The sequence below is a fragment of the Hyperolius riggenbachi genome, chromosome 3 (genome assembly GCF_040937935.1).
Source record: "Hyperolius riggenbachi isolate aHypRig1 chromosome 3, aHypRig1.pri, whole genome shotgun sequence".
NCBI classification, from domain to species: Eukaryota; Metazoa; Chordata; class Amphibia; order Anura; family Hyperoliidae; genus Hyperolius; species Hyperolius riggenbachi.
Genome location: NC_090648.1, coordinates 112006784 through 112150752, shown reverse-complemented (window position 1 = coordinate 112150752; position 143969 = coordinate 112006784). Strand labels below are relative to the sequence as shown.

General features: G+C 43.4%; 1 protein-coding gene across 2 annotated transcripts; it reads right to left on the bottom strand.

Moving 5' to 3' along the window:
- Positions 1-43644: 43644 nt before the first annotated feature.
- Positions 43645-118119, bottom strand: GFPT1 (glutamine--fructose-6-phosphate transaminase 1). 2 transcript variants are annotated; one of them, XM_068274805.1, is made up of 20 exons: positions 117966-118119; positions 92158-92265; positions 89672-89779; positions 81740-81865; positions 79747-79805; positions 76209-76343; positions 74627-74688; positions 74458-74537; positions 73274-73327; positions 70127-70232; positions 65724-65887; positions 63779-63874; positions 61613-61710; positions 59905-60025; positions 57356-57513; positions 54711-54825; positions 51328-51455; positions 49604-49771; positions 49349-49510; positions 43645-49246 (listed from the first exon to the last, which is right to left on the bottom strand). In XM_068274805.1, exons 1-20 carry the CDS (start codon positions 117970-117972, stop codon positions 49202-49204), a joined length of 2100 nt encoding a protein of 699 aa, XP_068130906.1. In that variant the 5' UTR covers positions 117973-118119; the 3' UTR covers positions 43645-49201. The 2 variants fall into 2 exon arrangements, with proteins under 2 accessions (XP_068130906.1, XP_068130907.1); XM_068274806.1 differs by lacking the exon at positions 73274-73327 and having other exon boundaries at positions 117966-118116.
- Between the last annotated feature and the right edge of the window lie 25850 nt (positions 118120-143969).

The window sequence follows — 143969 nt, the reverse complement described above, 5'->3', positions numbered from 1 at the left end:
GTGTCACACTACAGCCTAAAATGGTCCTATTCACAGAACAGACCCCAGAAGACTAATGGAGATGTTGTCTGATACTATGTTAAGCATGGGGTCCATGCAGACATGTTCCAACATGAATGCTCCATTCTGTCCAATGCCATGCCCAGCCAGCATGATTTTTACGAATTCTAGATGGAAGTAGGACATTTGATAATAGCAAGGTTATTATGACATGTCCGATGCACATGTGTAGGCTACTAGGCTAAAGCAGGAAGTCATTACAGCCAATCAGAGCTTCTCAAATCTATCACCTGATCAAACTGATGACATGCTTCTTCATGAATTCGCTACACAAAACGAAATGCAAATACAAAGTCCCTATGTAAACTTTTCGTTTATATAGTTTATTCTTTGAGGTTCTCCACAGTGATTTGGGGTATGGTATGACTCGGCCAAATGCTCCACATTTCTGACAGCTGAAGGCCTTGGCTTCACACTGTCACTCAGAGATAGATGTGTGCGAGAGAGGGACAGGAGATCACAGGGGGCTCTGCTAACACCAGTGTGATTTCTTCAGTGATCAAACAAAACCATTAAAATGTCCCAGTAATATCAGATGGAATGAATGAGCCAAAGAAAACGAATAAGAGGCCAAGAACGGAACAGAGGCAGCAGAGCCCAGCTGCATGAAGCCTGTTAAATGGTGAGGAAATGATGCCACAACTCTATTTAAATGTTTAATAGGAATAGGGCTTGCCTTTTCTGACATCCAACAACACACACTTTAATTATAATACAGATGAAAACAAAAATCTACGTTGTGTAATATGTTATCATTAAAGTAAAAGTCATGGTACATCTTTTTGTTTTTTATTTAGCGTACATTGGAAAAATGAATCACTGATAGGTTTTTATTGTTCTCGGTTTCCCCTTGGGAACATTTTACCACATTTTTTAGCCCAGACGCTCAACAGAAAGACATTTAAAATCTGACAGAACTGACAGGTTTTGGCCCAGTCCGTCTCCTCATGGGGGATTCTCAGGGTTTTCTTTGTTTTCAACAGCATTTCCTGAACAACAGTTGCAAAATCTAACTGACATAATAGTGTGCAAGTGATTAGGGAGGCCGGCTGGTATCTTACTATTTGGGCAGTTAAACTGCTGTTCAGAAAATGCTGTTGAAAACAAAGAAAACCCTGAGAATCCCCTGTGAGGAGATGGACTGGCCCAAAACCTGTCTGTTCTGTCCGATTTTAACTGCATTCTTTTTTTTTGCGATAGTGGTCCTTTAACCACTTAAAGTGAACCTCCAGACTAAAAATCTACTCAGCAGCACTGAAAAGGCTTGGTGTTTCTTGAACAGGTTCACAGCATCAGAACTTTGTTTTTCATACCCAAGTCTAATTTTTAGCTGCTTAGAAGCTAAGCTCCACCCCATCAAAGAAAACTGCCCAGGCATTTTTCCCCTGATGCTGTGCACAGCATGATGGGATTTCTGATGTTGTTGTTCTCATTGCCTAGCAGCTGGGAGAGATGACCAGGACACAGGACAGTTGGAACTGTGTCTCATGCTCCCTGTCACCTCTTTTCATACAAAAAGATGACTGCCCTCATGAAATCACAAACCTTTGCCTGTTGTTTTAAAACAGGGTGGGTAAGAGATTATGTTACCTATCTATTTTAATTAACAAGTGTGGCTAGATAGTGTAATGGTTAAGGGCTTTGCCTGTGGCAGAGGCAACCTGTGCCAGAATCTTGGCTCTGCCTGTTCAGTAAGCCTGTACCTATTCAGTAGGAGACCTTCGGCAAGTCTCCCTAACACTGCTACTGCCTATAGAGCGCGTCCTAGTGGCTGCAGCTCTGGTGCTTTGAGTCCGCCAGGAGAAAAGCGCGACATAAATGTTCTTTGTTTGTTTGTTAATGTAACTTAATGACAGTAAGTTTGTTTAGGCTGAAGTTCCTCTTTAAAGAGGAACCCCAGTGAAAATAATGTAATAAAAAAAAGTGCTTCATTTTTACAATAACTATGTATAAATAATTTAGTCAGTGTTTGCCCATTGTAAAATCATTTAAATCCCTAATTTACATTCTGACATTTATTACATGGTGACATCTTTACTGTTGGCAGGTGATGTAGCTGCTGCATGCTTTTTTGGCAGTTGGAAACAGCTGTAAACAGCTATTTCCCACAATGCAGCAAGGTTCACAGACAGGAAACTGCCAAGAGTAAGTACTTTTCTTGTTTCTTGTGGGAGGGATTTCACCACAATATCAGTCATATAGCGCCCCCTGATGGTCTGTTTGTGAAAAGCAATATATTTCTCATGTAAAAGGGGGTATCAGCTACTGACTGGGATACAGTTCAATTCTTGGGCGGAGTTTCTCTTTAAGGACCACGGTATTAAACCCCCCACCCCCCTAGTGACCAGGTCAGTTTTTACAAATTAGGCCACTGCAGCTTAAAGGGCTTGCTGCAGGGCCATACAACTCAGCACTCAAGTTATCCCCCCCCCCCCCCCCCTTTTCTGCCCACCAACAGAAGGCTCTGATTGGTGCTGGGATGTTTGTTTATTTTTTTAAAATATTTTTTTATTTTTGTAATAAATGTCCCTATTTTTTTAAATTATTTTTCTAAGCCACCCTCTCTCCCCTCGCCAGCCAATTAGCGTGATCGGCTGTCATAGGTTTCAGCCTATGAAAGGGGATCACTTCCCTGCCGCCCAGGGGGAGCCGGCCAGTACAGCGCTGCCGTAGATCGGTTTCGCAGTCTAACAGTCTCCTATTGGTGATCGCCGCTGGGAGACTGATGATGGTCACTCAAGCGGAGATGCGCGCTCCTGCAAAACCCCACCCCAGGACTTCATGCCAATTGGCATGGAGTGGTCCTGGGGCTGCCACCGCGTTCACACCAATCGGCGTGGAGCGGTCGGCAAAGGGTTAAAGGAAAGCAGAAAGTTTAGTAATGGTTAACTGTATGTAAAGCATTCATCTTATAAGTGCTTTGTGAACTGCTGGAACTATAAGTTCCAGCAGTTGCAGCATTACTGTTAGTGCTGCAATGAAGGGATTTATGCTATTTTTGACTGAATAGGGCTACTGTGCTGGGAGAGGTGGCCTGTCTCTGTGCTGGATTTTGATTTAACCATTTGGTATCTTACTCCTGAAGCTCATAGCTTGAAAATGTAGAGGACAGAGTCTTAGGAGAGAGTAGCCATCTTGGGTGCGGAGTCACAAAGCTATGGTAAGATTGCCTTGTGCAAGCAGTGCACTGATGACAACGTAGCATGTGTTGCCTAATTAGCGCAACATGCGATACCTAAATAATGCAAGCGTTGTTAGGGTAATGTGCATTGTACAATGTGTGCCATGCACAGCTATAGAGATTCACATGCGTGATTTAAGACAGCAAATTTGGGTGCAGCACCCTAGCCTTAATTTTATTACACATCAATCTATTGCTCATACATATTGGAATTCCCAAGAGAAGAGACCCAGCACCGTCTTCAAATGTATTCAAGCTCCTTTTTTCAAGGCATCAAAGATACAAATAGGGCAAGTCAATGCGACATTTCCAGAGGAGCCTCCTCTCTTTATCAAGCCAACAAGCCTTCTCAAAACATCACATTGACTTGCCCTGTTTGTATCTTTGATGCCTTGAAAAAAGGAGCTTGAATACATTTGAAGACAGTGCTGGGTCTCTTCTCTTGGGAATTCCATTTGCTGTTCCTGGAGGCAGAGGGACAACGACCAAAGCACGTCGCATCTGGATGGTTGGGTGCGGCCTACCACTGCTCGCCTACAATTGCTCATACATATGTAATCAATTGACTTTCAATTCATTTTGTGTGGTTTATCAATCGAAAGCATCAACATTAAGCTTGCCGCGATAGCTGTAGATCACTATCCAATTGAGATCTTATGGAATAACGATTGATTGGCTATTGACCTGTGTATGATTAGTGTGGATGAGAAAGTGAAATTGACAAATTCGGTTTTGCAGTTAATCAGTCCCAATGGTGGGCACACAAAATATTGACACTTTGAGCACAATTTTTTACATTCTTCACTTAGGGGTGTACTCATGTTTGTTGCCGTTGGTTTAGAAATTACTAGTTGTGTGTTGAGTTATTTTGATGGGACAGCAAATTTACATGGTTATACAAGCTGTACACTGACTACTTTACATCATATCAAAGTGTCATAAAAAGATATTACAAATATTTACAAAAATGAGAGAGGTGAACTCACTTTTGTGAGATACTGTATACTGGAGAGACATCCTTTCAACAGGTTGCGATTCCCAATCCGAATTAGCGTGCTGGGAAACAGACGGGAATTGCAGCAGTAGAAACGTAAGCCTTATAATTTATGATTTAGAGCACTATGGTTCACATTGTTCCATAACGCCCTGGGTCATACAACAAAATCAAACTTTAACATTGCTACTGATATTTGTATAAGCCTTGGTTTTGGAGTGACAACTGACACTCAAGAATGACTCAGAAATCTCTCAGTTCAGTAGAAGTGATGCCACAGGGTGTAGCGCGGTGACCTTGTCGCTCAATGACGCCATTTGCTTCAGGTCTCAGTATGTTCCTAAAGTTTTGACAACGTAAACTTGTCTGCTCATCAGTTTCTATTTATAGACACTGTTAAGTCGAGCAGTGAAATAACAATTGTTCACTTCAGGCAAGCCTTGCCTCAGGGACCAGAAGAGTTCATATGTTAGTCAAATATAAAACCGTTCTAGAATGTTACTCAGCTCTCCAGCTAGTGTACAGTCATCAGCAAATGCACCTGGCTGCCAATGGCACATTCTCTTCCCTTGAACAAGTAATTGTTCACCAAAATATATTCTCCTCACAGGGATGGGAGATAGGTCAGGTGACAGCATATGCTGTCATGTCGATTGATGTCATCTATACAGGTGTGTCAGGGATCATGATGATGCAATGACATCAATACAGACAGTTGTCACCTGCTGTGCTATTATTTGCTTTTGCATGTGAAGGCAATGTAAAGCAGCTGAACATTTCTGAAGCCAAGCCTTATTTCGCATTGAGGCAGTTACAGGCCCTATAGGCAGGACAACCTCCAAATGCCTGTTTTATGAGCCTCTCCGCACACATTAGCTATGGAGAAACAGACATATTGGAACACCTGCTAGGGAAGCCAGCTTTCCAAGCTGAGAAATTTCTATTTACTCATAACAAAGTGGCATAGCAACGTGGCTATAGGTTTCTTACAGCCGACGCCCAGCTTCATATAGCTTATTTCCTGGCATATTTTCCCATTTACAATCTGCCAAAACTATGGTATGCAAGGATGAAGTTTGCAGACGTGGAACAGAGTTGTTGAGTCTGGCTGTTTACCAGCAAGTGGATGTATAATTATTCCACAATAACACAGCACACGCTGCACAGGAAGGTAAGCGAGGGTGGTGCAGGGCATATAAGGAGGTGTGAAGCTCGTGCCCCACAATAACACAGCACACGCTGCACAGGAAGGTAAGTGAGGACGGTGCAGGGCATATAAGGAGGTGCGAAGCTCATGCCCCATAATAACACAGCACACACTGTGCAGGAAGGTAAGCGAGGATGGTGCAGGGCATATAAGGAGGTGCAAAGCTCGTGCCCCACAATAACACAGCACACGCTGCACAGGAAGGTAGGTGAGGACGGTGCAGGGCATATAAGGAGGTGCGAAGCTCATGCCCCATAATAACACAGCACACTCTGCACAGGAAGGTAAGTGAGGATGGTGCAGGGCATATAAGGAGGTGCAAAGCTCGTGCCCCACAATAACACAGCACACACTGTGCAGGAAGGTAAGCGAGGATGGTGCAGGGCATATAAGGAGGTGCGAAGCTCGTGCCCCACAATAACACAGCACATGCTGCACAGGAAGGTAAGTGAGGACGGTGCAGGGCATATAAGGAGGTGCGAAGCTTGTGCCCTACAATAACACTGCACACGCTGCACAGGAAGGTAAGTGAGGGTGGTGCAGGGCATATAAGGAGGTGCGAAGCTCATGCTCCACAATAACACAGCACACGCTGCACAGGAAGGTAAGCGAGGGTGGTGCAGGGCATATAAGGAGGTGCGAAGCTCATGCCCCACAATAACACAGCACGCTGCACAGGAAGGGAAGCGAGGACGGTGCAGGACATATAAGGAGGTGTGATGATTATGCCCCACTATAACACAGCACACGCTGCGGAGGAAGGTAAGTGAGGACGGTGCAGGGCATATAAGGAGGTGCGAAGCTCATACCCCACAATAACACAGCACACGCTGCACTAGAAGGTAAGTGAGGGCGGTGCAGGACATATAAGGAGGTGCGATGCTCATGTCCCACAATAACACAGCACACACTGCGCAGGAAGGTAAGCGAGGGTGGTGCAGGGCATATTAGGAGGTGCAAAGCTCATGCCCCACAATAACACAGCACACGCTGCGCAGGAAGGTAAGTGAGGATGGTGCAGGGCATATAAGGAGGTGCGAAGGCTCGTGCCTCACAATAACACAGCACATGCTGCGCAGGAAGGTAAGTGAGGACAGTTCAGAGTATATAAGGAGGTGCGAAGCTCATGCCCCACAATAACACAGCACACGCTGCGCAGGAAGGTAAGCGAGGGCGGTGCAGGGCATATAAGGAGGTGCGAAGCTCATGCTCCACAATAACACAGCACACGCTGTGCAGGAAGGTAAGCGAAGGCGGTGCAGGGCATATAAGGAGGTGCGAAGCTCATGCTCCACAATAACACAGCACACGCTGCACAGGAAGGTAAGCGAGGACGGTGCAGGGCATATAAGGAGGTGCGAAGCTCATGCCCCACAATAACACAGCACGCTGCACAGGAAGGGAAGCGAGGATGGTGCAGGACATATAAGGAGGTGCAAAGCTCATGCCCCACTATAACACAGCACACGCTGCGCAGGAAGGTAAGCGAGGTCGGTGCAGGGCATAAAAGGAGGTGCGAAGCTCATGACCCACAATAACACAGCACACGCTGCGCAGGAAGGTAAGTGAGGATGGTGAGTCAGTTTTCTGTGATGTCTTTTCAAGCTCAAGTCTGCCCCCTTGTGGCTGTGCTTTCCTGCTAGGAGGATAAATAGCAGGAAAGCAGAGCCACAAGGGGGCAGACTTGGGCTTGAAAAGACATCACAGAAGACTGACTCAGCTATAATCATGCGGGGCAAAGCTAGACTGAATGCTCATTTGGGGATTCTTATTAGAGCTGGTAACAGGCAGAATGAGCAGTGAAGAATGAAACAAAGAGCAGAGTAGGTGTTTACTGTTATGTTTCCACTGATATATATGGTAAAATACATGAGGGTGCATCGTCTCTGGTCCTCTTTAAGGACCAGAGACCAATGGCACCACAAACCGCCTCATACCAACGAATCGCTGCACTGAATCGCCACTACCGCCGCACACCCGAAGCCTCAGCCCACCTGCTCTGCTGTCTCTATGATGGCAGAGCTCTGTGAGCCGGTCAGGAGCTGATTTCATTGGTTCCTGACTGTGTGATCAATATAAGACACTGGGATTCGCTCACATTAATGACAGGGTCAATGAAATCGGACCCTGACCAGCTCAAGTAGCTCTGCTGTCATACCCACAGCAGGGTGAGTGAGCTGCGGCGGGGAGACAGCGAGAAGATCGACGAGGGGGATTTAAAATTATTCTGTTCCACCGCCTCCACTTTTTTTTGCTTCTGTGAGCAGATTCCCTATCCCTGTCAGCACACTGTGTGCCAACAAGCATCCAGCAGTCCTAGGGAAGCCCACATGGAGCCGGCGGAGAAAGGCAGTTTCCTACCTTTCTCTCTCCCTTCTTCCCACCCTCCCTGCCTGCCGATCCCCAGCACTGTTTGAAACATGTATGAGTATTACTCACCGTTCCTCTCTCCAGCGCCAGTCACACCACCTCCGCCGCGTACAGCTTCGGTCTACTATCCACAGCACTGGGACGCGGCTTAATGATGTCATCAAGCCGCATACCGGTGCTGTGAACAGTAGACAAGGGCTGTATGTGGTGGAGGTGGTGTGGTCAGCACTGGAGAGAGGCACGGTGAGTAAACACATGCTTCACACAGCAACGAAAGATCTCTGTAGGGGGGGAGAGCACCCATACTGGGGGAACCTATAGCTGGCTAACCTATACTGGGGCACCTATAGCTGGCTAACCTATACTGCAGCACCTATATCTGGTTATATAAACTGTGGAAACTTATACCTGGTTACCTATACAAGGGCACCTATATCTGGCTAACCTATTCTGGGGCACCTACAGCTGGCTAACCTATACCTGGCACCTATACCTGGCTATATTAGGGACACTTATACCTGGCTACCTACATATAGTGGGGGTACCAATACTAGAGATGGGAAGTCCGGATCTTTTCAATGATTCGGATGATTCGAATCGGATCATTGAAAAGATCCGGATCTTTGATCCGAATCTTCTAATCATTTTACTAGGGAAGCATTCTGGGGGTGAAATGACTAGCAGGACAGGACTTTCCCTGCAGTGGACAGAGAAGGGGAGGTGGGTGGTAAGACAGAGAAGGGGAGAAGATGGACAGAGAAGGGCAGGGAGTGGACAGAGAAGGGAAGAGGTGGACGAAGAGGGGTGAGCAGAGAGCAGAAATGTTTTTTTCCACACATTACCCACATGTTGCAATCATATGCTTTAAAGAGAACCCGAGGTGGCCTTGTATTACGTTAGTGGGGCACAGAGGCTGGTTGGGCACACTAACACCAGCCTCTGTTGCCCCATCGTGTGTCTCAAAGACCCCCCTGCTCGCTGCTATACCCCCCGCAGTGCTGGCGACACGCAGCGCGTCGCCAGCACAATGTTTACTCTAGCGCTGTCTGTCAGCGCCGCTCCCCCGCCTCCTCTGCATCACCGCTACCCGCCCTCGTCCCTTCCCCTCAATCAGCGGGAGGGAAGGGACGAGGGCGGGTAGCGGCGATGCGGAGGAGGCGGCGGAGCGGCGCTGACAGACACCGCTAGAGTAAACATTGTGCTGGCGACACGCTGCGTGTCGCTAGCACTGCGGGGGTATAGCGGCGAGCAGGGGGGTCTTTGAGACACACGATGGGGCAACAGAGGCTGGTGTTAGTGTGACCAACCAGCCTCTGTGCCCCACTTACGTAATACAATGCCACCTCGGGTTCTCTTTAAATATATTTCACCTATATGTTAATCTGTATACTTTAAATACAAACGTCTCACAGTGAAAGGAAGCATTCCCCAATGTGTCCTTTTCTCACCTCGAACACTCATCATAAATTTAGGGAGGAGTTAAGTGCAGCTGTTTAGAGCAGAGTGCAGGAGGATCATATTGCACTGCAATAACAGTGCCTGCCCTGGCATTCTAGCCCCGCACGCTGTCTGCAAAGTTACTAAGCTGTGCTTCTCAGCCAAAAGTTTCCCATTTGTTCACTTTGCACAACTACGGAACAGGCAGCCTAAAATTAGCAGCACATTACAGCCTGTAGGTGTGCTCTACACCAGAGGCGGGACAAGGTCCTCCAGCACCCAAGGCTGAGACACCAAAGTGCGCCCCTCCATCCCTCCCACCCCAGCCGTCACACACTGATTGCTATTAGACTAAGAGGTGCCACAGGGCCCACAACCTCCCCAACAGCTTAATATCTAGTTATCTGGCTTGCAGTCACTGCTATGTATCCCCTTTTCTTATTTCTTTCTGCTTCAAACACAATTAGGAATGACAGCTGAAGGAATTGTGCGCCCCCTCCTACACTGCGCCCTGAGGCTGGAGCCTCTCCAGCCTATGCCTCGGCCCGGCCCTGCTCTACACATATCTGGCAGTGGCACCCATGTCCCCTCTCTCATCTACCTGTCTCTCTGCAAGGCTGGCTCCCCTCCAACTGAGCAATCCATCTCTACTCTGCTTCCAGGACCCCCCTGCCCGCTGAGAGGGGGGGCATACCGCACCTGGCTCCACCCCCTTTGTGAACCGAACCGAAATTTTGACGATCCGGATGATTCGACTCACAAAAAAGATCCGGATCAAAGATCTGAATCATTCATGATCCGGACAACACTAACCAATACCCAGCTAACTTATACTGGAGCACCAATACCTGGCTATCTATACTGGAAACACTTATACTGGGGGGCTACCTATACTAAGGGCACCTATGCCTGCCTACCTAGAGTTGGGGGTTGCAATTTTTACACCCTCGCCCTGGGACCAATTCGGTCTAGAAACTTCCCTGATTGGACGCTTACGTTCCAATGCTCACTCTGTATCATGCACATGGGGAAACACATTTTTATTTTGTATTGAATTCAATATTAAAAAAAAAGTAAGTACAAAAGAAAAAAGCTTGAAGATTATTTGAAATTAATTGGACTACTTTTTGAAAAGATATCCTGGGGAAATTGAATGCCAGGGGGGTTAAATGGGTAGCATTTTTCTCATCTTTTTAAGTTCGTTGAAACAGACACAATGAAAAGAATGGACGGGACCGTGGATTATACATTAGGTCTACTGTGCCTGACCACATTGAGGCTGTGGTCTAATGGGAGAGCCTAAGCAGGTGTTATACAATAGCCTAGAATTTTACAACTGTGCATTGAATTCAGTATATCACGACAGCAGTGGTTTGGGTTATAATTCGCATATCTCCCATTGAAATGTCTACAATGAGAGGCTCATACACACTTACCAACTATCTGCCAAAGTTGTTTGTTAAGCCTCAGTCACACGCTCAACAGAGGTCTTATATGCAGCACAATTGTCAAACAGCTTTTATTCTGAAACAAGTTGGAACAACTAAAACAAGTATTTTGCTCATGGCCGTTTCTACGGCCGTGCGGCCCGTACGGGCGCCCTGAGCGCTGTTGGGAGGGGGGGGGGGCGCTGTGATGGAGAGGGGAGCCGCAGCCACGGGGAGGGCAGCCCGACCTCTCCCTCCCTTCCACTCCCCGGGCCGCCCTCCGTACGATCTCCCCTCGGACTGCAGAGTAATGCAGCAGGGAAGCGCTATAGAAAACTACTCACCTCCCTGGTTCCGATCGCTGCTCTCTCGCCGCCAGTCTCCTCTCTCTGCATAGACGCTGATACATACACATGCTGCTTCCGGCTAAATAGGAAGCAGCGTGTGTGTGTATCAGAGTCTATGCGATCGGAACCAGGGAGGTGAGTAGTTTTCTATAGCGCTTCCCTGCTGCATTACTCTGTAGTCCGAGGGGAGATCGCACGGAGGGGGGCCCGGGGAGAGGGAGGGAGAGGTCGGGCTGCGGCTCCCCCCTCCATCATGGAGGGCACCTACCTAACCTATATTGGGGCAGCTACCTATCTAACCTATCCTGGGGGGCACCTACCTATTTAACCTATCCTGGGGGCACCTACCTATCTAACCTATACTGGGGGGCAGCTACCTATCTAACCTATCCTGGGGGGCACCTACCTATCTAACCTATACTGGTGGCAGCTACCTATCTAACCTACCCTGGGGGGCAGCTACCTAATCTAACCTATACTGGGGGGCAGCTACCTAATCTAACCTATACTGGGGGGCACCTACCTAATCTAACCTATACTGGGGCAGCTACCTATCTAACCTATACTGGGGGGCAGCTACCTAATCTAACCTTTACTGGGGGGCAGCTACCTATCTAACCTATACTGGGGGGCAGCTACCTATCTAACCTATACTGGGGGGCAGCTACCTAATCTAACCTTTACTGGGGGGCAGCTACCTATCTAACCTATACTGGGGGGCAGCTACCTATCTAACCTATACTGGGGGCAGCTACCTATCTAACCTATACTGGGGGGCAGCTACCTATCTAACCTATACTGGCGGCAACTATTCTGGCTACCTATATTAGAGGCACCCACCTAGCTAACCTGTACTGGGGGCACCTACCTATCTAACTTATGCTGGGGACGCCTGCCTATCTAACCTATACTAGGGGCAACTATACTGGCTCACCTATGCCTGGCTACCTATACTGGGGGGACCTATAGCTGGCTACCTATACTGGGGTACCTATTCTGGGGGAATCTATACTGAGTGCAACTAGACCTGGCTAACCTATGCTGCGAGCACCCGTACCTTGCTTCGGGGGGGGGGGGGGGGGGGGGCAATTTTTACACCCTCGCCCTGGGTGCATTTTAGCCTAGAAACTGCACTGATTTTGCTATTTTTCAAAAAGCTGATAAGACTGATAAGAAGTCAATCCTACAGTTGGATTGACTTCTTATCAGTCTTATCAGCTGTTTGAACAGTAGCAAAAGTCTTTTTTTAGTTGTTTCAACTTGTTTCACAACAAAAGTTGCATACAGACAAGTTGTAATGTAGTCAGAAGTCGAATGGAAACAGCATAGGAGCTGCTGCATGGCACAACCATAAATGAGACCTTATGCATTTACCCACTGCTCTGTGCTTATTATGTAGTCTATGTCCTGACCCTGCATTGCAAGCATTCCAATATAATAATAAATGTTTGTACTGTAATGAATCTTGTCACAGTCAGTCTAGACTCCTTTCTGGTACATTGCCGGGGAGAGGGAAGCTTGTTATCTCCCCTCCCGCATTCCTGCTTCTCACTGATTGGTTGAGGGCAGTTCAGTGTGACGGAAGGCTGAGAAGGGAAATACACCTCACTCCTCTGCAGAAGTTGCTAAAATACAATCTTTACTGTGCTCACATGTGTTTACATAGAAAGCTAGATGTCTATGCAGTGCTCACACGTATTTACAAAGCAAGCTAGATATGACAGTGCAGTTTCTAGGAGAAAAAAAAAAGAATAAGGAAGCAAATAACATGAGGATTGCCTTCAGTAAGATGCAGTAAAGATGGAAAATGCATGGAACAGTTTTCTCTTTATTTACTAAATAAAATTCACTGAAATCAACACATGGACAGTACAACACATATGTTATGTAAGTAGAACAAGTATTTATCTACTTATATATGTGTTTTTTTCCTGGTTTAGTATAGCTGAACCTGCTGCTTTAAAAGAACAACTCTCATTTGCAATGCTTTCCTGATTCCCTCCTCTGAAGTCATTTGGAAACTTATGATAAACAAGCATTGTCTAAAAAAAAGGCATATAACTAGACGTGTAAATGTTTGCAGATGTTGCATCCACACAGAGCAATCTGGTAAAAGATAAGGACCTCAGCAGATTTCAGTTCTTAGATAGCAGATGACTGATCGCTTTTCAAGATCTGAAGGGTAAAAACTTCCTCAAACTTCAAATGACATAAAATGACCACTAAATTGTCTTGGTCTTGAAAGATCATTTCAGAAGAATGCACACTTGGATCCCCGGAGGCTCTGGACTTGCACCAGTGGAAAATAGAAGGAGGTCGGACTGAATTGTGCAGCGAGGCCAGTCATTACGTCATACGGCGGCGATCAGCCAGGAGAGACAATTGCTTCCCTCTGACTACTCATCCAACCTAACTGAAATCATGGAGATTATGTGATTATCATTTCATATCTATTGTTTGCATCAACTGGTTATCCATCTAGGGAGGGGGGTAAAAGGAGGCTGGATTGGACACAGTATGCTAAGGACACAGAATTCCAAATTAGGCTGGAATGCTCACACATTTGTAGCTGACATGTAGGTAGGTAACGGTAACAGTAAAAAAGGGCGCAGGAGGCTAGTGGACAAATCGGGCGCCGCCATTCACTCCCATAATAAATATCGTTTAATGGGCGCCCGATAGGAAAAATGGGCGCCGGAGAAAAATAACGTTTTAAAAGCGGCGCCCGGAGACTTAATGTTTTATTACTGCTTCTCATGATTACACATTATTTAATGATTTATAATTTTTTTAATATTATTTTTAAACGAAAAACAGTACAATATTTTTTTTTACATTATTTTTAAACGAAAAAACCGCACAATATGTTTTTGAAACGTTATTAATGCTTATCACAGGGAGGTCTTAGGTTTAGGCACCAACAGGGGGGTCTTAGGTTTAGGCACCAACAGGGGGTCTTAGGTTTAGGCACCAACAGGGGGGTCTTAGGTTTAGGCACCAACAGGGGGGTCTTAGGTTTAGGCATCAACAGGGGGGTCTAGGGGTTAGGGGTAGGTACAGGGAGGGTTACTTAGTAATTTTTTTTTTAAACGTTATTATACGTTTCACTATTTAAACGAAAAATTAACGTTTTTACAATTGCCCATTTAATGCACATTATTTAATGATTTATAACTTTATAAAACATTAATTTTAAACGAAATACAGTACAATACATTTTTAAATGTTATCCATGCTTATCGTTTAAAACCCTGCGCCCTTTTTTCCCAGCGCCCCTTTTTAACGTACGCGTAGGTAACCACTGAAGTGACATAAAGGGACTTGAGCACTTTGTTTACAAAATAAATAAAACAAAACTCCCCCTAGATAAAATCTGATTGAGTGGTTGCCCTTGGTAACCACCGTTCGCAGCAGCGATCCAATGATTGCGCTTACTCTTGTATCAGCTGGACATTCACACAACTGCAGCTGGATACACAGACCAAAGATGCTCCAGGTCAGTTAACCATTTATGCCGCTTGGACGTGAGCCTCTGCTACAGCCGCAGGGAGGCGCTAGTCACATCCCTGCAGTTTTGGGGGGTTTGCTCACGATTGTGCCGGCAAATGCCAACAATCGCGATGTTGCGGGTAGCCTGGGGGATTGGCTCAGGGGACAAAAGTCTGTACATGTCCACCGAGAATAAACACTGTTTTTGTTCAAAAACAGTGTTTATTTTTAAATAGAGCAGCCACACTTCCTTCCGCTGCCGATTTCCGACGCTTTCTGCAGCCGATCTTTAGATTTATTAATGGGAACAAAGTTCCCATTCATTAATCTCCACGCAGGCCACGCATGATGCAGGCTTCCATTGAAGCCTGCGTCACTTCCCTAGTTACAATGTAGCAACACATTGTTTCCTATGTAGCGTACTTGTACACATAGGGCAGTGAAGGCTAACCTTGGCAATCCAGCTGTGGCAAAACTACAAATCCCATCATGCCTCTGGCTCCCCGAGTTATGCTTAGAGCTGTCAAAGTATTGCAATGCCTCATGGGACTTGTAGTTCCACCACAGCTGGAGTGCCAAGGTTAGCCATCACTGAAAGGATTTGCTTGGCGGGGACATCTTGTGGCCAAATAGTAAAATTACACCTACTGACTTAAAAAAAATTATTATTATGTATGTCAAGAGGGCATATTTTTATAAATGTTTGGGATAAAAATTAGCGATGGATGTAAAACTGAAAAAAATTTCCTTTAATTCCAAATAAAATATTGTCACCATACATTGTACTAGGGATATAATTTTAATGTTGCAATAAATGGGACAAATGGGCAATTAAAACGTGTGGATTTTAATAACGGTAGCATGTGGTATTTTAAAACTATAATGGCCGAAAGCTGTGAAATAAGGATTTTTTCCATATTTTTTCTTAATTATTTCCAATAAAATGCATTTAGAATAAAATAATTCTTGACATAATGTACCACCCAAAGAAAACCTAATTGGTGGCGGAAAAAACAAGGTATAGATCATTTCTTTGTGATAAGTAGTGATAAAGTTATTGGGGAATGAAAGGGAGGAGCGCTGAAATGGGAAAATTCCTCTCGTCCATAAGGTGAAATATACCCGTGAGCTGAAATGTTTAAAGATTTATCGCATGAATCCGTCATACACAGTGTTCAGCCTTGGTTACAGAAGCGAGATACAGGAAGCACAGATAAGCAGAACGTACATCAGCTAAATAGCTAAGTCAAGTTAATACCATCTCCCCCTACCTACAAACTATGGCTGCTTCTTATGTACAGAAAACTCTCCAGCTTAACAAGTGTTAAAGTGGACCTGAACCCTTGCACAGGACACAAGGAAAACATAACAGAAATGCACCCTGTATGTAGTTAAAGAGTTTAGCCTGTGTAATTCCCCCTCATTTGTGTCTAATCACTAGTTGTAATTTAACCTCTCCCCCCTGTGTCACATGACTGCCTATGGCAGATAAGCAGATAAGCCCATTTGAAAGTACAGGCTGTAAACAATATGTCTGCTTCCATGAATCAGGAAGGAGAAACTGTGCAGATTTATTGCAGGATTTGTATCGGCTGTAACAAAGAGATGTTTTTTGTTTAAAGGTTATTATGCTGTTGTGTATCTTTTAGAGCAGAGAGGAGTTCTGAGTTCAGGTCCACTTTAAGTAGTCCCTCCCTGCTATAGGTGGGCAGTGGGTGTGGGCCAGCTGTCCATCACATTAGGAGCTTTCTACTGACTTCCATGAGAATGTGATGGACAGCATACCTTCTACGCAGGTCATATTTGTGTTCTTCTGGATTTCAGAGAAACTTATGTTGTTTCCATACTTTGATGGTTTACCCTTTTAGTTCCTGACAGTGCCCGGCTGTCTATACATTTGAACAGATAAAACTCAATGGCCTTCCCCAAATCACGATGTACCACTAAAATGATCAGAATTATGTTTCTGCAGAATATGTCTTCTTGCTGAAACAGTGGTTCTCAAAAGTAAATGAGGGCTTTACTTCGCAAGAACCTGTCTGATTCTTACACCTCTAAAGGTGGCCACTAACGGTCCAATTTCTAGTGAAAAATCGTTTGAGCGATCAGAAATTCTGATCGGATTGGTTGTGAATAATCTCCATTGGTAGACACAATCGATTATGAATGAGTGAAAAAAATGTCGTCCAAATGAATTTTCGTCGAACCAAAATTTGGATTTTCTTGATGGTTGTGATAGATAGGAAGCAAAGATTGGTTTGTTGATGGTGTAATGAACGATGTATTACAATATTTCAATTCCGATCAGAATTTCTGATTGCTCGAACGATTTTTCACTAGAAATTGGACCGTTAGTGGCCACCTTTAGGGAGGTTCATAAATGAAGTGTCTCATAACAAAGAAGGATAAAAAATCTTGCACTGCTCCAAGGCTTTTTATTCCGTCAGTTCATTCTTCATACATGTACATTTAAGTTTGTATCTTAGAGATGTAACATAACTGACATACCCTGCTCGAGTCCTGGCTGTGGGGCAATGTGGGAGTGGTGGCGGCCTGCCTCCACTCCCACATTGCCCCACAGCCAGGACTCGAGCAGGGTATGTCAGTAATGTTACATCTCTAAGATACAAACTTAAATGTACATGTATGAAGATTGAACTGACGGAATAAAAAGCCTTGGAGCAGTGCAAGATTTTTTATCCTTCTTTGTTATGAGATATATTACGTCTATTTTCCTAATCTGAGCACGCAGAAGGTAATATCCAGCATCACAATACCAGTTGTGGAAGCCCTCCCTAAAGCAGATACCCACTGTGCCCGCCTCTTTGATTCTGTTTACTTACATATATGAAGTGTGGTGTGGGGTTGGCAGGCATTGGCAGTGCACGCACCATGGTTCTGACAGTTTGCTGTCTGTGAGCCTTGTTGCATTGTGGGATATAACAATTGTTTCCAACTGCGCCAAGCAACCAGTATCTCCCTCTGTGCATAGGACTCTAAGAAAACGAACATTCCATAAAGACCACTTGGCATGTCACCACCTATGATACATTTCAGAATGTAAATCAGAGAGAGGAAAGATTTTACAATGGGCAGTGATTAAATAATTTATAAGTGAATATTTTAAAAAATAACAATTGTATTCATTATGTTATTTTCAATACAGTTTCATCATCACAGAGGTTTGACATCTACTTGATTTTTTGTTTTTTTGTAAATCTGGCCCACTGACTGGGATTGGATGAAGGGTGTGTCCAGATTGGGGAAAGGACAGTTATGCAACAGTGTTGATAATGGCCATCACTGTTCCACACAGCAGACCCTATGGATTAACGCCTTGCCAGGGCTATACAGTCATACAGCACATATTATACATTCCTGTGTAATAAGCTCTCACACACCCAGCCTTCAATGCCAAATTATATTGGCCATGGCTTCTGCAGCTGTCACCATCTTCACACTGTCAGTCTAAAGCAAACTAAATGTATAACTGGACGGACCTCTAGTGTAAAGATGTAACAAATGGATACTAAATAAATCTTACGCTGTGCTGAGAAAAATAACCTCATGTTCTGTCCAGTGCAGAAAAATCAGTAATCTAAATGATCAGTATCCCTACATTAATGATGGGACTGGTCTTATGATCTGACCTAAATTATGAAAGGGAGATTTCCAAGTATCTGAAAGAGGGAGGAAAACACAAAAAGCACTTGAGCCTCTATGTATACTATTTGGCTTCAAAAGACTATACTAACTGTATAGGAAATAATTATGCTCCTAAAACCAGGGTGCCTGTAAGGCCAACCACCAAATAAGCAAGTTCAGAGAGTAAAATACACATATGTACACTAAAGGAAACAGGAGGTAAATATAAACTGATGAGATAAACAATTGTATCTATCCTCCTTCACCTAAAAATTACTTTCTTTTTTTTAGATATCCCAGACAGTTTTATTATATTTTTAAATCTTCTGTTGTTCATTTTTACTGTTTTATAGCCTCTGCTTAATGATACATGTATTGAAGTATGCCAGAGATAAAACTATGAACTACTGACCCTTTTTATTACATCTTTTCTGTTCTCAGAAGCCATTTTCTTCCAGGAAAGAGTTTTACGACTGTAATTCCTTATCAGCGAGGGTTATGCTATAGTCCAACCCTATGCTATAGTCCAACCCGGAGAAAAACTGCCACTTGGATACCTGATTTTCCTTTCAGGCAGAGAAAGAAAGGTACATACACATGTCTATCTCAACATGTCACATGTCATCTCATGTATCCTTTAAAGAGACACTGAAATGAAAAAAAAAATATGATATAATGATGTGTATGTGTAGTACAGCTAAGAAATAAAACATTAGGAGCAGAGACATAAGTCTAATATTGTTTCCAGTACAGGAAGAGTTAAGAAACTCCATTTGTAATCTATGCAAAAGGGCCATTGAGTTCCACGACTTTTAAAAGTCTCAGAGAGCTCTGTCTTCTGAAGCTTATTATTATCTCAAGCGTCTGTCAATGTATTTTCTTTTTCTCTGCAGAGAAGGGTTCAAAAGTTCACTAACCTGCTCTGTAAAATCATTTAGAATGCTGAGTGGTGTGTAAACTGCAAATATTAGAGAATGATGCAATGTTAGAAAAAAAAACTATATAACTAAAAATAAAACTGTGAGAAAAAAATATGAGACTATTTTCTTTGCTACTAATGTTCTAGTAAATATTCGTACTACACAACCAATTAGTTATATCATTTTTTTCACTTCAGTGAAAATTATTATGTGTAGCCTGGTAGATAAAGTATAAAAATGTATAAATATACAAAGGAAGCACATTCCCTTATTTTCAGGTGGAATTTGAAGATTTTATTTCTGGGATGAGATTAGGACTGTAGTGAGATCAATCCCATTATTCTGTTACCTGGATTACTGCACATTGCTAGCTTCTGTGAACTTAAAGGGATACTGTAGGGGGGTCAGGGGAAAATGAGTTGAACTTACCCGGGGCTTCTAACGGTCCCACGCAGACATCCTGTGTTGGCGCAGCCATTTACCGATGCTCCGGCCCCGCCTCCGGTTCACTTCTGGAATTTCAGACTTTAAAGTCTGAAAACCACTGCGCCTGCGTTGCCGTGTCCTCGATACCGCTGATGTCATCAAGAGCGCACAGCGCAGGCCAGGTATGGTCTGTGTCTGCGCAGTACACTCCTGGTGACATCAGCGGGAGCGAGGACACGGGCGTGCAGGCGCAGTGGTTTTCTGACTTTAAAGTCAGAAATTCCAGAAATAAACTAAGCGCGGGGCCGGAGCATCGGTGAGTGGCTGTGCCAACACAGGATGTCTGCGGGGGACCATTAGAAGCCCCAGGTAAGTTCAGCTCATTCTCCCCCGACCCCCCTACAGTATACCTTTAAGTGAACCTGATGAGATAAGCAAATTAATCTGTCCTCCTACTCCTAAAAATGACTTTTTTTTAGACATCTCATGGTTTTATTTTAAGTATAAACATTTACAAAGTAGATTTGATGTTTTATTGTCTCTGCTCAGTTGCAGTGTCTCAAGTGTCCCAGAGCAAAAATACATGACCTACTGACCTTTATATACCTTTATTTATCCTTGCTGTCAGAAGCCCAGTTATCTTCTTAGGAAAATGGTTTATAGCTGTAATTTGTTATTAGGAAAACTGGCCCGAATGGTTCGCCCAGTGGGTAGTTCGTGCGGATATCAGCTGTTCTGCGGCGGTATGCGGATTTTTCCCATAGACTTTACAGAGAAACTCCAACCAAGAATTTAACTTTATCCCAATTAGTAGCTGATACACCCTTTTACATGAGAAATCTATTCCTTTTCACAAACAGACCATCAGGAGGCGCTGTATGACTGATATTGTGGTGAAACCCCTCCCACAAGAAACTCTGAGTACGTACTCCTGGCAGTTTCCTGTCTGTGAACCTTGCTGCATTGTGGGAAATAGCTGTTTACAGCCGTTTCCAACTGCCAAAAAAGCATGCAGCAGCTACATCACCTGCCAACAGTAAAGATGTCACCATGTAATAAATGTCAGAATGTAAATCAGGGATTTAAAAGATTTTACAATGGGTAAACCCTGACTAAATCATTTATACATAAGTATTGTAAAAATGAAGCACTTTTTTTTATTACATTATTTTCACTGGAGTTCCTCTTTAATGGCAGGCAAATGGCGGACGACTTTAGTGGTTAAGTCCCCTTACGTGCTAGAAACAACAAATTTGCAGGGTATGTGGAGAGGAACAGTGACTACAAGAGGAAACATTTTTCAAAAAGACCTTATAGTTTTCGAGAAAATCGATTTTAAAGTTTCAAAGGAAAAAAAGTATACATTTAAATGTGGTAAATGACATAATGTAGCAAACCTAATATTAGTGTAAATTTACATATATCAAAAGAAAGAGCAATGAATTTCCTGACGGGGTTTCCTGGAAACCCCTCCAGAGCTGCAACGCTTTGGCCAGGGATTGCTACAGCCACAGTATGGCTGTATAAAGATCCCTGACATCTTTAACTATTTTTTTTCTTTTTTATGTTCAGATTGTGGTAAATATAAAGAAAACGACGTGGGGTCCCCTCTTCTGAGTGTTTTTAGTACTTTGTCCCCCGTGCAGGCTGGGATAGCCAAAATGCGGAGTCCCGGCCGAGTGGGGCTCTGCACCCTAAGCTATACCAGGCCGCATGGTCCATGGTATGGGGGGGAGAGGGGCGGCCAAGCCTTGCCCTCCCCCCCCTCCGAGCCCTTGTCCAATCCATGGACAAGGGACTCTTCCCCACCTCCGGTGCCCCAGGAGGAGGTGGGGCAACGACTCCCTGGGGGGGGTTCATGGTGGCATCTGGGAATCCCCTTTAAAACAGGGACCCCAGATGCCCTCCCCCCTCCCAGGAGAAATGAGTATAGGGGTACCCATTTCCACAAAGGGTTAAATGAAATAAAACCACGACAAGGAATAAAGTCCTTTAATATTTTTAACCAGAAATACTTACCTGTACCTTTAAAAAAATGTTCCCACGCCAATTTCCTCTGTAATGTCCCACGTCAGTATCCTCTATCTTGCAATCTTCAGAAATACTTACCTGTACCTTTAATAAAATGTTCTCACGCCAATATCCTCTAATGTTGCGATCTTCATTACAACTTGATTGAAGCTCTCTGCCGCACCGTTGCTACACTCCGGCATAAAACATTAAAAAAAAGTAAAAAAAAAATAGAAAAAGTTGCCAGGTATCTTTATACAGCCATACTGTGGCTATATAGCGATCCCTGGCCAAAGAGTTTCAGCTCCGAAGGGGTTTCCAGGGGGTCCGTACGTACTGCATATGGACCCCCTGGAAACCCCGTCAGGAAATTCATTGCTCTTTCTTTTGAGATATGTAAATTTACACTACCATTGGTTAGAGCCATCTCTAAAAAAAAAAGGAGCACAACATAGTTTTTTGTGTTCTTTCCTCTGTGTATAGACATGTCTATCTCATCACGTCACATGTCATCTCGGGTACACTTTAAGATTATACTGGTTGATTGGATGTTGGCTTCCGTTTGTGTGAGCAGAAGTGCATGAGGATATTGCGTGAGACCAGTCAAACCTGAGCAGTCACAGGTCAGTACTGATATGGGATTAACTGTGGCACTCTTGATTTCCATTTTTACAGGTTGGGAGGGATATTGACCATAATAAGGGGGGGGGGGGGGAAGGGTTCCAGTATCCTGTTTGGGATTATATCATACTAAAATATTGTCCTTTAATGCACATATTGTAGCACCAATTTATTAATCTTATTAGAAAACGTATTTATTTCAGGGCTGATGCCGGAAAATGTTTTTATGGCACTTTATTTGACCTGATGAAGTGGCTTTTGCCACAAAACACGTTGTCCTATGTGTAGAAGAAACTTGAGATTTTTTGGTTGAATATCATATCCATGAAACCTCCTTCTGAAAGGTAAGACCTTCTTACCCTTGTTTTCATATATGATAATATATACATATATACTACTTTTTGGTGCCTCCTACTACCTTCCAAACATATTTACAGTTCTCCTCAACCATATGAGTTACAGTGGTGTGAAAAACTATTTGCCCTCTTCCTGATTTCTTATTCTTTTGCATGTTTGTCACACTTAAATGTTTCTGCTCATCAAAAACCGTTAACTATTAGTCAAAGATAACATAATTGAACACAAAATGCAGTTTTAAATGATGTTTTTTATTATTTAGTGAGAAAAAAACCCTCAAAACCTACATGGCCCTGTGCAGAGCTGGGACAAGGTCCTTCAGCACCCAAGGCTGAGACACCAAAGTGCGCCCCTCCATCCCTCCCCCCCAGCCGTCACACACTGATTGCTGCTAGACTAAGAGGCGCCCCAGGGCCCCCAACCTCCCTAATACCTTAATCTCTAGTTATCTGACTTGCAATCACTGCCATGTATCCCCTTTTCCTATTTCTTTCTGCTTCAAACACAATTGGGAATGACAACTGAATGAATTGTGCGCCCCCTCCTACACTGCGCCCTGAGGCTGGAGCCTCTCCAGCCTCTGCCTCGGCCCGGCCCTGGCCCTGTGTGAAAAAGAAATTGCCCCCTGAACCTAATAACTGGTTGGGCCACCCTTAGCAGTAATAACTGCAATCAAGCATTTGCGATAACTTGCAATGAGTCTTTTACAGCGCTTTGGAGGAATTTTGGCCCACTCATCTTTGCAGAATTGTTGTAATTCAGCTTTATTTGAGGGTTTTCTAGCATGAACCGCCTTTTTAAGGTCATGCCACAACATCTCAATAGGATTCAGGTCAGGACATTTTCATTTTGTTTTTCTTCAGCCATTCAGAGGTGAATTTGCTGGTGTGTTTTGGGTCATTGTCCTGCTGCAGCACCCAAGATTGCTTCAGCTTCAGTTGACGAACAGATGGCTGGACATTCTCCTTCAGGATTTTTTGGCAGACAGTAGAATTCATGGTTCCATCTATCACAGCATGCCTTCCAGATCCTGAAGCAGCAAAACAACCCCAGACCATCACACTACCACCACCATATTTTACTGTTGGTATGTTGTTCTTCTGCTGAAATGCTGTGTTACTTCTACGCCAGATGTAACGGGACACGCACCTTCCAAAAAGTTCAACTTTTGTCTCGTCGGTCCACAAGGTATTTTCCCAAAAGTCTTGGCAATCATTGAGATGTTTTTTTTTAGCAAAATTGAGACGAGCCTTAATGTTCTTTTTGCCTAAAAGTGGTTTGCGCCTTGGATATCTTCCATGCAGGCCGTTTTTGCCCAGTCTCTTTCTTATGGTGGAGTCATGAACAATGACCTTAATTGAGGCAAGTGAGGCCTGCAGTTCTTTAGATGTTGTCCTGGGGTCTTTTGTGGCCTCTCGGATGAGTTTTCTCTGAGCTCTTGGGGTAACTTTGGTCGGCCACTCCTGGGAAGGTTCATCACTGTTCCATGTGTTTGCCATTTGTGGATAATGGCTCTCACTGTGGTTTGTTGGAGTCCCAAAGCTTTAGAAATGGATTTATAACCTTTACCAGACTGATAGATTTCAATTACAGTACTTTTGTTCTCATTTGTTCCTGAATTTCTTTGTATCTTGGCATGATGTCTAGCTTTTGAGGTGCTTTTGGTCTACTTCTCTGTGTCAGATAGCTCCTATTTAAGTGATTTCTTGATTGAAACAGGTGTGGCAGTAATCAGGCTTGGGGGTGACTACAGAAATTGAACTCAGGTGTAATATACCACTTTTAAGTTATTTTTTAACAAGGGGGGGCAATCACTTTTTCACTCAGGGCCATGTAGATTTGGAGTTTTTTTTTCTCACTAAATAATAAAAAACATCATTTAAAACTGCATTTTGTGTTCAATTATGTTATCTTTGACTAATAGTTAACGGTTTTTGATGAGCAGAAACATTTAAGTGTGACAAACATGCAAAAGAATAAGAAATCAGGAAGGGGGCAAATAGTTTTTCCCACCACTGTATTTATAACAGTGCATTGCTAGCTCATTATAGAGAAAGGAGAATACTGATACGTTATGTTTTCCAGAACACCTGCCTGATCCATAAGGAGAATCAAGATTTTTTCTCTGAACACAAATGGAAAAATATTTGGAGGAAATAAAGCACACTGAATAATTGAGGAAATACTGGGCTGCTGTAATCCTCTGGCCTGATAATCAGTCACCAGGAACATAAATCCTGCATTATTTAGGCAGCTATACACCATACATGTGGACACCTGTTTCTAGGTATGTCCATGGCCTTACAGATTAGGGAGAGCAACACAAGACCAGCCAAACCTTGTTTTCTATTCACATTATATGCAATACCTCATGAGCACGTTTATAAAATTAAAGGGAACCTGAGATGAATGATTAGGGGCAAGTTATACTTCCTCCAGCCCCATGAGGATCATGGGCTCCCTCACCATCTTCCCTCGGCTGCTCCATTCGGCTAGGATTCCCTTCGGTATCTTCTTTAGAGGCGATGTTCTGCGCCTGCGTGGCCAGGCTGTGTGGGCGCCCCTGTCGCGCCCTCATGGCTGGGATTATTCTGTGCCTGTGCGGTAGTACTGAGCAGGCGCAGAATGCTTCCAGCGGTGGGAGCAAGACAGGGACGTGCGACCGTGCCACGCAGACGCAGAAGACCATGACTGGCCCTAACTTTGGAAGATACCTGAGGCAATTGTGGGCAAACGGAGCTTCCTGTAAGGTACTCATAGGGCTGGAGGAAGCCCCAGGTAAGTATACATTTCCCCTAATCATTCATCTCTGGTACACTTGATTCACTTTCTGAATTAGATTACATTTATCTTCGACAGTCTTTGGTATTTCTAAAATGTGAATCTGAAATGTGAATATTGGGAAGTATCGAAACCAATTAATTATTATATTATTCGGGAGTTGTATATGCCGGACTTTTTTGCAGTTCAGTTGTCATTGTAACCTTTCATTTCATAGTACGTCAATTGCAGTTTTAAGTAAATTTCTCACTTTTTCCACAAAGTTCTTTCACATTGAGCTCAGGTTGGAAACTGAACTCATCGCATGTGCACAGTATGGCTGTGGTTGTACATGAATGAGCGTGGAGCCGCAAAGAAGGTTCTGGCCAGCAGTAAGGGCAAGGGGGAGCAAGGGGGAGCTGAGGAGGACATGGGAAGCCTCTGGCACTGCAAGCTAACAGTGCTAACCACTACCCCACAGTGCCACCCGCATCATGCACCATAGCCAGGCACTCTGCACAGCAGTAAATGGGAAGAAGGTTAGTGGTTGTCGTACTCGCCAATAAATGGACTAGAAAAGTGAGTGGCATGTTCATCGCACCCGCCTTCCAAAAGGTACAGCTGGGAAGCAGGCGGTATTAACGATGCTGCCATGTGTCTGCTGACTGTGAGGGCAAAGTTTAGCTCCATGATGATGTATTGGGGGCGGGTCGACCACGGCAAATTTCCGCTGTTCGCCGCGGACACAAACAGCGGAAATTTGCCAGGAACTGTCCGCCGGTGAACAGTTCAGGCCATCTCTAATGACGAACAGGCTGTGGGAGAGAGTTCCAAAGGAGACGGGACACTCATGAGAAGTCTTGGAGTGAAAGGAGGTGACCAAGCTAAAGGACAAAAGTAGGGATGATCAATGATATGCAATAAATTTTTATGCAAATATATGCAGCTTGAAAATGGACCAATCAATTTAAACCTGGGTCCATTTTCAAGCTGCATACATTTCATAAACATTGAATACATTGCATAAACTCGGAAATATTTCCATATCATTGATCATCTCTAGACAAAATAGCGAAGGTTCCAGACGGGAGGTATCTAGAGTTCAATGATGATAGCGTGAGAAGTTTATAGATAAGGTGGATATTTTTGTCAGTGAATCTATTGCAAAATGAAGGGTTAACACTGAATGCAACATTTGGCTCCTGATAAAAGCACCCCCGATGTCAGAACAGTATGCTAATTTCACTTTGAAGTCATATAATAACAATAGCAGTTCAAACTCTACAGGATCCTCCATTACTTTACAATCAGGATCAGCATAACCAGCGGTGACATAAAGAGACAACAAGCCTGACCTGGGAAAATATGCATGCCTGAAATATCTGAATTCATATTATATTACGTGATATTCCTCAGGCCCATCTAGTGATTTGTCATTAAAGGGTTCTGTATTTCACTCCAGTGGGTGCTGCCTGCAAAATAATGGAATCACCAACCAGAGGTGTAGCGACAGAGCCATGGGCCACACTGCAAATATTACACTGTGCCCCCTCCCCCACCTTGGCACTGTGTGTAGCATAATCACATGACTAGACCACAGATCAGGGACTCCACCTGGAGCAATTTGCTTTTATTGGTGTGAGGGTGCCCATACATTACTTAATTTTAGGCATCGATGTACATTGATCATAATGTTCAAATGTGGCAGAAATCGATGCTACAGCATGGACATTCGATAGCTAATTTAAATCAATCTCCATCCGAAATAGGTCCAATGGATCAATCTGGCATGCTAAAAGGTAACAGGTATGGCGGAAGAAAAAGCAAATACAGTGGCTTGCAAAAGTATTCGGCCCCCTTGAAGTTTTCCACATTTTGTCACATTACTGCCACAAACCTGAATCAATTTTATTGGAATACTACCTGAAAGACCAATACAAAGTGGTGTACACGTGAGAAGTGGAACGAAAATCATACATGATTCCAAACATTTTTTACAAATCAATAACTGCAAAGTGGGGTGTGCGTAATTATTCAGCCCCCTGAGTCAACACTTTGTAGAACCACCTTTTGCTGCAATTACAGCTGCCAGTCTTTTAGGGTATGTCTCTACCAGCTTTGCACATCTAGAGACTGAAATATTTGCCTTTTATTCTTTGCAAAACAGCTCCAGCTCAGTCAGATTAGATGGACAGTGTTTGTGAACAGCAGTTTTCAGATCTTGCCACAGATCTCGATTGGATTTAGATCTGGACTTTGACTTGGCCATTCTAACACATGAATATGTTTTGTTTTAAACCATCACATTGCTGCCCTGGCTTTATGTTAAGGGTCATTGTCCTGCTGGAAGGTGAACCTCCGACCCAGTCTCAAGTCTTTTGCAGACTCCAAGAGGTTTTCTTTCAAGATTGCCCTGTATTTGGCACAATCCATCTTCCCATCAACTCTGACCATCTTTCCTGTCCCTGCTGAAGAGAAGCAACCCCAGAGCATGATGCTGCCACCACCATATCTGACAGTGGAGATGGTGCATTCTGAGTGATGTGCAGTGTTAGTTTTCCACCACACATAGCGTTTTGCATTTCGGCCAAAAAGTTCCATTTTGGTTTAATCTGACCAGAGCACCTTCTTCCACATGTTTGCTGTGTCCCCCACATGGCTTGTGGCAAACTGCAAACGGGACTTCTTATGCTTTCTGTTAACAATGGCTTTCTTCTTGCCACTCTTCCACAAAGGCCAACTTTGTGCAGTGTATGACTAATAGTTGTCCTATGGGCAGATTCCCCCACCTGAGCTGTAGATCTCTGCAGCTCGTCCAGAGTCACCATGGGCCTCTTGACTGCATTTCTAATTAGCACTCTCCTTGTTCGGCCTGTGAGTTAAGGTGGACGGCCTTGTCTTGGTAGGTTTACAGTTGTGCCATACTCCTTCCATTTCTGAATGATCACTTGAACAGTGCTCCATGGGATGTTCAAGGCTTTAGAAATCTTTTTGTAGCCTAAGCTTGCTTTAAATTTCTCAATAACTTTATCCCTGACCTGTCTGGTGTGTTCTTTGGACTTCATGGTGTTGTTGCTCCCAATATTCTCTTAGACAACCTCTGAGGCCGTCACAGAGCAGTTGTATTTGTACTGACATTAGATTACACCTAGGTGCACTCTATTTAGTCATTAGCACTCATCAGGCAATGTCTATGCGCAACTGACTGCACTCAGACCAAAGGTGGCTGAATAATTATGCACACCCCACTTTGCAGTTATTTATTTCTAAAAAAAAATGTTTGGAATCATGTATGATTTTTGTTCCACTTCTCACGTGTACACCACTTTGTGTTGGTCTTTCACATGGAATTCCAATAAAATTGATTCAGGTTTGTGGCAGTAATATGACAAAATGTGGAAAACTTCAAGGGGGCCGAATAATTTTGCAAGCCACTGTATTAAATCAGACTTTAAATACAGCAAAAATACCAAACAAGTTTTTTTGTTTTCTTAAGATGTTCCAAGAATTCAATGCCGCAATCTGATATTGATTCCTTTCAGTCACATAGATAGTGGTTGTTTGTTTTAATAACACACTTCATGCAATAATTATTAAATTATAGGTTAGTCACAGTTTTGCACAGATCACAGAAAACACGCACTCTAACTTTTAATTGTATAGCAGCTTAAAGCTTTGCTTTCAAAATATGTATGGAAAGGGTTAATTTTAATGTCTGTGTTGTGGTTTTGATTGGTGTGTGTGCGCGAGACCAGGATATCAAAGGTACAATATGTAACCACAAGCGTTCAAGACCAAGTCAGACCAAACTATTTGCCCCAGCATATAAGGGTGGTTTTGTTCCATATCTTTGTTTAATATCCTAATCGTAAGTCTAGTAGAACACTTGAAAGGCAGGAAGGAGGGAAGCACTCGTAAGAGCTGATTAGTTCTTTTCTGGCATAGCTCAAAATATATGTCGGGGTAGAGATAGGATACTTTTACTGTACGGATGATACCATAGAAAGACGGTCTAGTCTTCTGCATTGCTCAATACAGTCTAATACTGAAGGAAATAGATGCTGTCATGGAAAGAAGAAGCAGAGAGAAGCCAGAGCAATTCATTGTAGAGCATCCAATCCCAACAGATAAAACATCACTTGAGTATCAGAAAGGATTTCCTATCTATGGCCTGCATGGCTGCTATCCAACACATGTTCAAAGACACCAGTGATCCTTTACATCTGAAGGCTTCTGGCCATGTCCCAACAAAGGAGACTAGCAGGACTCGACTCTTACACCTGGCAATAGCAAATATGTCATCATTAATCATATTGCTAATGATTAAACCATTTTTTCACAATTGCACGGAAAAGAATGTCTCTCTTTGGTTAGCAAAAGATAAGCACAATTAACAGCTTTTTCTGTTTTGCAGCACGTAGCACTTTATTATGACGCATTTTTGCATAGGATGTGAAAACATTTTTAACAACAGCAGTATTTATGTGGATTCACTTTTTGAAATACTGTAGTGTGATACATACACTTTTTTTCACAATAACTTTGCTTGCTTGCCATTTGAGGTGAGGAGTTGTATATTTTGGACTTCAAAACCAGTGATTTGTATTTTGAGCGGTGAGAACCAATTATAATTGGTAGCATCTGGGAGATTTTAACATGTTTTTATATTGTTTTTAAGTTATCTAAGTTCGCAAATAATTTTTTTTTTCACTAGAGACTTCTATGCTGCAGTAGATATTTATTTATTTATTTATTATATATATTACACCCATGGTGGCTTTTCTTTCTTTTGTAATTTGTCTCTCTTTGGTGTACGTGAATTTCGGGCACTATTGAAAATCGGGCACAGGAACAGTGCCGATAGTAGAATATTGTTAAATATACAGATACTCTACTATTTACAGTGTTCATTTCCATTAGTAAAATATTGGTAATTTTTACCGAAACCTTACTATAGCTAGACCTAACCGTACTTTCATGCAGAACCCTCCAATACAGATGCCTAACCCTAACCACCCATGGTGGTGCTCAGCCCTAAGAACCCCCCTGGTGGCACCTAATCCTGACCACCCCCTGTCACGGAAGAGCCGTGAGAAAAGAAAACGCCATCGCAATCGGTTTGCTGCACCGATTGTCGTTGACGTGCCAGATCAAAATCTTATGTTTAGGTACAGCAGACTGTGAGCCTGGGGTCTCTGGCTTTCATAGCTGCTGGAAGAGCTTCTTTTCATGAGATACATTGGCCCTCTGATAAGGCATGTTTGTTTTAATTACCTGGTTCAAAAGGAGTTCCTTCAGGGACCAGCAAGTGTTGCTGACTTCTTTTTTGGACAGAATAAACACGGCAGTGGGCCTATTCAGAAACTACAGTCTCACAGATAGGGCCGGGCCGAGGCATAGGCTGGAGAGGCTCCAGCCTCAGGGCGCAGTGTAGGAGGGGGCGCACAATTCATTCAGCTGTCATTCCTAATTGTGTATGAAGCAGAAAGAAATAAGAAAAGGGGATACATAGCAGTGACTGTGCAAGCCAGAAAACTAGATATTAAGGTGTTGGGGAGGTTGTGGGCCCTGTGGCCCTCTAAGTCTAATAGCAATCAGTGTGTGATGGCTGGGGTGGGATGGATGGAGGGGCGCACTTTGGTGTCTCAGCCTTGGGTGCTGGAGGACCTTGTCCCTGCTCTGCTCACAGACATCAAGGAAGTTCCTTGCTCTTTCCTAAGCTGAGATTTGGTTTTGGTGCAACCACATGGACTAGACTCGTGATTCTTAATCTTTGTATGATCCCCGGATCCACTGTGTATTAATCTGTTATCAGCGCAAATGTGGCATTTATCGGTTTTGAATGACAGGGGTATATAAGTTTAAACCTAAATCTCTCTCCACGGATATGGACTGTGATTGGTTGTCCACCAGAGGGGCAGGCTTGGTCCCACCCCAAAACTAGTTTCAATAAAACCAAGCTTCAGGCAGAGAGGAGGAGTTCTCCCATTTTCCATCCTGCCAGAACCAGCCGAAAGACCGAGGGCTGGTTCTCTGTTTCTAAGTTCTGGAACAAAGGATTTTTCCATGTGCTAAGACTTCCAAAGCAGACATTTCCACCTGAACCTAAGTATTCATATTTTCTTCCCCTTTTTATTGTTATACTGCGCTACTGTTGTCTCTATAATTGTTGATTTCAATGATTTTCTGTATATATTAATTATTTATATTGCATTTATAATAAAAGACTTCTAAAAGTCATTTATCTTTCGGCTACACCTGCTATTCAGCCACACACACAAAGAATTCTAGCTTCTGAAGATCGCTACTGAGAATTGTTGTTATTAGTCAGAACAGGGTGCGTTTTAACCGTTCTATTTGCAGGTATTAGTATCAGCGAGATTAGGTCCCCTGCATTTCTGCAGGATGGTGGCAGTTTCCTACCCTGAAATAGTGTGTAATTTGTGTTACTGTAACTCACAAGCTCCCTTCTAGCCTGTCTGCTGCCAAAATTCCCCCCACACAAACCCCCTTCCCAACACCTAACCCTAAACACTCCCATTCCCACACACACACACACAAAAATGACAGCAAAAAACGATAATTACTGGGCATAAGCTTAAAAACAGAGAGAGAAAATCCTGCAAAAAACGATAATTACGTCGCTTGGCACCCTATTTTCCTTTTTGGCAATGGCTTGCCGATACATTCAATTAAAGTCTATGGCAGCACCCAATTTGCCATAAGTCGCATGAGCCCGATTTGCCCGATATCCTCTCTTTGAGCACAGGAGAATTCAGTGGCAGAGCTAAGGAATTAGTACTACTGAGTCCTCCAATCACCTAATTGATGTTGCCAACCATCTCTAAGTACCTGTTCACTCATAGGCATTGAAAGTACCAGTGTTAAGCAACATTTTAGAGCAGCAGGCTGGTCCATGGGGGATAGGCAGGAGTGGCACATGGCCAATAGCTTCATAGTTTTGTACTGTGTTGAGCACTACACAGCTAGCAATGCAGTGGTACGATCAGTATCAGATCTCGGGTGCCTTGTACACATGCTAGACTGTTCTAAGGGACTATTCTGGCAGGTTGGGGCTGTCTTGGCCGAGAATCTAGCGTGTGTACAGGAGTCTACGGAGATCTGCAGAGGTTGCTTAGTCACTTCCTGCAATATGGGCATTTTGTAAATGTTGTATTTGTGCACCTGTAGTGAATTTGTTCTCTCCAGCACGCATTCTTGAGCCCAGACTCCGGCATGTACAGTATGGATGTGCTCGTCTTCAGAAATACTTGGTAACAGAGCACTTCTGAAGGCTGCCTGAGGAGTGCCGAAGAGATATTCAACCTAGCGGGTCAAGTAACTTAAACTGGGGACAGTGCAGGAAGGATGGGACAGACCAAGATGTGGAAAGGCGCTATGGGATCCAGAGCCTTCCCTCCACATAGCTATGTAGCCAAGTCACTCCTGGTCACCTAGTGACATCATCGCCTGTCCTCATCACCAGTATTAAGGATGGTACAATGTAATGTAAAAGGGAGGAGGAACTTAATAGTCACCACTAGTAAGATTCTGGTCCAACTATGGTGTCTCACCAGGTCCAGTAGGTACTTGTATATAGCCTTACTGCCAGACAGGGGGGCAATGACCCACTATGGGGTCACTTTAAAACGCTACTTATTTCACTCTGATCCATACATCAGTCACAATGACTACACCAGAGAGAGGTGTCACCTCTCTAAACAAAAAACTCATGGCTCCCTTTGGAAATGTAAAAAAATCCAAAACAAAACAAGCTTTAGACTTCAAAGATGTGAAACCTGATTTAAAGAGAAACTCCGACCAAGAATTGAACTTTATCCCAATCAGTAGCCGATACCCCCTTTTACATGAGAAATCTATTCCTTTTCACAAACAGACCATCAGGGGGCACTGTATGGCTGATATTGTGGTGAAATCCCTCCCGCAAAGAAATTCTGAGTACGTACTCTTGGCAGTTTCCTGTCTGTGAACCTTACTGCATTGTGGGAAATAGCTGTTTACAGCTGTTTCCAACTGCCAAAACAGCATGCAGCAGCTACATCACCTGCCAACAGTAAAAATGTCACCATGTAATAAATGTCAGAATGTAAATCAGAGAGAGGAAAGATTTTACAATGGGCAAACACTGACTAAATCATTTATGCATAATTATTGTAAAAATGAAGCACTTTTTTAATTACATTATTTTCACTGGAGTTCTTTAAGACTCTTTAAGTCTGCTGGATTATCATGAACATATTTATCATGTAAGAAGGTTAAAAGAAAAAAGGAACCGTGTCTCTGTAACTATACATTTAATGTATAACTTAGCGGTGTATAATGTGCTGGCGGAGTTGTGTCACGACACTGCCCAGCATTTTCTGGCCCCTGCAGGCTCTCCACAGAACAATGCTCCCTTGTTTCAGCTGGTGTGGAAGACAATTCCCCAGTTGCTTCTGCTCATATAACTTGTAAGCTGGAATATTAACGCACTCAACCAGGAGAAATCTGGACCTTTCCCAAAAAACTTGCAGCTTTCCTCTGAGCTGCGGCCTTAAATATCCAGTGTTTTCACGGGACGTAAATCCCCTTTTAATTTATGTGCAGCGCAGGTCTGCTGAGCAGGTTAAGCACAGGAAATCTTTTCAAGTTACCAGTGAAGGAGAGGAAGCCAAGCAGCCCTATAGCTTGAAAGGTGATGTGGGGACATTAGGGTGAACATTGCTTTGTATAGGAGGGGAGGAGGGTTTTATTACAGAGCGTCTGACTGCTGCAAGGTATCTGCAGAATCAGATTTTTAGAAGCACATTCCACGTTTACAGTGTAAGGCAGACCTGTCAACACCAAATAAAAGACACTTTGGCACGTTGCATATATTAAAGTTTATTTAACCCCTGCTGACTTGTCTGGGATATGTATTAAGTGATAAGTGTAGAAATAATCTCCTTTTATAGGCTTTTGCCCAGCTTCTCAATGGGTTTTATTAAGATCTGGAAAGCATATGGATATTTTGAAGTTCATTATTATTTTTTAATGAGTAGGGACAAGGGCGGAACTACAAATCATGGGGCTCCTCCCAGCATTCACACCCCTTTCCTCAATGATGAACCCCACCAGGAATCATAAACAAGTGCAGTCCCCTCCTCCATTACTAGTGTGTGGCCCATAGCACCTGCCCTGAAGTGGGCGCTTGTTATAGAAGGGAGGGTAATAAGTTGAAGGCTTTGGGCTCTTCTTTGGCTGTGGGGGCCAGAGCCCTAGAAGTTATTTGTGTCCCTCACCGCAGATCTGGTCTTCTCCAGGGTCCCGCTGGCAGCCTCTGAAGGATCGCTGGGGGTCGGCAATCCTTCAGTGGCTGTCAGTGGGACCCAGGAGAAGACCAGAGCTGCGACAAATGACTTCTAGAGGCTGGAAGAAGCCCCAGGTAAGTAAAGCTGAATTTATTATTTCCCCTCAGAAGTCCTTTAAGTAGGATCCCCACAGTATGGATAGCCAGATGTGCTCTAAGTATTAGTATAGCCAGATATTCCCCCAGTATTAGGCAGCCCCCTTACCCACTACATCCCCCCCCCCCCCCCCCAGATGAATAAGAATATCTACCACTGCTTTGGATTTGTAGTATAGGAATAGTATAGTATATAATAGTATATGGACTCTACCAAAGCACTGACCATATGTGGAGCAATTTGATTTTTGAGGTTTAATGGCTTATTTACAGTGGGACATTGCAGAGCTGCTTTATAAACTCTTATAATGCAGATTACTGCACTGCAATGGCAATCAAATGGGTCGTTCACAGAGTGGCATTAGCGTTGCACTGTAACGTGTAGCATTAGGGTAACGCAATGCTGTCGTGTATTACCTCTAAACACACACGTTACCAGGTACAGGAAAGTATTCTTTTCATTGCCTATATGCTTCACTGTACCTACTGTATGCGTCGGTAAAGCAGCGTTAATGTGGGTTACTAACGTTTGTTGCATTGCGTTGTAATGCTGTGTAGTGACTTTAACGGCGCATTACAACGCAACGTCCCACTGTCAATAAGCCCTGATTCTGCTTCAAGGCACTTCATGTTTGTTCATTAACAGAAAGTAGCATGGCTTTCATTTCAACATAGCGGTTGAGCAAAACGCTTCAAACAACCTGTCGTATTAATAGAAAACAAGAACTTCTGCAGATGAACTTTCAGATTTACCCTTTATAGATTAACACTGAAATAAAAATAGCTCATAAAGAGTAATCATTTTCTATCAGATGGACAAGATGTGTAGCATAGCAACTAATTCTATCTCGATTTCAATAATTCAAGGTACCAAGCTGCTAAAAGCGACACCCAATTTGTTGGTGCTGGAAAAAAAGCGAATAAAGTACATTACACTGCTGGCAATCCATTATTCCCAACTGGCAGGATGTTTGGATTTATAATAATAAATTGTGTTTATTTGCAGCCTACATTATGAATATGCACTGTTCAGTTTTTCATGCCAATTTGAGGAACTTCCAAGATTCTGGATAATGGAATAGCAACTCTGCCACCTAGAGGATACAAATAGCATTTCAAGTATAAATCTAAAGAAAATATTCCTTATTGAAGAATGCATTGTCTTTTGTTAGTGGTAAATGCTCCAAAAATGGATCACACAGCATTTAAAAGTTAATAGGTCAGACTGAAGATACTGTGGGCTTGATCCAATTCACCTTATAAATAAAATGCATTTTAAGCCACCAGAAAAACAAAAGTTTGCCTTCTTAAAACAAACTATTTGCTATTCAGGTTGCAGTGAGCTCTGAGGTTTTCCCACAATGCATCACTGCTGAATATGCAAATCATCCATTGTTGTCCCTGTAAGCTAAACACACCTCCAGATCCACTTGAATGCAATGATGTGTCAGCTTGATAAATATACAGATCCACAATAATCCAACATGCATACAGACTGTTTCTGATTGGTTGATCCTCATCAGTGCATGGCATGGATTAATGTGGATCTATGGGGGTAGGACTTGAAACACCCAGATTACCCAGAAAGCTCATGGTGAACAAGAACTCCTAGGAGTGTGTAAGGGGCTAAAAGGGACCAAAAAAACCCCTCTTACTAAAATGCTATGCAAAACAAATCTGCAAGTAAGAAGACTTTTTGGTTCATTGTAGCCCCTCAGACACTCCTAGGAGTTCTGGTTCACCATGAGCTTGCTGGGTACTCTGTAACTAAGCCACCATCAAAAGAGTATACCCAGAATAGTTTTGACAATACTTTTTCACCTACGTTTTGGTACTTTGGTACATTTGCAGAGTGCAAAGAAGTATTTTCAGATGACATAGGCCTCGATTCATCAACACTTAGCAAATTTGTTAACAACAGTTTGGTAAAATACCGAATTTGTTAACTTCATTTCAAGATTCATCAAAGTTATCTACAGCTGTTAGCGAACATTCGTTAACGATTCGGTAACGATTCGCTAAAACGGAAGAAAGTGCAATTCATGAAAAAAGAAGTGGGCGTGGTTTAGCGTTACATTTAGGATTAGTTATCTCCTTCACTGCTCTGTCGTTATTCCTGTCAGATCATTGCTGACAGAGAAGATGGAGCCATTTGAAGTGGTTATGTATCAGCTGAGAGTGATTCAAAGGCGCAGAAGGGCAGGAATAAGGTCTGCAACCATATAAATTTGTAAGAGAATAGATTTATTTGCTATAACACGACATCTGCATTTCTCTTGAATCATCTTGTAAGAGAACACAGGCAGTGCCAGGGTTAACTAATTTTGCTAGCTGCACTATAATTTTTTTAGAAAAGGCTCCTATCAAATTGTGGGATTGTCCCAACCACTTCCAGAATCCTGGTCCAGGTGTTAAGCCCTATTCAGAATGTTGCTACGTAGTGCTCAAAGGACTGCCTTTTACCCACAATTCCATGGGAATCTTATGGCCTTGTGCAGGGCCGGGCCGAGGCAGAGGCTGGAGAGGCTCCAGCCTCAGGGCGCAGTGTAGGAGGGGGCGCAGAATTTATTCAGCTGTCATTCCTAATTGTGTTTGAAGCAGAAAGAAATAAGAAAAGGGGATACATTGCAGTGATTGTAAGCCATATAACTAGATATTAAGGTGTTGGGGAGGTTGTGGGCCCTGTGGCGCCTCTTAGTCTAATAGCAATCAGTGTGTGATGGCTCGGGTGGCAGGGATGGGGGGGCGCACTTTGGTGTCTCAGCCTTGGGTGCTGGAGGACCTTGTCCCGGCTCTGGCCTTGTGTTAAATTACCGCTGTAAAATGGAAATATTGACACGTTACCGAATGGTTACCAAATTGTTATCGAATTCACACCGAATGCCAAAAAACCTTGATGAATACAACTAGAGATCGCTAAACTTCGAATTCGGTAATTTAACAAACTGGAAAAAGTTATCTCAAAGACAATGATGAATCGAGGCCATAGTCTTGTTTACCCCCCCCCCCCCCCCCCCCTCCAAAAAAAACCACACACACCATTTTTTTTCTGTTAACCCAGTTCTAGGATAAAGCCAATTTTGTTTTACTTGGATGTTAATAGTTTAAAGTGATATTCCATCCTTTGGTGACAAATCGCTAAGCACCAGCAAACCGTGACAAATCTATTTTTAGGGAATCTCAGCCCAGGGTCATTACAGAAGAGGTAGATGCAATAGATGTAAACACATTTCACACAATGGGCCATATGCAATTAACTAACAGTTTTCTCCTAGGAGATAATTTTTCATCTTCTGTTTAAATCAATTTTTTAGCACTCTGCAATTGAAAAAGTACTAAAATGTAGATGAAAAAGTACCGTCAATATTATTTTGCGTATGTTCTTGCCTGCTGGTGGTTTAAAAGACATTTGATTGACAAGTTTGAAAATATCACCTTGGAAAAAACTCATCAGGATAAAAATGGAATTTCATATGGGCCCATGAGCGCATGCACAATGACAGGGGGATATCTGAATGGGTAAGCAGGACCTATGCCTTGTACGATGCAGTTACCACCATATCCAGTCATATTACACGTATCATATATAGACAACCTATATACACCAGACAAGAAGAAAAAAAAAAAAGTCTTATCCACTTGACAGTTATGTAGATCCTTGTTGTTCAAGTTACATTGCTGAAAATATGCACTTGGGCCTTTTCCATTTGCGGAGTGATGCGAGTGCGGCTACCTAGTCGCATCGCTTCTGCTGCTCGCCGTGTCACTTCCGCATTGGTAGATGCGGAAGTGTATGGAGAGGATGGCGGTCAGATACGGCTGTGCGAGAATCTGCAGCATGCTGCAGATTCTCGGATCGCTCCGCACACAATGCACGGAATGGAAACTGTTCCATTGCCGTGCATTGGGATCAGGACTCATAAAATGTTACAGGTCTAATTCCCCAACACTCCCCCCCCCCTTTATTTTAAATACTTGTACAAATACGCTTAACTAAAGTCAGCTGAGGCGGTCGTTAGCGACCGCTTCAGCCGTCAATCAAGGCCCTCAACCCGCAAGATATATGCCCTGTAGATCTACTCAACTGACGGACAGCCAACTACTTTGAAGACCCCACTCCCCCACCTACCACCACGTACGCGCCGCTCCATCATAGCAACAGTATGCTGCATAAGTTACTTAGCTGATACGTGTCTGTACTGTCCGGCCCAGCAATGTCGCCCAAGGTGATCAGGTCCTGATACCCAATGATCAACACACATCACAGGTGTGTATGCCCCTTTTGGTATGGTTGTTTCACTTAGACAGATGGCCCTTTTCATGACCCATATGAATCAATGTTGTTCTTTATCCACCCCAACAACATTAACAGAATCTGTCTCTCTTCAATCTACACATAATTTACCCTGTTCCACAGGCAAATATGCAGTATATAAAATGAAGAGGGGAGGATGCAGGCAGTAGCGTTCTCCTGATTGGTCAGTAGCCAGCTAAGATAGCACAGGCTGAGCAGAGATCGTCATTCCTGGAACCTGCTGGAATGGAAGGATGTATCTATTTAAACACTCATTATTATTATTTTATTTATTCAAACCATGATGGCATCAAATGCTAGTAATACACCTGCATTTGATGCCATTCATGATTTGAATACATTCTTGGAGAAACAAAAATAAAAGTAATAGAGGGCAGTGGCATATCTCTTGGCATATCGTAAACTGAATACATCACTGCAGTCACCTGCATGACTTCCATAGCCTATTTGGCAGGCCCTCCTCCCAGCGTGCTCTTCTCCTCCACCCCATGGACTCAGTGACTCGTCTGCTATACTTATCCCTACATTGTTACATCACTATTGAGTGTACCATTGAATGCTAGAATGTCCCTGTGTAACATAGTTTAATGTTGTCATGTCTCCCCTATTTATTGTACAGTGCTGCATAATATGTTAGTGCTTTATAAAGTTTCATGATAATAATGGACAAACAGCCCAGAAGGGTTTTATTTTACCATTTTGGCAAATTCCATCTCCCTCTTCCAAAGGCATGTGGCTAGTGATGTCACTGAAATGAGACTGTAATCAGATCAGCCAACATCAAGCTGTCGTCTATGGGTTCCTTTCACAGTACAACCTCATATCCGCAAGATGTGGCAAATGAAGAATCCTTTGTACCATCTAAGTAATATTTATGTTGTAGGTGTTAGAATTTCAATGCATGAAATCTCAGCCATACATTCATAAAAAACTCACAGCGATCCCCTTTAGTGCCAAGATTAAGGGAAACACAGGCTGATTGGAGATATTAATGTATCAAACACAGGTGGGCAATATGGGGGGGAGGGGGTGGCGGCCGAGTTCTGCCACTGCTCGGGACCCCCAACTGCACCCTACACCTCAGGGGGTAGAATGGGCAGCCCTGCTAGTGCCCTCACCACCAGAGAAACCACCCACTACTACTACCCAAATTAAATGCAAAAACACACATGAGAAGGCAATGCTAACTCACCCAGCAGCACCAGCAATTAATCTGATCTGCAGAGCACAGCCAGTCAGCCAATGAAAAGACATTATGGGTCTAACTCTGTAGTACTGATGTATGCACGGGCTGAACCAAATTCGCCATCTCCCCTATGCTGGAAGGAGACCTCCAGTTTCACATTGCCTGTTCTAAGGCCTTGTTCACACTGCGTTCGGCTCACATGTCCGTCCGCGGTGGGCTTTTTTTCCCGCGATTTTCTGCACATTTGCTTGGTTTTTGTAAGTGCTTTTGCAGAGCGCTTCCATCTTTTAATCCGGAAAAAATAAATACAATGTTTGTTTTTTTTTTTAAAACGCTCACGCAATCGTTTGCCAAAGCGATTTTGTGAGCGTTTTGCGTTTTCCTATACCTTCCATTCAGGCAAATCTCCTCAAAAGTGGCCCAGGCACCGCTTGTCAAAGCGGATCACAAACAAACCGCTCTGATATGAACTCTCTCATAGAGAATCATTGCACAAGCGCTTTCAGGGCAGTTTTGAAAATAGTTGAGCTTAAAATTGTACAAAACCGCCTATAATGGGAACAAGGCCTTGGAAATGGATTAAGTTAATGGGGCCCTAAGCAAGGTAGTAGATTTGGGGCCCCCTTGTGGACCTTTTGGTAAGCTGAAGTAGAGAGAGATCAAAGAAGGTGAAAGGTGGGCCCCATGACACCCGCTAGGCCCCAAGCACCTGCCTAGGTTGCCTGGAGGATGATCCTGCTTTGGCTGCACTGCTCCTGCTACCACATTACAACGTGTAACGGAAAGTCTCCTTCTACCATATAGGAGATTGTGAATTCAGTGCAGCCCACGCATACATTAGTACTGCAGATCTGGACACATATGCGGTCTTTTAATTGGCTGACTGGCGGTGCTCTGCAGATCAGATTAATTGCAGGTGCTGCTGGTTAAATGGCCATACACTTATAGATTTGCAGCAGATTCGACCATCAGATAGATTTCTGGCAGATGCCTGTCAAATCGAATCTGACAGGAATCTGATGTGTGCCACACACTAGGAACAGATTTCCAATAGATTTCAGAATGAAATCTATTGGAAATTGATCTAAAGGGGCCCATACATTCTATGGAATCGATCGGAAATCGATTCTTTCAAATCAGCAAATCGATCTATTTGCAACAGATTTCGATCAATTTCGATTGATTTGATCTGACAGGATGGAAAATCTAGGTCGATGGCCCATAGAGTTGCACTGGATCTAATGGTCCAATAATGCATTTAGATCGATTTGCAATAGATTTCCTTCATTTCATTCTGAAATCTATTGGAAACCTGTTCCTTGTGTGTGGCACACATCAGATAGATTCCTGTCAGACTCCACTTGACAGGCATCTGACAGAAATCTGATGGTCGAATCTGCTGCAAATCTATGGGCTTGATTCAACAAGCCGCACTGCTAAAGCATGATTAATGATGCGTAGTGCCCGCTATGCACACCTTACATAGCTGTGGGTGCTGCCAGATAAGGAGTGTGCCTTCTTTAGTTACACGCATTGCAATGCGCGTGACATTAACTGTGGGTTGCCCTGCTTCTTCACTCGCGCCCGCTACTGTATTAGTTTACATTGCTATGTAAATTAATACAATAGTGGCTGTGAGTGAAGTATCGCGGTAGCAATACTTCACAGCAGCAGGGCCACCCACAGTTAATGTTACGCGCATTGCAATGCGTATAACTAAAGACACACTCCTTACATGGCAGCGCGCACTGCTATGTAAGGTGTGCATAGCGGGCACTACGATAAAGCAGCACGGCTTGATGAATCAAGCCCTGTATGGCCACCTTAAATATATTACTGGACTATTAGATCCTATGCAACTCTATGGGCCATCGATCTGCTGCCAGTAGCAGATCGACCTAGATTTTCCATCCTGTCAGATAGACCAAATTAATCGAAATCAGCCACAAATCGATTGATAGATTTGATAGAATCGATTTCCGATGGATTCTATAGAATCGATCGATCGATGAAATCAACCAGTGTATGGGCCTCTTAAGTTAGCACTGCCTTTCCATGCGTGTTGCTGCAGATATCCATGTACTGTACATAGGAAGTCAGACACACAGACATCATATAATGGTCCCTGGCAAACTCCCCATTCACAAAAAGTATTAAAGTGGACCCTAATTAAAAATACAAGATTTCAGAAAAAAAATCTGTTTTCTAAATTGTAATAATAAATAGCAGCCTTTTTTCAGCTGCATGATGACAAATATAAAATATTTTAAATTTATTGGAGGAACCCATCCCTTCCTTCTATATTTCCGGGACAGAATCCAGCAGACTAGTGGAGGAGATAAAAAACAAAAACACAGGCTGTTACCGATGATGTCATAGGGGAGGTGATTTCAGCTTGTGTGAGATTTCATGTAGACGACGCCCCTGTGAGGGAGGGTAGCTGATGACAAACACACCCATGATCTAAAACCTCCTACTAATATCAGAAGTAATGGCTGCCACCTGTATAACCCTAGTAATGAAAAGAGAAGGGTGAAAAGCATGCACTGAAATGCTCATAGGCTTGAAGGAGGGTTTATTTATCTTTGTATGTGTCAGAGTGGTGCAACTAAATATTTTGAATTAAAAATAATGTTTGGTTTGGGTCCACTTTAAAAAGACAAAGCAAACATCTACTCCTGACGAACTGGAACACAATTGACACACCTTCCATCACTCAGGTAGTCCACCTAACAGAATATAACCTCAAAATGGAATACCTGTTAAGATCCAGAAACAATCAAAATGTATGGCAACACACATGGTCCTTTGACTGGAACTTAAACCCATAAGGTCACCCTCTAACAATACATAACTAAACAGTTAATACTAGAATTCCCTTCCACAGAATAGGCTGGTCCCAAGGGCAGTCATGGAGATCCTAAACTAATGATAACACCCCCCCCCCCCCCCCCATCTCCTTTCTGCTTGACGTAGCAGGTCCTACTATCAGGCCAGACTAGATCTACTTGAATCTCTTCAAGTCTGAGATCTAGCTCTAGACCTCTGTAAATTTATTGACTATTCGGCACGGGCTGTAATCCTCGGCCCTACACATCTATTAAGGCACTATGCACTCTCTACTAGTTGTGTTGATGTTATTAGTTTGGCATATTCCCACTTTACGTGGGTGATTGTTGTTTCTTTATAAATATATTAAAATTAGAGCTTCAAGTACTAACTCAGTTGAAGGTGCTTATTCCACCTGATTTAGAACTGTTCTATAATACATTATTTCTGAGTTGCTATACAGTAAATAGCTGTTTTGTTTTCCAATTCATGGTTCAACTAAAAAAATTATTGAAAATGAATGATACTCATTACCTTTATTTTGGATTTGTAAACTGTGAAAAATTTCAATAAAAAAAAAAAAAAAAAAAAAAAAAAAGACAAAGCAAGACAAGAAAATGGCTGTACATGTCTAAATGTTTATTTTTCACAGAATTCATGTGATTTTTATTGTATTTTACAAGCATTGTACGGATCTTTGGTCCTTTGTAAACTTTTCGTACATTAACAGGAGAACAGCATCTTGCCTTTCATCTAATGGAAACGTTCATTTACTTCCAGTTAAAACAGAAAATAAAAATAGCATACATATTTCAATATTAACGTACCAACATTTTTTTTTTTTACTTTGAATACAAAATGGGAAAAAAAAACATAAAAAGGGATAAGAAAGGATATAAAATAACAAATAAAATGTCACATTTTCTTCATTTTCATAGCGAGTAGTGCATCACAAGTCTGAAAAACAACTTCATTTCCTATTTTACAGAGTCTGCCTGCCAAGAGAGGTATGCATGGAAATCTACTCCTCACTCAACTACTAATTTACCGTAATTCAGGGTAGGGTTGTCTGAAAACAGGTGGAGGGTATTTCTGGACAACAGATTACTCAATGGGGGAGGGGGGAAAGGGGAGGGGGCAGTTTACTAAGGCTTTGTTCACACTTCTAATGTGTGCAAGAAAATATTTTCATGTGCACGGTTTCCATTTTCGGACCGTACCATGCACGGTGGTCTATGCACATTGGAGGCCACAATGCAACAAAATACTGTGAGAAACAGTGTGCGCAGTCTGTAAAAAAAGCCTCAAGAAGCGTAATAACACACCACACAGCAACACACAACTGTAGAGTGACCGGAAACATGAACCTCTATAAAGTTTCATTTTACCATGCAGATCGCATACCTTGTGCAGTGCATCTAAACTGACAGCCCCGCACATCATGTGAGCGAGCGATAGATAAGGAGTGCATTAAAAAGCAGTGAAGCCTCACTTTCAGTTTCACCGTGACTTCAATTTGCAAGTTATGTGTAGAGGTCTAGATTTCTTTGCTTGATTAAATGTTTGACGTCAACCCAGTTGGACCTTATTGTTCTCTTGCAATTGACCTTTAGAACACCTCACCCAATTATTTGTCAGAGAACGTAGAAGAGGTTTGTGTACGTCAGCATGCAGAGATTTCCATGATTCTATTTTGTAACCGTTTTTGAGGACTATTTGCCTGAAAGGAATACAAATCTTTAGCAGGACAGAGGGATCCATTTAAAGGAGAACTCATACTCGTCACCATTAGGCTGTGTGTGTGTGGAAGCAAGTGTAGGACTGTATATCATAAATAGCTGCTGAAGACCTTGCTTGAAGAGACAGAAGCATGTGCCATTCCACCTGTAACAGCATCATTGATGCACTGTATCAGCAGCACTCTGATCTATTAGAGCAGGGGTGTCAAACTCAAATACTAAGTAGGCCAAAATTGTACACTGGGACCGAGTCACGGGCCAACCTTAAAGAGACTCCGTAACAAAAATTGCATCCTGTTTTTTATCATCCTACAAGTTCCAAAAGCTATTCTAATGTGTTCTGGCTTACTGCAGCACGTTCTACTATCACCATCTCTGTAATAATTCAACTTATCTCTCTCTTGTCAGACTTGTCAGCCTGTGTCTGGAGGGCTGCCAAGTTCTTCAGTGTTGTGGTTCTGTGATGCATCTCCCCCCTCCAGGCCCCTCTCTGCACACTGGCTGTGTATTATTTAGATTAGGGCAGCTTCTCTCTTCTCTCTTATCTTTTACAAGCTGGATAAATCCTCCTTTGAGCTGGCTGGGCTTTCACATACTGAGGAATTACATACAGGCAGAGCTGTCTGCACTCTGCAGCAAGAAACAGCCTGACACTTCAGTGGAAGATAGCTGCAGGGGGAAAGAAACACACAAATGATCTCTTGAGATTCAAAAGGAAGGGTGTATACAGCCTGCTTGTGTATGGATGTATTTTCTATGTGTGGACATACTGTACATCAACCGACTTCCTGTTTTGGTGGCCATTTTGTTTGTTTATAAACAAACTTTTAAAAACTGTTTTTAACCACTTTTAATGCGGCGAGGAGCGGCGAAATTGTGTCAGAGGGTAATAGGAGATGTCCCCTAACGCACTGGTATGTTTACTTTTGTGCGATTTTAACAATACAGATTCTCTTTAATGTCTAGTAGCCACCTCTCTCCCTTATCAAGTTTCCTGGTGTCTAATAGCCCTCCTCCATCCCCTATACAGTTCCCTGGTGTCTAGTGGCCCTCCTCCCTCATCTATACAATTCCCTGGTACCTAGTGCTTCCCCATCCCCATATGGCTTCCCTGGTGATATAGAGCTTACCCTCCAAAATAGCTTCTCTAAGGGTCCTAAGTGAGCCAAACATAACGCAAAGTGGGGAAACCACCTGAGGGCCAAATCTGATGGCTCCAAGGGCCAGATTTTGCCCACGGGCCAGAGTTTGATGTAATAGAGGAAAGAAAGATTTCTCTTGGGAAAGAGGATATCAGCAACTGACTGGGATGAAGGTCAATCCTGGGTTTACGTTCCTCTTTAAGGCAGCTAAGCTAGTTCTCACAACACACATGGGATGGTGGTACAGGCCTGACCAGATGGGCTCAGTATTTCAGCACTCTTCTAGGTTATGAAAAGCAGAACTGAAAGCTCTCCTGCTATCAGTGAAATAGGAGCTCTGAATGTTTATCTTCAGTCGCCACAAATGACGGGGAACACATGACACGGCTATTTAATGCCAGGGGTTTCTACATCAATTCTGATCAAATAAAAAATATTATAAAGTTCTTTGATGAAAAACTTCTAATTACAGATAAAATGGTGGTTGGCAAGTCTGAATATTTAGAACTTAACAGAAAAATTGGCGACCAATCAGATGTCAGTTTATTGATTCAGTAGAGTTGGGAGCAGAGTGGTTGCTGTTGGCAACACACAGCTTCCTTCCCTCCTGTCTGAATTTATGAGACCCTGTGTTACTGAACACTTTTTCCAGATAGGCAGGAAGATGAAGGGATTATAAAGCTAAGCAATGCCGTTATTTCAGCAAAGCTAGGAGCTGTAATTGCTTGATTTAGAAGAGGTACCACTACTGCTCATGATTAAAGCATACAAGTGTAATACAAAATGTGCAAGAGCAATATTAAAAATTACGACAGGAATACTACCCAGACGGTGTCTGGACTACTGTGGAATGTGCACTCTGAGTTTATTAGGAAACCAGGGCTAGCGGAGCATGCAGACCAAGGAGGACGTTTTCCCTAAAGGGTCACTACACATTACTATAGAACAATCGGCAGCAGAAACTCAGATTTCAATTCCATCTACTAAAAATGACAGACTACTGCAGAAAGTACACACACTCTACACTGCTCCGTACACTGGAGAGGATTGACAAAAAGCCACTCCAGAGTGATTTGCATTATAGAGTAACATCCACACATTACTAAATCTGTAATCTGAACACATTGCTGAATCCGAGCTGTCCAAGCAGTATTGTACTGGTGACTGGTTCCCCTTACCAGACCGCATACCTCTGCAGTGATGTCAAGATTAGGGATGTTGGCTATGAGTACATAGCTACTCGTAATCGCAATTTAAATTAGATATCCCTGCCTGTGGTAGTGGGGGGTTAACTTACCTATGCTAGGGGGGGTTAACTCTATGCCGCCACCTATCGCTGATGCGGTCCACGTTACTCCACTACTTCCTCCTTCAAACCCGGTAAGATAACAACCCCAACACCCTACCCACCTCAGCTGGGAGGGCTACCTTAAAGAGACTCTAACAAAATTTTGAGCCTTATTTCTTCTATCCTACAAGTTCCTATACCTGTTCTAATGCGCTCTGGCATACTGCAGCCTTTTCTAGTTGCACTGTCTCTGTAATAAATCTTATCTTCTCTCCTCTGTCGGCTCTGTCGGGCTCAGGCTGGAATGTGTGGAATGTGCAGCACTGCTCGTCATTGGCAGAAGCTATACACACCCTCTCCAAGCTCTGCATGAGTCACACACTGAGCTGTTCTCACTCTGGTTAGAAGCCATGTTTTTTGTACGTAAACACTGCATAAAACTGGCAATTACAAGCCAGGATTGCAGCAGGGAGTGGCAGAAACAGCACAGAGGGGCCCATGAGAACATAAGGAATAGAATGGTATGCTTTTTATTGTAAGAATTTTAGAGTACAGATTCTCTTTAAGTTTTGTGTACGAGTAGCAATGTACTCGTAGCCAATATCACTAATCATCATCCATTTCACACACACCTTTCCTTTGACTAATCACCACCCCTGTCTGAGAGCAGTAACTTGGGAGAGAGGTAAACAAAGAACAACATTCACAATATGTCTGAAAACTCCATACAGACATAAGACAAGCATGTATCGAGCCTAAGATTGTCGGGGGGGGGGGGGGGGGGATTTGCCAAGTTTGGTTATTTTATAGTAGCAGGAGGTGTCCCCAGTATCCCAATTGAAAATGTGTACACTGATCCGGGACGGAGATCGCAGCCACCCTGAAAGAAGGCCGTGCTTGAGAATCAGCAAAATTCTATTATTTTATTTATATGCACTTAACCCTTAAAATATACAGAAAGTGATCTTGGAAGTGTGAAAATACCAGTATTGGAGTCCCTTTCGTGCAATCACTAATTCACAGTCCTGATTTCCAGCTATTGCAACCAGTAAACTAAATTCCCCAAAAAAAACAAGGAATAAAAATAAAGAAAAAACGATAAGCAGCCACAGATTGTCCAATTATAGGACATCACGATCAAGCAATGAATAGCAGCCCCAATGAATAATGTGTGCTTGTTATCACACTCTCACTAAAGGCACCTCCTCCGATTGGGTCGCATTTCCTGTCACATACACAAAGCAATAAATGGGCGGCTCAAGCAGGGCCGGATTTACAACTCAGAGGCCTGTAGGCACAGGCGTTCTGGTGCCTTATGCTCCGCCTCTCAACACAGGCCACACCCAAGTAAAAATATTCTAAACTCTAATTCCTGCCTTATGTCACTAACTGTCCTTAGAATCTTACACTCTAAACACTGGCTCTTATCATCCTTCGTGACATGAGAAAAGGATCAGGGTGTCAGTGCCTGAGGTCAGTGATATGAGGCAGGGATTAGACTGTAATCTCCTATGGTCAGTGAACTGAGGAGGGGGGCCCTCTCCCACATAAGGTGCCTGTAGGCATGTGTCTACAGAGCCTTATGGAAAATCCGGCCCTGGGCCCAAGCTAGAATCAGCATGCAGCCTGCCCATTATGGAGGACAATACACAATATCTTGGCACGTGTAGTTGAGAGAGAGTACGGGCCATGTGGGCTGCAAGATAGAATTACGGACAAAGTTTAAAGTGCAGGATCTGACATGACGTGGACGTCAGTGCAAATCACTAGAACTCTGTCGAGGGTACTGCAAAATAAGGCTGTAACTATTCTACAAAGCTCTGTCTGTTTACAAAACAAAAAGAAAACTATATTTTTACAACAGTCTGGCTTTTCAGATTTACAAGGTGCAGCGGAAGGAGCTGCAAATGGATCGTGTACAAAGTAAATGAAGGGAACATAAATATAAAAAGTAAAAACTGGGATTTAAAAATGGTACAAAGAATCGGTTAGGAACTCCACCCCGGTTACTCCACGGTCACAGACTTGGCCAAGTTTCTTGGACAGTCCACCTAAAGACAAGAAGGTCAGCATGAGTTGTGGAACACGAGGGTACACCGATTTCTCAAAACATTACAGAAGCCAGAGAGTCGACATTAGCTAAAGCCACTTACGTCATATCCTCTGAGCACAGCAAGGTGGAAGGAGAGGAGCTGCAGTGGGATCACACTCAATATCCCCTGGAGACAATCTACTGTGTGAGGAACCTTAATTGTACGTTTGATCGTGTTTATGGTTTCTGTGTCCTCCTTGTCGCAGATCACTACTGGACGGCCCTGTGTATAAATCAGAAGAGGTTAGTCTAGTTGCCAGGTCACGTGATGTGGCCATTCTAGGACTATTTAGCCAGTTTGCGGTCCTGGACCTACCTGTCGTGCTACCACTTGTTGAAGAGCATTCTGACACTTTGTGTATGCGTGGTCCCGCATTATGATCATGATTACTGGCATAAGCTTGTCTACCAGAGCCAGGGGACCGTGCTTCAACTCCCCGGCCAAGATTCCCTCAGAATGCATGTAGGTTATTTCTTTAATTTTCTGCAAAGAGAAAAGTTGACAGGGAATTACAAAACTCTGCATGGCACTCATTACATCTACAATAGCAGCATAAACTATCACATAATTTTACTTCACTATGATAACAACATGTGTAACAAATCATTAACAATAACAATGTGCCTGATAGTTGAAGGAAATCTTAACTGAAAAAATAAATGAACCATAATAACTTACCTGGGGCTTCTTGCAGCCCCCTGCAATCATCCTGTGCCTGCAATCTCCTTCCGCGACCATCCAGTCAGCAGCAGCAACCCCCTTTAAAGATGGCCAGCCATGCACTTCCTCATCACACTCCCAAGCACGGCAATGTTCTGTGGATGCGCAGTAGAAACAAAAATATCTACTGCACATGTGCAGAATGCTCCTGGCCTGAGGAGCGTGATCAGGATGAGGGGGTCGCTGCTGACTGTAGAGTCGCTGAAAGGCAACATGGGCACAGGATGACTGCAGGGGGCTAAAAAGAAGCCCCAGGCACGTTAAACAGCTTTTTTTTTTTTAATGATAGTGCTGGTGTTTGAATTTGGCTTCATTGATTCGGGATCACCGGAACAATCTCGGTTGTCACTGTTCAGCACTGAATGGACAGGGTCAGGAGGAGCTCACTGCCTTGCGAGTCAAGTTGCGTCTCACACAGCCTCCTTCCAGTGTGGATCTAATCTATTGAGACTATAGCATTTAAACAATATCACAATGAATTAAAAAAAAAAAAAATCATTTATATATAGATTGGTCATGCTGTTTCTTTGTGCACTCGATGCTGCTGGGAATCGCCAAGAGTGCCGGGGCCACGGTAGGCAGCAATTCTCAATCCAGGTTCTGCAAAGCTTTGTATTGATATTCCTGCTGAAACCTTGTCTATCTAATGCTGCAGAGAGGTGCAAAGTGGTATAAGATGTAAACGGCCAATAGGTAGAAGATATTGATCGCTCTTCTTGATCTACCCCAAACTGAAGAGAGTAAGGTCACCCTTAGTGCTGTGTGTCTCAGCAGCCAGTGTAATCTGATCTCACAGTACTACAACTATAAATGATGAATTATATTGTTGGTTCCTTTTCTGGGGAGTTTCATCGGCTGACTGTAGGCTGTAAACAGGACATATCCATTCATATGCTCCCAATTAATCCCCGCCCCTTCCCCTTGGAAAAAAATAAAAAAGTACTTGATTTAATACAAACACACATATTGTGCTAGTGAAGCATACTTTCTAGTATTCTTCACTAGCAGACATGGATGCAACGAGGCACTAAGCAAGGTAGTAGATTCGGGGCCCCCTTGTGGTCTTTTTGATAAGCTGAAGTGGAGAGAAGTCAAAGAAGGTGGCAGATAGGCCCTATGACATCCACGAGGCCCCAGGAACTTGCCGAGGTTGCCTGGGGGAGGATTCTGCTCTGTTCACGAGCATATTTCAACAAAGTGCTGCATCAGATTTGTTGCTGCCACATTGGTGTATAAAGATAGGCAGGTAAGCATGGGGAGCGAGAAGCAGTGAGTGAAGCTAAGGGCAATCATCTGCAATGTCTGACTCTTCAACTCACCAGAGCGCCTTCTAGACAGGTTGCATAGTGAAAACCGCGGCCCATGATCAGCACAGACTTCTGCTGGTATAGCTCAGTTGCCAGCTTCTGGATCTCATCGTCTAAACTCAGAACCTCCTTAATGTTGTCTGAGGAAGAAAATAAGACATTGTCACAGGCAAACTCATATCAACATCCTCAATGGCTCATCTGACCTTGCCCGGCAAACATAAGTGCATAGAAGTTAAGCTTAGTACTGTGGCCATAGCCTTAGGAGCATTGTATGTGCTGCGGGACCCAGGAGCAGGAGGGGGCGGGGCACAGCTTGGGGGAGTGGTAGGGAAGCATAAAGCAGGCTGGAGAATTCACTAGTTACACAGCCTATACATTTTGTGTCCATACACTGACCCATTACCTATTGTTTTTTCCATACAAATGAGTAGATAAATACAAATCTTACCAATAAAATACCCACCATGCAAGAAAATAATCAAAAGAAGATATAACTTTTTTTTTTACCTATTTGCAGTATTTTTTAAATTTACCAAGTGCTGAAAATGCGTTCTTTACATAAGATGAACATTATCTCCTGGTAGAAAATTTCAATAAAGGCCCAGTGTATGCAATGGGATCCCATGAATGATACGTAGTCCCATCAATACCTTGGACAGGCAATAGAGTAATTAACATAACCACTGGGATCTTAGACATGGATGATGGTCCAATGCAGAACAGCCATGACTATACCTACTGATGGCCCAACAATCCATGTCCATATAGATGCAGGTCACAATTTAATTCTGCACTACTTTAGATGTCTGACTGTACTGACTTTGTCTGACTGTAGTGAATACATACCAGAATAAGGTATTGGTGGTGAGGGATTTAAACAATGCGAACAAAAGGCTGCAATCCCCCCAAACGTATAGCAAAAACCATTGCATGAAACATGAAATCAAACCAAAGAATCAGAGCCGGATTAAGGCTAAATGGGGCCCTAAGCAAAGTAACTGATTTGGGCCCCCCCCCCATCATGTCATAATACAATCAGAAGATGCAGCTGCACAGCAACATGCCGCACACACCGGGGCAGTCGAGCTACTGGTTGCTATGGGCAACAGCCCGCTTTCCTCTGTGGGTGCACAATGCAGGGAATAGCAGCGGCAAAATGCAGAGTGAGAGATGAATGGCTGGGACATTTGCACTCAGGGGCTGGGGCACCCCTGTGAAGAGGGCGCCAGATATCCCAGCAGCAGCACTTTCTTCCTGCATCTCCAGCCTGGCAATAGCAGAAAGCTCTGGACACCGCCAATTCGGAAGCCGTTCCCCAGACAGAATTACATAACCACCCCCACCACCGAACAACCGATTTCCTCCCAATCTAGACAGCCACCATGCAGGCTCCATCCCAGTGAATACGATAGTCCAGCAGAGAAGGCAGCCGCAGCGGGGGAGAATGACAGCACCAGATGACTCACATTCACCTATTGCGATCCAAGCAATAGAGGTCCCGTCATCCAGAGCCCATCTGTCTCCTCTAGAGTGCTGCCACTCTGTTACTACTACTATTACTACTTCCTACTTCCTGCCTGATCTGAGAATCAGGAAGTTCAGAGCAAGCGGCTGCACTGTAGAAGAGACAGATGGGTTTCAGATGACGGGATCTCTATCGCTTGGATCATGGATAGATGAGTGAGCGTTTGCCATCTGCTGCTATCATTCTTGCTGCAGCTGTGGTTCTCTGTGGGAAGGGAGGGAGGAGTGGGCAGTGGCAGAGCGCACAGTAGCAGGAGGGGGACCCAGGAGGAGAGCTCGGCTCTGAAGACAATCAGCAGCGCACGGCATAATTTGACAAGACAAGAGAAATAACATATCACGCTTTTCTCCTGGCGGACTCAAAGCGCCAGAGCTGCAGCCACTAGGACGCACCCTATAGGCAGTAGCAGTGTTAGAGAGACTTGCCTAAGGTCTCCTACTGAATAGGTGCTGGCTTACTGAACAGACAGAGCCGAGATTCGAACCCTGGTCTCCTGTGTCAGAGGCAGAGCCCTTAAAGGGACTCCGAGCAGTGCCTGTGGGTATGTCTTTAAAGGGAATGTCCAAGCAAAATAAAAAAAATGTGTTTCACTTACCTGGGGCTTCTGCCAGCCTCATGCAGCCATCCTGTGCCCTCGTAGTCTCTCACTGCTGCTCCAGTCCCCCGCTGGCAGCTTTCTGACCTCGGAGGTCGGCGGGACGCATTGCGTACATTTTTACGCATTCCCGCTAGTGCAGGAACATTAGCACATACATTTTTACGCATTACCGGTTTAATGCGTAAAAATTTACGCATTAAACCAGTAATGCGTAAAAATGTATGTGTTAATGTTCCTGCACTAGCGGGAATGCGTAAAAATGTACGCAATGCGTCCCGCCGACCTCCGAGGTCAGAAAGCTGCCAGCGGGGGACTGGAGCAGCAATGAGAGACTACGAGGGCACAGGATGGCTGCATGGGGCTGGCAGAAGCCCCAGGTAAGTGAAACACATTTTTTTATTTTGCTTGAACCTTCCCTTTAAGCATACCACAACTAATTAATTACATCCTCACACCTACCAGCATGATGTTTGTAATTATATCCCCCTGGGTTCCTTATATTTCATTGCATTGTGCTGAATCGAGCTGCCGACTTTGGAGAAAAGTCGTCCTGTGTAATACAATGTAACTATGGAAAGATGCATATCATTTTAAAGCTCTCTTTCTCCTCTTTCCAATGATAGATAAACTTCCACCCTACGCCTTTTAGTTTTTGCTATTTTCACGATCGAAATTGCCATGGCTGCGATTTTGATCGCGGAAATAGCAAAATCTAAAAGGCATAGGGCGGCGGTTTATATATCATTGGAAAGAGGAGAAAGAGAGCTTTAAAATGATATGTATCTTTCCATAGTTACTGCACTGCTCAGAGCCCCTTTAACCATTATACCATCCAGCCACCGCTGACAGGATGGCGGGGGCTGGTTTATGTGCTTATGGGGCCCCTTTGACTCTGAATGGGGCCCCAAGCGACTGCTTTTGTTGCCTGGTCAGTAATCCAGCCCTGCTAAGAATCAATCTTTCAGGAGACACATCAGGGAGGGTTCTGTACAGAAACACCAGCCTACAGGCTAGCAATGTATCCTGTTGCTGTGGAGGGAGGAGGAAAGCCAATGGCATTCACCAGCTAGGGAGAGTGGGAGAGCAATGGACTTTCCCAGCACTCAGACAGGATGATCTGGCGGTTTGGATTTCCACATGTGGTGTGTAAGGTGGTGGGGGAATACAATAGACAACTTTGAAAAACATACAATAGACAACTGAACTTACAAATTAGAAGGTAAAGATAAAGTCAAGTCTGTTTTTTCTTTTCTTAAGCCATATTCTTACCTGGCAGTCTTTTCAGGCCACTTATAATCTGCTTGCGGCGATCTTGCATTGAGATACGATCATCACAAACCATCAGTGCAAACATGACCAGTGCCACAAACTGACTGGTGTAGGCCTGTAGGAAGAGAAAGATATCTTTTAACTTTACATCAGAAGGAGCAGAACTCTAGCGAAACCAACAGGCCCCCTCCTGCAATAACTTTAAGATTTTAGCACAGTTTTTAGGCAACATCAATGAGATGCAAGACATTCCCAGGTCATACAGGATTACGCAAATTATGTATGCATCTTAAAAATGGGCAAATCACTTGCTGCCAAGGTGGAGTTGCTATGCTGTGCCGCAAAAAGAAACCATTTAAAAGAAAATAAGGCCCTTTGTTGCTGCATGTTTGTTCTGCTGAGAAACATCCAGAAACAGAGCATAGTAAATGGATAAATGAATGCCGCAAGCACTGCTAATTCCTGAGCCTGAGCTTGCTTATGGTCCATGTCTGATCTGGGTGTCGCTCTCAGCCTGGAAATAAACATGTGGAGTTATTAGCAATGTTTGTAATATTTGTTTGGATCCCACAGCCAACGGCTACAGGGCTGGTTTCCATTTTAGGGGTGGTCTGGCATAGAACTACCCATACACTAGACGATGTATGGGCAGGTCGCCCAAGAGGCAGATCTCTCTCTGAGCGAATCTGATCGGAGAGAGACCTTTTGCCTGCCTATAAACCTGCAGGCTGATTCCCGATTGATTTCAGCATAAAAGCCCAGGCGCTGTCCCCCCTAATGTAGAATGTGCCCCGTCCCCGCCGCTGGCTCCATACTCTGTCCACATACACAAGCCCCACGTGGTTGCTGGCACTACCACTCCAGTGTATGATCTGGCATTGTATTACCACCCCTGTTATCATTGTCTGTAATCCTTTGTATTGTACAACGCTGCATAATATGTTGGGCGTATATAAATCCAATAAATAATAATAATAACATGGGCGCATGCGCACACCTATAAATCAGCAATGTATATGGACAGAGGACAGAGCCAGCGGCAGGTACAGACCTTGCAGCTACATCTATACCTTGCAGCATGTCGAACTGATACATGCGACCAATTTTCAGCCTGAAATTGGTCGCATAGTCGATTGGGCATGCTCTCTGTAGCACCGACTTTCACCCGATTACAATTATCGAATCGGATGGTCGATTGGCAACCAAATGACCTGATGTATGGCTACCTTCAGTGGTTTGAAACTCACATTAGAAAACTCTTGAATCTACTGCTAGACAACACTGATTCCCTCCCTCCCCCTTTTCTTTTTTCATACATATAAAACTGTAATTACCTGGCTGTTCCTCCAGTGAAGTTGTAGCAGAGAGTGCCCTTCGGAAGGAGATTCTACATGACTCACTCCCACTCCTAACTGCCTTTTCCCTTCTAAATGATGCATCACCGCAGCAACGGCTGATGTGTCATTCCTGAATGGAGTTTTATGTGTATATTGGGGGGGGGGGGGGGGGGGGAACCAGTGTTCTACTAATATTCTTGTACCAAACAATAGGTACAAGTTTTCTACTGTGAGTTTTAACCCGCTACTAGTTCTTACACCATACCATGGGTAACAGAAGAGGTTTGTATTGTATGTACCCTTATGACTTAAAGAGGAACTCCAGTGAAAATAATGTAATAAACAAAGTGCTTCATTTTTACAATAATTATGTATAAATGATTTAGTCAGTATGCTCACTGTAAAATATCTTTTCTCTCCCTGATTTACATTCTGAGATTTATCACATGGTGACATTTGTACTGCTGGCAGGTGATGTCAGTGGAAGGAGATGCTGCTTAATTATTTGTCAGTTGGAAACAGCTGTTATTTGCCACAATGCAATGAAGTTCACAGACAGGAAACTGTCCTAACATCACACTGTGGGAGGGGTTTCACCACAATATCAGCCATACAGACCTCCCTGATGATCTGTTTGAGAAAAAGAAAAGATTTCTCATGGGAAAGGGGGTATCAGCTACTGATTGGGATGAAGTTCAGTTCTTGGTCACGGTTTCTCTTTAAGGGCCTGATTCACAAAGCGGTGCTAACAGTTAGCACGCTGGTGAAAAGCCCTTTATCACGCCTAAACTCAGTTTAGGCATGATAAGTTTAGGAGTGATGAGTTTAAGTACCAACTGGGTTAGCACCGCAGTGCACAGCTGATCAAAAGTTTTGCACTAGCAAAGTCTGGTGCACTTCGCATAGTGTTTAATGGTGCTGCTTTGCGTGCAGGACTTTGTGCGCGATCTAAACTTATCTAAACTTATCATGCCTAAACTTATCACATCTAAACTTATCACACCTAAACTGGCTTTTCACCAGTGTGGTGCAATGGTTATCATGCCTAAAGTCTCTAACTGGGTTAGCACCGCTTTGTGAATCGAGCCCTAAGTGTGCAGTGTCAGTTTCACACAACTAATAACTGGGATTCTTATGAGGATTAGAGACTGGTATTATTGCAACTTGCTGAAGGTGAACTGGTCTGTTCCTTCAAGTGCTTCTGGTGTAAAATAGACCCTTAATTTATATCTTAATTCCTGCACATGCCATGTAATAATACTCTGTTAACACAAGAACTTCCCCATGGTTTGTCTTAAATATGCTCACCTTTGTGCTGGCAACACCTATCTCAGGTCCGGCATTGATATGCACCCCGCAATCTGTCTCCCGGGATATAGAGCTTCCAACAGTGTTTGTGATTCCGACAGTCAGGGCACCCCGCTCTTTGCAGTATCGCAGTGCAAGGAGTGTGTCGGCTGTTTCTCCTAATAGAGACAAAACGTCTTAGAAACATCTCTCAGCTATTGCATCTACAGCACATTCTAATTGGACGTTTCGTGAGGGATGCCAGAGCAGTGCAGAAATCACATCAGTGCTATTTACTATTGCAACAAGTGTGACAGGATGGTGGAATTCTGATCCCAGAAGGAAGCAGTGGCTCTGAACAAATACGGTGCCCAGCTTTACATTGCGTAGAGTGATTCTGGCAGCATGTGAAGTGAGACGCTGGTCAATATTTGAATTAAGTTTTTTCTATTCGGAAATATTTTTGCCCTCATATTTGTTTCACTGTAAGAAGTACTAAAACTGTAAACAAGTTGCTCCTGTAAAAGTGGAGCCAAGAGAGAAAAACAATGGATACTCCACAACTTATTCCAATCAGGAAGATATTGATCAGCTGATGAATGACCTGAATGTCTTGTGTACAGCGGTTCACACTGGAATGAAAAACGGTCTGTTTAAAGGAACTAAACGGACCGGATCCTAACGGAGGTGAACAGATCCTTTGTTAATAGGATCCGTTCACATTGCTATGTTAGAACAGATCTGTTTGGCATGTTCCGTCAAACGGACCGCAAGTTTGGAGAGGCTGCGATAAATCTGGAGTGACAGACACGTAGCATTGACCAAACGGAATGGAGGGTCACAGATGGAAAACTGATGCCTTTTAAAGAGAACCCGAGGTGGGATTTAATTATGTTAGTGGGGCACAGAGGATGGTTGTGCACACTAACACCAGCCTCCGTTGTCCCATGGTGTGCCTCCAAGACTCCCCTGCGCGCCGCTATACCCCCCGCAGTGCTAGCGACACACAGCGTGTCGCCAGCACAATATTTACCTATGCGCTGTCTGTTAGCGCCCCTCCCCCGCCTCCTCCGTATCGGCGCTACCCACCCGCGTCCCTTCCCTCCAATCAGCGGGAGGGAAGGGACGCGGGCGGGTAGCGCCGATACGGAGGAGGCGGGGGAGCGGCGCTGACTGACACAGCATAGGTAAACATTGTGCTGGCGACACGCTGTGTGTCGCTAGCACTGCGGGGGGGGGGGGGGGGGGGGGAGAGGGGGTATAGCGGCGCGCAGGGGGGTCCTGGAGGCACACCATGGGGCAACGGAGGCTGGTGTTAGTGTGCACAACCAGCCTCTGTGCCCTACTAGCATAAGTAAATCCCACCTTGGGTTCTCTTTAAAAACTGATCCATTCCACGGATTCGTTTTTCACCCGTGCAGTGTAAACTGGGCCTTACTGTGGCCATATATCGCTCAATCTGCCTCCGAGCGAATCTGATCAGAGAGGGATCTATTGCCTACTCACACTGTGCTCACTGATCTATTGGAAATCATCCTGCTGCTCACCCCCCTCCCCCCATGATAAATGTTGAAGGCTCACTTCTACCACTCCTCCGGTGTCACCGCGCACAGTGACGTGGCTACATGTGCTGGTGTCACATTGTGCAGGCCCTTATGGTGTTGCCGGACACCAGAGGACGCAAGGATTGGCGCTGACTTGACAAATGACACTAACACAGGCATGGGAGGGACACATATACACGGGAGGAACTCCGGTCAGGGGGACAGTTAGTTGCCAGGATATCAACATCATGCATAGGGCTGCACGATTTTAGGGAAAAATCGAAATTGCGATTTTTCTCTCAGAAATTGCAATTTCGATTTTTCCCCGATTTTTTTTTCAAATGCTGGGGGGGGGGGGGGGGGGGGGGGGAAGTTTGGTCCGCACTGCCCGGTCCTGTCCGTAATACTTTGCTTCTGGCCCCGCTGTGCGCGGATTGGCCAGAAGCAGTGAATATGTATGAGAGTTAATGAGCGGGGAAGGGGGGGCGGATCCACTCCAGCAAGCGGCCGGGCACATACAGCATTACCAATCACTGGCTAGCGATTAAATGACGGCAGCGGTAGGCGGAGCTGTATGCTCTGTACAGCTCCGCCTACCACTGCCGTCATTCCATCGCTAGCCAGCGATAGGTAATGCTGTATGATGTGCCTGGCCGCTCGCTCTAGTGGATCCGCCCCCCGCTCATTAACACTCATACATATTCACTGCTTCTGGCCAATCCGCGCACAGCGGGGCCAGAAGCAAAGTATTAAACAGCAGACCGAAAAAACCGATGGTACTGACGATCAGCAGATCGTCTTGCCACGAACCGCGGTTTCGGTTTTAAACCGAAAAACCGTGCAGCCCTAATCATGCATTTGATAAAATTATTGGATTGAAAAGTCAATCGCCCCAGAAAATTGAGTGATGTACTTGGTGACTAGCTCAGAGGTAGCTTATCTACTGGCTCTTCTCTTCTACGTAACCAGAGAGCATAGTGAGCATGTACTTGTGCTTAAAATCTTCAGATTGAGGTAATACCATACCTGACTGGCTGATGAAGAAGCACACATCATCTCTGAACACAGGGGTGCTCCTGTCCAAAAAGTCACTTGCCAGCTCCACCATGACTGGCAACTCTGTTAGCTCCTCTAGGACCTGCCGTGTCTGGAAGAAACACAGAGGTACAAGATTAAGATCTCAAATCTTTCCTGAACTGTGAAACAACTTCAGGCGAAGGTTTACAGCAAGTCCACTCAGAACAGAGGCTAGTGTGGACACCATTGACAGCATTTGCTCTGCTTTTCCCTGAAGACTTTAGTTGTGAGGTGAATCAGCCCCATCAGAGATCTTGTCTCCAATGTGAGGTCTTAAGGTACCTCAAACATCTAGTGATTTTGGCAGCCGATTGACCAAGAGTCAGATCTCTCTGATTGAATCTGATCGGAGAGATCTGTTGGCCAACATAAGCCTCAGGCAGATTCCTGATCAGTTTTAGCATGAAATCTTGCAGGAATCGGCCTTGTGATGCCGCCACACCGCCCACAGCTGCTATCGGCCTAATGTTTTGTCTTTATTGAACTAATCAGGAATGTAAGAAACATCTTTTTTTTATTTCACTTTTGTTGTAAAACACAAATCCTCAATATTAATATGTAGTCATTCAAAATGGTTAATAAAATGCTATCGGGTTTGAGCCGATACAAGTTTTGTTTATTTCATGCAGTTTGGGGTTTGCTCTTTACATGTCAGCATAATAAAATACTATCTGTATCACATTTGGCTGTCATTTTCCTGCACTGCAATAATCCATCAAATACTTAAGGAAATACCGCATTATTCCTTAAAATACTGTAAGAAATAAAGCCTGAGGTAAAAATCTTTGTGGAATGTCATGAAGTTGTTTGATATTTTACCAAATTATTACCATATGTGTCAAAATCTTAGTGAATACTCAAAAACACTGCATGAGGTAATTTATCTAAAAATTAAAAATTTTAGCTAAACATGGCCTTTGTGAATTGAGCCCTGTGTGTAAGTAGCTTGAGACATGTTACATTGGTTAGTTCAGGGGTCCCCAAATGTTTTGGGTCGAAGGCCGGGTCAACATACAGAACTTCAGACTGCTGGGGGGCCGGAGTATACATAAAATGTAGAAGTCTTGGGCCAGACAGTGAAGCATACCCAGGTGACAACCTGCAGTCCAATTGGACAACAATGTCACCTGATGTGGAATTTGATTGGAAACCAGCGAATTACTGCTTTCTGGCTTCATTCTATATGCTGACCACCAATATTTTAAGATGTAGCTGACCGCATCTATAATACATTGCGTGCGTGCGTGCGTGTGTGTGTGTGTGTGTGTGTGTGTGTGTGTGTGTGTGTGTGTGTGTGTGTGTGTGTGTGTGTGTGTGTGTGTGTGTGTGTGTGTGTGTGTGTGTGTGTGTGTGTGTGTGTGTGTGTGTGTGTGTGTGTGTGTGTGTGTGTGTGTGTGTGTGTGTGTGTGTGTGTGTGTGTGTGTGTGTGTGTGTGTGTGTAGGACCACTGGGTTAGATAGTTGTGGAAGCTATCACTAGCAACAGACTTGCATTATGAATGGCTGTCACCAGCGATAGTGTCACCTCAGAAATACTGGCGATCAAGGCCACTAGATGTAGCAAGTCTGGCAGATCTATGGCTAGTAACTATCTCACGCCCTAGTGCTTACATACATTACTGTGGTTTTCAATTAACACTAAGAGGAAAAACACTTACAGCAACTCCAGCATGATAACTCGTTCCACAGGCGATGAGAATCAGTCGTCGACACCTTTGAATTTCTTTGAGGTGATCTTTCAAACCTCCCAAATTCACTATAAATATATACATATAAACACAATAAGGTTAGCAGAAGTAATGGGTATCTCCCTGTATTTCAGTACCATTTGGGCCTCTTGCCCACTACATGCGATTCTGATTTATGTTTTTTTAATCGATTTTAACATGCGATTCCTAATCACGATTTTTAATAGTTACTGCATGCTGCGTTTTTTTCTGCGTTTTTCTTTTGATAGCTTTCAGGGAAAATCGATAATTGCAAATCGGATTTGCAGTGTGCAGGGGGCCTCAAACTGGTAGATCAGATGGCTTTCCAAGTTGAAGGTGTGGAGAAGCCAATCTATCCGTATGATAGGAGCAACTACTGGTAATACAACATAGGTTACAGCCTAAACCAAAATGATAAGCCATTGACCGGTGCTGTACACTGGAAATTACTTCATTGGGCGACATGTCAGTCAACTACTTTTCAGAAATATGTACAGACAATCTAGACTACATTGTCAGATTACTGACTTTACACTTGGCCATACTTTATTTCACTCATAAGCAACTAATCCAGCAATCATTTCTAAACAACTGCTTTACCAGTCTGTTACAGATTCTTTTACAGAAAGCAGTCCAATTCAGCTAAGCTCCTATGTGACGACACAGGGTGATGTACTACCGGCTATTGAACAAAACAATAAATATGCTCCCAATTAAATAAAATGGCCTGTTCTCTCCCTTCATATTTTCAGTCGATAGGACACTGAAAAGTTATCCACCATTTTTAAGTGAAGCAAAAGACTTTAGGAAAAATCAAAAGTGGTCAAAACTAATACACCTGCCTAAAACGGATGCTTTTATTTGTTAAAATGGAACTAAACTCAGAACTTCCTCTCAGCTCTAAAAGATTAGCCACAGCAAAATTATAAAAATGTATCGAAATCGTAACGTTTCACTTGATTTCGTAAAGTTTTACTTGGTTTCACTTTTGCAGGGAGCACTGTAACGGTTAAGTCACACTGTCCTTGAGCTAAACTCCCAAACACTGCTACTGACTATAGAACGCACCCTAGTGGCTACAGCTCTGGCGTTTCGAGTCGGCCAGGAGAAAAGTGCGATATAAATGTTCTATGTCTGTCTGCCTGGAGAGCTGCCTAGGCAGAGCTCTCCTGCAGTCTATTTTCAGTTGCTGATAAGAACTAATTAGACACTTTGAGCTGCCTAAGCAAACACAAAACACAGAGAAGCAAATTTCCTCAGCAACTACATGTAAAGAAAGACTTGTCATTGTGTGCTGTGCAAGACTTTGGGTCCACTTTAACTGAATGGCAGCCCAAATGAGACATCTGGAAGACTAATCTGCATTACTTTATGGACTCATACACATGCACAAAGCGTGTGGCCCAGCAGGGATCACCCCCCCGATCCCTCAGGCAACATTGCAGGGCTGAGGCTGTACAGCCCCCGAGTGGCACTAGAGTGACATCACTCGGTGGGTGGGATAAGTGGGGAGAACAGTTTGCATGGCAGTCATTCTGCCAAACAATCCACCAGGCAGATTGCTGGCTGAGCGGGGTCCGAGGCTGCCGTACACTTGCAGTATTCTTGGCAGAGGTGGTCACCATAAGTCAAGTTTCATCCAGCATGTCTAGGGAACTTAAAGGGGACCAAAAGGACAGAAGGAAAAACAGAGAAATGCATCTTGTATGCATTTAGAGAGTTTAGCCTGCGTAATCCCCTTTCAAATGTGACTAACCACAAGTATAATTTGATCTCTCAGCTGTGTCAGATCAGGAATCCCCACGGAGCAGCTAACTGGTAAACACAGGATGTTAACAATATGTCAAGACGATACACTGCAGATGTATTGCAGGATTTGTATCATCTGTAACAAAGAAATGTTTTTCTTTAAAGGTTATTATACTGTTGCTTTTCTTTTTGAGCGGAAGTTGTGAGTTCAGGCCTGCTATAACAGTACCCATTGAGTTATTCCCTTCGCTGTGACCACTGAGTACCATACAATCATGAATAGTGTTGTGCCTCGGATTATCTAATCACTATACCCTCCCATTTCAGTGAACAGATACAAAATTGCTATAGCAACACACAACTTACCTGTTTGGTCCTCAAAGTTGACACGTCCTCTCATTGTGTTGACTACGGACTCTGGCTGCTCAAATATTTCTTTCTGCATGAAAGAGCTGAAGTTGCCTGCAAGAATGGATGAGCAAAAAGAATTTCAATAATCTGTAGTACCAACCACATGGTGGGCGTGACTTAGTAAGACATCTTCAATGACCCCTGAGGATCCCCAGTGGGGATATCATAAGTGATCCAGCAAACCTTTTGTTGTTATTATCAATTTAGTAGTTATAATTTGGTCCTTGACTTGGCTCATATCATATCACAGTCATTATTGCGGCATGATATCTGAATTAGTGACTACATGCGCACAGCGTACATACCACAACTGCATCACTAAGCTGCCACCCACAACTACACCACTCACAGTAAGCTGTCTCACTAAGCCACTACCCACATTTATCTGCTGCCCACTACTGCATTGCCCAAACTAGGCTGACACCAACAGGTGCATCCATGCTTAAAGGGAATATGAAGTGAACATAAACTTATGATATAATGATTGGTATGTGTAGTACAGCTAAGAAATAAAACATTAAGAGCAGAAACAGGAGTCTAATATAGGTTTCCAGTACAGGAAGCGTTAAGAAACTCCAGTTATCTATGCAAAAGAGCCACTGATCTCCAAGACTTTCAAAGTCGCAGAGAGCTCTGTCTTCTGAAGCTTGTTATCTCAACGGTCAGTCATTGTATTTTCTTTTTCTTTGCAGAGGACAGTTCAAAAGTTCACTAGCCTGCTCTGTAAAATCCTTTAGAATGCCGAGTGGTGTGTAAACTGCAAATATTGAGAATGATGCAATGTTATAAAAAACACTAATATAAAATGAAAATAAAAATAGAATATTTTCTTTGCTACTAATGTTCTAGTACTTGCCCGTACTACACAGCTGAAGCAATAGGGATTTGGAGGCTGCCATATTTACCGGTATTTCCTTTTGAGTAATACCAGTTGCCTGGCTATCCTGCTGATCCTTTGCCTCTAATACTTTTAGCCATAGTATGCAAATTATCTGGTTGTGTCCTTGAAATCTAGACACGCATCCAAAACTGCTGGAGTGCGAAGTGTGTCCATCTGGGCACCCTGTAACATATCTAAATCGTTCAGCAAACCCCACTATAAGCCAAGCGAGGGCTGGCATCTCTTGCCACAAATTTTAAAATATCTAGTGCAAGTTTATGATCTTTCCAGAGGAGATGCTCAGAGATCATTGGAGATGCTTTTTGTAAATCAGGCCCTGAGAATTCCTCTAAAGAAGTAGTTTGATGCAACAACTGCAAATACCCCACGGTATGAAGACGACAATGAATACCTGATTTTTTTTGTGCTGCCTTTCTGTATCCTTTGTAGTTGTCATTTAGGTGTAAATTCTTTTTTTGCAACCTCTCATCACACTAATCTCCGTATTAATGATATCTAGTTATATAATTATTAACTCCTACAAGACTCCCATTCTCCACCTGTCAAAGAACTTGTATACACCTCCAGGATGTTGTGTTCATCTCATGACTTTCTCCAGGATGTATTCTATCAATCAATCATTGAGTCACATGGCATTAGCTACATCACTGTTAAAGTGCACATACCAATATTATGAAACCTGCCAGGCCATTTTATAGTTATATATTATAGGTCTGAAATATATGAATTGAAAAACAAATAGAGAAGTGGAGGTCCCGACTTCTATTCATTTAGTTTTGTAGCAACTGAACAACTAAACACATGTTCACCTTTCTGCCAGCTCCATCACGCCCTTACGTCCGGGAGGAACATAAAATCTCTTACTATCCAGAGGCCAAACTACTATTTTTTACTGTCTGCACAACCTGGCTCCCAACACTATGGAAAAGTTAAGGTCCCTGATGTTGAGTATGGAAGCCAGTTACCCCCAGTATCTAGAAATTACATCTTGACGCTCACCTTTCATGATTTGCTGCAGCTCCATCTGCAAGGTCTGGATGGCGCGGGCTGGATGGTCTCCAGCATTTCGCTTGATTCGGTGGATTGAGAGACGTCCATCTACAACGGCAGCCACGTCGTCATCCTCGAGGAAGATAACTCTGTTTGTGTGTTCAATGATGGCACTGTAAAATAAGAGGACACACTGGAATTATTATTATGAAATTTCAATAAAGCAATTTTATAGGACTTTCCATTACTACTTTGTTGGAGACTGATGTTCTCATAATTGCATTCAGTTTCCTTTACAATCACATGCTGTGGTGAGATCAATTGTTACACAGGTGTCATGGTGTAGTACCAGTGCTAATCCCTTTCATGCCATGGTCCTATCTGCAGCTCCTGTGCCTGGGTGCAGCTTTCATCCTTTTCATGCCATGGTCCTGTCTGCAGCTCCTGTGCCTGGGTGCAGCTTTTATCACTTTCATGCCATGATCCTGTCTGCAGCTCCTGTGCCTGGGTGCAGCTTTCATCACATTCATGCCATAGTCCTGTCTGCAGCTCCTGTGCCTGGGTGCAGCTTTCATCCCTTTCATGCCATGGTCCTGTCTGCAGCTCCTGTGCCTGGGTGCAGCTTTCATCCCTTTCATGCCATGATCCTGTCTGCAGCTCCTGTGCCTGGGTGCAGCTTTCATCCCTTTCATGCCATGGTCCTATCTGCAGCTCCTGTGCCTGGGTGCAGCTTTCATCACATTCATGCCATGGTCATGTCTGCAGCTCCTGTGCCTTGGTGCAGCTTTCATCACTTCTATGCCATAGTCCTGTCTGCAGCTCCTGTGCCTGGGTGCAGCTTTCATCACTTCCATGCCAAGGTCCTGCCTGCAGCTCCTGTGCCTGTGTGCAGCTCTGCCCACTCCATGCAGTAGACTCACTGCTACTTCTTCTTGGGCTGCCATTTCCCTGAAGTGTCAGGATTGGCAGCCACCACTAACTAGCTCACATAGCTGAGCTGTCTTTAGACATGAACACATGTTCGGCTGACAATTCTGGGGACCGGCTATTTGGAAACCTCTACAAAAATCAACCTAGAGATGACCCCAGTTTGCCTGTACGATTAAAACTTGTAACCCGCTCCCAGATGAACAGGTCTCCAGACCAGTCAACCAGTGTCAGATCTCTGCCAGAGCACCATTCCTATTCACATGCTCCATCTATATAAATGAAGACATAACTTCCCATGCTTGCAAAAAGTTGATGCATTAGAGCTCACAGATACACTAGGGCCTCGATTCATAAAGCATTTCCGCATGCGGGAATGCTGAAAACGGCACACTTTACCGACCACACAGCAGAATCTTTATTCATAAAGGCTTTTTCCGCATGAAAAGCCGACTTTCGCGAGCAGAGTGATAAATCACCGCCTTGCGCGGTGATTATCATAGCAAAAGTAACAAGTAGTCAATTCATAAAGATTAGAGGTAGCGGTATGCGGACGGGTATTACCGCTACCTCTGATGTGGTGAGAAGCGTGCGGAATACATTGCAGTGAATGGGACAGACCTCCCAAGCAGCTGCAGAGAGAACACCGCACGGAGGGATTCCGCCTGCTTCTCCTGTTTCCGCATGTCTCCCGACAGCCTAATGCCTGCCTACAGCGGAATATCTCCGCACGCCTGTCACAACTAGCAAAATTTTTATGAATTACCACCCTGAAGGCGGAAATACCGACAGCGGTGTTTCCCCGCTCGACGTTACCTTCCCGACAGCACTTTTATGAATCGAGGCCTAAGTGTTTCAGGAAGAACCCTTCATCAGTGTCTACTTATTCTTTTTCCACCCAAATGCTTCACACACACCAGATACATTTTGGCTAAGGGGGCCTGTTGGCCCACCTCTGGCAAGAATCTCGCACGGGTATGAAAGCTCCATGTGTCAATGAGTGATCTGGCCGTTTACCTCCTTACTGCTCCTCTTCTGTGCCACATTGTCGTCCCCTTTGCCCTCCTCCATAACAACAGAACATGTTGCTACAGAACTCGGCCCAAAACTGTCGGTCAAGGGATCAAGCCCTGATTCCTGCGGGTGACAGTCCTCATCTGTGTATACAAGGCTGAATGCTTGGGTTTAGCCAAATCCATTCCAACCAAAATAGTTGGCAACACGGGGGGTCCAATACTTTTTGTTGTTCCATAGCAATAACCCTATTAAGCTTAGCGATGATGCACAGTAAATGGGTTCAGCTATTACTCAAAGCTTTTGTTTGAATAGTGTGAATAGAATGTAAACCCTGGAATTTTTGTAATTTTTCCCCATCTTGGAGATTTCCCTGCAGTTTCAGTGCTGGAGAGATTTACCCAGTTTCCATGCTGACAGGTAATGTGTTAAAGAGACACTGAAGCGAAAAAAAATATATGATATAATGAATTGGTTGTGTACTATGAATAATTACTAGAAGATTAGCAGCAAAGAAAATATTCTCATATTTTTATTTTCAGGTATATAGTGTTTTTTTCTAACATTGCATTATTCTATAATATGTGCAGATTACACAACACTCAGCATTTAAAATGATTCTTTCAGAGCAGTCCGTGAACTAATGACCTCTCCTCTGGCAGAGGAAAAGTAAATAGTTCAATAACAGTTGAGATAATAAAAGTCAGAAAACAGCCCTCTCCACAACTTTGAAAGTCGTAGAGCTGAATTACTTTTTTGCATAGAGATAACAACTGGAGTTTCTTAACTCTTCCTGTACTGGAAACAATTAGACTGATGTATCTGATCTTAATGTTTTATTTCTTATCTGTACTACACATACAAATCATAATATCATCTTTTTTTTTTCGCTTCAGTGTCTCTTTAAGAACTAACAGGAACTAAGAGAGCAACAAATAAAATCATCTTTGTGGAGTGGGAAGATTAAATGGGAACTAAAGTAAGAGGTATACGGAGGCTGCCATATTTATTTCCTTTTAATCAATACCAGTTGCCTGGCAGCCCTGCTGGTCTATTTCTCTGCAGTAGTTTCTAAATAACACCAGAAACAAGCATGCAGCTAGTCTTGTCAGATCTGACTTTAAAGTCTGAAACACCCGATCTGCTGCATGCTTGGCTAATAGTATTAGAGGCAGAGGATCAGCAGGGCTGCCAAGCAACTGGTATTGCTTAAAAGGAAATAAACATGGCAGCCTCCATATACCTGTCTCTTCAGTTCCCCTTTAAGAACTCATATTTTCAATGTGGTCATGCACTTCACGCACCTAAGTCTAGTGGGGGTCTATATTAAAGCCACAGATGTCCCAGAACTAGGAACAAAGAGGAGATTGTGCACATAGTGGATAGAGAAGATGCCAAATTATCAGTGACCATCCAATAAAAAAAAAAAAAAAAAAAAAAAAAAAAAGCATGAAAATGAACACCAAATGCATACATATGAATTGGGCGCCGGGAGACTTGGGCGCAGGATACAGCCGGTATGGCTTACCCTGCTGCTGCACAACGGCGGCATTAAATACTATTCCCCCTCTAGGTCCACGTGGATAGTGGGGAATAATGCAATTCAGCTTCCAGCAACAGCCAAATTACAGCGTTTTAAAAGCAACTTCAGCTCTGTCTTCTGACGGCGCCGAAGTTACTGACTGTGCGCCGCTATAGCTGTAATTCATATTACGACCTATGGTGGCGCTGGCTGCGCCCAAATCTCTTGCGCTCGCTCCAAATATTCAATGCACACAAGATCAGACCACTTTAAAATGATAATTACAGGGAACCTGATGTGATAGGGAAGTGAACATATTGACTTCCTTTTGAACAATGAAAATTGCCTGGCTGTCCTGCTGATCCACTGCCTCTAATACGTTCAGCCTTAGACCCTGAACAAGCATGCAGATCAGATGTTTCTGACTGAAATCCGACTAGATTAGCTGCATTGCTTGTTTCAGGTTTGTGATTCGATTCAGACACTACTACAGCCCAAGAGGTCAGCAGGACTGCCTGGCAACTGGTATTTTTTTTTTTTAAAGGTAATACCTATGGAAGTCCCATACCCCCCTCACTTCAGGTTCCCTTTCAAGTAGACCTGACAGACTGCTGTGAGGAAATGTTGCTAACTAATGTAGATCTGAAAATAGTTATTTGACCAGCTGAGGATCCACTGGAAGTAAAGGAGGAAGGGGCCCAGCCTTTACCTCACGGAGAAGAATTGGTTGCGGATAATAAAATGAGCTCATCCATAATAGACAGGTAAGCATACCCTGTATAGTTCACACAAGTGATTGTTTTGGTGGAGAGAAAGGTATTTTTTATACCACAATCCAATGTGAACAAATGTATCTCCTGATTTCTGAGGCAAATGGTGACCAGGCCATTCCCGTCATTCCTTGCCCCACCCCAGGTCTCACTCTGTTCAGTACAATTGTTGCTCTCACCTGGCATCTGATGCAAAGTAATACTCCACAGCCTTCTCCTCTACAGGGAACAAGCAGGTAGTGCTATCAACTCGTGTCAGGGAGCAGCTGCCCTTCTTCTCAAGACCTGCAGATGCAAATAAGATAATTATTTTCCTATTAATGCAAGCAAGGATACTGTGAAGCATTATGGGAGACAAAGTTCCTTAGATCAATAAATCTCAGCCCGACCAGAGGAAATGCAGCCTGCGGAAGAAGAAAGCGCAGTTCAGCCATGACAGAGTTACAGCAACCAGTTATGCTGTGGTAATGGTCTAACTTTGGCATCTTGCTGTCACATGTGTAGACATTATAGAAAAAGGGCATAGTGGAATTAAGTTTAAATTTAATAGGTCTCATATCAGAAACATGGAAGGGATTGGCCAACTAGATGCCATGTCCACATAGCCCCTCATCCATCTACACTGCACATCCTGCACATAACCCCTCATCCATCTACACTGCTCATCCAGCATATAACCCCTCATCCATCTGCACTAAACATCCAGCACATAACCCTTCACTTGTCTACACGGTATACCTTACACCTAACCCCTCACTTGCCTACACTGTAAGTCATCATAAAACCCCTTGCTTGTCTACACTGTACATCCAGCACATAACCCCTCATCCATATACATTATAACTCTGTATACAACCCCTCACTTGTCTACAGTGTACATCCTGCACATAACCCTGCACATAACCCTTCACCTGTCTACACTGTACATAGCCCCTTGTTTAAACTGTACACCCTGCACATAACCCCTAACCTGTCTACACTGTACATCCTGCACATAGCTCCTCACGTATCTACACTGTTAATCTTAGGTATAATGCATTACTTGTCTACACTGTACACCCTGCACATAACCCCTCACCTGTCTACACTGTACACCCTGCACATAACCCCTCACCTGTCTACACTGTACACCCTGCACATAACCCCTCACCTGTCTACACTGTACACCCTGCACATAACCCCTCACCTGTCTACACTGTACACCCTGCACATAACCCCTCACCTGTCTACACTGTAAACCCTGCACATAACCCCTCACCTGTCTACACTGTAAACCCTGCACATAACTCCTCACTTCTATGGTGGGCTAACCCCTCGTCTGCTTTAACTGCTCTATACATCCTAGTGCTTAACTCCTCACACGTCTACACTGTACAACATCTAACCTGCCTGTACTGCACTCTGCTTTCTGCCTAACCTGTTTTCAACCAAGCTTGTTCCTGTGCCTCTCCCAGTAAGCACACATTTGCAAGTCAAGGTCTAATTAATAGGATATATTTACTGTATATTTTTTCAAGTTCTGAAGCAGTGTGGACCAAGAAACCAGTTTTCTTAGACTCTAATTTGAAATACTTGCAATGAATTGGAGTCACCATTCCATTTCAAAGTATGAGCTAAACTGATTAAACCTGCGCATTATCACTGTGCTATAAAATGTATAAAACAATGCATTCAGGTGACAAAACGCCTAAGGCGGTTACAAGTAAAAAGGTCCTGCCTCTGAACCAAACACCTCAAACGGTTATGATATTTTATTTTTACAGACTGAGGGATCCAGATTAGGAAATTGAAAGAAATACTATTACACCCCCCCCCCCCCCCTTCATTTTACAAATTTAGATAGTTTTAGCTTTCTTATGAATTAGTTCAGTTTATATAGAGACAACTAGATACCAAGAGCTTTGACCCTCCTTGCCCCTCCTGTACCACAACATAAGAAAAGAACAGGGAAAATAAAGCTTGTTTGCAGCATTCTAAAGATCAGATCCCAGTGAATGCATATTCACTTCGGTTGCAAGAGATACAGTGGCCCGAAATTGAAGCAATAAAGAAAACAAGGAAAATGATATAATATGATCCAGAATGGTCAGAAGAGAAAGGCTATTCTGGCACGGTTTCCATTCACAGCACAGCAAACCTGTTATAGTGTCAGTGTTACATATGTGACCATGTATGGGAGGGTTTGACTACGGAAATCAGTCAGAAGCAGCTGTTATTTTTAATGCAGCACTGCAAGGGTGAACAATGAAATCTGATTGGTTGTTGGAGAGGATACTGACAGAGAACAGCTCTTCACCTAGCTGTTTCAGTTTAAGTCACTTTCATGACCTCTGTTTTGTACCAGAGCATCGGCACAAGACATTTGCTCTGCAATAGATAATGAGACTACAGGGAGTTTTGAGCTCAAAAGCACCCCATCCCGAACAAAGCTAGTGATGGGTAAACTTTAAGAGAATTTAAAGTGAGCCTGACGAGAGTGATATGCTGGAGGCTGCCTGGCATTCCTGTTGATCTTCTGCCATTAGTAGTGTCTGAATCACAACACTGAAACAAGCATGCGGCTAATCTAGTCAGAATTGAGTCAGGACACCCGATATGCATGCTTGTTCAGTGACTAGGACTAAAAGTATTGGAGATACAACATCGGGGGAAAGCCAGGCAACTTGCACTGTTTTAAAGGAAAGACATATGGGAGCCCCCATATCACGCTCACCCCAGGTTCCCTTTAAGCGACTAGTTTGTCAGTTAAAGGAATTTTGGATTTAAAAATATAAGCAATCTGGTGCATTCCTATAAATGATTACCTGTAAATATGGCAATTACAGGTTATTCTTAGTGCTGAAGTCTGAAACTACAGGATCAATAAGGAGATAAATTCAGAATTCTTTAAAAAAAAAAAAAATAAATAAAAAAAAAAATAACAACTAAAAAAAAAACAAAAAACTTTCTGTGTAGGTTTTTGAAGACATTAAAAACAAAAGTTGTTTAGGTAATAACTTTAATGACCAACTGTGCAAGACTTCTTTGCAAGCGTTTGTGGAGGTTTGGTGTTTTTTTGTTTGTTTTTGGTATGGATATAAAGCTTAGATGACTAGGTTATACTGTTATGCTGCCATCTAGTGGGAAGAAGTTAGATTGCACTGGAATATCTTGCCTTCAGTGTGGATGGGATGCTTCCTAATCTAGGGTGGTGTCATTGTTGGATTGTATGTAAATGGATTGTATAGCAGGTTCATTGAGCTGAATGGGAAACAGTACCAGGAGCATGAATGGATTGTTTATTGTTTATTAGGACCAGTATTATAGTATAAGGCTGGACGAGGCACCTTCTTTCTGTATAGTGCACATTCCCTCTAGAGGATAATCCGTGCTTTGTGACACTGAAAAGGACAATGAGAAAGTGCGACAGCACTAATCAGATAACACATCGGAGGAATAGCAATCTATGCATTACAGATGTCTGAAATGCATATAGTCACATACAGAGGTTAGGATCACCTTGGTATGTACTGCCAGCTTATCACACGAGAAAAGCACGATGAACCCCGGGCAGTACATTGCAGTATAAGACAACCATCACAGAGATGCAGCTTACAGACAAATGCTACATCAATATACACAATACACACATCGCAAAACAACAATGTACAACAGGCATCATTACGTATTATTAACATGACAGCATTATTAGTATTAATATTATGATTTCCATACACAGCCCAAAACAGTCATTTACTGTCGATCATATGAAGAATGGTTTGTAACAGATCGTTCAGCAAATTGTACCATTAGTGCCACTCCCTAGACCTGGTGACATGCTGAGAATGCAGACTTGCAGGTCACAGACTAAGCTATACTTTCAGCAGTGTCAGTTTTCACCTACAAGAATTCAACCCTTACTTACACTCAATTACTAATTATATGCCTGTTACACGCCATGCAGTTTTCCCATTAGGCTGACAGGAAATTTGCCATCGCCTGATAATGTCCAGCATGTCCAATCTGCTTCCGATATACGGATGCCAAAATACATGCCTTTTCTGAATAGAAGATTGGACATTCTGGAAGAACCTCACTGGCATTATGATTGTTTCTGGATTTTAGGCTCTGAAAGTGGTACACTTTTTAAAATCACCCCACTAGATAGCTCTGCGGCATCTTCTGCACAAAATTTAAAGCCATCAAGGGCGCCCTCACTCAAAAAAAAGTTTGCGAACTAACGCTCTACTGGATTGCCCCACTCAATGCAGTGCATAGCTATGCTGCAGTCAATCACGAAGTGTTTCCCCCTGATCCCTCCTATACTCAAGTGAGGTGAGAATGGCCTTTTCCATTCAGGTTAATGTGTATTTCTCAGCCAAACTTGATTGGGATAGGCCATGGTTTTAAACAGAATTTAGAATAAGCCAATGTTTTTACTGAATAGTCTTCTAAATTATTAAACTCATCTAATGGTGTAAGGGCATCTCTACAGGCGATTCCAGGCAAAGGGTTATTTCCTGGTACTTACCTGAGCGGTAAAGGATGGGGATGTGGTCAGTGGAGAGCTTGTGCTCACTTCGTACACCCATTAGAAGGGGGCTGCCTCTCCTGCAAGACAAACACACACAAGTCAGAGGTTACACAGCTGGGAAACTTGCTATTGCCGATGTATAGGAAGAGCAATACGGTAACATTACCTTGTCCCCACAGCTTGTCCTGGGTAGTGAATGGATTTAAATACCAGGGCAAAGGCACCCTCCTGTGAGACAAACCAGAATCAAGATTGAGTGAAATAACTAAGCAAAGGCCATACATGCGAGAAACTTCACAAAATCTGAAGCCTTCCAGAATTCCCATATGCAAAATGCACAGACAAGTTAACAGAGCAGGTTTAGACATTTCATTTTCCTGGAGGCAATTATCATTTCCCAGAGAATTTAGCTTTTAAGAGAAACTGAAGTGAAAATAACATACTTTAATATTGAAAAAAAAGGCAATTTTATAATTTATTCATTATGTACTCAGTGTTTGCCGTTGTAATATCTTTCCTCTCCAGAGATTAGCATTCTGAAATTTATCACAGGTGACGACATCTTTAGTTCTGCCAAGTGATCTCTGCGGAATGTTCGTTACTGAGAGTTGTATGCACAGAGGGAGATGCAGGTTGCTTGGCGGTTGGAAACAGCCGTTATTTCCCACAATGCAACGAAGTTCACAAACAGTAAGCTGTCAGGGACACGGCAATATCAGCATACCACAGTGTCATCCACACAGTCCCCCTGATGATCTATTTGAGAAAAGTTAAAGGGGGACGAAGTTCAATCCTGGGTTAAAGTTCCTCTATAAAGAAGTGGGCTCATAAAAAAAAAAAAAAAAAAAAAAAAGTAGCTACCTGATCCGCAGGGGAGGGGGGGGGGGGGAAGGGTGTTTCAGGGGGGTGATGCTGAGCAATCCGGTAGCTGCAAAAACCGGCGCTCCTGTGGGGAGCAATGGCCACTTTCACCATCGTTAACTCTAGGTCATGATGCTGGAATGAGAGATTAATTCTCTCACCAGCACGCAGGGAGGTGGGGGAGCGGCGGGAGGCGTGGCTAGGCAAAAAGAGCTGCCCAATGGCAGCTCTGGAGACCCTGTAGCAATGCCCCTGGCCGGCGTTTTGAACAGGGAATCCTTCTTCTCAAGGTTTACCCTTGAGATAGCAACAACTGTCGGTGTGGGAGCACAGAGGCATGTCATGAGGCAGAGAACATGCCTCTGTGTCCCATCTGCACCCCCCCCCCCCCCCCCAAGAACCACCTCGTGTGCTCTTTAACCGTTTTCCGGATATTGCTGAAATCTACACTGTTTGGGTGCTGCTATCCATCTATTGCTGCATCCGTTCGCTCAGCTGCACATTACTTTTGATACTATTTGCTGTGGATTGTATGAGGCTTACTGACCCCCAATACCGTTTGAGGAGATCTGTTCTCTCTTTTTTATAGCATTCATTTCGAAGGGCCGATGACCCACCTCCTCCATTTTATGGTGGCCCGATGAGTGATCTAATGGGAGCACAATTATTCATCTTTTGTTTCTATAAGGAAGCAGAACTGTCTGGTCCAGACGTGGTTAAGTAGTATGTAACTAGACAGATCACTTAAGGAGATCGACATTTCTGGGGACAGATTTACTCAAGAAGATTTTCATCCAAAAGAATCGCAAACAATTGTTTCAGGCGATGAGCATTCAGCGTATCTACTCCGCTCTACTGTTCACTGAAGCAATCTCTGATCTCCTTACCAGCTGCTGGATGACCCGCTCTACAAGGGTGGCGAAGCTGATGTCATCGTTCTCCCGGTTGTCGTACATGTATTTTACAAGTTTGGCAATGGTTTCCGTGTCAGTTTCGGACTCAAATTCATAGCCTTTGCTTTCCTGCAAATAACAAAAGCATGGAAAAACATAACTGTATCTCACTGTCGCACAAGGACAAAGAGCAATTGTGTATCTTGCTTAAAGACAATTCTTTTTCCACTGGTCATATACCATGGTGGTTTTCTGTAACAAGCAGCATCTCGTATGATGATAATAGGAAACCAAAACCAAAGGATTTGCATGGCTCCAATTATTGTCCTTAAATGAGGAACAACAAGAAGTTTTAAATCAGGATGATACCATTTATTGTCTAACTAAAAATGAATAAAAATAAGCAAGCTTTCGGCCTTGCAGCCTTCGTCGGGCTTATATCCTAACAGGATATAAGCCAGACGAAGGCTGCAAGGCCGAAAGCTTGCTTATTTTTATTCATTTTTAGTTAGCCAATAAATGGTATCATCCTGATTTAAAACGTCTTGCTTTTACTGATGGCTAACACGGTACAATACCCTACTGCTACTAAATGAGGATTAAGTCTTGTGTGTCCTGAGCATGACCCTCTGCTTTATGAAGTCATTGCTACAACATTACTAGAGGTAGCCGAAATATACAGGAGATGCTAAGGGTAAAGAGATGCTGAGGGTAAAGTTGGCCCTGTAAAGAATTATATTTCAAAATTGCAGGTCATGTGATCTCTCATTCATAAGAACATCGGCCGATCCTGGTACTCAGCAAGCAAGTCAATTTCTAGCAATTACTTTGGTCATGTGATCTACTGTATTAAAAACAAAGGAGCAAAAAAAGAAGGCTGTAATACCACACCAAGCCAAAAAGCATCTAGTTAAAAATCAATTTTAATACGTCATGAACCATACAAACAAATTATCAACACAAAAGCATTGCAGTTGGGCAATAAATCCAACTTACAAGTATAATACCATAATAATCAATAGCGTAGCAACATGACACTTAATTATACATGTTAGCCATTTGCCTTAAGTACCTCTGAGGAAGCCAGTCTTTGGCAAAACGTGAAGGTAGCAGTGGGCTCACTGATACACAGCATTTTCTCTCTTTTGTTCATGCACTATTCCTCATCACCGAATGGCACTTTATGAATGGAATGATTATCTACCTCTGTGCACGGGATACTTAGTACTATACTGGTCTCTTCATAGCGTCTTACCTCTGTAGATGCACTCAACATTTTACTACCTAACCTCGGGCTACAAATGGTTAACATGAACAATACATTCAGTGTGGTGTTGCTCTGTCATTAATTATTATAGTATTACACTTTTAATCCAGATTTATTGCCCCACAGCAATGGATTTATGTTTTTAAGGTTCATGGCATAATAAAATGGATTAATTTTGACTATACAGTTTGGTTTGGTGCAGCATTATGGCCTTCTTTAATGTTCCTTTGTTTTGTTGCCTTATCAGGCCGTTCTGTGCATTCCTCAGTTCTCCATTCAGTGTGGTCAGCTGCATATTTCATTTGTTGTATTAGATGGCGCTTGTCCTTTTGTGGATTATTGTAGTAATTTGATCTACTGTAAAGAACATTGTTTTTTTCAAAAAGTACAAATATATTTTGATACTGGCTCATCCTTTAACAATAGACCCTCTGTTTGTGGCTGGATGGTGTACTGGTTAAGGGCTCTGCCTCTGACACAGGAGACCTGGGTTAGAATCTCGTCTCTGCCTGTTCAGTAAGCCAGCACCTATTCAGTAGGAGACTTTGGGCAAGACTCCCTAACACTGCTACTGCCTATAGAGCGCGTCCTAGTGGCTGCAGCTCTGGCGCTTTGAGTCCGCCAGGAGAAAAGCGCAATATAAATGTTCTGTGTCTGTGTTTGTTTGTTGTTTATGCATCCTGGTATCAACTTCAGTACTAGGGATGATCAAATGCACGACGCAAATCTGTACCCACCCATGCCGTGAAGGGGTCCCGCCGCAGAGTTATTAGACCTGGTTAACGTCCTCTTGCCACTGTGGAATAGGAAGTGTTGGTAGGATGGAGTGCAGTGTGGAGTGCAGCGGCAAGGGGATGACATTCAGGCAAGTTACGCCTCTCTGTGGTGACTCCCTTCTCAGACATAAATGGATACAGTTTTACAGCTCACAAAAAAAAAAAAAAAAAAAAAAAAAAAAAAAAAAAAAAAAGGTTCTCGCTCACCCTTAGGCAGGATTCCCACCTATTAAAAATTCACATGTGAATTGCAAAATGTGCACAAACGCGTTCGCCACGAATTTCATTAAGAAAGTCAATGGAGAATCCCTGTAAAATTCTAGACATTGCTTTTGTGTTTTTGCATATGTGGAAAAAAAAGTATACCTTGCAGCATAAAATTTACACATCGCATGAAAATTCCATTGGCTGCAGTGAAAACAGCATACGAACATGTCGGAAATAGTAGCCCAATTCCTGCCGATCGGACGGGAAATTGCATAGTGTGTGTTTGCAGCATAAGGTTGGATATCAGCTGCATTTATAGGCGTAAGATGGCAACTTGATTGGGCAGCTTGTACTGGTTATGCAGCTATTGGCGGTTCTTTGTGAATTAATGAATATGAGAAGGGTTAGTTAAACGAGTTGCTTGGAATTTGGCCACACCCCTCCGGTGCCTCTCCAATGTCATCTAATGACTGCCTTTATTAAAAGGAATCAGCCTACATTTTTGCATCTAGTTATGTAGACAAGGTTTGCCAATATCTCCCTCTATTTATTGTTGAGTATTGTGTAATAGGTCAGCTCTACATAAATAAAATAGAAGAAGAAACAGGCGTCACATAGTGCATATAGCAAACTCTCATAAAAAGGTAGATCAACGCAGGTGTGTTTGTTGTCTCGGGGAGAGGGGTCTCAGTGCATCTCCGTTGGTACCCAATCAGAGGCAGAGGCGGTGATATGCCCAGAGGTGGTGATATGCCGATCTACCTTTTTTTGCAAGTTTAAGCTTTCGCTTTTAGTCGCACCCAGGGTAGGCATATAGTTAGAGAAAGGGCCCCTCCCGCAAGGAATTACCTCATCGTGGTGGGAGGGTCAAGTACTTGGTAATTTACATGCAAACTATTATGGAAACCAACATCCTCCAACAATGGTAATTTGGTGCATCTGATTTGAAAGCAGGGTGTGCATGTTGCCTATAAGTAGGCTCTGCACACTCATGCTGGTAGTCATTTGGATGCAGTTTATCCCTAGTAACCCTGCCTTGCTCTGCTGTGTACAAAAACCATATAGTAAACTCTGAGTCTACTGTTTTTTTTATTTTTACTTCAATCCCTGAAATCCATTAGTACAAACATACAGAAAATAAAGGAGTAGAAAAATAACCCCCAGGACTCTTTTCCCGCCTCTTTTCCTATATGTGGTACAAGAATAACATCCACACATGAAAGCTATCTCACACAGATCAGTTCCACGTTATATGCTGCGTTACACAGGAGAGGTCACTCACCAGAAACTTCTTCAAGTCTTTATAGTTGGTTATGATGCCGTTGTGAATAACGATGAACTCTAAATGGGGGATAAATGTGACATTATTTCCTGCTGTTAGAAAAGCAGTCAGTCATGAATGATTCAGAAGTGGGAAAATCTGGGGGCCACATGTCTTCTACGTACACGTACCAAACACAAAGAGACAAAGTACATCACATGTACGCCTCAGTACATAGCTTTACTCTGCTGCAGGTTTTGTTTTATGCATTAAAAGCTCAGAATCTTCTGTATTATGCAGTTTAAAAGTAAAAAAAAAAAAAAAAACAACATTCTAGCGATTTTGTATCCAGAGATAAAAGTTCATATAAGATACGATGTACCCTCTACACATCTGTAACCCCTACAGGGAGGCATTCCACAGGAGAGGGAGGGGGGGGGAGTTTTGACGTCTGGAAACAATAAATCTCAGCAGAATTACCCTATTGCGTACCATAAACTATAGCCATTTAAAGCGTAAATAATACAAATAGAATGACAAAAAGGGGGTAAATAACAGTGCAAGAATTAAAGGACCACTATCTCAAAAAATTGTAAAATACATGAAAACACATAAATGAAAACTACATTTACCCCGAGGAAAACGTGCTATAAATTACTTTTCTCCTGTACTGCTGTCACTTAATAGGTAGTAGAAATCCAACAGAACTGACAGGTTTTGGACTAGCCCATCTCTTCATGGGGGATTCTCAGGTTTTTTTTTTTTTTTTTTTTCAAAACAACTTTAAAAAAAAACACTTGCCCAGTCCAACTGCCAGAATTGAGTACAAACAGGTAAGGGGAGGACTGCATTTTGGATAGATCATTTCCAGTGAGTGCTTTTGTAAATAATAAATAAAATACTGAGAATCCTCCATGAAGAGATGGACTAGTCTCTTGCTTAGCTGAGCTTCAGGCATGGATGAATGATAACTGGTTGAAACTGAATGCTGACAAAACTGAGGTCCTGTTTGTCCAAAGCCAGTGCTCGCCATCAAAACAGCTCTATCCTAAAGCAACACCAATCAGGATTGGGAATTCAGACATAAACAGCTCCAACCTTGTGCGCAGCCTTGGCGTACTAATCGATGGGGAATTGAGTTTCAGAAACCAAATTTCATCTGTAGTTAAATCTTCCTTCTTTCATCTGAAGAACATTGCAAAGATTAAACATCTGATTCCCCCAGAGGATCTTCAAACCCTAGTCCACGCCTTCATCACATCACGGCTGGACTACTGCAATGCCCTTTATGCTGGCCTCCCCAAAAAGGACCTGCGTCGCCTGCAATTAGTGCAGAATGCTGCTGCCAGATTGCTAACAAACCAGCCTCGCCACTGTCACATTACACCGATCCTTCGCTCACTGCACTGGCTACCAGTAGAATGGAGAATACTCTTCAAGATTGGACTGCTGACATTCAAATCCCTGCACAATCTCGGCCCTGGATACATGAAGGACTTGCTGAAGCTGCACCACACCTCTCACAACCTCAGATCAGCAAGTTCTATAAACTTGGTCACTCCCAGAGTGCACCTCAAAAAATCTGGAGATAGAGCCTTCTGTCATGCTGCCCCTACTCTTTGGAACTCCCTACCACATCCAGTAAAGACAGCACCATCCCTGGAGCTATTCAAATCCAGACTGAAAAGCCACCTGTTTAGCCTGGCATTTCCAGATTTATAAAATTCTTCCTCTGTACCACGATGGTCGGAGCCATGCTTATGCGCTTTGAGTCCCAAGGGAGAAAAGCGCTTTACAAATGTTATTTGTTGTTGTTGTTGTAGTCAAAAACTTCTCAGTTTCATTAGATTTCTACTAACTACCACGATAGCAATGTAAGAGAAAAGTAATGTATGGTTCATTTTAATCTGGAAGAAACAAAAGTACTTATTTGTATGAGTTTACATGTATTTTAAATATTACAATTTTCACGCAATAGTGGTCCTTTAAAGGTGAAAAAAGACCGACAATATACCATTATTTTTGTCTGAGCGCTGAGGGTGACTGTTAGTCGGGCTAGGCTCTCCGTGAGTAGCCCATCGAGTGTGAGCTATTCCAAGGTGCACTTCAAAATCAATATCCAAGTCCAGGCTCTCCTGCTCTGTAAGACATTGTAAGGAAAGACATATCAGAAGAAAGCAGTACTTAGTTCACTCTAACAAATCTTTCATCACCATTTTTATATGGCTGTTTTTAAAAAGTTCCCTCTGGACAAGTCAGTCACAGAACTTAGGGTTCCCTTCATAAAAAAGGCAGCTGGCAGGAGATTGGTCATTGCTCACCAGGTATTGAACAGCTCTCGCTCCTCAGCACAGAGCTATCATCTGACCTGCCCAGCTGTTTCTTCTGCTACTGAGATTCTCTGTGGCCAGCACTGCAGCTTAGCTAAGTCTTAATTTCCAGTCCAGTTTTTCCCTAGTATCAAAGTCTTTCCACAACCTCTGTGTATTTACACAAGCCATATGTTCCTCTTATCATCCACACAGATTGTGGTAAGAAACTTTTTTTATTTAAAGCGGATCTGAACTCTTGTACAGTAGAGTTGGAAAACACAGAGAAATTGACCCCGTGTCCACAGCCTGTCTAATTCTCCCTCATCAGCAAGTAAAGAGCTAGTATAATTCGATCTCCCAGCTGTCTGCCGGCTCTGCCCAGTTGTGAGCTAATATGTAAACACTGGAGGTTAACCCTTCCTGTATTCCTAGCAAACCAAGAAGTAACTACACTGCAGCATCTCTGAGGAGCTCTATAAAGCGCTTAAAAGGAAACGTTTTCCTTTAATTGTTATTATGATGTTGCTTATCTTTTAAAGCGCAGAGGATAATAATTAATAATAATTCCTTTTTTTGTATAGCGCCTTTCTCCTGTCGGACTCAAAGCGCTTGCGAGGCAGCCACTAGAGCGCACTCAGTAGGCAGTAGCAGTGTTAGGGAGACTTGCCCAATGAACTCCTTACTGAATAGGTGCTGGCTTACCGAGTCGGAAGAGCCAGGATTTGAACCCAGGACTCCTACATCAGAGGCAGAGCCCTTAACCATTACACAATCCAGCCACTGTAATGGTTGAGGATGTTCTGAGTTCAGGTCCAGTTTAAGACAGTGGGAGTGGTGTGGTAAGGTTTAAATGCTTTATTGAAAATTGAGCTGGGGGAAAGGGACAGAACAGAGTATTAATCTCTTAGCAGCAAAGGAAGGATATGGGCAGAAAACAGGCTTTCTACACCTAATATGTAAATCAATAAACTGTATAAAAGTTGCATTTTTCCCAATCTGATTTTCTCCTATGCACTGCCCATGTGTGATCTCAATGAAGACCTCCGCCTTCAGCCTAAAATGGCTAAGCATGTACCGAAAATACAATGCCACACTGCAAGCATTATATAATGCTTAAATGTAAACATCTGTTCTTGAATCAATCCTCATTTTTGATATTAGCTATACTATATTTCATTGAGGTTTTGTGAGCCTTCATCAGTGTAACCTGGTTGCAACACCAAAGAGGCCCACTTAGATCCCCTATTGAAAACACCATACAGAGAACGGACTAAAATATTGCTTCATATGTTACTCTCCGGACAGCCATTGTGCAAGTTACCTAGAAATGGTTCCAATTTAGTGGAGTGAAAAGATCTGTTGCCATTTTCATCTCCCTGGGGAGGGAGATAGAATGCAAGACAGGAAGAGGGGTGATGTGCAGGTTAGCACTCCAGCTACAATACAAAGCATGTCTTCTATTTGCCTGCAATGTATGTGGATGCCTTCAGCGGTATAGGGGGTATCTTTCTAACAAAGTGATGATGGAGTCAAAACCTCCACACTGCTGAAACGTGACCATATCCCAAATGCTGTCATGTTACCATCGACAAGCAAGATTGCTTTTGCCTGTTCATAGAAGTTCTGTAACAATTACAAACAGACTTTAAATGAAAATTCCCTTAGCCAACCATTTATAGTCACACTGGATAGTGATCTGAAAGAGGCCCTGTAGTGGCATATAGTACAATGCAGTAAATTATTCAGGATACCCACTTTTAGGTTAATAATCCTGGTTTCACCATTAGAATCCCTTCCAATACTTGTATATTGGTTTGTAGCCTCGCCCTTCCAGTCCCTTTTTGTAGGGACATTCCCTCTTTGGGAGCCGAATCCCTCTGTCCTCCTTTGTCCCTCTTTCAGGACTCATCTACAGATCTGTGTTCACATATGTATTTTTCTACTGAAAAACATGTTTAATTGATTCTAAACTTTATTTACCGTATATACTCGCATATAAGCCGACCCCCCAACTTTTCCCTGAAAAAACTGGGAAAAATGATTGACCCCCATATAAGCCGGGGGTAGGAAATGCTGGATTGGTGCAGCCCCCCAGTGTGTCCCAGTATAGCTAGTATAGTGCCCAGTATAGGTAGGTAGTGTCCAGTATAGCTAGTATAGTGCCCAGTATAGCTAGTAAAGTGCCCAGTATAGCCAGTATAGTGCCCAGTATAGCGCCCAGTATGGGTAGGTAGTGCCTCAGTTTAGCTAGTATAGTGCCCAGTTTAGCTAGTATAGTGCCCCAGTATGGCTAGTAAAGTGCCCAGTTTAGCCAGTATAGTGCCCAGTTTAGCCAGTATAGTGCCCAGTTTAGTTAGTATAGTGCCCAGTTTAGCCAGTATAGTGCCCAGTTTAGTGCCCAGTTTAGCTAGTATAGTGCCCAGTTTAGCCAGTATAGTGCCCAGTTTAGCCAGTATAGTGCCCAGTTTAGCCAGTATAGTGCCCAGTTTAGCTAGTATAGTGCCCCAGTTTAGCTAGTATAGTGCCCCAGTTTAGCTAGTATAGTGCCCCAGTTTAGCTAGTATAGTGCCCCAGTTTAGCTAATATAGTGCCCAGTTTAGCCAATATAGTGCCCAGTTTAGCTAGTATAGTGCCCAGTTTAGCCAGTATAGTGCCCAGTTTAGCCAGTATAGTGCCCAGTTTAGCCAGTATAGTGCCCAGTTTAGCCAGTATAGTGCCCAGCATAGGTAGGTAGTACTCCCGCCCCCACCCCCCGCTGCTATTACCTGCAGGCAGCGGCCGCTTCCTAATCCGCGTTCCTCTTCTTAAACTTTTCAGCGTGTATCACAGCAGCGCGCCCGGCGCTGCTGCTGTGACGATGCAGAGTGCAGGAAAGAGCGCGGCTCCCTATAACGGCGATCTGTATCGCCGTTACCAAGGGAACCGCTCTTTCCTGCCCCTGCATCGTCACAGCAGCAGCGCCGGGCGCACTGCTGTGATACACGCTGAAAAGTTTAAGAAGAGGAACGCGGATTAGGAAGCGGCCGCTGCCTGCAGGTAATAGCAGCGGCGGCCGCGGGGGGAGCGGGGAGGGGGGGGAGCGGGGCGCGGAACACCCACCACCCACCACTATACCACCAGGGAAGACTCGCATACAAGCCGACCCCCCAACTTTTGACCCCCTTTTTGGGGGTCAAAAATTCGGCTTGTATGCGAGTATATACGGTACATCATTTAAATTGTAATATTTCTTAAATTTTCAAATGTTAAAAAATAATGCTAATAGAAAGGACCAGCGTGGTTTGAATGATAAAACTACATCTTTTTCTTCTGAATTCCTTGTGGAATGCATAACGAGGGGTGTGGTAGGGGCGTGGTTAGAGGATTGGCCAGGTCATGTCTTAAAGTGTCCCTCTTATCTCAAAAAGTTGGGAGATATGCAACGTCACTTTCTAGGCTGTTAAGTGATACAGAATTCTCCTCGTTGAGCATTCTGGCAGACCAGCTATATTTTCTACTCAATTTAGAACTATTAGTAAACAAACATGTCACAGAAATCACATGGCAGGACTAAGAGCCCTTTTCCACTAGCAGCGATTGCGCTGCTCAATCGCAAATCGCTAGGGTTTGCAAAATAACAGGAATCGTGGTAGGTATTTTCCACTACCGCGATTCGATTTTTACCAACGTGCGATCACACCTCGGATCGATTTTGAACTGCGATTTTGCAATGTAATGCATTGAATATGCAAAATCGCTGTCGCAATCTCGGGACTTGCGCAATCACTAGTGTTTACCAAATGCAATTGCTAGTGGAAAAGGGCCCTAAAGATGTCACCACCGGTAATACATTTCAGAATGTAAATCAGGGTGAAGAATGGGCAAACACTGACCAATGTAAAATGACTATTGTAGAAAAAAAAAAGAAATTTTATTCATTACATTCTTTTCATTACAGTTCCTTTTGAAGCTTGTAGAGCTATTCACCCATATCTGCACCAAATTCTATTAGTAAAAAAAGCAACCATACTATTTATCTTGTCTGCTCTGCTCTCCATAGCAACAAGTATGCATGCTTAAAGGACACCTGAAGTGAGAGGGATATGGAGACTGACATATGTATTTCCTTTTAAACAATGCAAATTGCCTGGCTGTCCTGCAGATCCTCTGCCTGTAATACTTTTAGCCATGGACCCTGAACAAGCATGCAGCAGATCAGGTGTGTGACTGATATTTGACTGTATTTACTACACGCTTGTTTCAGGTGTGATTCAGACTGTACTGATGCATGAAAGATCAACAGAACTGCCAGGCAACTGGTATTGTTTGAAAATAAATAAATATGGCAGCCTCCATATCCCTCTCTCTCAGGTGTCCTTTAAAGAGGACCTGAACTCGGAACTTCCTCTCTGTTCTAAAAGATGAGTAACAGCAAGACAAACATTTATTTGTTACAGCTGATACAAATCCTTGAATAAATCTGCAGTGGGTCTACTTCTTGCTTTCACGGAAGCTGACATAGGGTTAACATCCTATGTTTACAAATTAGCTGCTCTGCTAATGCAGCCAGCTGACAGCTGAGAGATCAAATTAAATTTGTGATTAGTCACAGATGAGGGGGAATCAGACAGGCTAAACTCTCTAAATACATACAGGGTGCATTTCTCTAGGTTTCCTTCAGTCCTGTGCAAGATTCCAGATCCACTTTAAAGAATAGTCAGGTTCTGGAATAAGCAACGTCATGACCCTTTCTGAGAAGCCAATGTGCCTCACATGTTCAGTCACAGCGTCTCCTCTGAGGGTACGATTACTCCTACCCAATCGGGAGCTCTCCTGCCTGGGCCTCTTTAGAGGATCACATGTAAACAGGCTAAACTGGCAGCAATCAGCACACTGGATATATAGCCAGAGGAAACGGGCTGCTCTGAAGGGCTACTAGCATGGAGGAGCTCTGTACATTAAACAAGGAAATGAAAAGAAAATAAATCAGAACAAAGCTGGCCCATCATCCTAAATACGCAGAGCAAAAACACTGATTTGTAAAAAGGAGGAATAAAAACAAAGTCAAATCAAAAAGCAATTGAAACTTAAAAAACTTTTCAAGTAAGCCAAAAGGTTATTCTGAATGGTTCCAGCACCTTGGAGTCTCAGTGGGTTTAGTGTTACCTAAATATTTCATTCCAGTAGGAAATTCTCTGGCTCAGTCTGAACTGCAGGAGGAGGAGGGGGAGGGGAAAAGGTCATGTGAATAAAGGACATTTTCCTGAAACTATTTTTGTTGGAAAACAAACGTTTAGGCCAGGCTCCGGGCCCAGGAAAAGGAGCCCATCATGTTAGGTTACACATCATTAAGAATCCTCAGTATTTCACATCCATTTAACCTCCTTCCACGTAGGCTGCCTATGTGGCTTGTGACTTCGTTTAACCCCTTTGTCACTTGGTGAACTTTAGCACAGTTCCTGGAGATACAAACAGTTAACAGCATTGGTCTTGTGATATTTCATCACTGATGGCCAATTTTTTTCCATTTCTGGGGAAAACAACAATATTTTCTTTGTGTTTGGTTGCCCTGGAAACAGAAAATTGCATTTGGCCCCAGAGAACTGGCCACCTTGGCTTCCGTGAGGTATTTAACTTCCTGAAGGGAGCTTCAGATTTCAAACAGAGAGATGCTGAAGAGGGGGTAAGGGGAGATTGAGCTATTAAATTTATGTGTAAAAATCCATTGGCGTTTGCCGCATCAGGACAGCGAGCACATGAACCGCTTGCAATCTGCCCTCATACATAAGTGTCACCACAAGTCTACAATATTTGGAGAACTGTGACAAATAAAAAAAAAACACAAGGTGAATGAGCTGCTAGTATAGGTAAAATGGTCCCAGTGGTGACAATAGTAACCAAACCCCAACAGAAATGGAAGCTTCAGCAAACTATTGGCCACTTGTGTCACGTTGAGATTATTTTACTTGACACAAGGATGACATTCTCACCACACTTGTGTAGCTGTAAGCCTGTCTTCTAGAACTGCAGGTCCCATTTTAACAGTGTTGGCATTGTGTTTCAGTACTTTATTGCACTGATCACCATCAAGTGTCTCCTTACAACACCTGACACTTAAGGACAATTGAAGCAAGAATAAGGAGGCTGCCATATTTATTTCCTTATAACAATACCAGTTGACAGGCAGCCCAGCTGATCTACTTGGCTGAAGCAGTGTTTGAATAACATCAAAAACAAGCATGCAGCTAATCTTGTCAGATCTGACAATAATGTCAGAAATACATGATCTGCTGCATGCTTGTCCAGGGTCTATGGCTAAAAGCATTAAAGGCAGAGGATCAGCAGGACAGCCAGGTAACTGGTACTGTTTGCAAGGAAATACATATGGCAGCCTCCATGTTCTCTCATTACAGTTTAATTATGCTTCAGCTGTTGCTGATCATTGGGGAACACCTGGGCATTTCTAAAAGAATAACGGTCACACAGTGTTTCGATCGTAAAGCTGCTGAAACGTACCACCATGCTTAATGCGTGTGGTGCGACTATACAGTGAAGCATAAGGTGCAATGAAAGCATGCTTGACAAACTGTAAACGCACGTTACCGGGCATGCTGTACATTACGGCGTTGGAACCCGTCACACTGCACTGGAGGTGCACATCGCAATTTGACGCAAAAATATTGCCCATTGCGATTCATGGGGCCTAAAGGAAATGATGAGAATCTTTCATGAGAAGATGGACTAGTCTGCCAGCTTTTTACTACCTGCTGTCATTGATGGCAACATAGGAAAATATAAATTTATAGTGCATTTTACTCTGGGAGATATGTACATCTTATATGTATGCATTTTAAATGTTGCCTTTTTTTTGCAATAACCATTTACTGCTACATTGGACATTGAGAAATGTTGACATAGACTACTGTGTATTCAGTCTTCCATCTTTTTAGAAAATGCTTCAGCAGAAAGTAAAATACACGGAGCCTGGACTAAGAAGTATGCCAAAGTGCTATTCTCATCTACTGACTTCAGACTTGTCCTGCGCCTGAAACAAAGTCAGAACAGATGATCTGCATACTGAGTGGTTCAGTATCCTATATACTAACTGAAGGTTGTAAGTATGCATGGGCCCTGCTGATGGCGCGGTTGAGGATGGAGGCTTAGTGCGGTGGTTGTGGTGCGCGTGTAGCTGCGGGTGTGTTTATACATGCTTAAGCATGCACGGATACACTTGTGGGAGGTGGCTTAGTGTGGTTGGCGCAGTTGTGGGCGGTGGCTTAGTGCTGCGGTGCAGTTGTGGGTGGCGGCTTAATGTGGCCCAAGGCTTAGTGCCGTGTGCAATTCTTTAGAGAATTGGGAGTTTCATAGTGTATAAGAGGCCATGGATCAGCACAACAGCCAGGTAAACACCTTTTACATGGATGCCAGTAATGGAGCCTTCCATATTCCCCAGACTTCTGATTTCCTGTAAACAACAAGGATCTGACCTTAATTGAACAGGATAATAGATGCAGTCATGCAATGATTAATGATTACTCCTCCTCTCTTCCACCCTACATTTACATTCAATGTACTATGCTGTCAGTCCGTTTAACAAGTTAATTCTCAAGCTGGCAGACAAATTATACAGAAGGACAGGAACTAAGGTGACATACTGTTTATTTCTTCATCTAATGCCTTGACTTTGCCTTTCTTCTTGATCAGCTGGATTTTTTGGGCGTTGTTCTCCCAGTTCTTCTCATTTCCCCCATCGATCCCAACGCCTGCAAAGGACAGTGAGTATTCAGCATTGTCAAATGATACTTTTACATAAAATGACACTAGATGGCAGAGATGTATCACAAGTGTATAAATGGGGGCTGCACAGAAGCTAAGGGAATACAAAGCGTCACAGTCGGCCAAGCGGCAGGGGGCTCAGAGAAGTGCACACATCAGCAGAAATATTCCACACGGCGGAAATCTCCTTTAAAACTGAAATAACAGGTTCCACAAGAAAAGGAGCATTACGGCAATTATGTAAGTATGCAATGTCACAGAGCATGCAGGCAAAACTGGTATTTCTTCCTACACTACACTTCAACTTCAGCTGTTCTGAGGTAAAATATTCATGTTTAAGCCACTCATGGGAGCTGCCATGTCCGACGCCTAGGTCATATAGGGGCGGGCAATTAGAATCTGATCACCTACACTGCCAGAAATGCAACCGTCCCAGGACTGGCACACAGGCCAGCGATATGAGAATGGTAGCTGCAATCTAGAGAGGATTATTATTATTTAGTGTTTATATAATGCTGTCATCTTCCACAGCGCTGTACAGAGAATATATTGTCTTGTCACTTCACTGTCCCTCAGTGGAGCTCACAATCTAATACCTACAATAGTCATGTTTATATATGTATAATGTAGTGTATGTAGGGCCAATTTAGGGGGAAGCCAATTAACTCATCTGTATGTTTTTGGGATGTGGGAGATAACCGGAGTGCCCGGAGGAAACACACGCAGACACGGGGAGAACCTACAAACTCTGTGCTTGGAGCAGATCTATCAAAACCACCACAAGGGGAAATGGAGCAAATCTGGGAAAAACCAGCTGCTGAGGTGGAGCAATTGCTAAGAGCAACCTATCAGAATCCCTGACCTGGACAACTTGCTTCATATTTTAACCAGTTCTGCTTCAGTTTTCCTTGCAAGTGTTTTGTTTTTATATTCTGCCCCTTTATGTTCAAAATGGGTTCCTCTAAACATATTGAACAAAACCTTGTTGAATGTTTCTTTTGGCTGCACTCGCACTGTATATGAGTGATGCATCTGTACTGCATGCATGAGTAGAATGAAGATGAATCTACTACTACTACTGCTACTACTACAGTTACTGCTACTACTGCTAGTACTACTACTACTACTACTACTACTACTACTACTACTACTACTACTACTACTACTACTACTTATCCATATCCATATGTACCTTAAAATCCCTCAGTATTTCATTTACAGTATACTTGAAGTATGGCTTTTTAAAATAAAAAGGTATTTGCATACTTTTCTCTGAAGAACAATTAGCTAAATACATATACTGGTACTTTGTCTGTGTAAGGTCCCATTCCTCAGATATTTCCACCTGCAGCTGGTACACTGGCAACAACTCTACAGGAAGGAAGTGGAATGTCTGAGGAATGGGACCTCACAGAGACTAAAGGTGCTCATAAATCTAGCGATTTTGCAGTATGATCGACCATTCGATTCAATCATTTTATCGATTTGAGAAGGAATCGAGAGAGAATAGAGTGTGTTCCTGAATTCCCAATCAATCAAAAGTGGCTGATATCATGTTGAATTGACCAGCTTAGTCGATCGAGCAGGATGCAATATAGCGGTTGATCGCACAGGAATCGGCTGCTCTACATATATTATTTAGATCCATGTTGGCATTCAGAGCATGGAGACGCAACATTGGTCAGATTTATTAGTGAAGGTGAATTGCATAGGAATCGCTTGTAGTGTGTGGGTCACCAGTTGATTGGCTTTCGATCAGCTATAGCGAAGTCGATTCCCCAATAAAGTTGATCGCTTTGTTGATTGAATCAGAATCGCTAGATGTATGGCCACCTTTAGTAAAGGTATGCAGCCAATTATGCCTCAGAGGGGAACATACAAATACCATATTTTTAAGCACCCCTGATGGGAGAGGGATATGAAGGCTGACATTTATTTCCCTTTACAACAATGCAAATTGCCTGGCTGTCCTGCTGATCCTCTGCCTCTAATACTTTTAGCCATAGACCCTGAACAGCTACCCTGCTGATCCTCTGCGTCTATAACTTTTAGCCATAGACCCTGAAGGAGCATGCTCATTACACTCTGACTATATTAGCCCTATGCTTGTTTTAGGTGTGTGATTTAGACACTACCTCAGCTAAAAACATCCCAGCCAACTGGTATAGTTTAAAAGAAAATACAATATGGCAGCCTCCATGCCCCTTTTGTGTTCAGTTGTCCTTTAAATAGGCATTCAGAGTTCAGGAAGACGTAAAGTAAAATGAATCTACAACTTTTTCATAAAAAAAATAAATAAAAATAAAAAGGTCACTTGGCCTGCTCATTCCAGTTAAGATAACATTGTATAATTCCTCCATCTCACCTGCGGAGTCATAGCCTCGGTACTCCAGCCTCTGTAGACCTTTAATAAGTCTCTCCAGGATCTCGCGCCTGGTGCGGGGCACATGATAATTCAAGTATGCAAAGATTCCTATGGAAGAAGAAAACACTGATCAGAATAGGCTGCAGAAGGAACACCTTCACAGAGTACTAGCAATCCCAACAGGTAAATGCCATAATAATGGTATGAGTTAAGCCATGTTACAGTAATGATACATTAAACTCCAACATTAAAACACTATTAGGTGCAATGCCATCCACACATCTGCTGCCCTTGCTGTACCTGCCCTGGTCAGTTCAGCACAATTCTTGCCTAAGCAGGAAGTCAAGTAAATACATTCATTGAGAACATTGTTGTTCTTCCTGTCCATCACTTTCTTTCCAGTTGACACCATAGTTTCCCATTTGAGCCTCATTTAAACTCTTGGTGTCATCAGGACAGGCAGTGCTGGGAATACTGCCACGAGGATGGTCACAAAGGTGGTAAATGTGATGCTAATAATTTCAAGCGCTATAGACACTAAAAATAAGTAGTTCCACACCTGAATACTGCAACAGGCAATTTCAACACAACAACAAATAATGGGGTTTTATATGAACCAATATTCTCTATTTATTCTTCCTTCACAGTATCTTCCAATTACGGACAAGATGTATGGATACAGATTCAGAGTTCCAATTCACATAAAAATCATGCCTAGGTACTCTGAATCTGTATCCATACATCTTGTCCGCAATTGGAAGATACTGTGAAGGAAGAATAAATAGAGAATATTGGTTCATATCATTTATTGTTGTGTTAATAATTTCAAGCTGTTGGAAGTTTTATGCAGCTTGGCATGGCACCAATCAAATCTAGATGCCAATTTTGATACATATACATATATATGCATAATTTAAATACTTACCTGTTCTGGAATCACCCCTCCAGGCAGGTGATCGCTCTGCCTCCTTGGAGAATAGGCCCTGGTCACCCACATCTGCATTGCCGTGGCCCACCCCCAGCTTGGCAGACGCAGCCTAATTGGTGGCTGCCAAGCTGAGGGAGGGCCATGGCAGCGCAGGTAAAGGTTTCCCAAGACCCTTGGCAGTCTACGGAAACATAGCCGCGACATCACAGCCGAGGGGTGTGGCGGGGGGAATGGGAGTGTCACCTGTGACCCGAAGACATGAGGACGGGTAAGTATTTAACCCAGCAACTTCCCTGACAGAGCCGGTCATGACCTGATCATTCATGATAGTTTTGAGTGACAGTATTGGAAACCAGCACTGAACAGACACTCTGCTTGGCTACAGTCGAGCAGCTTGGTCTCTTCAATGGAGAGGGAAGGAGGAGAAACAAGTGGCTGCTGAGCGACAGCGTTTAGCGATTTAACATGGCGAAAGGCTATACAACATCATGGGGCAACTGTATTCATGCTACATTTTCACAAGAAATGATCATGAGGAGGATAGTAGGTCAGTACATAGCCTAATGTAACCTAGGCTGCTAGCAGAAATTAAAATCTACTACATTTTGGAGTGGTGGCATCGCCATTTGGTTGAAACTGCAACATAGTCCCTAGACCTAAGGTGCCCCCACATGTGACCTTCTTTAAAGGATAACTGTAGCAAGAGGGCTATGGAGGCTGCCATATTTATTTTATGTAAAGCAATACCAGTTGCCTGGCTGTCCTGCTGATCCACTGCCTCTAATACGTTTAGCCATAGGCCCTGAAAAAGCATGCAGCAGATAAGGTGTTTGTGACATTTTTAGATCTGACAGATTAGCTGCATGCTTGTTTCTGGTGTTATTCAGCCACTACTGCAGCCAAATAGGCTGCCAGGCAACTGGTATAGTTTAACAGGAAATAAACATGGCAGCCTCCATAGCCCTCTTTCTTCAGTTGTCCTTTAAAGGAGAACTGTAGTCAGAGGTATATGGAGGCTGCCATATTGATTCCCTTTTAAGCAATACCAGTTGCCTGGCAGTCCTGCTGAGCTATTTGCCTGCAGTAGTGTGAATCACACCAGAAACAAGCATGTAGCTAATCTTATCAGCTCTGACAAAAGTGTCAGAAACACCTGATCTGCTGCATGCTTGTTCAGGGTTTGTGGCTAATACTATTAGAGGCAGAGGATCAGCAGAACAGCCAGGCATGTGGTATTGCTTAATAGGAAACAAATATGGCAGCCTCCATATCCATCTCACTACAGTTCTCCTTTAACAAACCATTCCTTTCTCTCTGCTTATGCCTCCATCAGAGTGTCTGAGCTTGAAAAGCCAGTTTTGGTGGTCTGTATCATGTATAACAATAACAATAATATTTATATAGCGCTTTTCTCCCTGGGGACTCAAAGCGCTGTGACCCTGCATTATGCAGTCTCAAAGGCTAGGGAAAAGAGGTGAGTTTTTAGCCTTTTTTTAAAGCTGTCCAGAGAAGGAGCCTCTCGTACTGATTGTGGAAGTGAGTTCCATAGAGTAGGGGCTGCATAGGAAAAGGCCCGAGCACCAAATGTTAAGTGTATCCTGGGAATAACCAGCTTCATCTTGTTGGCAGAGCGGAGGGTGCGTGGAGGGGCATAAAGTTCCAATAGATCCGCTATGTATTTGGGTCCCATGTGGTGTAGAGCCTTGAATGTCAGCAGGCAGATCTTAAAATTGATTCTCCATTTTACTGGCAACCAGTGAAGAGTTTGCAGTACTGGGGTGATGTGTGAGCTGCGGGGGGCATTGGCTAGGAGTCTGGCTGCAGCATTCTGTACTAGCTGTAAGGGGCGCAGAACCTTATCTGTAGATCCGATGAACAGGGCGTTACAGTAGTCTAGGCGGGAGGATACAAATGCGTGAACCAGGGCAGGTAGGTCTTCAGCTGGGATAAGGTGTTTGATTTTCGCTATATTTCTTAGATGGAAGAAGGAAGACTTGACGACAGCTGATACCTGCTGTCTGAGTTTTAGATTTCCATCCAGGATCACCCCAAGGTTTCGCACAGAGTCTTTATACTGTACAGTATCTCCCCCAATTGCTAGTTTGAGGTGGTGAGCGTTTTGAACTTTATCCATCATGTGTGGACCACCTACCACCAACACCTCTGTTTTGTCAGAGTTCAGCCTCAGCCAGCTGGTGTTCATCCAATTTTGTAAATCCACTAGACACGCATTTATGGATGCTGATGGGTCTTGGGTGCCAGGCTTGAAGGACAGATACAGTTGTGTGTCATCTGCATAACAATGGTATCCTAAACCATAGTTCTGGATTATTTTGCCCAGTGGGAGCATGTAGACTGCAAAGAGTAATGGTGATAGTACAGAACCCTGTGGAACTCCATAGGCAAGTGGCACTGGATTAGAGTAGTGTGTGCCCAGACATACTTGCTGTGTCCTGCCAGATAGGAAGGTCTGAAACCAGCTAAGAACAGTACCCCTTAGGCCACAGTAATTCTTCAGTCGCTGGATTAGTATTTCATGATCCACAGTATCAAATGCTGCTGACAAGTCAAGAAGAATCAGAATTGAGCAATCACCCTTGTCCCTTGCAGTAAGTAGATCATTCATTACTCGGACTAATGCTGTTTCAGTGCTGTGCCTTTTCCTGAATCCTGACTGAAAAGTATCAAAGATGTTATCTGTAAGCCTGGCTTCTAGCTGGTTGGCGACTGCTTTCTCGATAACTTTTGATAGGAATGGTAAGTTCGCCACAGGTCTGTAGTTGGTTACAGAATCAGGATCTAGTGATGGTTTCTTCAGGAGGGGTTTTATGATTGCTTTCTTTAGTTCTTCTGGGAAAAGTCCACTTTGCAAGGAGCACTGAGTGATTTTGTGAAGTGCTGGCCTGAACAGCGCTGGGCACTGCATTAAGGATCCAGTTGGGCCAGGATCAAGGTCGCAGGTGGTGGGGCGGAGACTTTGAATGAGAATTCCAAAATCTTCTACACTCAGAGTGTCAAAGACTTGCCATGGTGGTACGGTAGTAAGCAGATGCAAAGTCCAGTGCTCAATTGATGTTGGTGTAATGCTGGCACGGATGGTAGACACCTTGTTTGTGAAGAAGGCAGAGAATTCTTCACACCTTTCCCTGGAGTATGTGGTTGGGGCTTTTAGGCAGGAAGGATTGCAGAGTGATTCCACTGTGTGGAAGAGTTGAGCAGCTCTGTTGTTGGCTGTAGATATTTTGTGCGAGATAAAGTCTGATTTTTTCTTGGTTATTGCTTGTTGGTATTGTCTGAGGTGTTGAACTAGGCTAGATTTGTGCTCCCCAGTCCCTGATTTACGCCACTGTCTTTCAAGTCTGCGCCCTTTCTTTTTTAGATCCATGATGGTTTTGTCAAACCAATTATCTTTCTGCTTTTTGGTTGCTGATTTGGTGCGCCATGGGGCAATACTGTCAAGTGTTTCATATATCGTGTTGTTGTACTGGGTTACTAGAGAGTTTGGGTCCATTTGACTGTGGTGCAGATTTGTAAAATCCAGGTTGGCAGTTATCCTCTCCGGTGTTAATTTACTCAAGGGACGGGTTTTGATTGTTTCTTTAGGGAGCTGCATGTATGTATGTATGTATGTATACAGTGCCTGGGGGCGAGGAGCAGTGTATAATTTGCAATGCGGCCATTGACCCTGTAGGTATGACACTGGTCTGGGATGAGACAGCTAGGTGCTTATCTGCCTGGATTTATGGTAGATTTTAAAGCACCATCTACCGTAATAAACAACTTCATGTACACCTCAAGCCATAATCCTGCAGATCACTAAAAATACGTACCTTTATAAAACGGGCAGCGTCATATTACCGTGGCAACGACAGAACATAAACTAGGTACGTGGCCGTAAAGTAGGTCTCTGCAAATTACCATAGCCCTGATCACCATCAGCGCATTTACATATGTATTTCACTTAGCTATAAACCTGACTCAGCTAATGGAATGTTTTTAATGACATTAATTATATGGCACAATAAATGTACCAGCTGTAAAACAACCAAATTACAATTTATAGGCTGAAAGTAACAGCCAAAGGGTGAAACCAGAAACTTATGCTACGTACACACATCAGATAAAAGTCTTTGGAAAAGGCAAGAGCCTTTTCCAAAGACTTTTATCTGATGTGTGTACGTAGCATAAGTTTCTGGTTTCACCCTTTGGCTGTTACTTTCAGCCTATAAATTGTAATTTGGTTGTTTATTACAGCTGGTACATTTATTGTGCCATATAATTAATGTCATTAAAAACATTCCATTAGCTGAGTCAGGTTTATAGCTAAGTGAAATACATATGACCAATTTTACCCATTTCCATGTAGTATGAGAGCATATCTACACAGTTTATTCTATGGAGCTGAACTCCCCATCAGATAAAAATCTTTGCAAGATGCTGTACACATGCAACAGATCAGTATCTGCAAAAGATCAGTTCCTGCAAAAGATCAGTTCCTGCAAAATACATTCATAGTCTATGATATCTGCAGATCTCATACACACCTTGTTTAACGGACAATCATCTGCAGATCTGAAGATCCTTCCTGGTGGATCTGATCTGCAGATGAATGTCTGTTAAACAAGGTGTGTATGAGATCTGCAGATATCATAGACTATGAATGCATTTTGCAGGAACAGATCTTTTGCAGATACTGATCTGTTGCATGTGTACAGCATCTTTGTGTACAACATCTTGCAAAGATTTGTATCTGATGGGGAGTTCAGCTCAACAAAATAGACTGTGTAGATATGCTATCATACTATATGGAAGGTGGTAAAATTGGTCTGTGATCTTGCCTTTTGATAAAAGATAAAAAAAAGAAAAAGTTTTCTTGTACCACAAACTTATCAATCAACCTTTTATGGCCGTCAGGAAATTGGAAGAAAAAAAACAAACACAGACTACTGCTCTATACCAGTCATTTTCCTCTAGTAATGTAAATCTTTATAACTGGCTCAGCTACTGCAGCTATTTTCTATTTTATATAAATGTGGTCACAGACAGAGAAGCTCAGATGACTGCTTGTCAACAAAGCTGAGCAAGAATTTCTAAAAACGTACATGCAAAGGACACCTGAAGTGAGAGGGATATGGAGGCATATTTATGTTCTTTTAAACAATGCACATTGCCTGGCTATACTGCTGATCATCTACCTGTAATACTTTTAGCCATAGACCCTGAACAAGAATACAGATCAGATGTTTCTGACAAAACTCTGACTCCATTAGCGGCATGCTTGTTTCAAGTGTGCGATTCAAACACTACTGATGCCAGAATGATCAGGATTGCCAGGCAACTGGTATGGTTTAAAAAGGAAATACACATGGCAGCGTCAATGTATCTCTCCCTTCAGGTTCCCTTTAAATATAAATGTGCTCTCTGAGAACTGATTTAATTGCAGATACAATCAGTTCTCAGAGAGCAAATTTATATTTAAAGGGAACATACAATTGATTAATCTGCAATTAATCAATTGTATGTGGGCAAGAAGGAACTCCCCATGTTGCATCACCACTGTTCAGTGACTGAATATGCATTTCAATATGGAATGATTTGCCTTTCACTCACTAAGTAGAGTTTAGCGAGAGTCTTATTTCTCAAATAAAGCTGAATTACTGCTAATACCTTCTGCTTGAAAGAGGCAAAATTTATATAAATCAAATTATAAGAAAGGAATGGGGGTGAGGGAATGTGTTTGACAATGAACTGCAATAATTCATATACCTCAGGCGATACTTTTATTCAATGCTTTGTAGAGTTATTCTTTTAATAACTTCACTCCCCTCCATTGTGGGGGTTAAGGATGGCATGCGCACACGCCCACGGGTGCACACGCTGTCATGGACATTTATTCAACATAATATCTATATAACTAAACGACGGTTGTAATGCAAGGTGTGGACACACTGTGGCCAGTTAACAGTTAGCATATGGACAATACACATTAACACATTGTGCTACTAAACTTTTGGTCAATGGAAAAAAAACAAACAAAAACAAACAAAAAAAACGCACAGTTAGCAATCAACAACTGCTCATTCAACAGCTGAACTGCCATTAACAGCACAATATTTTCCTTAGATGCAATTGTTCGATCAGATTTTTACGATCTAAGTATACTGAAAACTGCACAGTATGCGGAGAAAAATCGATGTAAAATGAGTCTATGGTTGAGTGGAACAGAAAATGTTGTTACTTATCTGATGAAAATATTGTATCAATAATGGGCATTTATATCCTAACCGGAGGCTGTAGATATGTATGGACCCTGTGTAGCTGCTTAGTGTGGGCGGTGGCTTAGTGCAGTGGTTGTGGTGTGCATGTAGGCTTTGGACGGTGATGGCACATGATCAGGCTTTGGCAGGCGAGGGTTGTGGAGCGGTTGTAGTATTGGGCGACAGGGGCTCTGCAGCGGTGTGCGATTCTTTTGAGAATTATGAGTTTACTGGTTTGCACTAATTAGTGCACAAATAGGACGTATATAAAATGTACATTTTACCTTAAGTGGTTAAAGGAAACCAGAGCTGAAGATTACTCAATGTTTTATACATATCTGGGGCTTCCTCCAGCCCCATCCGCATGGATCGCTCCCACAACGCCGTCCTCAGCCTTCTTCTGCGCCGTTTCCACTTCTGTCAGTTGCGGCCAGTCTGCGCAAGAGAAGTGCGACCTCTACGTACCTCTCCAGCTGCTGCTTGAGAGATACGTAAAGAGCGCATTTCTTTTACGTCAGACTGACAGAAGTTACAGGACCCAGTAACGGCGCAGGAGAAGGCGGGGGACGGCGGTGTGGGAGTGATCCATGCGGATGGGGCTAGAGAAAGCTCCAGGTATGTATAAAACTTTGAGTAATCTTCAGCACTGGTACACTTTAAAGTGTATCCGGGGTAACATGACATGATGAGATGTAGGTGTAGGTGTATGGACAGTGCCAAGCACACAAGATATGCGGTGTTCCTTTTCATCTTTCCCTGAAACAATAGAGTTAGATATCATGTGTGTAAGTGCCAGATTCTCTCCAGTCAGATGAAGTCAGATTAAGGCTGGCCACTAATGGTCCAATTTATAGCGAAAAATCGTTCGAGCGATCAGAAATTCTGATCGGATTGGTTGTAAATAATCTCCATTGGTGGACACAAATCGATTATGAACGAGCAAAAAAAATGTCGCCCGAATGAATTTTCGTCGAACGAAAATTTGGATTTACTTGGTGGTCGTGATAGATAGGAAGCAATGATCGGTTAGTTGATGGTGTAGTAAACGATTTTTCGTCCGATCAGAATTTCTGATCGCTCGAACGATTTTTTACTAGAAATTGGACGGTTAGTGGCCAGCTAAATAGCGTAAAGCTGGCCATACACTGGCCCGATTTGCCGCCGTTTCGACAGCAGATTCGATCACTGGGATCGAATCTGCTGCCAATCGTCCGGGCTACACGCCGAATTTCGATCCATTTCGTCCGATCCCGTCAATCGATCCGTGCGGAAAATTACAGTCGATCGCCCGCGGGTAGGGAGCGCGTCGCTAGCGGCGTTCGAGTGCCCGACGACCGACGCAATAGAGCCCGCATACATTACCTGCTCCGCCGGCGCGACTCCAGTCCCCCGGTCACCGCTCTGGTCTCCAGGTCCGGCATGCCTCACTTCTTCTAGCCCGGCAGGAAGTTTAAACAGTAGAGGGCGCTCTACTGTTTAAACTTCCTGCCGGGCTAGAAGAAGTGAGGCATGCCGGACCTGGAGACCAGAGCGCAGACAGAGCAGCGGTGACCGCGGGCAGTCGCGCCGGCGGAGCAGGTAATGTATGTGGGGGGTGGGGAGCGTCGGCGGCGGCAGCAGCAGCACCACCACAACAGATTGTGAACGGTTTCAGGCTGAAATCTGTTCACAATCTGTTTGCAGTAAAGGTAGCCATACGGTCCCTCTCTGATCAGATTCGATCAGAGAGGGATCTATCTGTTGGTCGAATCTGATGGCAAATCGACCAGTGTATGGCTACCTTAACTCTCACTGAAAAGGAATTACAGCCGTAAAAAACTCTTTCCTGGCAGACAAAAGCTACTGGCTGCAGAGGGTAGATAAAAAAAGGTCAATAGTTCCTCTGTTAGCTTCTGGGATACTGAAAGACTGGATCAGTCATATAAGACAATACAACATTAAACATACTTTTTTTTTTTTTTTTTTTTTTTTGCGGATGCACAGAAAATAAAATGGTGGGAGTCTAAAAAAAGAAGTTATTTTTAGGAGGAGGATAGATACAATTCTTTATCTTATCAGTTTATTTTCACCTCAGGTTTGCTTTATTAAGGTCCGCTTTCAGGCAGAAGCTAGGAAATAAATGCCAAGTTCTCTTCAGCCTCATCTGCCAGCATGACCAATCAGCTGATGTGCCAGGTTACAGGCATGAATATCAGTCTATGTACGCTGTCATTGTGGCAGCTGTGGTTTCCAGTAAATATGCATCACGTACAACATGTGAAAAGTAATCTTTATAGCGAGTATGGAAATATGCCAGGCTGAGCCTGCTCACTCTCACATCGAGACTAAAACGCCATTGAGAAGACAGAATCGCAGCCTGTGAGAGGCACAGAGGACAGAGCCGCCTCACACTGACCTATTTCCCCATGTCTCCCAATACCTTCATATCATCGCTCAGATTAAACTGTACCTCTAACACTATTAACACCAAAGGCCAACAGATGAGGAAAAGGAAAGAGAATTTAGAGGAGCTCAAAGTCACAGTGTGTATAAATCTGTTATCACGCCTGTCTGGCTCAGGCGGTGACATCAATTCACTAGCCTCTGCTAAAGGTGACTTCCAATCCAACATGAAAAAATACCTGTGTAGTGCCTCTCATCTTCCTCCTGACGTCCTCCTTGTGCAGCTGGCTGTCGTATTGCTAAATCATTACAGCTTCAAGTATCTATTTCCTGGATGTCCCCCCATCTAATCACTGATGCTGCTAGGATGGAAGAATACATGAATCTAGCCAGTTATATTAGCATTTCCAGCTCTCTCTATTAAGTCCTCATATTTCTAAGTTCCTTAGTTAGGCCTCGTTCACATTGCGTTCCGCTCGCGTTAGCGTTCACGATGGGCTTGCTTTGACGCAATTTTTGTTTTGGATTCCCGGCACTTGTGTGGGCGTTGCATTTTTGTGAAAAGCGCTTTTCTAAGCGCTTTTGCAGAGTGTTTTTTTAATTCACGCACTGACGCAAGTCAGGAAGTGAACTCTTTGACCCGGAAAATAAATAAATACAATGTATTTATTCTTAAAACCGCTCACGCAATCGCTACACAAAGCCATTTTGTGAGCATTTTGCGTTTTTCCTATACCTTCCATTGAGGCAAAATCACCTCAAAAATGGTTCAGGCAGCAATTTTCTGAGCGGACCGGAAACGAACCGCTCAGATGTGAACTCTCTTATAGAGAATCATTGCACAAGCACTGTCAGGGTATTTTTGAAAAATTGCCAGTGCTAAAAAAAATAAATAAATCACAAAGCGCCTCTAGTTGTGAATGAGCCCTTAGGGTCTAGGAAAAAGCATCTACCAAGGTTTCCAATGAAGCCACCTCACTTTTCACTTTTGATTATTTACAACTCACACTAGCTGAGGGAAGAGTTTCAGAACCTCTTGGCAATCAGAACAGTTTAGAATGAAGTCTTAAAAATATATAGCTACATGCACACACTAGATGAATTTTGGTAGAGGCAGCCGATAACAACCTCCTCTGCTAGAAATCCAGCACGCATACAGTCTGCCCCGATGCCTCAGCTAGCGATCATCCTGCTGATTGAATTGGCGGTTAGCACCCCCGCGCACAGTAACAGAACACGGCACTAGTCCGAATCAGCTGATTTCGGCGCGCAGCTCTAAGAGCCGAGCACCGAAACTGGGCGCCGTCATAGCAGCAATGCTATGATGGGCACCCCGCGTAGCGGTAATTCGGGGCTCTGGCAGCTGCCAGACCCCAAATTACATCTCCCTCCGAATTTGCGACAACTCGGAGGGGGAATAGTATTTAAACGCCGCCTCAGAGTTTAGCGGCAGCAGGGAGAGCCGTCATTCGTCTCTCCCCGCGCCAAACTGAGCGGCGCCGATATGACATGCACTCCCACTTGTCTGCAGGATAGCGATGCGTCTGTATAGCCTCAAACCTGCAATATCGCCTGAGGGATTTGAGTCTTGATCCCCGCCAAATTACATGCCTCATACTGTGTTCATGGCTTAATAAGGAACCTTAACTGTGAAGGGAAAAATGTTTCACTCACCTGGGGGTTACCCAAGCCCCCTGCAGCCTTTCTGTGCCCTCGCAGCTCCTCCAGTGTCCTCCGGTTCCCCGCCGCGACTTAGCTTACTTTTCGTTGGCAACATGTACTCTTCTTCGCCTTCCCCGCCGTAAAACGTATTGTGCCTGTGCATAATGTGCTTGACACTGGGGAAGGCGAATAAGAGGACGCGTTGCGGGGGCCGAAAACGGAACTAAGCCGCGGTGGCTGACCGGAGGACACTCGAGGAGCTGCGAGGGCACAGGATGGCTGCAGGGGGCTTGGGGAAGCCCCACGTGAGTTAAACGTTTTTCCCTTCACAGTTAAGGTTCGCTTTAAGACTCTAATGTTATATTTATCATTAGTACTACAGATACAATTAACTATCTCATTGTTTTTTTCACTTCAGGTTTGCTTTACATCTGTTCTTGTCTCAAACATGAGCTTTGGGAAACTTAACATGCTTCAAATGAGTACAGTACAAGCTTTCAAAACAGCTGAGGGAGGCTGAAGTCATGCTTGCTGTGATGTGTGTATTAATGCAAGTCTTTAGTTTAGAAGAGAAGGGAAATATAAATAAAGTTCAGTAACTCATCAGCCAATCAGATTTTGGCTTTGAAAGATTTTAGTGCTGTAAGGCTGATGGAATGGGATTTCACATCAACAGCCATGAGTTTGGGAACATTACATGCTGTTCTTTGTTAAATTGCAGGAAAATAACATCAGCATCTACACGGCTTATGAAACAACAGCATGATCCAGCTGCAGATCTGTGAATGTGCAGGCATCCATCTCAAGATGTGAGGTTTATTCACTGCAATTCCCAGGGGGACAGCTTCTTAATCACGTCCTTCACACAATGGCTCATTCTCAACATTACTACTCCAGTCACTTATTCATCCTGAGCAATTACAGAGCTGCTTCTAGAAGCAAAGGGTCATTATGTCTGTACATTCTAATGGTTTATTCCATATACCCTGACCATACACAGGAGATGATAATCTGACCAATCTGATTGTATAGCCAAATCTTGCTTTCATATAACGACTTCAGACAGCTCACGTCGCTCCTCCCAGGATGCTCTGCAGTGTGCAAGTTGCCCCTCCCACATAGCCATAAAATGGAGCTACTGTGCAGCAACTGCTCTGGTCCGTGTCTGAAGCTGGACCAAAAATCATCATGAGATAGTCACGTCTGCTCATTGTGAAATCTTCCCTCTCCCCAATATACATTCTTAAATGTATCACTGGTGGTGATGTCTTTAGTTCTGCCAGGCGATCAATACGGAATGTTCGTTCCCGAGAGTTCTATGCACAGAGGGAGATACTGGTTGCTTGGCAGCTGGAAAAAAAACTGTTATTCCCCACAATGCAATGCGGTTCACACACCGCAAACTGTCAGGACCACAGTCATGACATCACACTGTGGGAGGGGCTTCACCACAATATCAGCCACACAGACTCTCCCCCCCCCCCCCCCCTTCAATTATCTTATTATTATAAGAAAGGGTAAAGATTTCTCATGGGAAAGGGAGTCTCAGCTGCTGACTGGAATTAAGTTAAATCCTGGGTTAAAGTTTTTGTTTTAACAGCCTATTAACTTGTTATCATAAAATTCTGCAACTGTAGCTTGAAAGCCTCTGCACCTATATAGGATCCTGTCTCCATGGAGAAGGTCATAGACTGTTGATGGACTAAAATGGATGGACTCTACCGGACTATCTGCTGTGTCTGTTCTAAATCCTTGTGCACATGCTAGATGGTTCTCAGCTCAAGCGGCCGTTAACTCATCTCTGCCATGAATCTAGCGGGTTAAAAGCGGTGCCGAATACCCTCAATGTGTCAGTGAGAGATTAGCCTGCCAGACCATGACAGCTAAGAGCACAGTTCTTCTACTCACCCCACACGCTCCATGACGGTCCTCCTAACCCCTACATAGCAACAGAACACATCATTGGCCTACAGTCTAGCAATGTATCTATACAGAACTTGGCCTTGAACTATCGCCCGAGAGAACGAAACCAAATCCCTGCGGACAACAGTCCATGCAGCTGTGTACGATGCTAAAGGGTACCATGGCCATCTAAAACAGCCAATCTCAGGCCCTTCTGCTGATCATTCCCTACAAGGAAAGTCATCACTTCCAGACAGAAAGCTCTCCAACATGTACATTATATGGAGCACTCCTAGTTACAGCCCACCTGACAAATTAAGCTGGTCAAAGGTTTCTTTGTATTGCCCAGCTTGTAATTTGCATTTAGTGGCCTTTCAACAGCCTCCCACAGCAGCTTGCTGTATACTTCCCTGTACTGAAATCTCAAGTGTAACAGTAATCCTTGTCTTCTGGGCAGAGTTCAGCTCTACACCTGTAGTACTAGCCCAGGTACATAAAATAAAGAGAAATATCTCTGCAGTGACACATTGCACAAGGTTTCCCTGGGCCATAAACAGGTGCGTCAAGTAAATACAAACCAAGCTAAAGACGTCCGAATTCCTTCTCGAAATAGCTCTGAACATAACACTTGCGACCAGTGACGTAACTAGCTTTCATGGGTCCCTCCAGCAAAACTTCGCTGGGCCCCCATTCCCTTACCTCCCCTTGGCATACTTCACAGCCTGGGGGCCCATCTTACAAGGGTCATAAAACAAGTGTGGCCATCATGATCTACACACCCATAACAGGTGCAGCCACAAAATAACCTGATCTGGAGGATGATTCCGTTTCTGAAGAAGGGAAAAGTAGGAGTTGAGGGGCCCCAACCTCTCTGGGCCCCCCTGCAGGGGCTGCTCCCCTATAATGATGCCCCAGCTTGTGACAGTCACCATGTCCGTTTGCACCTGGCCTAGATATCTATCACCCATGGTGTTACAAACACTGCCATTCAGCTGCAGTTTAATTGCACCCTCATGGTGCTGGTAGGCGCAGAGGCAGGGGTGTAACTAATGGAGAGCAGCCCCTTTCGACCGCAGGTGGTCCCAGAGCTGTAAGGGGGCCCAACTACTACTTCACTACCTCCGATAAAGGGGTCCATCCTTCAGATCAAGTGTCTGTAGCTACACTTGTTATGGGCGTGAATGTCCACCTTGGTTTTATGACACTTGGGGCCTCAGGCTGTGAGGGTCACCAGGGGTAAGCAAGGGTAAGGACATGGGGCAAAGCTTTGCTATGGGGCTCCATGCTTTGTAGTTACACCCCTGGGCAAAGGGGTTGCTGAACTGCCCGACAAGAGGGCAGTTCAGCTGTGTCTGAAAGAGACCTCAAAAGGCCTTTTATTGATAAGGTGTGAAAATATCACCTAGTCATTGGGTAAAAACTTTGGAGATAAAGTTTAAAATTATGTACCAGTAAATATTTTAAGTAGCTTAGTACGATATTCAAACCTACATGAATTAAATCTGAGAAGAAAAAAAAAAAAGCAGGTCTGAGTTCCATTTGCAGTAGCAGTTACAACAAGCTGCTTGGAGAGAAAGGCAGCAGTATTCCTTTCCCCATTATCCTAATAAGCTACAATGAGGTTCCTATACCAGCACAAATCCCAACAGTGCGGCACAAATCTACATGCTTCTATGATGAAAGGCAGAAATGGCCCTGAATGGAGCTGATTGATCTCTAAGGCCAGCAGTGTCCAATTACATGCTGAACAAGCTGCGGCTGCGACATGCTACCATACTGGGGAAACAGCGAAAACCTGCAGTAATATACGGTAATGTTATCCGTTGTAAGGCAGACCCTTCCTGATTTATTAGCAAAACACTCACCCTTATCACACAATGTAATATCACACGGACTATAACCAACCCGTGCAATGAGGAAAAGCTTCTAATGCTGGTCGTCACTGAAGGGCATCAGTTTTGCATATTCGCTTTTGTTAACGCTTAAAGCAAGGCCCAACCCAAATAGCCACCTAGCAATCCTCAACTTATACACAAATCTCTATTGGTAAAGTACATATGCATTGTAAAGCACAAGGAAACACTTGCACTTTCCAGTCCAGGGCTGCCCATTAATAAGGAAGTAGGAAGCAGAGCAGTTTCTGACCTGGTAATTACAAGTGATGGTTGTTAGCAAAAAATTGTCTGCTAATTTACATGTAAGCCTGTGCTGCACAAAGGTGCTACAGCCACTGTTGCCATGAATTAATTAATTGTTTGCAGGTTTCTGTTTCCACAATCATCCACTGTAGTGATGGGGATGTCTAGGAGAACACATAGAGAAGCATGTGATTTGTTTGATCAGCTGACAGAATTGCAAAGCTCTGATTTGCTGTGATCACATCCTGCTTTAGCACATTAACATGACAAGCAAATCAGAGACTTAAGGTGGCCATAAATTTGCCAACCCATCAACCATTTGATTCGATCATCATTATCAAATAGGATCAAAATCGGTGCTGCCAATAGCATGCCCGATTGATGATTCAACCAATTTTGGGACAAAATTGGTTGAATGTATTGATCGGACAAGCTGGGAAATCTCAGGTCGATGTGCTCGATTGGGTGCACGGCGGTAATTGCATGAGATAATTGTGAATGATGAACGCAACGAAAACCCACGACCGCTGGCCCCGAATGTGTTATGTACCCCCAAATGCACATGCATTTCTAATTTACCTGTCACACTGTCCCCCGAGTGTCCGCCACACATCTGCATTGGCGCCCCACAAGACTACTGGCATATTGTACGCGGGGCACGTGTCCGACATCACACGTGTACACTGCATGCAATAATACCTATTCCTGAAAGATCTCACACTGAATCAGGAATTTACATATCAATCACCTGACCAAACTGCTCACATGCTGCTTCTCTATGAGTTTTCCTAGCCATGACCATCACTGCTCTCTGTTCCTGGAAACAGCTATGTTATCTTGTTTCCGTCAATTCCCCTGCTCCTCTACTACATTGCCTTTTCCATAGCCCTTTTTGGGTCTCACTGGGAAGATTTAATTCATCAGTCAAATCATGCTTTGTACGGCCCAACTATTATCTTAGGCTCTGTTCATACTGTCAGCGTTTACAGAACGCATATAAATTTAAAGAACCGCAAGTTGAAAAAGGCATGCGTTTTTTCTTGCGTTCAAATGCGTTTTCTATTGCATTTTGCACACACACGTCACACAGGAAACAGAAAAGAATTATGGGAAACGCAGAGGGAAACGTATGCTAAAAACGCAATAGTACGCATTTTTTATACGCATCTATAGACTTTCATCGCGTCCGTTTCTGTGCGTGACGCACAGAACTGCATGCAGCAATGCGGATGAGAAACGTATGCGTCTCATACGCATACATGTGAACGAGGCCATTAGAAAACATTAGTAGCCATTTCTATGCGCAAAGTCTGCCCGTATGCGTTCTGTAAAAATGGCTAGGAACGCACATAGTCTGAACGGGGCCTTAAAGCAGATCCAAGATGAAAAACTAACTATAACAAGTAACTTGTCTATATATATCTTATCTAAAGTTTAGATAGTTTACACAGCAAATCTAGCTGCAAACAGCTTCAACAGTATACGATTCGTTCTTCCTGTGATACAATGAGAGCAGCCATGTTCTGTTTGAGATCATTACACATAGGCAAGCTGCTCTGCATCTCCACCCCTCAGCCTGTGAAAACATCACTCCCCTCTCCTCCTCCCCTCTGCCTCTGAAATACCTGGCTAGTAACTTCCTCCTCCTGCCCAGACTGAGCTCCCATAAGCCCTTGCTACATGGGTCTCAGAGTCCCTAGGCACTGGAGGAGCTGTGGGCAAGGCTTGTTTAGTTTTTAGGGAATTAGGGTATTTATAAAAAAATATATATTTGGCTTAAGGAATGCCCTATAAACTATATAAAAAGGAACACAATTATGCAATGAGTAAAAGTTTCTCGGATCCACTTTAAAGTGTACCCAAGATGAAGAGAGTAAAAACATTGAGGCTAGGTTCACAGTGGGACATTGCGTAGCTGCGTTATAAAGTCTTATAATGCAGCTTACCGCAATGCAATTAAGACTCTATGTGACGTTCACAGTGAGACGTTAGTGTCGCATTGTAACGTGTAGCGTTATGGTAATGCACTGTTACCTGTAAACGCACACATTACCAACTACAGGAAAGCATACTGTTTATTACCTGTATCCTATACTGTACCTACTGTATGTGATGATAATGCAGCATTAATGTGCGTTACCACCTTTTTTTGCATTTCATTGGAATGCTGCGTTGCGACTTTAATGTCACAACACAACGCAATGTGGAACTGTGAACCTAGCCTGATATTTGAGGCTTCCTCCAGCCCTCGGGCTCTCTCGTTGTCCCTCCGGGTCGCTTGGATCATCCGCTAGCTGGCCTGGTAACTCTGCTCAGTCACTCTTCCGTGAGTACTACTACGCAAAACGTTTCTAGGTACGAGAGCGCACATGCGGCCGGGTTGTGCATGCACTACTGAGCAAAGTTATCGAGTCGGCTAGCGGACGATCCAAGTGGCCCGGGTGGGGACACCAAGGGAGCCCACAGCCTGAAGGGGGCTGGAGGAACCTACAGATAAGCATCAATGCTTTTACTACCAATCTTAAATGCTATGAACTGATTATGTAGCTAAGCTCTCATACTATATGGAAGTGGTACATTTTTATTCTGCAATTGGCCAATCATTCCCTGTCCTTTGCTGGATAGTGACTCGTTCCATATTGATTCTGTAGATTAGAATCACAGTCAGGTAATGGCTCAGGACACTCATACACCAACTTGTGCACCACATTGCTTTATTTATTGGATTTATAAAGCACCAACATATTACATTTCTAATTATGACAGGCTATTCGATTTTAAACTAACTACATGGAAACCAATAATGTGACTATTTTTATGACTAGAGAAACACTTATAAATGGCGAGCGCAGTGAACCTACTAGCAGCAGGTGACGCATGGTTATTACCAGACAGTGGCAGCACCGGTCTCATCTCTGAACCACCATAACTACTGCTCAGGTAATATTAATTGCTACAATTACCATTTCTTCAAAGCTTGCCGCAAACAATCTGTACCATGCTTAAATGAGTACAGAATTGAAATGCTTGACAATCACAATGTAAAAACAGCTGTCTGTGGCCAGCTTTATAATCTGCTTTGCTTTTGATAAATCAGTTTCCAAATTTTATCTAATCACAGTTACATGAGCGGTTAGACGATTGTTTTCCTGGCAGCATTCCCACCAAGAAACCACAGATTTAAATGCTTGGAAAATGTAGAAAAACAAAAAAACAAAAACTACAAGTACCATGGTGATCTGTGCAGCAATCAGGTAAAGCACATATGGGCAGTCATTAGCAGCATTTAATGCCATGGTTACTGAGTGGATGAAAAGCATTGTGGGCAATCTCAGAGGCACAGTCTGCACCCAATGCTGGCAGGTTTTCATGTAAGTGTTTGTTGGTTTTCCAGTGTTCTGCTCTGAATTATCACATCCAATGGGCATGATTCACAAAGCTTTTTCACCTGTTTCCCTCTGTTTTCACCTTATCTATGTTACATTTTTAGGCTTCCAAAGAGCAAAAGTCAGCAGTAAAATGGAGCTGCTGACTTTAGGAAAAAGTCTCCCTGTGTAATACAATGTAACTATGGAAAGCTGGATATCATTTTAAAGCTCTCTTTCTCCTCTTTCTGACGACCCCTAAATCGTCACCCTACGCCTTTTAGTTTTCTCTATTTTCGCGATCGTGGGCGCTGCAATTTCAATTGCTAAAATAGCGAAAACTAAAAGGCGTAGGGCGGCGGTTTATATATCATTGGAAAGAGGAGAAAGAGAGCTTTAGAATGATATGCATCTTTCCATAGTTTCTGCACTGCTCGGAGTCCCTTTAAATCTGCTATAGTTAGGCTATAGGAGCCTATCTATAGAAGATATACCAGTAAGTAGTGGGTACTTATATTAAGTCCATTCAGACTGAAAGACCAATCTCCTGGTAACTTTATACTGCAAATTCTCTGGGCACCTTTTCAACATTCATTTACTAAAAGCTCAGAGATTACCAAGAACACCACACTCTGCATATCACACAGAGGACTTCACAAAACTCTCCCTCTCCCAGACAAATGCTTGAAAGACTACCCAAGAAACTCTATACTGTGTTCAAATAAATCAGAGCACTGTCTACACACAGAATAGAATGTCTCCATAGAAACACAACTGCTTGTGCTTTTGCTCATTTCTTTTAAAAGACCCTCAGTCAAAACAAGTATAATAAAACTTGCACAAGGGGTAAACACAATATAACCTAGATAAACAAGAAGCCCTCCAGGAAAGACCCCCTGCAGGACAACAGCAGGAAAAATAGGCAAGTCCAAGAGCCAGAATGAATGTTGATGGGGCCAAGGTGTTGACCTGACTAGTGTTCATCAATCAGTCTACAAACTGACCACAAAGTTGAACTATTTAACACAGGGAAAACCCTGTGAAATGTAACAAGTCCTCAGGTCAGACAACAAACACTAGATCAATAGCAACCTCTCAAAGCTGATGCCTATTAGATAGTGCTGGTGTCATTAAAGTAAAAGGAAATAATTTGGTAAGTATCGTATATACACAGACACTCAAAAGAACCTACAGCAATTGTGGTGTGCAATGGACTCAGTAAAGAAGAGAATGAGGAAAAGTGAGAAAGGTCATTGTGATTGCTAACATAACTTAACCATACATCCTGGCTACCAGGATCTGGATAAGAAACTATCACACCTCCAGGAGCATGACCAATCTACATATACTATCACAAATCCTAGAGAAAATACCACAATCTCTAGGAAGCCTTGTACAGTGTCACTTAAACCGCTAATTACAACACAGTTACCAAGCAGCTCATGGTGACCCAAGACCACAAGTATAGGGGACTAAAAGAGACTGAAAAGCCCTCCTACTGAAAAGCAATGCTTAGTGTGGTATGCCTTCGCAAATTCCTTCTGGGAGGGGGGGGGGGGGGGGGAGAAGGAGTTTACAAAGGTGGCATCGGAACTGGGAAATTTGAAAGGGGTCTGGCCGGCCGTGGAGAGGCCATAATGTATTAATGCAGGGGCACGGGCAGTACATTTACACCGGGGATTTCCATCATGTTTGTGCTTATCGCATGCCGTTACCACCGCGCACCCAATCAAGCAACATGTCCGGACAAAACATTCAACCATTTTCGGCCCCAAATAGGTTGAGTGGTCATCCAGGCAAGCTTTTGGCATCACCAATTTGCATCCAATCCGATAATTATCGAATTGGATGGCTGAGCAGCCGCCAAATTGGTAGATGTATGGGCACCTTTAGATGTACCCACCGTTTGATTGCCTAGGGCCCGATCGATGTTCTTTGTGCATATCTGCACCCTCTACATGTACTCCTACCAAGGGCTAGCTTTAGCAGTGATGAAATGCCTTTTACATTACATACTTTTAGTCAACAAGACTGCTATACGTAAATCAGGGGAGTCGGAGGTATCATAAACCGGAAGAGTTGGAAGATATTTGTACTGACTCCACCGCCCAGTGTGTGTGGCCTTATGCCTGGTACACACCATGCAATTTCCTGTCAGATTTCGGTCAAATTGATAGTTTCCAACAGGTCCGATCATTTTTCTGAAAAGTAAGTGTAAGTGATAGGAAAATCGATCAGAAAAATAATCGGAAATCAGATTGGACCTGTCAGGAATTATCTATTTAGATTATTATTATTATTATTGATTTATAAAGTGTCAATATATTCCATTGCGCTGTACAAAGTAAGAAACGAGCGTGGGGTACATAATAATACAGACAATGGTATACACCAATATACAAAATACAGAATTGGTAACAAAATACATAATCGATACAAAATGCAGATTTAAAACTTCTTGCTATTTAGATTGAAAGCTCGCTAGGGCAAGGCCTATTTGGATTGAAAAAAAAAAGACATATGTCCATCGAGTTAAACCAGAAAACAAAGTACAACACCAGCCTGCTCCCTCACATATCCCTGTTGATCCAGAGGAAGGCGAAAAAACCCTAACAAGGCATGGTTCAATTAGCCCCTAAAGGGAAAAATTCCTTCCCGACTCCAGATGGCAATCAGATAAAATCCCTGGATCAACACCACTGGGCATTACCTAGTAATTGTAGCCATTGATTCCTTATACATTTTATTCATCATGTTACTTTTGTAACCGTCATTACCAATTCTGCATTTTGTATCGATTATGTATTTTGTTACCAATTCTGTATTTTGTATATTGGTGTATACCATTGTCTGTATTATTATGTACCCCACGTTCGTTTCTTACTTTGTACAGCGCCATGGAATATACTGACGCTTTATAAATCAATAATAATCTATTTGTCCCAAAATATGACAGGAAATTGCATAGTGTGTACCAGGCATAAAATTTGTATCAAGTTCATTAGCTAGACCCTAGGCTTGCTGTAATCTATTGTATAGTATCCAAACAAGGTCATAACCATACACAAGTAACATACAAACTAGTCATTGCAAAATGTTACAAAGTGCAGGAGAACAAACAAAATCAGCTGAGAAACTGCCAAACATGAATGTGAATGGCTGGCTTTATTTTCTCTCTCAGAATTCCATCTCTGCAATGTCACTGAAGAATGCCAACTAAATGCCAACAATTCCGTGCTCTTAGGAAAGGGATACATTCAAACCAGCGGTAAAAAACAGCACAAAGAATTTCTAAATATCTCATTAGCTACATACCAGTAACAGTAGAAAGTAAAGTGCATTAATAAAGTCATCAGAGTCATGTGAAAGACAACCTGTAAATTCCATTACCTGTGCGATGTTGGATTACAGGCAGGAAGTGTTTTACAGGTATGTTATGCCACAGATATGCATCATAGCCCTAGGGCTGGTTCACACTGTGCGGCTGTGCTCTGAGTGCCAATCACGAGGGTGTTCTCACTCTCATTTTTAAGAAAATTGAAAATGTGCTGCCTGTACCATTTTAAGATCAATTTTTCCTAAAGAAATGTGCAAAAATACACATTCCCTTAAAAATTGCTTTGCAAAATCACAATCCCTAAGTGCATAGCGATTGCATTTTGTAGTGCAAACTAGGCCCAAGTAGTGCAAAAGAGTCACTGAAAACGTTGACAAAAAAAATGTGAACTTAAAATAGCCACGTACTGTGAGGCCTTTAAAGCGGACCTGAACTCAGAGCTTCCTCTCTGCTCTAAAAGATAAGCAACATCATAATAACATTTAAAGAAAAACATTTCTTTGTTACAGCTGATACAAATCCTGCAATAAATCTGTAGTGTATTTACTTCCTGCTTTCATGGAAGCAAACATATTGTTAACATCCTGCTTACCAATTAGCTCTCTGCCGTGGCAGTCAGTTGACACAGCTGAGGGATCAAATTACAACTTGTGCTTATGAGGGGGAATTATACGGGCTAAACTCTCCAAATACATACAGGGTGCATTTCTCTATTTTTCATCTGTCCTGTGCAAGAGTTCAGGATGACTTTAAGCAATTATATCAAAAGGATTGATAAAGTCATATCATCTCTTGCAATATGAATGCTAACAGGCAGGGCTGTGGAGTCGGAGCAATTTTGGGTACCAGGAGTTGGAGGTTTCATAAACTGAGGAGTCGGATGATTTTTGTACAGACTCCACAGCCCTGGTAACAGGTGGAGCGCTTAGTTTCAATCTGATTTTTCATTCAAAAGACTAAGAAAATAGTGACTCTATTTTGCAGGTGATCCTTTATTCCCTGTTCAGTATTGTATCAGGGAGCAGCGATTGATTTACCACCTCGAGTCACTCAATATTGACCAGACTTCTGTAGAAATCTGATTGATGCAGCAGCAAACTTAAGCGACCCTCCAACCCCTACCACCACCAATAAAAATGTGTTGCTATGATGAATGCCAAAAATATGTTGGGTTCTATTGACTGCTGATCAAAGTGATCTTATCTGCGAGATCATTTTTTTTTTTTTTTTTTTGCTTATGGTCACCCTTACTTCAATTACCAACCTCACCAGTAGAGGTCCTCACATCTTGCACACCTATGCAAATAAATGGTTTGACAAGTACAACAGCCTACTATACATAGAGGCAGCAGAGTCAATCCAAGAGAGCATATTGCTGGGTTTACACCATACAATTTTTTGTTAGATTCTTCTGTTAGATTTTCAGTTAGAATGCATAATTAGTTTATTTTCTGTAGAGACTGGTCATTATCTCTGGTGCATTGTCTTCTGTTTATCTCCTGCTGAGTAGAACAATGCCTAATTGCTCTGCAGATAGATCGTAAGATAGATACATTTCCAACATGTTGAACTTTATCTATCTGGCAGGTAAAGGCCCATACACACGTCGGATTTTTCCGAACGACGGGCCGTTTGAACGTCCCATCGTTCAGACTCAAAATCATCAGTCTTATCACCCGAACGACAGTCTGTACACAAGCCTGATTTGGCGTGCAGACGGCTGAACGACGGGACGTTCAAACGACCCGTCGTTCGGAAAAATCCGACGTGTGTATGGGCCTTAAAGGTAGCCATACACTGGTCGATTTGCCATCAGATTTGACCAACAGCTAGATCCCTCTCTGATCGAATCTGATCAGAGAGTGATCGTATGGCTGCATTTACTGCAAACAGATTGTGAATCGATTTCAGCATGAAACCGATCACAATCTGTGGAGCTGCCGCTGCCCCGCCGCCTGCCCACCAGCTATACATTACCTGATCTGGCCGGCGCGACTCCCCCGGTCTCCGCTGTCTTCTTCTCCGCGCTGGTCTCCAGTTTAAACTTCCGGGACAGGAAGTTCAGTGAAGCTGCAGCCCTGGAGCGAAGAAGACAGTGGAGACCGGGGGAGTCGTGCCGGCCGGAACAGGTAATGTATCTCCGCTGTATTGCGTTGGGCATTCGAACGCCGCTATCGACGCACTCCCGATCCGCCGGCGACCGAGAAAAATCTTCCGCACGGATGGGAATCAACAGGAACGATTGATTTCGGACAGAAATCGATCGTTCTGTCAGCGTTTGCGCGACGATTTCACAGCAGATTCGATCACAGCGATCGAATCTGCTGTATATCGGCAGGAAAAGTTATTAGGAGTATGGGTCCCTTAAATCTAATAGAAAATTGTATGGTGTAAACCCAGCATTACACCTTCACCAAAGGGTTGAATTGTGAGTCAATAAATATATTCCAATGTTATATTTGCAAAATAAGTTAAAAACCGTGAGCATACATTACAGCTGCGTAGGGTTGGGTCTACAGATAGCTAATAAGATGCTAATTTATTACAAGCCAGAATTATTTTCATTTCATTGACCAACTCTACATGTGTCACATCAGCAAATATTAGATGCCATTAACAAGAGCTGTAGCTGAAGAGGCATACCTGCTACAAATCTCTAATCGACTTGCTCTCACACTACACCTATATATTCATTAACATTGAATAGAGTTAAAATTAGCAAATGTCAAGTAGGGAGGTAAGCGGAATTCAACCAAAGCCAAATAGAACCTTACAAAGGATGCTCTGTAGTGACAATCTATTAAGTTACACATTAAATTCTACTTATCCACTGGCCCCACCACAAGAATGTAACAAAAGGGACCAATACTCTCTGCCATCGATTTGGTGATCGTTCAATGTCACTGCCATGGCCACAGGATCTCAAATTCTGTCCCATTCTGTTTATAGTACAAGCAGCCATTCTACTGGATAGTATAGCACCTTATTGTACTTTTGGCCATCGTGTACCTTAGGGGACCCAGCAGGAAATCTCATAGGGAAAAGTTATCCAATCATAGTTTAGGGCGTAGTTTACCACAACCTATCAGAAATCTAGCAATTCAATAGGGTGCCATCCTCCCAATCACTTTAGCTAAATTCCCTTATGGAGTTTTCTGCTGGGTCCCCTATACTAGCCCCTGCTGGGTTCCCTTAAAGTAGAATAATGCTGTAGTTTTTACATGGCCTTGCATGGTTAGGTAGTAGAAGAATCCATGGGTAGCAGCAGTGACATTGAATAATCAGTTACTGAGCAAAGGGCCCCTGTGCCCCCCCCCCCCCCCCCCCCCTTTTCTCTAGTGCCTGACCCTCAAATAGTTGTCTATCAATGTTTACTATCATAAACACTGTAAAAGCACACAAGTGGTAACATCTGAAGCCATTCCATTCATAATCAAGGCATGTAAAACAACCAACAGCATTCATAACATGAGATGAATCTGAAGAATATTCCATTACAGTTCCAATAATATACATAGGGTTTGAATGAATGACTGAATAATCCCAGCAAGGTGCGTGTGAAGGGTGCCCATGGAATGTCATTACTATGGTGAGAAGCATCCCATAAGGAGGCAGTGCAGGTGAAAGATGTTCCTGAGATGTCATGGTCAGCTACTCCAGGGAAATTCCCAGCTTCACCAGGGGACTACAGCACTACCAGAGCCTACAGAGCTGCGGGAGAGCAGAGATAGGCTCAGGGGGAAGCCAAGTGTGTGTGCAACTAAACTGTATGTATGTATGTATGTATGTATGTATGTATGTATGTGCTCACAGGAAGGGGTTGCCAGGAATACTCACCGCACATGCTGCTGACTCTGTGTTCCGGGGTCTAATAGATGTCACTGGCTGCCTTTCACTCAGTCTGCAGCTAATACAATCTCGCTAGCCCTACATAAGGACCACAATATCTGTACCTGACGTCACTAGAACTAGCCTCATTCTCCCCATTGGTCAGCCGCATGCTCGTCAGAGCCGGCGAACCCAACCATTGGGCACTCCCCTCCTCTAACCCCACCCCTCCCGGAGCTTTCACCGGCGGATTGGTGAAGAGAGCGGTGGGTGTCAACTGGTGCTGGCAGGAGTGACGTGGCCGGATCCAACTCTATAGAGCCACCAGGGAAACGGTGACTCCGCAGAGTGGGCGGGGCTGCATTACACGACAACGTCAATGGGCGTAGCCTTCATTTTAACCCATTCACAATTTACCCTCACGATATGGGGAAATCGCTGATAGTAGCGTATGTGGTAAGAGGCTCCTTCATAATGGAGGACTGCGGGGAACTGGACGTGCTGACTACGCTGTAATCTCAGCATAGGCAGAATATAAGCAGACAAACTGTATGAAATGATGATGAGCAGGGTTAGCTAAGGAGCCAGTGGGCCCCAGTGCGAGTTACAGAGGGGCCCACAGGCAGTTTATTTGTATGAGCCATGAAACCTTCCAAGGACATCTGCAGTGTAAAAGGTGCGATCAGAGGAGAGAAACCATTTGTGATGCCACTATTCAATGTAAAATATAGAAGTGATCAATACCAATGAAAAGCATGGATGAAGGAGGGCCCTCAGTGAGCCCCTCTGGTCTAGGGGCCCTGGTGGCGTGCGTGATGTTTGGCTGTGCTTGAGCTGCGCGCAGGGTGAGCTGAATGATGGCTCACCCAGCAGCTGCCTAATACTCCAGCAGCATTAAATACTATTCCCCCTACTAGGGAGATGTAATTTGGGGTCTGGCGATATGCGGGGTGCGCAGCATAGCACTAGTGCTATAGCTGTGGCCAACTTTGCCGCTCGCCAATGAAATTACCTGATTCGCCCCAATGTAGTCGCAACCACTGTATCCCCTGCTATGCCACTGGCCATTTTGGTGCCCCAAACAAGACTGGCCACTAACGATCCAATCTTACCATTTCTATGTAATATAAGGTAACTGCCTGAAGTATCAATTCAGTACATTCACTCAATTTACCCTTATACTCCATAGATTTGGTAAGATTGGATGAAACAGACTGGATCATTAGTGGCCACCATTAGTTTGTTTCGCCCTGCCCCAACAAATCAAAATTAATCAGTTTTTGCTGGAATGACAAATTGATAACTCATGTACAGATATTCTCAAAATAAGTCTACAAAGGATGCATAAATAAATACCGTAAAACTCCTGTTATCCAGAACTCAGGCCTCCTTTCTGCACATTCTTTACCAGTATAATGTACCCATATCCATTGATGGTGCTTGCCAATTTCTTTGGTTTCACTCATGAATCGGGAGGTCTCAACTAACTTGCGTGCCTAAATAGCTACATGCTATTCCGATTTTGACACAATTGTACATGCGAATGCCATTTTGACACAATTGTACATGCGATTCCAATTTGCGAATTTTAATTGGTAGTGCATGCTGTGTTTTTTTCTGTGTTTTTCTTCTTGTTTTGATAGCATCCAGGGAAAATCGGAATCGCAAATCAGATTTGCAGTGGGCCTGAGGGGGAGTAACAGGGGCAGGACTTTTGCGGTTTACTGATCCTCTGGGCACCATCTTCTACGTATCCTGCTTTATGGCGTTTATGGAGCTGCAGGGTGCGTAGAAGATGGCGCCCAGAGGATTGGTAAGTCCTGCTACTGTTCGGGGGGATGTTTAGTGTTAATTTAGTGCTGGTAATAGCATCCAGTACGCACACGTATGCGGCATCAGGCAATCCCTGTCTGTACCGGGAGTCCATGTTATTCCGCTGCCAGTGAGTTGGGCACAGGGTGAGCCAAATGACGACTCACCCTGCTGCTGTTCTAATTCCCCGCAGCGTTAAATACTATTCCCACTCTGAGTTGTAGCAACTCGGAGGGAGATGTCATTTGGGGAATTACCCTTGCACACGATAGTATTAGTGCTATAGCGACGCCCAGTGCCAAAACCACCGACTTCGTGTGACGGACATTGGGGCTCTTACTGTACCCGGCTACATATGCCTCACTAACCCAGACTCATTTAACCCAATTATGAACCACCCCTATAATTGTTATGAGGGGTGTGTAGCCATAGCTCCCAACTGTCCCTTTTGCGAAGGGACAGTCCCTCTTTGGGAACCAAATCTTCCTGTCTCTCTTTCTTCCTCATTTGCCTTGTACAGAGTCTTGTAAAAAAAAAAAAGAAAGAATAAAGTGTATTTCTCTACCAAAAATATGTTAAACTGGCTAAGGCCTGGAACCCACTACAAATCGCTAGCGCAAAGGCTAGCTTTTTTTATTAACGTTTTGCAAGCTATTTCATGAGCGTTTTCCAGCGCTTCTGGGAGCGATTTTAAAAATTGTAAGCTTATTGCCAGTGATTGTGTAGCGATTAGCGATTTTAATTCTGATTGGTCCTTTCAATTTATTGTTTTTTTTTTTTTTTTTTACTGTTTACAGTAATTTAAAATCGCACATAAATTGCTATGTGTAGCAATTCATGAGCGATTTGCCAGCGCTTCAATACTTGACATAGGTGCGCAATTGCTCCTAAACTGCTGCATGTTCTGCGATTGCGATTTTGCTAATCGCAATCGCTACTGTGGAATTTGTTACATTTAATTACATTGACAGAGCGTTTAGGGAAAGCGCTAGCGATTTAAAGCACTGCCTAAACGCTCAAAAAAGTGCTCTAGTGGGTTCCAGCCCGAAAATGTTTCCGCTCCTTTAAACTAATTTATTGCCTAGTTGCAATGTTAATAGGAATGGAAGTAGCAATAGGGGATGCGACTACATTGGGACCTTTGGGCAAATACCTTTATACCCTTCCTTTAGCTGCATATGGCACCCAGTTCAGACTTATGCTAGGTGCACATGATGCAGTTTTCTGACACATTTACTGTCAGATCGATTATTTCCAAAATGTCCGATCGATTTTTAGAACGATTCTTTATAGGGTACCTAGCATTAGGCAGTGGACTAACTGTCATGTTGTTGAGCTTATTTCAGCAGCGTGTCTGAGCACTGCAATGGGTAGCAATGCAGGTGTGTTAAAGTGTACCTGTAGGGAAAAAGTGCCCCTACAGGGTACTTGTCTCTGGTGGGGAATGCCTTTTGATCCTTTAGAGGCTTCCCCTGTCGTCCTCCACCGTCCATTCCAGCGATGGGACACCTGAACGATCGCTTGCACAGTAGCTCTGCTTTTTCCGCCGGAGCCCAAGTGAGTCTGTGCTACTGAGCAGCAGGGCTGTGGAGTCGGGCAATTTTGGGTGCCTGGAGTCGGAGTCGGGAAAAAATGCACCGACTCCGACTCCTAATGAATTTGTAACTGTAATTAAAATAGAAAATATGATAAAATGTTCTATTTCTCAGATAATAGTCATTAAAAATAATGTATATATACAGTATATATACAGTAATAGCTGTGCTTAGTCCACAAAAATGAAATAAACCCATCAAAATGAGTTACTTGTGCTGCTTCAATAAAGCAGTCCCCGTATTTTTAAGGTCAGATATACATATCTGATTGTGACTGTACAGTATATATGATGTGTACACAGGAATCTCTTATATATACTAAATAACATCTATACTGTAAGAATAAAACCTGATGTGTAGCCGTGTCACTAATAGAGATGGTCAATGAGGTGGAAATAATTCTGCATTGATGCTGATTTATGCAAATGTATGCACTCCCTTTGCTGATGAAATCAAATAATTTGATATGTTGTTAAAATTTGGTTTGGCAACTACAAATTAAAGGGTACCTGAGACGGATGAAAAGTAAAGTTTTATACATACCTGGGGCTTCCTCCAGCCCCCTTCAGGCTAACCAGTCCCTCGCTGTCCTCCACCACCCGGATCTTCTGATATGAGTCCTGGTAATTCAGCCAGTCAGCGCTGTCCGGCCGCATGCCGCTCCCACAGCCAGGAACATTCTGCACCTGCGCAATAGTGCTGCACAGGTGTAGTATGCTCCTGGCGGCGGAGTGTGTGCATGCGCACTACGCCTGACTGGCTCAAGTACCTGGACTCATAGCAGAAGATCCAGGTGGTGGAGGACAACGAGGGACTGATTATCCTGAAGGGGGCTGGAGGAAGCCCCAGGTATGTATAAAACTTTAATTTCATCTGTCTCAGGTTTACTTTGTTACACAGTAGTACTATACTCTACATATGCACTCCCCACAGAGCTGCAGGGAATCCACTGAGAATGCTGTGCACATTGAACACAGAGGTGTTGTCTATCACCCATAAACCTGGTTCAGATTGTGCATGAAGAATGTGTAATAGAGGAAGAATCTCCTCATTCCCCTGCAGAGTACCTGCACATCATTCTTACATGTACCCACACTTACATTGCCTAGGGCCTGATAGATGTTCTTTGTTCCGGTTTGTACCTTTTACAAGTACTCTTACCAAGGACTAGTTTTAGTCTATGACTAAAGGGAATAAATATAGCAGTCTCCATATCCTTCTCACTTCAGTTGTCTTTTAAAATTCCTAAGCGTTGGCAGTTAAGAGACAAATTTCATGTTACATACTTTTAATCAACAAATTTGTAATTTGCAAATTAGAGGAGTCGAGGAGTCGGAGTCGGTGGAATCCTAAACTGAGGAGTCGGAGTCGGTGGATTTTTGGACCGACTCCACAGCCCTGCTGAGCAGGCACTGTGCAGCCGCTCTGTAGTGCTCTCAGCACTGGATCGAGCTGGTGGAGGAGGATAGGGGAGCCTCTGCAGGATCCAGATGCTTCTCCCTCCCACATTTTTAACGTCCAGTTCAGGTGAGTATGTGCAAAATTGTGAATATGGGACATAACTAAATTGTGAACTCCAGTCATGAGGGGCACCTTCTTGTTTTGCAAAGCGCTGCTTCCCTCAAGTGTGATTGTGTAAAGGCTCCCATATCTCTGCGCTAGCGCCCAACACAAGGAACTAGTGCTGTAGTATTGGTGTTCAGTATCCATAGAACACACCTTTGATGCAGGCATGATGGTTGGTGCATCTTGAGTGAAGTAAATTATGAGTACTGATAATTGGCTCAGAGGGCTGATTCACAGTACTAGAACTTTTTAAAGGATACCCGAGGTGAGATGTGACATGATGAGATAGACATGATAGATGTGTATGTACAGTGCCTAGCACACAAATGACTATTTTTTTCTTTCTCTGCTTGAAAGAGTTAAACATCGGGAATGTAAGTGGCAGCTCCTGTCTGAGGCAGGACTTAGTCAGACTCCATTGTGGCCCTCACTGATAAGAAACAGTGTTTTTTTTTTCCAGCCGGGTGGCATAAAAAAGTAGCTGGGTGGGGCGAGGTAAGAGAATGCAGAGCAGGAGCTTTTCTGCACAACTCTGCTTACAACAGAAGAGGAGGTGAACTGATAACAGCCGGGTGTTCACCAAAACTAGCCGGGTGGAGCACCCGGCTTAAAGAGCCTGGGAAGAACACTGAGAAATTACAACTATAAAACACTTTCCTTGCAGGAAATGGCTCCTAAGAGCAAGAAAGAGATAAAAGGGTCAGTAGTTCATAGTTTTTAGCTCTGGCATGCTTCAATGAATGTGTCATTGAGCAAAAACAATAAAACAGTAATAACTTAAAAAGTAGATTTAAATAATAAAATAATACTGTGTAATATCTTAAAAAGTAATTTTTAGGAGGAGGAGGATAGATACAATTGTTTATTTCATTAGTTTATCCTCCGGTGTCCTTTAATCGCTAGAGATTTTAAAAGCTCTTGCTAATGCAATGCTATGGGGGATTTTTACTAAATCACCTCGCTTCAGTGTGAACACACACAGGATAACATTAGCAAGAGCTTTTAAAATCACAGCGCTTAGAAATGCTTTTGTAGTGTGAACCAGCCCACACTCTGTGTGAAAAGTCCACAAGCCCATATCTAGTCTGCATAAATGCATTACAGGTGAAAGCAGGGTACTTCCTCTTAAATGTTACAATTTGCTCATCAAAAGCATAAATTGGTGGTTCTTGAGTACTTTATACACTCACGTATAAGCCTAATTTTCACCAGAAAAAAATGTGCTGAAAAGTTACCCCTTCGGCTTATATGCGCGTCAGTTGAGCAGAATGGATGTGGTGGAGCAGGTTTTGTTACTGGCAGAGGAGCGTAATGATCGTACACTGGTAATTCTGCTCTTGCCAGCCGGCTCCTTGCTGTGTCCGTGCCCCCCATCCCTGATGTGAGTGCGCTGCTCAAGACTACCTGTGTCCACTGGCTTGTGGAGTGGAGCATGCAAGCAATGTGTCAGCGGTACAATGATCAGGGATTCTTCCTGTGTGGCAATCAGTGTCTCATATCTATGACGCCATCTAGTGGCTTCTTGAGTCAGTTTTATAATCCTGGGGCACATCTGGCTATGGGGAGGGGGGCTGACTTGTACTGGGGGAACATCTGGCTACTGTGGAGAGGGCTGTATTGGGGTATGCGAGTAGGTACAGTACTTTTTATAAACAATAATATTCAGGCCGGTTTCAGACTGTGGATTGGTGGCAGCGGTCGGGTGTTGCCCGGGGGCCGCACCGCCTAAAACAGGCCTTCTGGGCGACATCTAAACAGGAAGTGACGCTCGCTTGCACTCCCTTTAAAAATACAGAAGCTCATGGAAGTGTATTGTAAAACTATGCTCCCGCACATGCCGCCGCCAACATTTTTAAAGGAAACATCAGGCTAAAAAATATACGCCGTGGACAACGTGGCCATGATTGACAGCGGTACTTCATGCAGGCGCAGTAAGGTCGACCTTGAGGTTGGCCTGAACAGCATACCGGGAGCCTGGGACGGTGGCGGAAAGCAGAGCGATCAGCGTGGGACAGTCGGCTGCAAGGGGCTGGAGAAAGCCCCAGGTGAGTAAAGCTGATTTTACGTTTTTTAGCCTGATGTTTCCTTTAAGAACCCCTGCGTCGCCATAGATTTGCATGACTTCCGGTCCGCCGCACGGCAACATAGGTATCCACTTGTGTAAGGGCTCTTCCGGCACAGCGCACCGCACTGTGGGTAGTATGTACTACCCCATAGACGTTCATTAGGCTGCAGTGGGGTGTGGTAAAGTTGAAAGGGCTTTCAAGGAATTTTGTAATTATTTTTGTAGATGACCTTTGAATTTATGGGGGAAAAAAAGCTTGTGTAATCAGATGTTAAGCTTTTATTGTAAGCCGTTTTCTAATATGTGTTTGCACTCCAGCTTGGCAAGGCACCAGTGAGGACAACATGGGCTAATGTACGCAGGCAGTGTTCACTAGCCATCTGCCACTGAGGACTCATTCACACTGAACAAACTGCTGGTGCTGACAAGTGCTTTCACAGGAGTAGCTTTGTACTGTCTTTTTCGTAGGCTCTGACTGGTGCTTTAACATACATTGACTGCTGCTGACATTCTACAGGTGCTCATTGGTGTTTCTAGCATGCATTGACTGGTGCTGGCTGGCGTTTTACAGGCAATCCTAGCATGCATTGACTGGAGCTTTACTGGCATTGAGGGCCCTATCACACTTGAGTGTTTTGCCGGCGATTTTGGCAAAATGCTCAAACGCTAGCGCTTTTGAAAGCGCTAGTGTAATAAAACCCTATGGGCCCGTTCTTACTTGGGCGATTTGCATTAATCGCAGCAAATCACCCAAAATCACGAAACGCAAATGCGTAGCCTGCACCATTTTCAGGCGATTTCCCGGCAATCGCGTTTCAGTGCTATAGAAGCGCAAAACGCGATCGCAGAGAAATCGCTGCAGTGTCCAGTGATTGTTCCACATGAAATCGCGGAAAAATCACTCCCGCAAAGTGCCAGCAAAAATCGTTGGCGTTTTGCGCTTCTAAGTGTGAACTGGGCCTGACTGCTTCTTTTAATAGGTGCTTGCTGGTACTGATATGTACTTGCTAGTGATTTCACTGGTGCTGGCAGGTATTTTCTATGGTCTTCTGTGGAGGCCAAATCATTATAATGCTGGGAATACACCATAAGTTTCTTCAGAAGATAGATAGTTCGATAGATAATTTCCGACATGTCCGATCTTATTTTCGATCGTTTTTCTGATCGATTTCTCATAGAAGAGAATGAAAGTTGATAAAAGATAAGAAAATCAATTGGAAAATCGATCGAAAATAAGATGGGAAAGTAAATCTGAAAAATCTCATCGTGTATTCCCAGCAAGCCACAAAAATGCCTGTAGCAGGGTTTTTAGCAATGCCAGCCAGCACCAGGCTATTAGCATGAACCAGCCTCATTGAGAACAATGGAGTTTACATTCTGTAAGCATTTTGTTAGAGCTGTAAGCACCACTAAATGCCTAAAATCACTTGTCCTTGAAGGTCTAGTGTACACTGATTATTTTTAGATCAGTTCATTGTCAGTTTGTAGTAATCTTGAAGTAATCTGAAAAAAATAAAGATACTTACCTCAGTAGTAAGAAGCCTGTGTATAGTGCAGAAGCTTCCCAAATCTTCACCTCATCATTCCAGCACCAGTTCTCGCTCTATCTATTTGACCCATCAGGTGCATGGCACGGCTAGACGGAATCGCATGTGTACTCGCATTAAAATAAATGCCGGCATGCGTCTTGGAGACATGCAGGGCAGAAGTGCAAACCGGCACTAAATGGACCTTTGGCATTAGTTTTGCATGTGTTCCTATGGCTGTGTTCATACATAAATCTGTACATTTACGGTCAAGTCCTGACATTTTTGTATAAGTTTTCTATGTGTTACTATGGCTTGGTTAACACATAAAAAGTGTACATTTCTGGTTCAGTCCTGTCCTGTATTCTCTGTGTTCTATGTGTGCGTTTACACATAAAGGGTATACATTTCCGGTCCAATCAGGTAAAACTAATAGAAAACTGATGCTGAACTGACAGGACAGGACTAGATCGGACTGGAAATGTGCAGATTTATGTGTGAACCAAGCCTTGGTGAAATGGAAGAGTTTACTTTTATTCTACTAAACAATGCAGTCCACACTATGACTTTGATTCTGTAAACTCTCCTCCATTTTCTCACAGGAGGTATTTTCTCATCGTATCCATAAAATAGGTTTTTAGCACCTAGCAAGTGAACGACTACTAAAATGAAGGTAAGAAAAGTAATATCTAACTGACATAGATTCAGGACAACTTTTTTGTGCGTACTTTTGTGCTCATTAAGGGATGAAAAGGTATTTAAAGAGGAACTCCAATGAAAATAATGTAATAAAAAAGTGCTTCATTTTCACAATAATTATGTATAAATGATTTAGTCAGTGTTTGCCCATTGTAAAATCTTTTAAATCCCTGATTTACATTCTGACATTTATCACATGGTGACATTTTTACTGCTGGCAGGTGATGTAGCTACAACTTTCTTTTTTGGCAGTTGGAGACAGCTGTAAATGGCTATTTCCCACAATGCAACAAGGTTCACAGACAGGAAACTGCCAGGAGTACCACAGTCCTCAGAGTTTCTTGTGGGAGGGGTTTCACCACAATATCAGCCATACAGCGCCCCCTGATGGTCTGTTTGTGAAAAGGAATAGATTTTTCATGTAAAAGGGGTTATCAGCTACTGATTGGGATGAAGTTCAATTCTTGGTCACGGTTTCTCTTTAATGTAATGTAAAAACATCTCCTGTGGGAGAATTCAAGATAAATATTTATACTCAAATAACATAGTGTAAGTGTGAAAAGAAGAGGTGTATAGTGTTTTTAAAGCCCATCTCAGGGTAATTTAGGACCACCTCCACCACGGTGACTTACAGGTGCTCCACCACCCCCTCCCTCCTTCGTAATTTCCTGGACTCTTGAAAGTCCCAGGGAAATATTTTAAGTAAAGCCTGCCATTTACTTTTTCTGATAGTCTCAGCAGGAGCAAAAAGATAGGTGAATTTATGTTTGTAGACTTATCCTTTAACCTGAACCTGAGGTGAAAATAAACCGATCAGATAAACAATTATATTTATCCTCCTACTCCTAAAAATGACTTTTTAAATATCCCAGGGTTCTCTTTTATATTTAAAGTGAACGAGGGACGAAGCACCCTGTATTTTACCATATAGATCAATGGGAACATTAGAGAAAACACCTACCCTGCTGTCTGTTTCATTTTTAACTGTTTAGCTTGCTTCTAATCAACCCTGATAAAATCCCAGACTGAGCATTGTCTGGCTTTGCTATAATGACTCAGCTACAATGATTCCTGAGCAGAGCCAGCAGGGGGCGGGCTTGGGCTTGAAAAGACACCAGAGAACACAGACTCCGCTATAAAAATTCCTGAGCAAAGCCAGACTGAATGCTCAGTCGGGGATTTTATCATGCCTGATTAGAAGCAAGCTGAACAGTTAAAAATGAAACAGAGAGCAGTGTAGGTGTTTTCTCTAATTGATATATATGGTAAAATACATGAGGGTGCTTCGTCTCTGGTTCACTTTAACATTTACAAAGTAGGTTGAATGTTTTTCTAATCAGTGGAAGCCTATTAAGTGTCCTAGAGTTATAAAAAGGTCAATAGTTCATGTATTTTATCTCTCCCTGCCCGCAGAAGTTGTATTCTGCCAGCAAAACCTTTATAGGTGCGTACACACGCACTACGGCCGCCAACAACTGGTCCGTCAGACCCTCCCGCTGGGCGAACTTTCAGGCGACAGTAGACTGTCGGCGGACTGATAAGGCTGTTTCTGAACGATCCGCTGAGTGGATCGCTCAGAAATAGCCTTATCAGTCTGCCGACAGCGCGTACAAACGCTCTACTGTCGCCTGAATGTCCGCCCAGCGGGAGGGTCTGACGGACCAGTCGTTGGCGGTCGTAGTGCGTGTGTACATACCTTTAGGCTGTAATTTGCCTATCAGTGATGTTTACTTTATTCCTGACAAGGGACCGGCAAGACAGAGGCTGTCACTTTCATGCCTAGAAATGAACTCTTTCAGGCAGCAAAATAAAACAAGTAAAACCAGCCTGGTTATGAATATGTTTTGCACTGTAGGTACACATGTTTATCTTATTATGTCACATATCGACTCGGGTACACTTTAAGCTACCCACAGACTTGATGTTTTAGTCATCTCAAAAAGTTGAATGCCTGCCATATTGGCTGACCATCTGCTGCAAAGAAGCATCTTTCTTAGCCAAAACATCAGGAGAGCATCACAAATCCATGGTAAAGTGCTCATGAGGCACTCCCATAATGTGAGTACCATTCACTGCTGCATCCACACACCACCAGCCAAAGTTTAGCCAGAAACATGGGGCCCCCTCTCACCAAACATAGCTCTGTAATATCTAATTTTCATATGATAGGGCAGCTGTAGGTACTCTCCATCCAAGCTGATCCGTCAAAACCAGCCGTATCAGCCGAACGATCATTTGTACACACAGAACGGCCGGTCGTTTGGAAAAATCAGACGTGTGTATGTACATTTAACCTCCTTGCCGGTTATCCCGAACTCGGTTCGGGGTAACCTGCGCAGGAGGATTTCTCAGGCCCCGCTGGGCCGATTTGCATTTTTTTTTTTGTTACAAGCAGCTAGCACTTTGCTAGCTGCTTGTAACATCCGATCCGCCGCTATCCGCAACGTCGCGCTGCCCCCCCCCCCCCCCTCCAGACCCCTTGCGCAGCCTTGCCAATCAAGGCCAGGCAGCGCTAAGGGGTGGCCCGGGATTCCCTATGACGTCCCGACGTCGGTGATGTCATCCCGCCCCGTCGCCATGGCGACCGGGGAAGCCCAGCAGGAAATCCCGTTCTGAACGGGATTTCCTGCTTACTCCGATCGCCGGAAGCGATCGGAGTGGCTGCGGAGCTGCCGCTGCTCAGCGGCTATCATGTAGCGAGCCCTGGGCTCGCTACATGATTTAAAAAAATAAAAAATAAAAGTGCTGCGCTGCCTCCTTGCCGGGGGAATTAGACCGGCAAGGAGGTTAAGGCCCATACATACGTCGAATTTTTCCGAACGACGGGTAGTCTGACCGTCCCGTCCAGTCGTCCGCACGTCAAATCGGGCGTGTGTACAGACTGTCGTTCGGGTGATAAGACTGGTCTTGAGCGATCCGCCGGGCGGATCGCTCAAAATCAGTCTTATCACCCGAACGACAGTCTGTACACATGCCCCATTTGGCGTGCGGACGACTGAACGACGGGTCGTTCAAACGACCCGTCCGGAAAAATCCGACGTGTGTATGGGCCTTGGACCCTGTCACCCCTTATCTATATCAGTATTGTCAGGTTTAGTGGAATTTGAGAGTGATTTGGGGAATCAGTGATCTGGAGGTATGTGACCTCCTGGGAAGCAGCCAGCATGAATGTAGAGCTAATGAGGACCGACAATGAGCCTAGCATGCATAAAAGGATTATCCAATGCACACCTGTTAGCACACTGAGCTTATCATGCTTGGTTTCCAAGAAAGATCCATGTGACCTATTTCAGTGTGGAGCCACAGTAATTACATTTCCTCTGCAATGCAAATTTGAATATTCAACTACAGTAGATACCTGGGAGAATGATTCACCAGGTGTAGTGTGCTTCTTAGTATTTATTTTGAGATCTAATTACCCCACAGAATTAGAGAGTCTGAAGTGAAACCACAGCGTACGATATGTATGGTAGAACAGACGCGTTCATTTCCTGCCTGTTTCTCTAGGGCAGATAAAGCTCACATTTTCAATGCAATACGACACATGCAGTGCAGCATACAGTCCACTGACTTATGCTTGCACCACACCCAGAACCACGCGCATCGCTTGGTAACGCACTGCATGCATGCTGTCATGACGGAAAGCATCGCGCCGCCATCATTCCAGCATGAAAGCACCACTGAAATAGCATTTTGATGTGATTATATTGTCCACTGCACCATGACACAATAGACATAGGGCTTGATTCACAAAAGCGTGATAACTGCTATCACAGCAGTTATCACGCAATGTGCCGTGCGCAGCAGTTTGCGCGCGTAAAGGATTACTCCGCGTGATAAACGTTTGCTCGCGAACACGCACGTACGTTCTTTTATCACACGGATTAATCCTTTACATGCGCAAACTGCCGCATTAGGCAGATAGCGTGATAACTGCTGTGATAACAGCTATCACGCTTTTGTGAATGGAGCCCATAGTGTGAGGCTAGGTTCAAGAAGAACGTTGCATTGTAAAGTTGTAACGCAACATAACCAAAAAGTGGTAACGCAGATTAATGCTGCGTTACCATTGCATAAAGTAGTTACATTAAAGCATAGAGTCAATGAAAATGATGCTTTCCTGTACCTGGTAACGTGTGCGTTTAGAGGGAGCGCACTGCAGCAGTGCGTTACCATAACGGTACACGTTACAATGCAACGCGTTGTGCGTGTGTGTGTGTGTATTTCAGCAAGAAATCTGATCGGCTTTCCCATTTTTTTTCAAGATAAGTCGATCAGGAGTGGTGGATTTTTCTGATCGAACTTTATGAAAATTGAATGGTGTAGTTGTCAATTTCTTAATAAAATAAATTTTCTTCATTTTTATAAGAGTTAAATCATTTTTTTTTCAGAGTTGGGGAAAAATTGAACATATGTGTGTGGTACATTGGTCAGATTTTACAAATGTTACAATCAAACAAAAAGATTTACTATAATCCTTGAAAAGAAATTTAAAAAATGGTATGGTGTCTTTAGGGGAAGTATTGCTAGACCATGTAGAAGGAATAGTATTTTGTATTGGTGAGGGATTATGGATGCACTGACATTTTCAGCTAGGGATGAAACCCAATGCTCCACCTTTTCCACCCTGAGTATGCAAAAATATCACTGGTATATTGACTATTGCAATGTACAGTTCCTCTTTGATGATACAGAGATAAGCTGATGCACAGAGGAAACCCTGCAGGCCCCTCCTTGGGGATGATTATTCCTATATGAGAAAGTGGTTTTCTTTAATTAGTCTCCACACATTTCCAATAACTTTACAGCTATGGGTCCTATCAGTGTCTCCTTTGAGAGAGGTCAGCTGCTGGGCATATGTGAGATGCATGAAATTAAACTTCCTACTGATCTGTGCAAAAGCAGTATGACTGGGGTAACTATTATCCCATGTCTATGGGTGCTATTGAGCAGGAGTCATATGTAAAGCCCAATACCAACACTGGATCTGTTCTGGCCAAAATAGTCATCTTGGCTGAGACTCTGCCTGCAGCCAGTGACAGTTCATGCATGCCTGGCATAGCCTGGCTGCCTGTACCACCCTATGGCATGGGGAGGGGGAAAATAATCAGTCTACCAGTAGCACATGGGGATGCAGCAGTTGGCCACAAATTGCTGCTGCGGTTGATTGCCTTTAACATGCATTTGATAGCTGTAGAAGATGGGAGTTTCCTGCACAGACATCAGATTGACAGTATAAACAGTTGCAAATGATCATTCATAGCTTTATGGAGCATGAATCCACTGGCCTCATCTGGATTACCGTAAACCTGAAGGTGTCAAAGGCCTACACATATGTGTAGTATGTGAGAAAAAACCTGGGTAGTATAATCTTCAGTAGTGGAGAGTTGGCTTGTTGAGGCCTTTATGACAATTAAAATCGCCTATAGCAACACATTGGCTGATTTATTTTTACAGTACAGGTAGTACCTGCAGATAGGGACTGTAGGTTCTTTTTAACCTCCATCTTTTCATAAGTCGAAATACTGTGCCATCTCTATCTCCTGTACCTTCTTCTACGCCCCCTGTACCTCCAGTGTCCTGAACCTCCCCCGCACCTTCACTGCCCCCCCTCCCCCCTCTGTACCACCTCTGCCCCAACCCCCTTTCCCCTACACCCTCCACTGTATCACCTCTGTCCTCTTATGCTCAGTGTACAGTTAGAATAATATTTTTGCTTTGAATTTTTTTTTTATCGATTTTTCTCAATAATGACAAGGTTTTGAAAAAAAATGTTATTGTTTTTGAAAAAAATGTTTGACTTGTTCCCACAGAATCAAGTTTCCATTTCATATCGGCGAGTCCTTCATAAATTGGATGGTCATAAATCGGGGTCAACTTGTAATGGGTAATCCTAGAAACAAGGAACAGCTGTCTCCTTCCCAACCTGAGTCTTCAAAGTTAAATAGGATTTTTTTTATGACCATGGGTGACATTATTTATTTTGGTATATTATGTTGCTATAGTAACCCTTCCGTATTCCCTAAACATGGACAACAAGTTGGTTCCCTTCTGGCCTCTTTCTGTCCCAGCCAGGCCTTATGGTGCATTTGGCCAGATTCCCTCCCATTTCCCCAATTTTGCTACCACAGAAAAAGAGTTGCACATAGGTTATAGTCCTAATATGCCTATAATAAGACAGTGTAAATAACGCTCACATGTGTTATTCTGCTGTAATGTTTACACCCATTATTTATCCTCCATTTTCTAGGCATATTAGTACATACTCTATATGTACATTGTCCAGCCCTCCAGGTTATGCTTTTTGTTCTATCCATGTCCCCAGGGCCTGCCAAACATTCAACTGGTTGAACTCGATGGACGTATGTCTTTTTTTCAACCGAAATAACTATGTAACTATGCACATTATGGTAATGCCGATTCACAGTATCAGTTTATAACTAAAGTGCAATAGTAATGTACATATTGTTAACATAAATGTAAAGTTATAAAATACAAATCATAAAACTTACCCCCTGCTTCCCATTTTAACACTTTGGCTGTCGCTTCCTTCATTATATCCATTTTGTAAAATGAACTGCTCCTTTGGTAACGTTCTGTGCAATTATCTGTGGCTTATGAATGATTGACGCTTCCTTCTAATTGGTTATCGCCTGAGCCAATTGCAAGTCAGTGAGGCACATGTCATGTCACATGATGTATACCACCGGTACCTTCAGGGCGGTCCAGAGTCTCACACGCCTCCACATAGGGAAAACATAGCAATAATTATATGGTGATTAAAAAAAATTTGAAAGGACCACTACTTGTCCAAGCCCACAGACACACAATCCCGGATTTTTGAATAAAATAATTTATTTAAAGTATAGTTTTGAATTAAGTAAATCCGTTCCCAGCAGACAAACGCTGCAAAAAAAAAGTCTTCAGAATTCCTCATACAATGTAAAGAACAGCTGAGTTCTATTGAGAAGTTTATCTCTAAACTCCAGAAACCTTAATACGCACTTCTGCAGCTGCAGTAATAAGTTGATCCTCTCATGCCCTGTGAAGAGGAGATTCTTCTCCCGGTTGTACCTCAGGAAAGGCTTGAGTCATACTCAGCCCAGGACCCAAATGGGTGGGTGCGCACTGACATAGCACTGACCAAACTTCCATCTGTAATATCATCGTTATTACATAAGCAGGCCAGACATTTAAAGGTTTTTTTTTTTTCTTGTCAGCTTAATCATCACTGTTGAAATTTTCCATTAGTGTAGATAGTGATAGAAGTATAAATGTAAGGTTTATAGTACATTACAAATCTCTGATCTTTCAAGAAACCAAAACTTTTTCTTGCTGCCCTGGGGCGCTGATACCGGAGATGTACGTATGTTTTCACTTATAAGAGCACAACGCAAAGCACATACTGGTTTACAGAAGACACAGAATAAATACACTGGGGGTCACATACATATAGAGTTACAGGAAACGTGAAGTCATCGTAGAAATGTTAGGAAAGGGGTCCTGCCTCATACAGCTTACCGAATGAATCCAATTACTAAAGTGGGGGCAAGATACACATACGTGGGCTCAATTCATTCACACTGCTTTCACTAACTGACATCATTGAGAGCTATTACTTTGCAAATTGCGAAACATGCTAAAGAAAACAGTTGTATTGCGCTGAGGGAGATCATACTTGTGACATCATTCCACGTGATAACCTTTGCTGGCAGTACATTCATCTTTTTCCACCCCAACTCTGGTAATTATATACAGTGCTGCCAGTGGCGTAGCTAAGGAGCTGTGGGCCCCGATGCAAGTTTTACAATGGGGCGGCCCCCCAAGCACTCTATACATAACAACTGATACGCCGCCCCAAAACCTGCCTATGGCAACTACAGTATCAGAGGTGCAAGAAGGGGATGGGGAACAGTGTGTTAATGATCACCACTATTCAAAGTATCTATAGAAGTGATTATTATGAGCACAGGACCAATAGAGAGCTAATACTGTAGTTGAGGGAGGGCCCTATGGGGCCCCTCTGGCCCAAGGGCCCCGATGCGGTCGCTACCGCTGCACCCCCTATTGCTACGCCCCTGAGTGCTGCCCATAATTATTCATACCCCTGGCCAATTTTAAATAAACCAGCATGTATTTTTTTGATGGGAAATGACATAGGTGTTTTTTTTTCTAAAAGATAATAAGGGAATGTACATTATTGTGGAAAAAAACATTTTTATTTACATTTGAGCAAAAAGTGGCCAGTCCAAAATTATTGATACCCTTCACAAACTGACACAGTCTGTGGGAAAATCCAAAGTTCTATACCATTCCAAATAGTCCAAGCTGTTCTAAAGCAGCCTAATTACCCTGATTCATTGGGAAGAGCTGTTTTAATCAACTCAACAGGTGAAAAACAGCAGCTCTCTGCAGTTGGTTTGTGGACAGTCATGGCTAAGACAAAGGAGCTCAGTGAGGACCTGTGGCTCCGCATTGTGGCTGCTCACCAGTCAGGAAAGGGCTACAAGGCCATTTCTAAATGTTTTCCAGTTCCAGTGGCTACAGTGCAAAGTACTATTAAAAAATACAAGATGTTCCGCACTGTGGGAAATCTGAGGACGCCGTCTGAAGCCAAAAGTGACACCTGTGCGGGCCAAGAGGATTGTGAGAGAGGTGAAAAAGAATCCAAGGATCGCTACCAAGGCCATCCTGGGGAATCTGGTCTCTGCTGGTGGCAATGTCTCAAGGTAGATAATCCAACGGACACTGCACACTGTTGGGTTCCCCGGATGCAGACCAAGGAGGACGGCACTTCTCCAGATAAGGCATACAAAAGCTTGCTTGGCCTTTGCAAATGCTCATCTGGACAAAGAAGACGACTTCTGGTCTTCTGTGTTATGGTCAGATAAAACAAAGATTGAATTGTTTGGTCACAATGATGTTTCCTTCATTTGGCATAAAAAAGGAGAAGCCTTGAAACCAAAGAACATCATCCTCACTGTCAAACATGGTGATGGGAACCTAACGATGTGGGGGTGTTTTTCAGCCAATGGACCAGGGAACCTAATCACGGTAAACGGCACCATGAAAAAAAGAGCAATACATGAGGATTCTCACTGACATCAGGCAGTCTGTAGAGAGACTTGGCCCTGGGCACTAGTTGACATTATGCCCCCTCCGCATTAAGTGTGAACTGTGCCACAGGAAAATATGGGCACTACTTTGAAAATCAGTTGTCCTTTCAGTTATAACTGAGAGCAACTGATTAAGTGTAAGCGGGGCCTTACCCTAACACCCCCCCCCCCCCAACACTAAATTAAACTCGGGTACCTAAGCTAGCCAATGGGCTACATCGATTAAATTCAATGTAGTAGCCAATAATATACTGCTCTCTTCAAGCGTCAAAATGATCGGCTGGGTGCCCTACTGCAGAAACTTAACAAAGGTGTCTATAAAACGCCTGCCAGTGGCGTTGCCAAAAGGCCCTGGTCCGCGGTGGAAGCCAAGAATTTTAAAATGCAAGTCTCTTGACACTGTAGCCATTTGATACAGTAAAGTCCCCGTTATCTGGAACACAGGCAACCGGAAGTCTCAACTAACCGGCATACCTGAGGGATAACGGAGACAGTGCTTTGGGGGGTTTGCAGGGCATAAAATACTTTCTGAGCCTCCCGGTGGCATTCTCTAGCCTTTCTGTAGCTCCGATTGGCTTAAGGCCGGTTGCTCAAGCAATTGGGCAGCACGGTGGCGTAGTGGTTAGCACTCTCGCCTTGCAGTGCTGTGTCCCAGGTTCAAATCCCAGCCAGGGCACCATCTGGAAGGAGTTTGTATGTTCTCCCCGTGTCTGCATGGGTTTCCTGCGGGTACTCCGGTTTCCTCCTATATCCCAAAAATGTACAGACAAGTTAATTGGCTCACCCCTAAAATTGGCCCTAGACTACAGTAATTACACTACATAATACATACATAGACATATGATAGTAGTAGGGATTAGATTGTGAGCTCCTTTGAGGGACAGTTAGTGACAATATATATATATATATATATATATATATATATACTGTACAGCGCTGCGTAAGATGTTGGCGCTATAAAAATACTAAATAATAATAATAATAATAAAAAATAATTGACAAGTACATATAACTGGCATCAGGCGATCTCCGCCGCTGCCAGATACTAAGGACTATGCTGTACTTCTTAACAGTCGATTCAGAAGGAATTAATTCCTACCATACACTCCACATCAATTTAATTGTTTGAACCGCAGAGTTGCACTGTTCAATGCTGTATGGGCCATCAAGCTACCAATGCTCTTGCCCCGCCCCAATCGGCTTACATTTTCTGACCTGTCCGATCACTACTTTTGATCGATTTTGGTCAGTATCAAGCAAAATTAATCGATCTGACATTTTGGGGTATCAATGCCCAGCAGATGATTTGAATCTGCAGGGAATTGAGTGGGAAAATCGATGGGCGTATGGGCACCTTAAGAGTTCCTTATAACTGCAGATTCTGGATGCAGGGTCAGCACCTTCACCTTCAGTTTACATGGTTTGGCTTGGCTGGATACTTGACATAAATTATGGCTAAAGCTGACCTTTGCTTTCCAGAAATTGATTTTACTTTCTCTTAACTAGAGTATGCCCAACCCTTCTAATTAGTATTATCACATGTCTGCCTGATCTGTCCATCTGTTTATTTTTAGCTTTATTTTACACATTTATACAGATCTGACCCTTTAAAGGAAAGCAGAGCTGATAGAAATGTAAAGTTTTATACATACCTGGTGCTTCCTCCAGCCCCATGCGCACGGATCGCTGCCACGCCTCCGTCCTCAGTCTCCTCCCTCTTCAGTACCAGGTCCCATAACTTCAGCCAGTCGCGCACAGAATACACGTTATGGTGCGCTAAGCATCGACGTCGGCAGCTGTACTCATCGGGTAACGTGTGCCATTTCCCCAGATGGGTTACATTGTAACGTATGGGAACGCACACCTCGAGTGTAAATGGTAACCTAAAAAGTCTATGGACTTTCATGTTGCCATATGCATCGTGCACAATGTGCGTTGCGTCAAAACTGACAGTGCAGCACATAGTGTGAATGATCCCTTAAACTTTTAATTTCTATCAGCTCTGGTACACCTAAAGCTGTGAACACATGCTAAATTAACTTTAAGTGAAAATAAACTTAAGCGTTAATGAAAGTAGTGCAGATAATACATAGAACAATAGTAAAGAAAAGTGTCATATTTTTATTTTTAATTCTATAGCTTTATTTTAAAGATCGTATCAGACTGTTACAGCTGCAGTTTAGAATCCACACTCTGTCTTTTAAGCTGCAGCAAAACTTTATTTTCTCCCTGACAGATATCAGCCTTTTAGCTTCTATTTACTTTTCAGGGAACCGGACTGAATTTGACAAGCTGTTGTCAAGCTCTAGCAATAGAACGTGTAGCTAGCTGGCAGGATTGCAATATGTCTGTACAGAGTCAGCCCTGCGGTGTCGCCCAAGTGATCTAGTCCCGATCCCTGCTGGGTGACCTACTTCGTGTGTACAAGACTTTACACTACCCAGTATTTTATAAATATTAGATATTAAGCCTACTAAAACATAAAATAGAACACACATTTGTTAAAATTGCAGACTCTCTCAATCTTGATGAGTTTATCGATCAAACATTGATTGGTCATGTCAATTTATTATTATTAGTTAGGTATATGGAGTTCTGCACTGAATTAACTTATAAAGCAGGTGATTAGGCATGATCAACGAGATGCAAATTATTCCGAGTTGATGCAAATGTTTGCAGTTTGAAAATGGATCAATAAGTTTAAACTCGGGTTCAAACTGATTGGTCCATTTTCAAACTGCATACATTTGCATCTCTTTGAACATCCCTACTGGTGATTGTGACATCTCAATCAATATTTCAACAGATATCTGGTGAAACCTGTTTGACGTTGACATCGAGAGGTGCAAAGTAGTAGCATGACTGATATTCGTTGATATTGACTTATTCTTGACCAGGGAAACCTTGATTATTAATTTTTTTTAAGACAACATTTATTGAGACTTTGCATTTACAATACAACTAATGCCGAAACAGTCGGCATAAAACTACTGCTGCAGCAGAACAGAGTAGCCCCCCCCCCCCCCCCCCCCCCAATTAAGGATAGCATGAGGTGAGATTAGCTGGTTACGGCTTTATCAATAGGTAAATCTGACACTTTAAATGAGATCAATATCATTTGCTTCTATCTAGCCAGCGAAACCAGACTTTTTCAAATTTTTGGGTGGTACCACGTTTTTCATATACCTCTTTTAGGATGAGGAGTTCTTTATTAATATAGGATTGCCATTCTGAAGCTGTAGGCGGGTTAGATTGGTTTTAGTGGAGGATAATGAGCTTTTTAGCATAGAATAATAAGTTGCGGAAGAGAAGTTGCATAGGTGCTGCCGTGATTTTAGAGTTTATTACACCCAGTATATAGTGTTTAGGGTTAGGGGTGAGAGAAGCCCTTGGGAATATCTTTTGGATCCATTTCCCGATCTCCTACCAATATTGCGAGAGATGGGAGCAGGTCCAGAGGATATGCATAAAGCCTGCATCATGTTGGCCACATCGGGCACAAGAAGAGGAGGCTTGGGCACTATAGTGATGAAGTTTAGCTGGGGATATGTAGGCCCTATGGAGACGTTTGAGAGCAATCATTTTGTTTCTGGCTAATACACAGGAGCGAAATGTGTTTTGTTGGGTTTCATCCCACTCAAGGGGTTCTAAGTCGGGGAAATCAGTTCTCCATTTATCAAAGAGTTTCTTCATAGAAGGTGAGGTAACAGGAAGAATTGTTTTATACAATGTGGAAAGAGCCTTTCGGGAGTTATTTGATGGCGGCCTTGGATTCCAAGGTAAAGGTGGAGACCAGGAGCGGAGGGTCAGGAGATGGGAATTGGGCTTGGAAGGTGTGGCGGTGCTGAAGATATTTGAAAAAGTATTTGTTTGTGAGCGGGTATTGGGATTTAAGTTGGTCAAAGGTCATTAACTGGTTCCCTTCTAGCAGATCCTTGAGTCTGTATATCCCTCTGTCGGCCCAGACTGAAAGGGACACTTAAGCCAGAAAAAAAAAACGAGATTTACTCACCTGGCGGCCCGCAATAGCGTTAATTAGTCGGGAATGTGGAAAAAGCTACGCGTGGCCAGTCCTGATGGGCCTGTCGACAAAAACGAAACTAGCTGGCCGCGGGGGACCAGAGAATTAGTGAGTGGCTGCGAGGGCACAGGACTGCTGCAGGGGGCTGGTAGAAGCCCCAGGTGAGTAAAACTCATTTTTTTTCTGACTTAAGGTTCACTTGAAGGATCAGGGATGGAGGCAAAATGAGGGAGAGAGGTATTGTTCTGGAGAGGGAGATAAAGGGATACCTGCCCAGAGGGGCATTGACATTTTTCAACTGCATCCCAGAGAGTGATCACTGTTTTCATGGATTGTGTGAGTTTTTGGGAGCATTTAGTGCCTTGATAGGATAGGCTGGCCAAGGCCGTGTGGGAGCCCATAACTGCTGCCTCAAGAGCCATGGCGGGGTTGTCAGGGGAGTGAGAGATATAGAGTGGGGTATAGTACTGTATTAGCTAGGCCTTTTTTTTTTGGGGGGGGGGGGGGGATTATCAACAGGATTACTTAACTGTAAAGCAACCACAAGATGTCACTGTGTGTGTAAAGTGCTGCAATGATCTCTATGGTATTGTGATTTCCTGTATTCATTCTGTTTTCCTTTCTGTTCTAAGTAAGCTGAGTTTTTCTTCAGTGAAGAGTTCTTCTAACTTGTTATACTGGGTGCCTATCTGCGTGTACCGACCACTCTGCTCCAACATTTTTAACCTTTAATCTCAGTCAACCAGAAAGTCCACTTATCTGGCATCAGCTGATCCCAATCGGTGCTGGATAACCGAGACTCTAGAGTGTTTGGAGAAATGTGGCACCCCCTCTGGGCTTGTGCAGTATTCTTACCTTACAACACTAAAGCCACAGACCTGAATCTCAGCCAGGACTCTGCATGTAGTTGGTATTTTTCCCATGTTTATGTGGGTTTTCTCCAGTTCCTCCCACATTCCAAAAACATGCTGTTTTATTAACTTTCATGCCAAACTAGTCTTAAGCTGGCCATACACTAGGCCGATTCTCAGCCGATCGACAGCAGATTCGTTCACTGGGATCAAATCTGCTGTCACATCGTTTCCACTACACGCTAAATTTCGATCTATTTCGTCGGATCTCGATCGCTCCGTGCGGAAAATTACCGTCGATCGCCCGCGGGTAGGGAGCGCGTCGCTAGCGGCGTTCGAGTGCCCGACGACAGACGGCGCTCTACTGTTTAAACTTCCTGCCAGGCAGGAAGAAGTGAAGCATGCCGGACCCGGAGACCAGACCGGAGCGGAGACGGAGCAGCGGTGACCGGGGGCAGTCGCGCCGGCGGAGCAGGTAACGTATGCGGGGGGGAGCGGCGGCAGCACCACCACCACAGATTGTGAACGGTTTCAGGCTGAAATCGGTTCACAATCTGTTTGCAGTAAAGGCAGCCATACGGTCCCTCTCTGATCAGATTCGATCAGAGAGGGATCTATCTGTTGGTCGAATCTGATGGCAAATCGACCAGTGTATGGCTACCTTTATGGTAAGGTCATATGACAGATTGTGAGCTTTTCTAAAGCACAGACTGTGACACGAAAAGACAAAAAAAAAAGACCAAGACAAAAAAAAGGGGAAAATACTTGAGATTATAGTTTTGTGAATTGGGCCTGGGGTCTTTGGAGGGGGAGCATGAGGGTACTGGTAGCAGGCACAGCCTGTTACGTCCAACTCTGAGTATTATTTTATATGTTTATGTTGAACTGAACTGTCCAGTTGCATATTTGTACAGAAGCTGGAGGACTTAGGATATAGTCTATACAGGGCCAGTTCTAGACTTTTTGCTGCCTGAGGCAAACTTGTGAGGATGCGCTTCCCACCCCCACCCGATTTGGAATGTCGCACAGCACCCGACAATTTACTCTGCTTCAATGAATGTTCTCACATGACATGCTGCAGCTCAACACAATAGCACACTGGCTGGCTGTGAGTCTCGTTCTCTTTGACTACATGCTGTTAGTGTAAACACAGTACAAAAATGCTGCCCCTGAAATCTCTGTCGCCTGATGCAAATGTTTCACCTTGCCTCATGAGAGAACCGGCCCTGAGTCTATACATTATTTTCAGTAGCATAGCAGCATATTTAGTATGCTGCACAAGAGAAAAGGATGAGTGCTCTGACCAGTCAACTCCTGACTTAAATACTGGCTGCCTCAAGTCAACTGACTAATTAAAATGGCACAGCGTTTGCATGTTGCATTCGCCCACCAGAATATGCAGGATCTAAAACTATCCACCTGCTCCTCCTGCAGGCGTTGGCCCACGCAATATACATTGCATCTCAACAGGGGTGCCGTGTGTAGGCCTCCTTGTACCCCCAAGAAATGAAGGGCAGCGCAGACACCCCCACAAGGCATCCATTGCCCGGGAGCGCTGCAACTGCCCCTCAGGGAGGGGGGAGCGAGAGAACATGGCCGGTGCACCCCCCGGACATGGCCGGTGCCCGGGGGGGGGGGGGGGAACCACTCATGCTGACCCCCCAAAGGATAGATTCCCTACCTTTGCAAATTTACTTACCTGTGGTGCAAATTGCATGTCCTGATAGTGGGGTGAGGGGGCAGCATATTTAGTATGTTTGTATTTTTGTCAGCCTATGTGTATCAGTTACCATAGAGCTGTAGGTGTTGATTATGTGCATTATCGTCGGCTCAGATCTCTGCAGTGCCTCAATGTCTGCTACCAGCTCTGGCTGGGCAAATGGCGGCTAGGGGTAGTCTGAATAGTTAGCCGGTACCAATCGCAAAGCACATATCTTGACAGGACACAGTAAACACGCGCAATCAGGCATCTGCACAGCCACACTTGCAGCTGCTGTGGAACTACAAGTTGATGAATGGTCAGGTGACTATAGCATTTGCAGATCTGCTATATTCCTCTGGTGAGTTTAACACTTTTTGCCTGTCAAAATAAGGGTTGTTTTCCTAATTCGCAGAAAGCTGTTTGTTTTCCCCAGAGTGGATCTCTCCACCCGGCCCATTCACAACACATGAGATATTGCTGCTGGAAATAGCTACATGGTTTAGGGCGTATCAGATGTCCACGTATGTGAAAACACATCGAGAAATTGGCATCTCTGTCTTCTTATTAATGACTGATAGAAAGAAAAGTAAATGTTTGACTTTACTGTACATATAATGGCGACTGCAATGCAAACATGAATGCCTGTGAGGGTTATCTTGCTGGCAGTTACCCAGGTAAGAAAATTTCCTTCACTTCCTGTTCCTGTCACACAAAATAGGAAGTGTGGAGAAATACAATTACAAATCGAATCTGATTAGAGAGAGATCTGTCAGTTGCCCATACACCGCAAGCCAATTTCTGACGGGGCCAGTTCTAGAAAGGCACATATGAGGGGGCAGTCAGAAATGTGAAGGGGGCATCATGTGTACACAGAGGCGGCAGTGTGGAGAAATGCACCCTGTATGTATTTAGAGAGTTTAGCCTGTGTCTAATTACAAGTTGAAATTTGTATAGGTTATAGTTTAGCTAGGTAGGTGCCCGCAGTATAGGTTAGATAAGTGGGTGCCCCTAGTATAGATTAAATAAGTAGGTGCCTGCAGCATTGGTTAGATAGGTAGTT

Coding starts and splice junctions, on each gene's coding strand:
- GFPT1 (XM_068274805.1), bottom strand. Junction 89,780..92,157: donor CCGAGGCTATGACTCCGCAG/GTGAGATGGAGG, acceptor TGTCCTTTGCAG/GCGTTGGGATCGATGGGGGA. Junction 61,711..63,778: donor CAACTTTGAGGACCAAACAG/GTAAGTTGTGTG, acceptor ATATATTTATAG/TGAATTTGGGAGGTTTGAAA.